The 144179-nt window shown below is 34.8% G+C and overlaps 2 protein-coding genes and 2 long non-coding RNA genes across 4 annotated transcripts; 1 reads left to right on the forward strand and 3 right to left on the reverse strand.

Annotated features, from left to right (window-relative positions):
- Positions 1–12957: 12957 nt before the first annotated feature.
- LOC123537100 (acetylcholine receptor subunit alpha-type acr-16-like) lies at positions 12958–29699 on the forward strand. The gene is made up of 2 exons (XM_045320662.2): positions 12958–13587; positions 29517–29699. Exons 1-2 carry the CDS (start codon positions 12958–12960, stop codon positions 29697–29699), a joined length of 813 nt encoding a protein of 270 aa, XP_045176597.1.
- Positions 29700–45310: 15611 nt separating this feature from the next.
- LOC123537099 (uncharacterized) lies at positions 45311–103825 on the reverse strand. Its single transcript, XM_053527887.1, has 45 exons — positions 103754–103825; positions 101299–101524; positions 97213–97311; positions 96722–96895; positions 95218–95331; positions 94353–94478; positions 93613–93735; positions 93076–93198; positions 92598–92720; positions 91927–92049; positions 91337–91488; positions 90670–90880; positions 90409–90522; positions 90022–90147; positions 88900–89779; positions 88401–88512; positions 87876–88032; positions 86233–87556; positions 84408–86077; positions 83893–84015; positions 83275–83391; positions 83010–83039; positions 82300–82375; positions 81786–81867; positions 68139–68364; positions 64058–64156; positions 63500–63673; positions 62087–62200; positions 61169–61294; positions 59564–59686; positions 59006–59128; positions 58339–58461; positions 57633–57755; positions 56936–57058; positions 55340–55453; positions 54950–55075; positions 53830–54709; positions 53341–53452; positions 52823–52979; positions 49351–52500; positions 48816–48938; positions 47900–48022; positions 47629–47658; positions 46930–47005; positions 45311–46502 (listed from the first exon to the last, which is right to left on the reverse strand). Exons 1-45 carry the CDS (start codon positions 103823–103825, stop codon positions 46349–46351), a joined length of 12876 nt encoding a protein of 4291 aa, XP_053383862.1. The 3' UTR covers positions 45311–46348.
- LOC128550129 (uncharacterized) lies at positions 79123–83299 on the reverse strand. Its single transcript, XR_008368105.1, has 4 exons — positions 83279–83299; positions 83010–83039; positions 82300–82375; positions 79123–81867 (listed from the first exon to the last, which is right to left on the reverse strand). It is a non-coding gene; the product is annotated as an uncharacterized LOC128550129 (long non-coding RNA).
- Positions 103826–129088: 25263 nt separating the features above from the next.
- LOC123536428 (uncharacterized) lies at positions 129089–134344 on the reverse strand. The gene is made up of 2 exons (XR_006683318.2): positions 132261–134344; positions 129089–130851 (listed from the first exon to the last, which is right to left on the reverse strand). It is a non-coding gene; the product is annotated as an uncharacterized LOC123536428 (long non-coding RNA).
- Positions 134345–144179: the final 9835 nt, after the last annotated feature.

Genomic DNA, 144179 nt, shown 5'->3' on the forward strand with positions numbered 1-144179 from the left:
GATAATCTAGGTTACAAAAATTGGGTTACGGCTGTTAGATTAAATCTCTATAGAAATGGATTTGGTTATATTTGGGAAAGCCAAATTGTGGACAATCCAAAGTTATTTATGATGCAATATGGAAATAGATTAATGGACCAGTACCTACAAATATGGCAAACAGAGTGATTTGAAAATAGAAAGCTGACTCTATACAGGGGTTTCAAACCTGTTTTTAAATTCGAACCTTATTTAGTTTGTATAGATGTCTTAAAATTCCGAAAAAGTATTGTATCCTTACGAGCATCGTCTCACAAATTAATGATTGAAAAAGGCAGACATATTGGTTTAGCCAAAGAATTACGTTTTTGTATACCTTGTAATGAAGTTGTAGAAGATGAATATCACTTTACGATGAAGTGTCCACTGTACGATGGTATTCGCAAAAGATATATTCCGCAAAAATATTATGATAACCCAAGCCTTAATAATTTTTTTCTGTTGATGTCATGTAGGAATGAAAACACAATGAAGAATTTGGCTGCATTTATCTATCATGCCTTTGAACTAAGAAAAGAAATTATAATTATAGTCACCTTTTGAAATGTACATTGAAAAAGTTTGCTAAATTAACTTTTGATTTTTATGTAGATTAACATGAAATTAATGCGTAATTAAATTGTAATTGTTACTGTACATGTTACATGACTAGTGTTAAAATATGCTATTTCTATGTACATACTGTGTCATGATGATGTATATGATGTAAGCTATTGATATGTATATATGTTATGTGTATGGGCCGGAGGCCTTAATGCAAAATAAATAAACTGTAAACTGTAAACTATACCAGACAGAACAGATTCAAAGTTGATATAAGGTCGCAAAAGGAACATATGTGTGACATTTTTTCATGCATCGTCATGTGACTTCTGAACTTGTGTTGTTCCAATCCTAATCACCAAAAGATGATGCCAGTTAAAACTCTTTCCATACATCAAGAATCGAGACAAAAAAAGAGATTGAAACAAAACTAGATCGCATCAATCAGTGTAATGTTCTCTACTGTCACAACAGATAATTGTTTTATTCACTATCAGTAAAATCTGTCATAATATTGTTTGTTATGTTCAATGGAATCTGCAATGAAATACGGTATCAATTTAACATAACGCTTTGTATAATTGTGCGTTATTGACTCGCATAACAATATAATTTTGTTTTTATTCATTACGTGTTTCATATCAACCATGAACTATAAATTAAGACTAAATGGATATTTGAAAGGAGTTAAAAGGTTTTACAGGTGAATTAGTAAACTGATGCCAGTAACTAAATAATTAGTTAGGACACATGGAGTTCATTTAAATTCGCTTATGTTAAGTACAAATATTTCATTGCTTCACCATTCGTAAATATAAGCCTATATAAATGTGTGTTTACAATTCTTAGTGAACTCACCTTGATATGACGTCACGTAAAGGGGGAGCATTCAACAGCTTACAGCATACATTTTCATACATCACGTCGTAATAGAAGATCTGTGTATTTTACGAGACGTTACACACAGATAGCGTGTACTGTGATGCGACGTTAGAACGTTTGCAATTCAAGAAAACCACTGTCGTTGACGGTTTTGTTGTTGTATAGATCTATAATTTATAGATATAAATAGCGGTTTAGTAATTTCCACCTGTAATGAAAAGTATAGTTTCGTCTAAAGTACGCGTGTAGGCATTCGGCAGCTACACACTTTGAAACATGCCCTTATATTTTCAAACTCAGCTGTTAACTACTGGTCCGCTATTATTTACAGCGATCGTTTTCACATTCCTATCAAAGGACAGTAGGCAATTGACCTCCAAACAATTCAAAAACACCTGTATATTTCATGTGAATTTCTGATCTTCAATTTATTTACAGTGCTCGTTTTCATATTCTTATCAAAGTACACACGTAGGCATTCAGTCTTCATACACTTTTAACACGCCCATTCATTTCATACCCTTATGTAACTTTATTACAGCGACTGTTTTCATATTCCTTTCGATAACATCAATACAAAATACCAAACGCGAAAGAAGGCAGTTCGGGAGTTTAATAAAACTGCAATGTAAAAGCACTACGATTACGTTGGCATGCTTAATGGATCAAACTGAAAATAAATAGAAACGATTACCAACATACCACAACTATATATGTGTAAATAATAATGAAACAACATTAAAGGTCCATTACTAAAACCCGAACGAGTATTATATGAAAACCAGAGTTTGTAGCTGAGACTTCCTATTTACTGAAAATATGGCCCACTGCATCGGATCTGACCAAATAGCCATGAATATGTTCAAGAATAACTAACAAATAAACAAAAAATGTTGCCTATGTCAAATCGAAAGTATGTTTTCCGACTGCTTACGAACCCGTCGAGCATCTTCGGATTTTTTCGGAAGAATCCTCCGAAACGAGGCTATAATTTATTAATAGATGCAAAATATATTATATGCCCAAACAATAACGCGATTTTTACAAACTTAGCACATGGATTTCAACAATTTTGTAACTCACAAAAACTTCATGAAAATCATTCTTATCATACAGGTAATAAACAGCTATACTACAAGTTTGCGGGAGGACAATTCAGGCCCTTCCCGAATAAAAGTGTTTTTACAACTTCGTCTGCAAACTTTTTCAGTTAATCTCTTTTCAGTATAGTTTAAAGAATATATAGAGGATATTTGTTTGTTTGCAGTGAGATATCGAAATATATCATCACCGAAAAGGGAGACAATTGAATATTTTCACGAAGGCGGAGCCTGAGTGAAAATATCAGAATTGTCTCCCTTATCGGTGATGATATATTTCGATATCTCACTGCAAACAAACAAATTTTCTTTTTATTTTATGCTAGTTTGTGAAGATCAACGAATTTTCTGTTTATTACGTGCATAAATGTTCATATAAATCCAATATTTCATGACGAAATTCAGATTTATTTAAGCTACCGTGTTACATATGATACTTCCGCTAAATTACCATGGAAACTTAGGCACATTAATATCGAATATTGGCGATTAGGTTCATTAAATCAACACGACGCCATTTTGTTTTTAAAAACAAAAACTGCATTTAAATATTTTGTGTAAAAATACACAGTCCGCGGCTAACAGAAACATTGACAAATGCCGGTAGTTAAGTAGAAGCATATTTAAAACTTTTCGGGTCAAACCGTCAGTTCGTTGAATAACCGGAAGCTTGCTTTGTTTACTAAAACACATGCTGAAGGTCAGAATAAAAAAACAACACGAAAAATCTAAACAACTGTGGACTATGCGTAAGTCCTTGGAAAATCAAGCTGCAGAATTAAATATCATCATGGATTCAATAGAAATAGCTAGGAAATATTGATCTAGGAGCTGCATAGCATAACAAATTGGATGGAAGTTGGAACACAATTGGCTGGGCTCGGAGTTGGGAATACTTCGACGAAAATGCTGGCATATTACGTAAGGTTGAGTTGATGTCTTGTGATAATTTACTAAGACAACAACCAACTAAATGTGCTGTTGCCAGTAAAATCTACCACACGATAGTGAACCAATGGAAAAAAGTAGAGGAAACACACATAGCTACATGAATGGCAAGGCCTAGCAACCAAGCTGACAAAGGTAACATTATTTCTTTTGCAAATTTAATTATATAGCTAACTTGTTCTATATAGGATTGTCTAGCAGTTCATGACTCGTGTATGGCTTGAGTATAAGTATAATCAAGTAATTTTAAAGGCAGCAAAGGGAGGTAATTAAAGAATATATTTCAAGGGAGATAATTTATCTGGAAAAAAAGAAGTTCGGCACTGTGAGTGATATCGATTTATATCTCACTGCTATTTTCCAGTATTTCACCAATAAGCATAAAATAAAAATGAATAACTGTCTTACACTGTAGAAACAAAATGTGATTGAAATTTACCTAAATACACTGATTTATGTACATATGGCTACATTAATTTAATCAGTTTTTAGACATTAAACACATTGTCTTGGCCTAATATATGTCACTGTCAATTTTAAACATAAATTTTGTACATTTCATATTTTTCGTGCAAGTCGTGTATAATTACCATCATGGAAATACAGTTATTTTGTCGCGCGTCTTTAAACGGATATTCGTTTGAAACAATTTTAAAATCACGTGATCCCGAAGAGTTTCCGACCGATTACGGAAAAACGATAAACATGAAAGTAGGACAAAATGACCACCCATGTCAGTCTAAGAAAATACAGAAACAATCATTTGTTTCTCTGTTCTTGTGTTGATTTCAAGGGAATATTGCACGGCTATCATAATGTTTAGTATTATATTTCAAAATGTGTAGTCTTTTTTTAAGATTTATGTCTTTTCATTTGTCTTGATTTTGCACCTTTAATATGTGTAATACAATAGAAGTTTAAAAGCAGTGTTTTCATTATGTTGACGACATGTTTCACACTTACAGAAAACGATATTCTCTTACTGTTTATTATCTATAAACAAGCAACTCGTTTATTTTCATTTTGCTCAGACAAGTTGGACTATATCTACTGTGTTTATGTACTTTTATGGAAAAAAGACAGTTTTTAAGTAACTATTTACGTTTGAGAACTATATTTATAGTATCAGATACATCATAGTCACGCATATTTAGTTAATTGTGTAGTTTTAAGTTATACTATATAATGAATACTTTATATGCTATATTTAGGGTTAACAAATAGAAACTAATGTTTATTGCTCATTGTTACGTTAAGTTATGATGTTACCTTGCTCATACTACCCCTTTCTCTACCAATTACCATTTCTTGTATTTTTCATATGGTTAAACTATACTTGTTCTTGGATCTTTTTACGCAACCAGTCTACTTTATCTTTCACTATAGTTTCTTTTTGTTTCGTGCCTACTTTGCGATGCATAGGTCTCTGGCTGTGGTTTGGGTGCTCTGTGCTTGCGGGCAATCTACCATAACCGTTTATTTCTTGCCTACTAGTAGCGTTTTAAGGTTAAGTCTGTTTTATTTTCTAGAAAAATCTATATTCTTAATAGACTATCATACTAGTAAAATTTTAGAAGACAAAGCTGTATTGTTTTCAAAGGGCTTTTACTTGTTTTGAAATACCTTTTTTATGCACCCCTTCGAAGAAGGTGGGGTATATTGTTTTGCAGATGTCGGTCGGTCTGTCCATAGGCCAATCTGTTTCCGGATGATAGCTCAAGAACGCTTGGGCCTAGGATCATGAAATTTGATAGGGGTTTGGTCATGACCAGCAGATGACCCCTCTTGATTTTGAGATCAGTAGGTCAAAGGTAAATGTCACAGTGACCCGGAAGAGTTAAACCGTTTCCGGACGATGACTTGAGAAAATTTATATTGATGTTGATCATGACCAGCAGATGACCCCTATTGATTTTGAGGTCCAAGGTCAAGGTCACAGTTACCCGGAACAGTTAAACCATTTTCGGATGATAACTTGAGAAAGATGGGGCCTAAGATCACGAAACCTAATAGGGAGGTTGATCATGACCAGCAAATGACCCCTATTGATTTTGTGGTCAGTAGGTCAAAGGTCAAGGTCACATTTACCCAGAACAGTAGAACGTTTTTTGCCAAATAACTAGAAAATGCTTTGGTATAAGTTCACATTTGATACGTAGTTTACTTATGACTGCAGTAAATGGTCCATAATTATTGATCTGATGTCAGTACGTCAAATGTCCAGTGCTGAGTGACCAAATAATTTCTGTTCCTTGTGCAACTACTGAATGCTTTAAGGGGGGTGGCATTTCGTGTTCTATGAGCTCTTGTTATAACCCTGATAAAAGTATGGTCTATACTGTAACACCCCGAACAATGGGGACTTACCAATTTCTTGTTTTCTTGATCCTATCCAATGTTGGCTGTGATTTAAATTGTTTCAGTGACATTTTCTTGTAAGATGAAAGTAACGAAACACAGAATTGTACACATATGTGTTGATCTACTTGATATGACCAACCAATCACATATAATACATCCCCATGTTCGTTTAAATCTTATTCGAACTTTGATTACTTTTAAAATAGACATCTGTTTCGGCTGGTTCATGTATAATTCTGATTTTGTATCATTTTCCAGGATGCGAATCACTATTGTGACTATAGCTTTAGGACAATCAATTTAAAGTATTTAATTGTTTGTTTAAGACAAGTGTCATCCTCTTAGTCAATCCTTTTTTGCGTAAATCATTAATATTGTCATTGCAAGCCACTGAATTTGTCACATTTCCTGACAGGATATACATCATTCGCATTGCATTGTTGGATTATTTATCTCCGTTACAAAGCAACATAAAATATCATTGCAGGGGCGTACCTGGGCCCTGTATACGCCGATACGCCTGTGCGTACAATTAAATTCGACACCGAGAAAATGAAAAAGCTTAAAGTTGGAAAAAATGCAATAAAATGTAAAGCCTAAAGGGAGTTAGGCGGCTATTTCAAGTTCTTCGTTTAACAATATCATCTGAATGAGATCTGTCAAATTCGTTGTTCAAATAGATTTATTTGTTCCTGTAATTATCTTGGAAAAGGTAAGGGTATATTCCTTGCAAGCATAAGGCACGGCAAATACAGCCTGAGCCACACATCGCCAAATAGGCCCGCCTTAAATAGAAACACTGACGCTCACGTGCACGCACGCACACAAACAGATAGCGATGACAAAAAGAACACTGTTGGCACCGCCCAGGAACGGGCAGTGGTAACACCTTCGATATTTTTCTTTATTCTAAATCATATATTATTTACAAAGAAACAATTTTATTGATGAAAGCTGGTCCTATTGACAGTATTTCATTTAATTTTTCCCCAGGTGCTCCCCCTTGCATTAATCACGGGCGGACACCCGGGTAGAACCAACGACCTTCCGTAAGCCAGCTGGATGGTTTCTTCATATGAAGAATTCATAGCCCGAGTGAGGCTCGAACCCACATCGGTGAGGCGCAAGTGATTCAAAGTTAACGGCTTTAACCACTCGGTAATAGAGGCCCCAAGTAAAACATTGGTATTCAAGCATGCAAAGGGAGAACAAAAATGCTCGAGTCACCAGAGGTCTCAAGTAAAAAGAGCTTGCACTATAACATTTAACGTCAATATCGATGTGCAGTTGAATCTATTAATCTAAATCCAGATCAGAATACCGAAATACCAAAGCAATTTACGCAGTTTGAAATTTCGTTTGCAAACATTAGATGTTGTTAACGTTTTCTTGAAAATGTTTACTTTCGTGTGAGAAAGATATATCAATGAATATTTGATAAAACCTGACAAATTCGCAATGAACGGGTAGACGCTTTTATCAAAAACCTGTCAAAATGCGGATGCAGAAGTCATGCATGAAATTTAAACATTACGATCATTTCAAAAACGATAACAACAGAAATTAGAATACCCTTACACAATCCAATCGAGACTCTCTCACCTATCCCATACTCACAGCATCGCTGTTTGGCTCATAGTTATGCTGCTCGTCTATCTGGCGTACAGTTCAAAATCATCAAGATACGCCCCTGCACTGTCATCTTGTAAAATAGAAGACTTAGACTTTACCCCCTGGTACACTGTTATATTGTATAAAGAATCCAGTTTGAAGCGTTTGGCAGAATTCTCTGTGTAAATTGTTTTTGTGACCAATATTTGGTCACTGTGACCAAACATTGGTCACTGTGACCAAACATTGGTCACTAACCATTTAGATTTGGTAAATTTACCATGAAACCATATTTTGACCAATTTTTCTTGGTCATTGTTCTTACTTACTATAAAAGGGCTCGATCTGTGACCATCTGTAGCACTTCACTTCTGAACAATAAGCTTAAGGGCACCCTTTGCTAGAAGAATTTTTCCAATATTTAGCTTTCATTTCAAAGGATTTCAATACATTAGCATGTGTTATTGAAATGAATGCTACTAAGGACACATGCACTCATCTTTAGAAGTTATGGTAAGCCTATGCAGTTTACTTGTATTGATGTTTTACAAGTCCGCACCATTGAACTGTGAATTATTTAGGCCTTTTGAGATATCTTTGGTAATGAACAGAGACTAACATCCAAATATTGTCTTTCGTAAAGTTATGGAAAGTTAACATCGTCATCTACATTTATGCTGATTTTAGGATAAACACTGTATGGTATATTGTGAATTGCTAAAGTTCCTTTGACACTTAACGTGATCAGTATAACATTTTGTTCTTTTATACTTTAACTATGCACTATTTGTGCATGTTCTAATTTAATACACAAATTAAACTTCATGAACAGTAGTACAGAGTTTCTAGTCTTTGGCCTAATACATTGGAAGGGGTTGATCGGCCAAGTCCTCTCGAAGATTTCTAGTTCTTTTAACCGAAGGCTATATCCAGACGTAACAACCACCCCCAGTGCGTAATAATACAAGTTCGAATGACTCATTGTTTTTGTTTCAGCTAGCAGTACAATAAGACATTTATCAACAAAATACACTGTTGGAAATAACGAGAAACAAATGAGGAACAACAAAGATTAGAAACTTTAAACAATTGGAAATTAGATGAAGTATTTTGGCAGAACTGAAAAGAAATGAATTAGATTAATATTTTAATGGAAAATGTCATGAAAATAGCATTACTTTACACGTTGGCACAGCATAAATTGATATAACTCTGAACAAAAACAGTACTGTCAAGTACATAAAAAGGTTATGTTAACATAATTCTGCAAATGTTGAGTTCTGCTCGATCGGGGCCTAGAGGGCGTGGACGGTAACATGAATTTCCTCTACCGTCCTTGAAAAGGTTTAATCAAACCGAGCCTGCAACATTTACATTTTTGTCGTGTACTGTGACCAGTAGAGTTCCCATATTTTCAATATTGGTTTCTTGTGGGAAACAAAAACAGACGAAATAGCACGAAATGCAATTACAGTGTAACTTCCGAAAACCGAACGACCTCGGGACCATCCTAAAAGTTCGGTTTTTGGAAGTTTCCGGAATTCAGAAGTTTGAAAGTTTGTAGGCAAAGTACGTGGTGCACAAGAGTTATGTTTTCTTACACATAGGATGAAGGAGATTTTTATCCTTCTTTATTTTACAATTTCATATTAAACTATTAATTAATTAGATAATTAATTAATTATTTACAAACATTAAGGATAATAAATACATAAATAACAAGTATAAAAAGAAACAACAGAACTTTAATAATAGCATTTACGCAAACATTTTCCACTTACATTTTACCATCTTTGAAGTCGCGAGTTTGTCAACATTAAATTTTAATTAATGTTGATAATGCATAGTTTAATCGATGTAACTATCATTTAAAACATTTATCTTTCTTTTGTTCAAACATTAAGAAAGTTTTTAACACATAAGATGTTTAATTCAGATGTTTTTATTAATTGAATACAAATGAAAATAATCGCTATTTATTTCCTTACTTTTTCATCAAATGATCACTGTGATTATATAGCGTGTCAAAATAAACACGCACGCTAATAAATAAACAAAAGATCATGTTGACAGCGTTTCTGGATTATCAGGTGACACTTTTAATCCAGCAAATATTTTGCTGTTCGGTTTTCAGAAGTCAATTTTAGTGTTAAAATATAAACGGTGCTACAAAAATTGTCCGGTTTTCAGAATTCGGAAGTTCCGGTTTTCAAAGGTTAAAGATAAATAGAAATAAGAACAGAAAAAAACAGGACCTTGACTTTTGTGCGGTTTTCAAAGGTTTCCGGTTTTCAGAAGGTCCGGTTTTCGGAAGTTACACTGTATTCATGAACATGAAAATGGGGGTTTATGAATGATAGATATACAGTGTAACTTCCGAAAACCGGACCTTCTGAAAACCGGAAACCTTTGAAAACCGCACGAAAGTCAAGGTCCTGTTTTTTTCTGTTCTTATTTCTATTTATCTTTAACCTTTGAAAACCGGAACTTCCGAATTCTGAAAACCGGACAATTTTTGTAGCACCGTTTATATTTTAACACTAAAATTGACTTCTGAAAACCGAACAGCAAAATATTTGCTGGATTAAAAGTGTCACCTGATAATCCAGAAACGCTGTCAACATGATCTTTTGTTTATTTATTAGCGTGCGTGTTTATTTTGACACGCTATATAATCACAGTGATCATTTGATGAAAAAGTAAGGAAATAAATAGCGATTATTTTCATTTGTATTCAATTAATAAAAACATCTGAATTAAACATCTTATGTGTTAAAAACTTTCTTAATGTTTGAACAAAAGAAAGATAAATGTTTTAAATGATAGTTACATCGATTAAACTATGCATTATCAACATTAATTAAAATTTAATGTTGACAAACTCGCGACTTCAAAGATGGTAAAATGTAAGTGGAAAATGTTTGCGTAAATGCTATTATTAAAGTTCTGTTGTTTCTTTTTATACTTGTTATTTATGTATTTATTATCCTTAATGTTTGTAAATAATTAATTAATTATCTAATTAATTAATAGTTTAATATGAAATTGTAAAATAAAGAAGGATAAAAATCTCCTTCATCCTATGTGTAAGAAAACATAACTCTTGTGCACCACGTCCACTTTGCCTACAAACTTTCAAACTTCTGAATTCCGGAAACTTCCAAAAACCGAACTTTTAGGATGGTCCCGAGGTCGTTCGGTTTTCGGAAGTTACACTGTATATGCATTCTTAACTTTTTAAAAGCTGGCTGGACAAAAAGTTAGTACGAGAAAGTCATGCGGAATGACAACAAATGTATAGACACAACATCCAAAAACATGGAGACATTTTGTTTTCAAATTCAATTGTGACCAAAGGTATGTAACAAATTTGAAGTTTACCTTCCTGAGTTTAAACATATTTTTAATCAGAAATTCATGAAACTTTTACAATATAACATTTCAGGAATAGGATAGAAAGCTATATTAGCTTATGGTTGTCTTATCATTATTGAATAGAATTACATATTTTTTCATGGCAGTGTTATTTACACATCAATGCAGTATCATATGAAAAAAATGGAAAGATGACATATTTCAACAAGACCAAAAGTGATTTTGTAAAGTATCTTTAAAGGTTAAATAAGAAAAATACTTCAGATATTAGAACAACTTCTTATAGCAATTAATCGAATAGTAGGATTAACAATCCCTGTATATGAAATAAGATGCCTTTAAAAGAGATAATTGATACTGATTTAATTTGTAAGTGTAAAATGTAATAATGGTATACTAAACTAAATATAGAGTAGTAAAAACTTCAAGACGTGAAAGAAGAAAAGAGAAAGGGATGAACGATAAGGATATAATATGAATAAAAAATAGCTGAATTAATTAAATAATCAAATAAGCAAATAGTCAACATGTCAAGATAAGGTCTAAGTGAATATGACGTGTATATAATTTTGAATTTTTTGTAACATTGCATCTTATTTATTCTATAATCGTTTTGTTTCTCTAATGTATTTTTGAACGGCATTAAAGACATATATCCGAATCGAAAGATAATAAAAATATTACCGTTTAGGATAATATTGATAGAAGGGTTACAAAATTGGAAAATGTTTCTAAGTATATCGTAAATGTGTGTATTTTGAACAAATAAGGAAATAGCGGTAAGAATATTTTATTTCTCCGCAGTAACACAAAGGAGAGTCAATAATATTCTTCTCATATAAATCCGAGGATAGAGAGCTGCAGTGAGTGCGAAATCTTGTATGAAGGATCTGCAGTTTGCGGTCACTAGAAAAGAAGAAGCTGGGAACATTATTTAGCATTCTCTTAAATGTTGCAACCTTTGGAGCATTTTGTGTCGGAGGTGGAAGCGCATGAAATCTCTGATAACAGAAGGCAAAAACGATTTGTAATAGAAGTCAATATGCGCATGAATGTTTTGCGCGTTGTTTGCGTTCCTAAGCGGCTAACGATGCTCACTGCCAACTGGCGAAGGGACGAGGTCTCGAAACAATGAGAAACAGTGCTACCCCGCAGATTAACGCCATAAAGAAAAAATGTTCAATGGCGCGAAAAGAAACACAGGAACACAAAGTGTCCAATGAAGTGGAAAGAAACTATACGGCTTCAAACGAGCCACATTCTAGCAACCGTGTAACTAGTATCTATAATGTTTAATGTTGGAAGCAAAATACATATGCTTTTTTTACTCCCAGTCTCATCCTGATTTTCTTATAGTCGTTGCCTTAGATATTAACAGTTGATGGCCACAAGTAACCATTAAATCAATGTCACATTGGGCGACAGAACTACCTAAAGAAAACATTCGGCCGGGAGGACGATCACTGTGAAATGTTTAATATGCGAATTAAAATGCTTTTAGTCTTTCAATTCAGTATGGCGACAAGCGGCACCAGTTCCTCTGCTGCCATGAGAATCCCTCCACCGGTCCTGGATTTAATACATGTACGCGCATGTACATTTACATTTACCTTTATTATTCTATAGAATATTCAATAAGGTGTGCGAGAAATAGGTGGATAGGGAATAATTAGTATTGACCGACTTCACTATCAAATAGCTTTGGAATAATAATTACTAAACAAAAGACTTTACGCTAACTACACTACATTCAACTACTTTGGTTGCAGAAGAGAATATTAGAATTTAAGCAAATTTTCTTTTAAATTAATGGATTGTTTATTTCATCTATCAATTATAACTGTTGGAATAATTTGTATTTATTTTTAAGATAAAGCTCTCAACGTAATAGTACGATAATATACTTAAGAAGTAGTATTAAACTGCAACAGCAAGTGAAGAACACTTTATTCTATTTCACATTTTTCTTTCATTGCATCATTTTTCAGTGCTTGATCGTATTGACGGTAATTCAAATGCACATTATATTATCAATATATATTTCTGTTAATCAAGTGTATCTTTTAAACATAATAATACAACTTTACTGCGTGTAAGGATGAAGTTGAACCGGAACTCTATTGTCATGTGCGCGTGTATATTCATACGCCTGCATCTTGTTTCTAGTCAGACTTACGATGAAGCAGTGACAGTCCTGCGAAACAAAACATTTTTCTATGAAAAGAGCATAAGACCAGTTACAAACCAGTCGTCAACATTGATTGTACACATTAACTTTGACCTAGTTTCTATTCAAGACTTTGATGAGGTCCAAGAGAGCCTAACCGTTATTGGTGGTCTTACATTAACCTGGACAGATGACTTTATCAAATGGAATCCTGCAGATTATGGCGGAATGGTAGACATTGTTTCAGAGAGTGGTAAATTTTGGACGCCATATTTGATCCTGACCAACAATGTTAATAAACTGGACAAAGTTGGCGAGTCTTGGCAAAGAATCCGCTTCACCAACGAAGGTGTTGCTAAGGTTGTTCAAGCAGACACTTGGTCGACCTTATGTAAAGCTGATGTGATGTACTATCCATGGGACGACCACTGGTGTGGATTTGAATTTGCCTCAGTTGCTTACAAGCCAGACGAAATGACTTTGCAGCCTGGTTCAGACAAAATTAGCACACATTATTACATCGAAAGCGGAGCATGGGAGTTATTAGGGTCAGATATACAAGTACGTTATCAAAATTCCAGTGTATTATTTCGTCTTCATTTAGCACGAAAACCCCTTTTCGTTCTTGTGAACGTCGTTGTGCCAATTATTGCAATGACGTTTCTGAATGCAGTGATATTTGTGATTCCTGCTGACAGCGGGGAACGTATTTCGTACAGCATAACGGTGCTTCTAGCTTTTGCAGTTTTTCTGACTCTTGTTGGTGATAACTTACCTAAAACATCAAACCCTATGCCATTATTTAGTTTTTACTTGTTAGCAGTATTGATGATAAGCATGTTAATCACTTTTGCAAACGTGTTTAGTTTACGACTTTATCACCATGACAACGCAGACCCTGCAAAAGGCGCATTTACTAAATTGATAAAATGTGTGTTACGCATGAATAAATGCAAGAAGAAACGTAACATAGTAGAACGAATAAATATATCCAGAGAGGACATCAAAACCGGATATGATGCATCTATAAATAAATGCAATGACGCAGATTACAAAAGAGCAGATAACTTAGTAAACGGAATTAGTTCCGAATCTTATATGAATACAGATGTAACATGGAAAGAAATGAGTGTCTTTTTTGATAAAGTGTGCTTAATTGTTTTCAGTATTCTTCTTGTATTGGCTGCACTCGTTTTCTTCGTGGCTGTATACACTAACAAAAGTTAAAGTTAATGAGATTTACTCGTATGGTATGAGCTTTTTCTTTCTTAAATTCTAACTCAGATCAAAACATTTAGGTCATACGTCGAATTTGCAACTTAAAATTACAAACAAAAACTCGCAGGACATTTTACCGACACGGGAGAACTACTGGGTAGAACCAACTACCTTACGCAACTGTGAATCTCGTTTCTGTTTTGAAGGCAGCACAATTCTAAACGTTTGTTTTGTTTTGGGTTTAACGCCGTTTTTCAACAGTATTTCAGTCATGTAACGGCGGGCAGTTAACCTAACTAGTGTTCCTGGATTCTATACCAGTACAAACCTGTTCTCCGCAAGTAACTGCCAACTTCCCCACATGAATCAGAGGTGGAGGACTAATGATTTCAGACACAATGTCATTTATCAAAAGTCACGGAGAACATACGCCGCGCCCGAGGATCGAACTCACGACCCCGTGATCCGTAGGACCAACGCTCTACCTACTGAGTTAAGCAGGCGGCAATTCTAAACATGAAATGTTTTTCAAATGAATGTATCCGACTGAAACTGTTGTTGTAAATGATATTTCATTTATGAAAATATATTCACGAACCTTGTTTTGTTACTTATCAAAAATGTTAATATGTTGTTTCAAAGTTTAATGTGATTCATAAAAGCGTGTGATTACTTTCGTGTAAGTATTTGTTTATCTCTGCACTGGTCTATGGTATGCTTCAAGTAATCAAACAGGATTCAAAATATTAGATAAATATATATGTAATAAATATTTAATAAATATGTACAGAACTTTCTTGAGATTCCAAGAATATTATTATCACATTATGTCAAGATATGGATATTTGACAAAGATACGTGCCTATACCTTTTATACCGTTGGAATTGAAATGGGACTAGGTGACAAATTATATACATAAGGTATCTGCTTTATTTTGTTTTGTTGCGTTCTATGCCTTATAGATTTATTAACTAATACAACAGCATGCGTTTTGTTTAATTCCCCATGAGACGATGTGTTTGAATTAATTACCTTACACTAGTATCCTCTAATTAAAGCCATTCAAACACAGCGCATATATGATATATTGTCTATAGCAGTCAGCTACCATAATGCACTGGTTCTGTATTTTGCCAATAGCGCTGGACATTGTCTGTCTAAATAGCTACAAATTTTTTATCTTTCTCTCAACTTCACAATTCTATGGTTATAAAATCAGCTATATCACTCGGTCGTCATATAGGTATGGCGTCTTATCCAGCTACGATACTGAATCTCATCCTCTGTCTTTGAATCTCAAATGGTTTAATAATTTATCGGCCCTGAGAGAAGCTAGACTCAGTACAAGATTTGGTTGAATCCTCTATTTAATTAAGTTGCTGGATACCGAATGCCGTCACTTCCGGCTGAACTTGGGATGGAGTATCTGCTTCAGTGCTAACATAATCGTTTCTTGCACATCGGGCTGGCGTTTCCAGTGATTTTACCCATGCCGGCAAAACCCATCTGGCACCCCCCATGCCAGATGACTCTCGTGCTGTTAACGGCAACTAGTGGTTCATGCACTGATAATATATTGTTTATGTAAAATACGAAAAAAGCAGGTACCTTGATAGTTTCTCTCCGTTCCTTATAGTATATTTCTCGATTCAAAATACGTTAGTTTATCGTAAAAACATAACGTTACGCTACAAACGATAAAACTAATGTGGAACTTTGTTATTGTGCGTAACGCAAAACATCATGACGTCACTTCTGCTTACGGACGTTAATTTCCCGCGCTTTGTGTTCAGTCTCTACTATAAGAAAGAGTGCTAAAAAAAAAAGTATTTCTACCTTTTGTAAAATACGGTATGCAAGAAAAATAACCTGCCAGAATGAAATGCAAACATGTATACGATATGCAAGAAAAAATATCAGTCATGTGTTTACGAATCGGATGGAAATATCCGTCCCTGGGCCGCCTGCACGTGGGCGGTAATTCGGCAAGCCTCATTACCGCCCAATGCGCAGGTGCCCTCGGGACGGATATTTCTATCCGATCGTAAACACATGACAGATATTATTAGTAATGATTTTCAAAATGCAATCATTCTAAAATACAAAAGGCCTAACAATTAGTAGAAAATGAAATGTTACCTCCTTCACCAAACAATCATTTTTGCATTATTATGTTGTCACATACTTCACCTAGAGGCAGTGTGTCGTATAGATCCAATGTGAATGTGTATACCATCGGCATGCGTATATGTAGTTATTATAGAACGCAATAATTTTAAATATTAAGTTTTAGTGTGCTGAAAATAATGTTGCGGGTAAAATATAACAATTACGAAAATTGACAATTCAATCGTGTGGTATACGGTGATGGGAAAACGGTAAGGTATCAAGTCTTTAACAAGAAAACGTTAGCTACAGATTCAATACTACACACGGAGGGTTGAACGCCACACTGTCGTAATTCCTCCATTGGATAACGAAAGTTATGAGTTAAATCCTCGAACAAAATTCAGAAAATACATATTTGGAACGCCCGTACGAAACTCAATTTAGTGCTGTTGGTTAGCCCTTAAAATGTTAACCTCTACCTGTACCTGGCAATTTAACCATTTGAGGAACGACATTAAGCTTTAAGTATTTTATCAATCTTGAGGGGGAAAACAATTAGAAATACCTGAAAAATCATAATTTTGCCAGTGTTTATATTTTACAAATAAATAGCCTGTTGTATCTTATTATCTGAATACCAATTTTTCCCGTATGACCATAGCAGATTTCCGTCAAACCAGTTTTCTAAACGTTTTGATTGTGCAGTTTATTAAAAAAAGGTAGAACAGTAGTGAAGAATTCACTTTATGTTCTACTTAAATTTAACAATCTTCTGAGAGCTGTCACAGATAGCAAGGCCCATTTTTTAAAAAAGAATTACTAGCCTTATGAACTTAAATGATCTAAAAACCACAGAAAATACCAAGAAAAGTAGGGGACATGTATCTTCTAAGAAAGATGATTTTTTTTGTCTGACAGGTCATCGCTGTGGAACATCTTCCAAACTGACAGCTAAAATATGGGTATGCACGCATATGTAAAAGATTTGTTTACATTTCTTTAATTGCAAAACAGTCTGCTGAAAATGCTACTAAAATGTCAAGTATAAGTCCACAATGAAATAAAAAGTGTCCTACATAAAACATGAAATGCCACTTTAATTGTTTGAGTATACAGCAACTTGTTAAATTGACATATAAACATGATAAATATGTACAAAGACTACATACAACAGTTCTAAACTTGATTACATAAACATGCACATTGGCATGGCTTTGAATGATAAACTGATGGTGAGGCAAAAATAACACGTTTTTATACACCCGTATTATGTTATGGTCCCGGTGTCCGTCCGTCCGTTAGCAATTTCGTGTCCGCTCTGTAACTCTTGAGCCCCTTGAAGGATTTCAGAGAAACTTGACAAAAACCACAATGAGACGACGTGCAGTGCTTATGTTTTGTATGACTCATTTCAAGGTCAAGGTCACATTTAGGGGTCAAAGGTCATATGAGTGTGTTTCGTGTCCGCTCTGTAACTCTTGAACTGCTTGAAGGATTTCAAAGAAACTTGGAACAAATGTTCACCACACTGAGACGACGTGCAGTGCGCTTGTTTCGGACGACTAGCTTCAAGGTCGAGGTCACATTTAGGAGTGAAAGGTCATATATTACTTTGTTGTGTCCGCTCTGTAACTCTTGAACTTCTTGAAGGATTTCAAAGAAACTTGGCACAAATGTTCACCACACTGAGGCGACGTGCAGAGCGCATGTTTTGGATGACTCACTTCAAGGTCAAGGTCACATTTAGGGGTCAAATGTCATATATGACTTTGCTTTGTGTATATTGCTATGCATTGCAGTGCTGTTGTTTTTATTTGGCAGATCCCTTTTTGTTCTCTTACAATAATTTCTTTTTGAATTACTTCCCTTTTTTGTTACTATAAATAGCTTATTTTGAAACTTTCTTATTATTGACAGTGGGAAAAACCGAGACCACTTTTCTGTGGTACAACATGGATGATACATCCAATTTTTAGATGTATTTTAACATAACTTTACCTGGTAAGAATTTTTTTGTGGACTTTTTTTTTTTTTTTTTTTTTTTTTTTTTTTTTGGAATTTCTTCTTTTTGGGTTTCTTCGTTTTGGGTTTAACGCCGTTTTTCAACAGTATTTCAGTCATGTAACGGCGGGCAGTTAACCTAACTAGTGTTCCTGGATTCTATACCAGTACAAACCTGTTCTCCACAAGTAACTGCCAACTTCCCCACATGAATCAGAGGTGGAGGACTAATGATTTCAGACACAATGTCATTTATCAAAAGTCACGGAGAACATACGCCGCGCCCGAGGATCGAACTCACGACCCCGTGATCCGTAGGACCAACGCTCTACCTACTGAGTTAAGCGGGCGGCAATTCTAAACATGAAACGTTTTTCAAATGAATGTATCCGACTGAAACTGTTATTGTAAATGATATTTCATTTATGAAAATATATTCACGAACCTTGTTTTGTTACTTATCAAAAATGTTAATATGTTGTTTCAAAGTTTAATGTGATTCATAAAAGCGTGTGATTACTTTCGTGTAAGTATTTGTTTATCTCTGCACTGGTCTATGGTATGCTTCAAGTAATCAAACAGGATTCAAAATATTAGATAATAATATATGTAATAAATATTTAATAAATATGTACAGAACTTTCTTGAGATTCCAAGAATATTATTATCACATTATGTCAAGATATGGATATTTGACAAAGATACGTGCCTATACCTTTTATACCGTTGGAATTGAAATGGGACTAGGTGACAAATTATATACATAAGGTATCTGCTTTATTTTGTTTTGTTGCGTTCTATGCCTTATAGATTTATTAACTAATACAACAGCATGCGTTTTGTTTAATTCCCCATGAGACGATGTGTTTGAATTAATTACCTTACACTAGTATCCTCTAATTAAAGCCATTCAAACACAGCGCATATATGATATATTGTCTATAGCAGTCAGCTACCATAATGCACTGGTTCTGTATTTTGCCAATAGCGCTGGACATTGTCTGTCTAAATAGCTACAAATTTTTTATCTTTCTCTCAACTTCACAATTCTATGGTTATAAAATCAGCTATATCACTCGGTCGTCATATAGGTATGGCGTCTTATCCAGCTACGATACTGAATCTCATCCTCTGTCTTTGAATCTCAAATGGTTTAATATTTATCGGCCCTGAGAGAAGCTAGACTCAGTACAAGATTTGGTTGAATCCTCTATTTAATTAAGTTGCTGGATACCGAATGCCGTCACTTCCGGCTGAACTTGGGATGGAGTATCTGCTTCAGTGCTAACATATCGTTTCTTGCACATCGGGCTGGCGTTTCCAGTGATTTTACCCATGCCGGCAAAACCCATCTGGCACCCCCCATGCCAGATGACTCTCGTGCTGTTAACGGCAACTAGTGGTTCATGCACTGATAATATATTGTTTATGTAAAATACGAAAAAAGCAGGTACCTTGATAGTTTCTCTCCGTTCCTTATAGTATATTTCTCGATTCAAAATACGTTAGTTTATCGTAAAAACATAACGTTACGCTACAAACGATAAAACTAATGTGGAACTTTGTTATTGTGCGTAACGCAAAACATCATGACGTCACTTCTGCTTACGGACGTTAATTTCCCGCGCTTTGTGTTCAGTCTCTACTATAAGAAAGAGTGCTAAAAAAAAAAGTATTTCTACCTTTTGTAAAATACGGTATGCAAGAAAAATAACCTGCCAGAATGAAATGCAAACATGTATACGATATGCAAGAAAAAATATCAGTCATGTGTTTACGAATCGGATGGAAATATCCGTCCCTCGGCCGCCTGCACGTGGGCGGTAATTCGGCAAGCCTCATTACCGCCCAATGCGCAGGTGCCCTCGGGACGGATATTTCTATCCGATTCGTAAACACATGACAGATATTATTAGTAATGATTTTCAAAATGCAATCATTCTAAAATACAAAAGGCCTAACAATTAGTAGAAAATGAAATGTTACCTCCTTCACCAAACAATCATTTTTGCATTATTATGTTGTCACATACTTCACCTAGAGGCAGTGTGTCGTATAGATCCAATGTGAATGTGTATACCATCGGCATGCGTATATGTAGTTATTATAGAACGCAATAATTTAAATATTAAGTTTTAGTGTGCTGAAAATAATGTTGCGGGTAAAATATAACAATTACGAAAATTGACAATTCAATCGTGTGGTATACGGTGATGGGGAAAACGGTAAGGTATCAAGTCTTTAACAAGAAAACGTTAGCTACAGATTCAATACTACACACCGAGGGTTGAACGCCACACTGTCGTAATTCCTCCATTGGATAACGAAAGTTATGAGTTAAATCCTCGAACAAAATTCAGAAAATACATATTTGGAACGCCCGTACGAAACTCAATTTAGTGCTGTTGGTTAGCCCTTAAAATGTTAACCTCTACCTGTACCTGGCAATTTAACCATTTGAGGAACGACATTAAGCTTTAAGTATTTTATCAATCTTGAGGGGAAAACAATTAGAAATACCTGAAAAATCATAATTTTGCCAGTGTTTATATTTTACAAATAAATAGCCTGTTGTATCTTATTATCTGAATACCAGTTTTTCCCGTATGACCATAGCAGATTTCCGTCAAACCAGTTTTCTAAACGTTTTGATTGTGCAGTTTATTAAAAAAAGGTAGAACAGTAGTGAAGAATTCACTTTATGTTCTACTTAAATTTAACAATCTTCTGAGAGCTGTCACAGATAGCAAGGCCCATTTTTTAAAAAAGAATTACTAGCCTTATGAACTTAAATGATCTAAAAACCACAGAAAATACCAAGAAAAGTAGGGGACATGTATCTTCTAAGAAAGATGATTTTTTTTGTCTGACAGGTCATCGCTGTGGAACATCTTCCAAACTGACAGCTAAAATATGGGTATGCACGCATATGTAAAAGATTTGTTTACATTTCTTTAATTGCAAAACAGTCTGCTGAAAATGCTACTAAAATGTCAAGTATAAGTCCACAATGAAATAAAAAGTGTCCTACATAAAACATGAAAATGCCACTTTAATTGTTTGAGTATACAGCAACTTGTTAAATTGACATATAAACATGATAAATATGTACAAAGACTACATACAACAGTTCTAAACTTGATTACATAAACATGCACATTGGCATGGCTTTGAATGATAAACTGATGGTGAGGCAAAAATAACACGTTTTTATACACCCGTATTATGTTATGGTCCCGGTGTCCGTCCGTCCGTTAGCAATTTCGTGTCCGCTCTGTAACTCTTGAGCCCCTTGAAGGATTTCAGAGAAAACTTGACAAAAACCACAATGAGACGACGTGCAGTGCTTATGTTTTGTATGACTCATTTCAAGGTCAAGGTCACATTTAGGGGTCAAAGGTCATATGAGTGTGTTTCGTGTCCGCTCTGTAACTCTTGAACTGCTTGAAGGATTTCAAAGAAACTTGGAACAAATGTTCACCACACTGAGACGACGTGCAGTGCGCTTGTTTCGGACGACTAGCTTCAAGGTCGAGGTCACATTTAGGAGTGAAAGGTCATATATTACTTTGTTGTGTCCGCTCTGTAACTCTTGAACTTCTTGAAGGATTTCAAAGAAACTTGGCACAAATGTTCACCACACTGAGGCGACGTGCAGAGCGCATGTTTTGGATGACTCACTTCAAGGTCAAGGTCACATTTAGGGGTCAAATGTCATATATGACTTTGCTTTGTGTATATTGCTATGCATTGCAGTGCTGTTGTTTTTATTTGGCAGATCCCTTTTTGTTCTCTTACAATAATTTCTTTTTGAATTACTTCCCTTTTTTGTTACTATAAATAGCTTATTTTGAAACTTTCTTATTATTGACAGTGGGAAAAACCGAGACCACTTTTCTGTGGTACAACATGGATGATACATCCAATTTTTAGATGTATTTTAACATAACTTTACCTGGTAAGAATTTTTTTGTGTACTTTTTTTTTTTTTTTTTTTTTTTTTTTTTTTGGAATTTCTTCTTTTTGGGTTTCTTCGTTTTGGGTTTAACGCCGTTTTTCAACAGTATTTCAGTCATGTAACGGCGGGCAGTTAACCTAACTAGTGTTCCTGGATTCTATACCAGTACAAACCTGTTCTCCACAAGTAACTGCCAACTTCCCCACATGAATCAGAGGTGGAGGACTAATGATTTCAGACACAATGTCATTTATCAAAAGTCACGGAGAACATACGCCGCGCCCGAGGATCGAACTCACGACCCCGTGATCCGTAGGACCAACGCTCTACCTACTGAGTTAAGCGGGCGGCAATTCTAAACATGAAACGTTTTTCAAATGAATGTATCCGACTGAAACTGTTATTGTAAATGATATTTCATTTATGAAAATATATTCACGAACCTTGTTTTGTTACTTATCAAAAATGTTAATATGTTGTTTCAAAGTTTAATGTGATTCATAAAAGCGTGTGATTACTTTCGTGTAAGTATTTGTTTATCTCTGCACTGGTCTATGGTATGCTTCAAGTAATCAAACAGGATTCAAAATATTAGATAATAATATATGTAATAAATATTTAATAAATATGTACAGAACTTTCTTGAGATTCCAAGAATATTATTATCACATTATGTCAAGATATGGATATTTGACAAAGATACGTGCCTATACCTTTTATACCGTTGGAATTGAAATGGGACTAGGTGACAAATTATATACATAAGGTATCTGCTTTATTTTGTTTTGTTGCGTTCTATGCCTTATAGATTTATTAACTAATACAACAGCATGCGTTTTGTTTAATTCCCCATGAGACGATGTGTTTGAATTAATTACCTTACACTAGTATCCTCTAATTAAAGCCATTCAAACACAGCGCATATATGATATATTGTCTATAGCAGTCAGCTACCATAATGCACTGGTTCTGTATTTTGCCAATAGCGCTGGACATTGTCTGTCTAAATAGCTACAAATTTTTTATCTTTCTCTCAACTTCACAATTCTATGGTTATAAAATCAGCTATATCACTCGGTCGTCATATAGGTATGGCGTCTTATCCAGCTACGATACTGAATCTCATCCTCTGTCTTTGAATCTCAAATGGTTTAATAATTTATCGGCCCTGAGAGAAGCTAGACTCAGTACAAGATTTGGTTGAATCCTCTATTTAATTAAGTTGCTGGATACCGAATGCCGTCACTTCCGGCTGAACTTGGGATGGAGTATCTGCTTCAGTGCTAACATAATCGTTTCTTGCACATCGGGCTGGCGTTTCCAGTGATTTTACCCATGCCGGCAAAACCATCTGGCACCCCCCATGCCAGATGACTCTCGTGCTGTTAACGGCAACTAGTGGTTCATGCACTGATAATATATTGTTTATGTAAAATACGAAAAAAGCAGGTACCTTGATAGTTTCTCTCCGTTCCTTATAGTATATTTCTCGATTCAAAATACGTTAGTTTATCGTAAAAACATAACGTTACGCTACAAACGATAAAACTAATGTGGAACTTTGTTATTGTGCGTAACGCAAAACATCATGACGTCACTTCTGCTTACGGACGTTAATTTCCCGCGCTTTGTGTTCAGTCTCTACTATAAGAAAGAGTGCTAAAAAAAAAAGTATTTCTACCTTTTGTAAAATACGGTATGCAAGAAAATAACCTGCCAGAATGAAATGCAAACATGTATACGATATGCAAGAAAAAATATCAGTCATGTGTTTACGAATCGGATGGAAATATCCGTCCCTCGGCCGCCTGCACGTGGGCGGTAATTCGGCAAGCCTCATTACCGCCCAATGCGCAGGTGCCCTCGGGACGGATATTTCTATCCGATTCGTAAACACATGACAGATATTATTAGTAATGATTTTCAAAATGCAATCATTCTAAAATACAAAAGGCCTAACAATTAGTAGAAAATGAAATGTTACCTCCTTCACCAAACAATCATTTTTGCATTATTATGTTGTCACATACTTCACCTAGAGGCAGTGTGTCGTATAGATCCAATGTGAATGTGTATACCATCGGCATGCGTATATGTAGTTATTATAGAACGCAATAATTTAAATATTAAGTTTTAGTGTGCTGAAAATAATGTTGCGGGTAAAATATAACAATTACGAAAATTGACAATTCAATCGTGTGGTATACGGTGATGGGAAAACGGTAAGGTATCAAGTCTTTAACAAGAAAACGTTAGCTACAGATTCAATACTACACACGGAGGGTTGAACGCCACACTGTCGTAATTCCTCCATTGGATAACGAAAGTTATGAGTTAAATCCTCGAACAAAATTCAGAAAATACATATTTAGAACGCCCGTACGAAACTCAATTTAGTGCTGTTGGTTAGCCCTTAAAATGTTAACCTCTACCTGTACCTGGCAATTTAACCATTTGAGGAACGACATTAAGCTTTAAGTATTTTATCAATCTTGAGGGGAAAACAATTAGAAATACCTGAAAAATCATAATTTTGCCAGTGTTTATATTTTACAAATAAATAGCCTGTTGTATCTTATTATCTGAATACCAATTTTTCCGTATGACCATAGCAGATTTCCGTCAAACCAGTTTTCTAAACGTTTTGATTGTGCAGTTTATTAAAAAAAGGTAGAACAGTAGTGAAGAATTCACTTTATGTTCTACTTAAATTTAACAATCTTCTGAGAGCTGTCACAGATAGCAAGGCCCATTTTTTAAAAAAGAATTACTAGCCTTATGAACTTAAATGATCTAAAAACCACAGAAAATACCAAGAAAAGTAGGGGACATGTATCTTCTAAGAAAGATGATTTTTTTTGTCTGACAGGTCATCGCTGTGGAACATCTTCCAAACTGACAGCTAAAATATGGGTATGCACGCATATGTAAAAGATTTGTTTACATTTCTTTAATTGCAAAACAGTCTGCTGAAAATGCTACTAAAATGTCAAGTATAAGTCCACAATGAAATAAAAAGTGTCCTACATAAAACATGAAAATGCCACTTTAATTGTTTGAGTATACAGCAACTTGTTAAATTGACATATAAACATGATAAATATGTACAAAGACTACATACAACAGTTCTAAACTTGATTACATAAACATGCACATTGGCATGGCTTTGAATGATAAACTGATGGTGAGGCAAAAATAACACGTTTTTATACACCCGTATTATGTTATGGTCCCGGTGTCCGTCCGTCCGTTAGCAATTTCGTGTCCGCTCTGTAACTCTTGAGCCCCTTGAAGGATTTCAGAGAAACTTGACAAAAACCACAATGAGACGACGTGCAGTGCTTATGTTTTGTATGACTCATTTCAAGGTCAAGGTCACATTTAGGGGTCAAAGGTCATATGAGTGTGTTTCGTGTCCGCTCTGTAACTCTTGAACTGCTTGAAGGATTTCAAAGAAACTTGGAACAAATGTTCACCACACTGAGACGACGTGCAGTGCGCTTGTTTCGGACGACTAGCTTCAAGGTCGAGGTCACATTTAGGAGTGAAAGGTCATATATTACTTTGTTGTGTCCGCTCTGTAACTCTTGAACTTCTTGAAGGATTTCAAAGAAACTTGGCACAAATGTTCACCACACTGAGGCGACGTGCAGAGCGCATGTTTTGGATAACTCACTTCAAGGTCAAGGTCACATTTAGGGGTCAAATGTCATATATGACTTTGCTTTGTGTATATTGCTATGCATTGCAGTGCTGTTGTTTTTATTTGGCAGATCCCTTTTTGTTCTCTTACAATAATTTCTTTTTGAATTACTTCCCTTTTTTGTTACTATAAATAGCTTATTTTGAAACTTTCTTATTATTGACAGTGGGAAAAACCGAGACCACTTTTCTGTGGTACAACATGGATGATACATCCAATTTTTAGATGTATTTTAACATAACTTTACCTGGTAAGAATTTTTTTGTGGACTTTTTTTTTTTTTTTTTTTTTTTTTTTGGAATTTCTTCTTTTTGTTGTTCCTGTCCTTTGGGCTTCAACAGTCAAGTTCTTTAAATTTTACTCCATCCTCTGATGTAACCATTCGGGCGTATATTGTCCCGCTTGGCGACACTCTTGTTTTTATTGTTATTTGAAAGACTTTTTCATAAAGTACGTACCTACAGTAAGGATAAAACGTAAGGGTATCATGCACTATCTATGTTTATGCATCACAAAATTATTAATAAATCCAAAATACAAATTATTATAACATTTATAACATTTTGCTGGTGATGAAATAACTAAATTTATGTTCTCTTTAGAAATAAATTCTTTTAATTTTGGTGGGTGTTTGTCCTCACTGCTTATCAGATACTAGTTTGAATCCCACGGGGTTTTCATGACCACATTTAGTGTAGTGACAAGTACATTCTTTATCTGAAATTCGTAGAGGACAGATCCCTTCAACACTTTCCCGCTTCACGTTATTGCTACTATGTTGTAGTAATATTTTTTCAGCCGTTTCAGCGTCACACATGTTGCACCATGCCGCTAATCTACAGTATACAAAACTTATGATATGCTATACTTGTTAGAAATGAACTTTTCATGACAGAATTAACTTTTGATGAACAATATGTGTTCCATTCGGAATATTAACTGACGTTAAACTACATATGCTCGAAATAATTTTTTCAATAAAGAATATAAAATATACGTACGGTGTTTTGTGAGCCAAATTATAGATATGTTTTCAACTTCGTGAAAATCGTCTTAGTGACGATTAAGTCAATTTATTAATAATCCAATCAAATAATCATAATTATTAATTAATAATTAATAATAATTATTTTGAAGTCGTAACTTATTTCATGATAAATGTTTTAAAGGCCTTGTCCGACGCATGTCTTAGAGATGGTACCTACCCAAGTAAATCTAAGGGGAACAACTCTGAATTGACCGATAAACTGAAGCTAACATAAAACATTGGACAAAACTGAAAGAAAAATCGGATAGGTCCTTTTCCCAACAACTGATCAGGCAGACAAAATATTACCTACATTTGTTTAAATCTCATTGTATTCAATATTCAATATGCACAATTGTCTCATGGCTTACACTGACAGTTATTTTATAAGTTGTAGTGAGGCCCTGATAGAAAGTTTAGTAATGCATGAAGATAATGTAAAATAATGCATAAATTCCTTTAAAGAAAATTTACGAAATTAAGAAACGTTATTAAGTTCTGATCTTTTAGTCAAAGTTATTCATTGTTCTTAATGGTGATACATTGATTTACACAAAATTATATATTAAAATGTAAAATTTCTATATCCAACAATGAGAAATAACCAAAAAAAAGTTAAACTAGTATCACTTTTGTGTAACAAAGTAGGTAGATTGAGTATATTTATCACTTAAATGAATCATTTTGCAAGTGTTTCTTATGCTTTAGTCATTTGGAAGAGTTTCTCTTACTGTTCAGGCGTACTTTGTTTCAAATAATTGTAACACAAAAATTAATTGTAGTCGAATATATTTACAATGTTTTAAGGTAGTGGTTGTAATTACAACATTTGAAGGTGGCTCATAGGCAATGACTCTATGTAATGTATTTTAAGCAATTCAACATTCTCTGGATGGAACTACCACGATCATTGCTTTAATTGAAAAACGAATAAATGCTGAAAAATCATATGGAGTTTACTTTATTTGATGATATTTATTGTTTTTAACAAAGTGAGCGAGTAACTTCAGATATCAACATTAATTTATAACCAACTTGAAAAAAAGAAAAAAAAATGTTTATGTTAGGGCCTCTCATTTACAATTATATCAGCAATTATCGCCTGAATTGAGTGCATTTATGAATGGGAAATATTGATGGTAAAATGGTGTAGGGGTTTGTTTACATTATAAAATCTTTAATAACTTCTTTCAGGTAATTATTTGGTATGGTTTTGGCAAGCTTATGATAAAGAGCATGTCATCCTCTTTCACTCAGATTTTTTTCAAGCGTTTTAGACTCTTGGCTAGTCTTGGATTTTGACTTTATTAAGAGACAAAAGGAAGTTCAGTATAGGCTCTTTCAAAGTGTTGAAAGTAGACTAAACTTACACTATACTCTATTGAATTTATTTAGCTGTGGAAACTTTTGATATAGACTATAATTGGGGAAATGCTAAAATCATTGAAAAACGGTCAGTACAAGAGCTGTCCATTTTGCTTCAGATATTTTGAAAAAGTCGTTTTTTAAATATCAAATAATTCTATTTTTACATGGAGAAGAGGAAAACCATAAATATATTTAGAAAATTGGTGCACTTAGCTATCATTTCACTCTGAAAAAAATATGTAAAGATGAATTTGAATTTTTTAGGTACCATCTCTGCATGATGTCTTGTTGGTTTTGTATATACATTATCCGTGTTTTGTGACCCAAAATTTTATAATGATCCACAAATTATTTGACATGTCTTTGAAATACTTAACAATACTACGGTAGTATAAAATAAAATGTTCATTTTTCTAGGATGGCCGTCTTGTAGCAGCAGCCTCGCACTCAGGTGGTCATTTTTGATATTGGTGCTATTAGGCGGGCGCCTTTTAACAGTTGGAGGGGGCTTTGACCGTGTGGTCGGCCATTCATCAGGTCCGTGGTTTGACTTTGTCTTATATAGCAGGGTTGTTTTCAACTTATCGGTCATACGATTATTAATGATCAGTCGAAAATTGCATTTTATTATATACATGTATACGTGTAAGTCTGTACAGATTGTTTGTATAATTTGTGGATCACTTAGCAATAACCTCCAACACATAGGTATGCTGAAACAGAGATAATAGCCCCCTGTTTAATCCAAAGTCTGGTGGTTATGCTGCGTTTACACTTAGCCACGATGTCCCCGATGTCCACGATTTAAAAAAAAGCACGGAGCTCCACGATTTATTGCATGAATTTTGTATTACTACGCTTTCCAACGCTTTCTTACGCTCTAAGTACGTTTTATTACAGCCTGTAGCGTCTTTTATTACGAAACCAACACGATTCTTGTTAAGATCTGCTGCGCTTTTAATCACGTTCTCTCAAGTTCTCTTTCGATTACCACGATATGCTATCACGTTTTATCACGTTCTGTTTAGATCCCTCAGTTATCAAGTTCTGTTAAGTTCTCCTACGATTTATGGTCACGATTTGATCAAGATTGTCACGTTTTGAGCACGATTGGAGTATCTCCAGAGATTCCAAAGTGGAACGAGCTATGCATACAAGAGATGAAGAAGATGCTGAATTTGGCAATTTTCGTGTATGCCTATATAGTTACTCGTCGGCAGCAGCAACAAGGGACGGAACAGGGCAGGATAGAAGGGAGAGGAAGGAGAAGAAGAAATGGAAGGCCTAGGACCTGCTGGGTTAGACCACGGTTAAGTGGAAACCGAACGTCAACTATGTAAGGATGCCTGCAGATCTAGTGGAACTTAGAATCGTGTTTCCAAGTTCACCAAGATCCCCATACGATGGAGCATCAAGGTCTGATGCGCTACGTTATGGTCTGTTAAGCTGCATTACGCTCTACAACGATTTCCACGTTCTCTCACGTTCTCTCAAGATTTAATGATAAATCGGGATAATCGTGGAAAAAAATTTGCCTGTCACGGTCCTTACGATCATGACGATACCATCAAGTTCCCTCAATATCATCACGATTCGATCCCACGACCCCAACACTCACCACGCTTCTCTCAAATCGTTGACATCGTGGCTAAGTGTAAACGCAGCATTAGCTCGGTCAGTTGTTGCATGAATGGTTTTGAATCTGTTGAAACAGTTTCTGTTATAACCCCTTCCCTAGCATCTGTGGCCGCGCTCGTGTTGTAATGCATTATATTATGCATAAATGATAAAAAAAATAAAATCTTCATATACAAATCAAAAAGAATTCGGGGTGACTTTCTTAGCTTGCTTCGGATTTTAATTGTATTTTGGTCGTTTAAAAGGAATTCGTACTAAATGCAATTTACTATGTAAATACATTCATATAAATATCCTAGGGATCTCTGAGAACATCTTCGCCCCGTTTTCCCATAGTGAGAATAACTAGAACCAGTTGTAGTATATTCTGCGCTTATTTCCATTGATTTCTGCATGTTTTTTGTGCTGCTATATTGCTTCCGTGTGTCTTACCGACGACAATGTCTTTCATATCTTCTCATTATTTTTATATATACAATGTTATATATTTACAATATGCCATAATTTTCAATTTTTAGTTTGCAATAAAATCACAGTCTTATCCCACAAAACCGTTACATTATTTGGTTATTTAGTGCGTCTTAAGAAAGGTGATGAATTCTCCTAACCAACCCCCGCTGCTAAAAATGGCTGAGACATTGGATATCAATGGAGCATATGTAGCTCCTTCTCATTAACAAATGCAGTCAAACTCGTGCTGTAAACAATCTCCCAGTAAAGGTCGTAAAGCCTGCTTACAAAATTTATCCCTTCACGTTTTACCAAAAAAGGTTACTTTACATGTCTTGAGAGACCAGCATTTTCATTTCCCACGGGAGGATTTTGCAAACGGGTTTGACTGTATATATAAATATCCCAACACCAATTAATAAAGTAATCACCTCATTTTGTATTTACAATATTATCTCTCCGCTCAACAATAATAATGCTATTAATAAATTTAGAACTGCATTGTCATATTGGCAATAATTTGACATTTTATATATTCCTAATTGCTGATGAAGCAAAGATTGTTGTCAATACACTCATTAACATTTTATTCGTAACTTTATACAGAGGAATAGTGTGCGTATTGTATTCTTGCGTACGTATTGTCTTATTTTGTATGCACGGGCCCCAGGGAGCTGTATGGTAGATTGACCATCTGAATAGCATTTATGAAACGCGATGGTAACGAAAATGTTGGAGTTCGTAAGCAATTTATTTCGATAGAACAATGGGGTTGTTGAGAACTTTTGGTCCCATGTGTCACATTGAAATGGATTATAGTTGATGATAAACAGGTTTTACATGCATAGATTCTACTTGTCAATCAAACCAATAATATTGGCCAATGAGATAATGTATTAGCCTTCAATCCATCATTTTGTTGCTAAACCGCCATTGTGTCTCACAAGCTTTTCGTAACTGACCACCTGTAATAGTATAGTATACAATTAGTATTCTTTTAGCTTTTCTTCTAATTTAAAATTAGTGATTCTTTACATATAAAATGTAAATCTGACATTGAGACACAAGACCTGTAACAAATAATTGCCAAAACGCGTGTAAAATGTTCGTTCAAGCATTTCAAAAAAAGTTAAAGCTGTTTTATTTTGTTTATGCTGTTAGCCAAGTGTCATACGATTTTGATTTGTATTAGGCGTTGTATCAAGAAAAAGAAATTCATTTCAAGCAAAACCAAATCTGCAAATTTTGACCACACTCAAGAGACTTCGTATTAGAATTTTGATACTAAACAGTCGTGAACTTAAATTTCGTATTTTCCCGTAAATTCCGCAAGTCATAAATAATGTTGAATTTGTAATTCGTTATTTTTTTTCGTCTATTAAATGTGCAAGATGGAACATCAAGTTTGTAACGTGTTATTCATCTCTATTTGACTATGGTTTTCTACAATAATATCATTGTAGCTTTACCGGCGATGCTATGTTATGATTACAAGTGTAATTCCACATTTTGATAAAAGATTTATTGTGTTACCGTACTGAAATGTTGTCATTTTGAAGCGTAGACATACGACTTTGGTTGAGCCATAGAACAAGGTCTTCGCATATATGTTGTTCTAGTTCTGACACATAAATGATATATTTTTATAACTATAAACATTTAATTATTCATGACAATCAGATGGCATTCGAGTGACGGAGTCACAGAATTTTTATTTTCGAGATTGACATGTATATATTCTGTTTTTATTTACCAGACATATTTCATAAAGGAATGAATGAATTTTTTAATCATAATTATTTGCGTAAAAATCAATTTATCATGAACATGCAAGATTTACGAGGCGCAGACCTTTGTCGTTTGATTGAAGATAATTGAAAAATATATTTCAAATGTCGTTTTAATTAATCAAAGGACATATCCTTCAATTGTTTCTGATTTTCTTCTTCGGTGATTTGTATTATACCGTGTTTCTATCTACACTTTCCAAAGATAAAACAAAGTTAACAAATCCTACGTCATCTTTTTATCTATAAAGACCTTGTCAGTTACACAGCTCTACTTCATCATATTTCTTTATAGAATTAATGTAACTTGAAGTATAATTACAGGACTTCATATCACAGATTTATGAACATTTTACAGTTATTTGTAAGAGATTTAGATTCTCATTAAAAAATCAATCATAACTATATGTATCCGCCAAATTGAAGAATGCTTAAGAATGCCCAAGGGGGCGTGGCTTATTGGAAATTCGGGCCTATGAATTGGCCTTACATACCACATCAGTAACGGACTCCCATGCATATTTAATCACGTTGTTTGCCATAAGTCGGCAGATTAATGTTTGGACAAAACCATCTGAAACGCTGGGCATCATCACTTTCTATAAAAATGAAATTGTTGATCGATTTGGCCTTTGTTTCAAACATTGTTTTGATCATAGTTTCTTATAATCTACTGGGAATCAAGGCAAGTGATTATGACAAGGGTGGATATGTAGTGGGTGAACTTGTAGGAGAGACTACAAGCACACTGCAAGACACGAAAGATTTGTTAAAACATATCTTTTCGGAATACGACACAAGATTGAGACCTCGTGTAAACCAATCGGAGTCTGTAAATGTGACCGCGACTTTCATTCCAAATGCCATCGTAAACTTCGACACCACTGGTCAAAAAATTGACGTAATAGGTTTTTTTCGTATTACGTGGAAAGATGACATCACGAGATGGAACGCAACTGAATTTGGAGACACCGACGTAATCATGGTTCCACTGAAAGATATATGGTATCCTAAACTTATAATAGACAAAGTAAGTTATTTCGTCATTCTTACTTCCCTACCGTATTTTATCTTTCTAAGTCAACTGTATGGTCATTAATTTTATATTCTGATAATCTATTCATGAACGTAGTTTGTTAAATAAAAATACTTTACCACATGTGTGACGTCGTGGGAGTGAAATAAAGTCATTAAATAATATTGTAATAAAGCTTTGACATCGACGTCGTTTAAAGTATAGGAGACGTTGGTCAAAGAATGTTTCGGCAGGAAAAGCTTACATGTTATAAAAAGAATATTACATTTGTGACTTTCCACATTGAATTTATTAAACTCATTGAATAAAATTGATAAAATGCTCGGCCGAGCCTTGCATTTTGTTATTTTATTCAACTCGTTTAATAAATGCAATATGAAAAAATATGAAAAGACACTCATGTAATATCCTCTATATATAAACATTACATCCCTGAGAGGAAGGTATGAAAAATGTTCACTCCAATATATATGAATATCGACCGAGGCGTCACATGAAGTTTATATTCATATATCGAGGCTGAAATTTTATCACATTACACTCTAAGGAATGTAAAATTTATTTTATTCATGTCACCAAGGAAATGTTGCTGTCAAATTAGTTTGAAATCAAGCTAGTGATTTCAGAGGGGAAGATTTACATTTTCCATAATCATAGCTATGAAGGAAAAACTCGCCTGCCGCCTGGCGGCCATGTTTAGCAACAGATTAATTTGAAGGAATCTGGTAGAGGATTTCCCAAAGTACATTACTTTTTGTTATGTCAAAAACTTGGCCAGCAATTTCTGAGAAGAAGCTTATAAAGTTTTTCCAACAACAACTAAACCGGTGTTACCATACAAAATTTTTCAAAAACCATCAGAAATGTGAAAAAACTCTTTAGATCGAAGAATCCGATGCCAATTTAGTGCAGAAAGAGTGCTAATGGGTGTTGAGAAGGGACAGTCTCCAAAACCGCCAGTGAAAAAGCCCGAAATAGAAAAACAAAACACAAATACACCAAACAGTAAAAAGCGTAAATCAGTTATCTCCCCTGAAAATTCAAAAATTGAGAAAAAATCAAGACATTACTCAAATACTGATAAAGGTGAAGACAGCGAAAGTGACTGGTCAGAAATAGAACTAGAAACAAGTGAAACCGAAACTAATAGTGAAGCTGATATAACCATTAAAAACAAACCTGAACATTTACCCCATCCACCCAGTATGTCAGCATCAGAAATACATAATACCAGTATAAACACTACCATAGAAGCTGAAATCCAAGCTCAGGCTCAAAATATAATGACCAGCCAACTTGGAACCCCTCTGCAACCAAACCAACTCCTATTGAACCATCCAAACCAACTTCCCATGTTCATGTCATCACCTGTACACTTAGCCCAACAGATGAACATGCAAGGTCAACCTCAACAGTCAATCCTGTCAGACATGGACATTCAGAGGATCAGACTATCACTTAGAGAAGAAATTTCATGTATGGTGAAAGCTGAAGTCAATATGCAAGTACATGAACATGTCAAGCCTTTGTATAAAACAATAGAGAATCTGCAAAAAAGAGTCAGTTACCTAGAACAAGAAAGTGACAATGTAGCTCAATACAGCAGAAAGTTGTGTGTACTGATTAGCAATGTGCCTGAAAATGAAGATGAGTCAACTGATGACATAGTATTGAATGTTGCAGATGTTAGTGGCTCAACAATCTCAAAGTATGACATTGAAAATTCCCACAGAATGCCAAGCAGAAAGGATGACAGTGATAAACCTAAAGATGTCATTGTCAAATTTAACAATTATAATGCTAAGGTGAACTTCATGAAAGGTAGAAAGAAGCTCAGAGATAGAAAGAGCACATATTACATAAATGAGCAACTTACAGCTAGAAGAAGAGAAATTGCATACCACTGTAGAAAGTTAAAGAAAGACTCATCAAGTAAAATAACTCAGACATGGAGCTATGATGGAAACATTTTCATCAAATGTGGTGAGAGAGGATCAAACACAAGAATAAACAGTCTCTTAGACCTGGTACCCTATGGTTACATTCCACCTACCAAAGATGAAACAGATCAGGAGTAGTGACAATGTATAACTTTGTGTATAACATGACAAACCTAGTGTACAACTATGTACTAACAAAACTAAAACTTTATGACTTATGATAATACATGTAACTAATATGTCTCAGAACCTATGTTAAAACACTGTTTAAATTCATATGATTTTGACATTTACCATTTTTAGCAAACTATATGCTAACTACAATATATTCCAATAGCTTTATTTGCAATATTTGTAAACAAGACTAATTGAATCTTCAATTTATTTTTGAAAATGTATACATGTAAAAGTTTGAAATAACATCTACTTAATATGTTCTTGGGTCCAAAATGATTTCATTTGCATGTTGTAAATGTTGTCTAAATGATTTTTCAGATTTATATCAATGCATGGAATACACATGTTTACAACATTTTTGCATTTCAATTCATGCTGTGATTCATGAACTTTCAGTTCTTATCTCCATTAACTTGTAAATGAAATTCAAATGAACATTCATATCAATATCAATATAAATTGCAATCATTTAACACATAGCCCAAGTATGTTGTGGCTCTTGATTGTTAAAATAATTCTATTTTCATTAACTTGGAAATTAAATACTTGAAATATTTTCATTTTACATGTATATTATTAGCAAACTGCTGGTGTATTATGCACTTGCCTCACAGACCTTAACTTATAATCACACTGTGTTATTTGAATTTTCAATTAACTTTATTACCATTTATTTGTAAATGTAACTTCTTGAATCTCTGAATGGCCATTTGATCAAACTTGCAATAGTTTGTTTAATGCTAATGAATCTTCAATTTATATAATTTTTTATTAGTATTTGCAAATTCACAGACCTATCAACACAATTGAAAATACATTATGTGTCACTGATTTTTCTCATACCAAGCAACCAGATGCTTATTGACTCTCCAAACAAGTTTATTTACATCTATTCTTAAATAGATCAAATGTATACTTATGCTTAAAACATAATGATCCTTATGATGTACCTATTAATTTGGAAGATGCTCAATTCAATCTGTAATTATTCATAGACACAGACAATTGTATCATGTGCATCTAACAATGTCTGTTTACTTTTCTTCAATGCCAACTGTCTTTTAATAATTCATTTTGTATCATAAGAAACAATAATGCAATATTTGTTTTCACTAGAATTCATTAGGTGCACATCTAATATCCCATTACATACAAGCAAGTAGCAATCTGATATTTTATATTTATATGTAATTACAACTTTGTATGAGTACATGTATATATAGATATACTCCAAGAAATGTTAAGATGATTCCAAATGTGTTATCATCTGTCTTTAAAATTTATCATGTATGCTATGATTTATGAGACCACAGAATTTCTGTTCTCTATATGTCTGCCCTTTGTCATGCACATGTATCTTTAGAAACACATGTTTTTTTTATGTTAAGACCTACTCATGTATACATGCTGTTATATCCCAATTTCTCTACATGTATTTTCAAATCAAATTATCAGGTTGATTTTGTTAGCTTCCTAAATGCACATTGTTTTCACCCTAAATATATTACATGATTTCAATTACAGTAGTATTACTAAACATGCAAACAATGAATTTCATAGAATTATATGTAAATATTTACCTGAAACTTGGCTGTAAATGCTATATTCTGCTACCTGTTAGTCACTGATGCTGCTCTCAACGTTTTTCAAACACTTCAGAATTTCACATTCTTCTTAGCTTTGAGTCACAATTCTCATACATTTAGTCCTTCATCCATTGTTATGAATCTCAAAACACTTCATTGGATATATAGGCTAATAGCCACATTTACTTAAAATTTAGATCCTTTTTCTTTTACTTCAATATATTATATGAAATTCGTAAGCATCCAGCACGTCAAGTATTCTAAAACACTTCCACTTTATTAAACGATTTATACGAACAAAATTTTAACGTGAACAAGCAATTTACATATAACTCCAATATCATATTTTTATATTCCATTTAAAATATAATTATTAAGCGATAGAAATTTCCAACTTTAAATTCCAAAATAATCTATTAAAACTATTGGCCTTTGGCCTAGCTCGCGACAAAAACAAACGTCACACGACACCTATTTTTCCACGATTTTTGCGTGATCTGTCTATACACACTGACCGAGTTATCGCTGACACAGTTATGTTGCCCAAAATGTACACATAGTCTCGCCTGTCAAATTCAGATGACACTTCTTAAAATAGGAATTCGTGTCAATATCAGACATTTTTCTTCCTAAACTTGTCTATAATAATATTTACAGTAACTGTGAGCTATTTAAGGAAAATTAAAACTATTCAAAACTTGAATATAAATAAACCCCACCCAAAACTTTAACGATTGGATTCTTCCCTCTATGTTACCAACGTATGACTTTAATCAATATGTACTCCTTCCATTCTTCTTTTTCTCCTTCTTCTTCTTCTTCCTTCTCCCTCTCCTCTTTTTCTCGCATCTTTGGTCTTGTTCCGACTGAAGCAACCTCACTCGATCGCATATATCATCCAAGTATTACTTAATCATGAGTATTGACATAGCTACTTATCGAGTGAGAGTGGGTTTATTTGGCCCCTATCAACTTCGCTCCTCTGGATGTAAACCGCTTTCATCTTTTGATCTCGTTGTATGGTTGTCTGTGCTTCTGACACTAGCTGGGGACATACATGAAAATCCAGGCCCAACTCCTGACAATAACCCACAATCTGATATATTTTCTTCTTTCTAATCCCATCTTTCAATAGTACATTATAACGTTCAGAGCATCTCAAACAAATCTGATATCCTCTATACAGAATTAAATCCCTTTGATATCCTTGCTTTCACTGAAACATGGCTTGATGCTTCGACTTCCTCTAATGATCTATTCTTTGAGAACTTCCAAACGCCGTTCAGAAAAGATCGACCAACAGATAGACATGGTGGAATCTTAGTGTACGTGAAAGACACCCTTACTGCTATACGTCGAAATGACTTAGAACCACTAGGTATTGAGTGTATCTGGCTAGAGATTAGAATTAAACACAAGCCTCTTCTAGTCGGTGTTTTCTATCGCCCACCTAACTCTAACTTGACTGTTCTTCCAAACATTCACGATTCTATCGGGCTGGCCTTCGATACTGGAATCAAGGACATTGTAATCACTGGTGACTTCAATCTAGATTACAACAAACAACAGACAAAGCAAAAAATTGACAACATTGCAATTCAATATGGTCTCACACAAGTTATCAGGGACCCCACAAATTTCACCGAACACTCCCAAACTCTCATTGATCTTGTTCTTCTATCGTCTTCAGGCCTTGTGTCCGCAAGTGGCGTTGGTGAACCCTTTCTCGATCAAAACATTCGTTATCACTGTCCTATTTACTGTTGTCTTCTCATTCTTACACCCGGAGGGTTTGGAAATATTCTGCTGGTGATTTTGACACACTTCGTAGAAACGTTTCTGAATTCAACTGGGACAACTGCGCCGATAGAAACATTAACACCTACACAACTAACTTTACCAGATCACTTCTCTCCCTCTGTGAATCTTGCATTCCTAATAAAATTGTCACAATAAGAACATCAGAACCAGCATGGATTCACAATGACATTCGCAAAGCAATACGACATCGAAAAACAGCATACGACAGAGCAAAAAGAACAAACTCACAAGAACACTGGACACTGTACAAGCAAGCACGAAACAAAACAACAACCCTTATACGGCATGCAAAGCAGACACACATAAACAAGCTAGCCCAAAAACTAAAGGATCCAAACACAATATCGTCAGACTTTTGGACAATTATCAAGCAATTCAACAAACCTAACAACTCACCAAAAGGAATTCCAACTCTCAGACATAACAACCAAGAATTTGATTCAAACAGTGACAAAGCAAATGCGCTAAATCATTTCTTTCAGGCACAGACTCAGCTTAATGACACTAACAATCAACTTCCTGACTCATGCATCAATCAACAAGCTCCTAAACTACATACAATTACAATCACTCCAAATGAAGTCACCGACGCTCTTCGCCTTCTGAAACCGGGGAAAGCAACAGGACCTGATCAGATTAACAACATTGTCTTAAAGAAACTTTCGGTTGAACTATCTTCTCCGCTTTGTGATCTCTTCAACTTCTCTCTGCGTTCTGGAAAGGTACCTTCACTGTGGAAAATTGCTCAAGTCTGTGCCATTCACAAGAAAAACGATCCACAAGAAATTACCAATCACCGACCCATTTCTCTACTCAGTGCCCTTAACAAAGTTCTCGAACGAATTATGCACAAACACATCTTTAATTTCTATCGTGACCATCAATTTTTCTCACCTCTTCAGTCTGGTTTCATGCCCAAGGATTCAACTGTTAACCAACTTACTTCAATGTACCACTCTTTTTGTCAGGCTCTAGACGAAGGGAAAGAGGTCCGTGCAGTCTTTTGCGATATCTCCAAGGCTTTCGACCGGGTGTGGCATCGCGGCCTGTTGTACAAACTTCGCCAAAGTGGCATTTCCGGTCAGGTTCTCTCGTGGCTTGAAAACTACCTCTCTGATAGAAAACAATTTGTTGTCTTGTCTGGTACCCGTACTGATACAGTTACTATTTCTGCTGGAGTTCCCCAGGGTTCAATCATTGGGCCTCTTCTTTTTCTTGTGTACATAAACGACATTGTTACTACCATCTCCTCTCCAATACGTCTTTTTGCTGACGATACAACTCTATACATTATTGTTGACAATCCTGCAACTGCTGCAAACCAATTAAACTCTGATCTTCTCCTAATTAACTCTTGGGCTACCAAATGGCTTGTGTCTTTCAATCCTTCCAAAACTGAGTCATTAATAATCACACGCAAAAGAAACAAACCAGTACATCCACCAATCATTTTCAACAATACACACATAGCAAACGTTACTGTTCACAAACACCTGGGTGTTACTTTCTCAGACAACGGTACCTGGACAAACCACACTCACGAAATCAAAAACAAAGCCTGGCAACGTATACACATACTCAGATCCCTTAAATTCACTCTAGATAGAAAATCCCTTGAAACTTTATACATTTCTTTCATCCGACCTGTTCTTGAGTACGCTGACATTGTATGGGATAATATCCCTCAAGGCGAACAAGACGACCTTGAACGCATACAACTGGAAGCTGCTCGAATCATATCTGGTGCTACTCAACTTGTTTCCTTCGCAAATCTCTATCGAGAAACTGGACTCGAACCTCTAAAGGATCGTAGAAGAAAACATAAGCTTATTCTTTTCTACAAAATGGTAAATTCACTTACGCCCTCATATCTCACAGACATGATTCCAACTACTGTAGGACACATCACCCCGTATGGTTTACGTAACTCTGAAGACATAAGAAACATCTCCTGTAACAGTCAACTCTTCGCAAACTCCTTCTTACCATCTACAATTACCTCTTGGAATTCCCTATCTGACAATATAAAAAAACTCACTATCAATATCAGCCTTCAAACATGCTATTAATAAACACAATCCAAATGTTCCAAACTTTTACTATTCTGGAAATAGAGAAGCCTCAATACAACATGCAAGATTACGCATGCACTGTAGCTCTCTTAAACAACACCTTTTCTCTAAAAACATCATTGATAGCTCTTTATGTGATTGTGGAGTCATCGAGGATACAAACCACTTTCTTCTGTCCTGTCCTCTATATACAAATCAAAGAACTGCCCTTTTAAACAAACTAGCAAACATAACACCAATCACTAAAAATATTCTACTTTTTGGAAATGACACTCTTGACAACAACACAAACACGATTATATTTCAACATGTACATGACTACATCACCCAAACCCAACGTTTCAAACACTGAACCCACACTTGCTTCTACCTGGAACTTGACCCTCCTTTCTCTTTCTCTACATCTTTCATCTTCCACTCTTTTCTATTTAACTTAACATTACATATGCGATACCTGATATCATTGCAACTATTATCATTGTACGTATGCTGATCATGCTTGCTAAGCTATTCATTCCAAGTTTTCATTTATTTCTTATTATCAACCTTCACTTTACATATTTATATTTTGTTTCACGTAGGTTTAAACCCATATAACTGAAATGTTTGAACACCGTAAGTGCAGCATTATACGACCTTCAGAAGCGAGGCATAAGTATAAGCTCCAAGCTTTCTCCTCAATTCTGTGAGCAATCATTAACACCTTTTGAAATTTGTTATGTTATATTGTATAGCTATATCTTTGTAGTGTGTATATTGTATGAATTGCATGTAATTCATTTGAAAAAATAAATAGTGTTTAAACCAAAGTTTTTCCTTTTGTTTGCAATGGCAACCAGAATTTTAAAAGGATGACCTAGATTTGAAGGAATCTGAAAGGTGAGTACCAAACTAATACCTGTGAAGTTTGCCTGATGTTGGATTGGTTGTTGAGGAGGAGGTTGTAACAGACGGACAAAGATCGAAAGACGTAAAGATCCGGTAAGCTCATCATAAGCACTTTGTTCCCAGATGAGCTAAAAATTGGAGCAATCACTTTTTAAAAGCAAATGATTTATCAATTCGTGTTTTGCGACTTTTTTAAGAAATGGGTCGAGGAATTAAAATAAATAAAATTTTGACATCTTATAACCAATATATAATCCAAATCCGAGTAAAAGTCAGGTAAGCACAGAAAGAAAAGATATTGACAAAAATTTGAAGATTTGCTAAACGTACAGTTATAATATATGTACTGATGGGCTAATACATCAGGTAATACATACAATTTGATTATGGTGTTTTATATACTTAGAAAGTTTTAAAAAAAACTATCATAGTCTGTAAAATAGGCATTTCAGCTTTATTGCTTTCCTGTTGGACAATATACTGTGAAACTGACCGTTCAGCTTATTATCGTAATTTGATTTAATGATAAGACTGCATGGAAACCATTCAAATTAGACCGTTAGTCCTGTACTATTCAAGTTAAAGCTATGGGAATTTGCATTGAGCATTTATGCGTGGTGTAATGAAAACAAATATATAATATCTTCTGATTTGGTTAATCATATACTAACGAAAACAATATGAAATGTTATCTATGAACGCATAAAGAGTTCATATTCTGATATTACAGGCGTACAATGGCAATGGTGTAATTGGTGACAAGAATATGGATATTGTTAAGATAGCTGATACCGGAGAAGTACAATGGGTACCAAATGGCATATTTGGGTAGGTCTTTTGTGTTTAATCATAAATGTCATTTAATTAAAACTAAACTGATTGTCTATTGTTCAATTCAGAATGTGCATAATCATTTAAAAATGATAAATATAACTGCGTCAATTTTATAAATTAGAAGTATTTTTTTTCATTTAATTTCAGCTTCATATGCGATGTTGATGTGCAGTTTTATCCATACGATATTCAGAGATGTGACTTACATTTCTACGCCACGGACCAGACTGCTTCAAATGTTCAGCTGATGTCACCAGAGGAAGTGACATTAGACTTTTTCACGGAAAACTCCGAATGGCGTCTCCTGCAAGTGTCCTCTTCAATTAAAACGAGCTACGGCACAAATATTGTTTCTATAACATTTCAAATAGAGAGGAGAGCCTCATTTACTGTATACACAATTGTCATTCCACTGTTTACCCTTTCATTGCTTAGTACATTTACTTTTATTGTTCCGGTAGAATCAGGCGAAAAAGGAGGTTTGTCCATAACAATATTCCTTGCATATGGCTTCTTCATAGCAATAACACGTGATTCCCTTCCTCACAATTCCTTGCAAATTCCGTATTTTGTCAGCTACATCTGTGTATTGTTGATATTGAGTGTATTCACGGTTCTATATGTGATGGTGGAATCAAAAATATATCACACGAGGGGTACAAGGCCATGCAACCTTCGAATTCATAGTTTATTGTTTTTGTTACCAAAACCAGTCAAAATCGGGCAATTAAACCAAAACACTGAACAACATAAATCAAACAACCCTATGAAACATGCAAAGAAACAAGTACAAAAAACTATAAACAGTCACGTGAAAAAGAATTCAGCCAATCATACCAGTGTCAGTATTCCTGAAAATCAAACAGATATCGCTGACGGCAATGAATATACATGGACAGACATCCTCAGAGGGACAAATATCATACTGTTTTGTGTCAGTTTTATATTCTTATTTCTTTTTAGCGCAGTTCTGTGGACGAAAGTGATGGATAGAAAATATTAGAAACACTACAGATGCTTTTGAGAGACTGTAACTATATTGGACATTGATGCGTCACACATTAAAAACAGTGTCGAAAAGGATTTACAATATGTATCATTATGTAGACTTGTGAAATAAAATTACCAAATGTTGGTATGTTGCCTGGTTTTTTAACTTTGTCTTTTGGCAGTTTCTATGATATGCAAGCTACATGACCTCAGACCTGCTCTCTTAATTCTAGTTTGTTTAGTTTTACCAATTTAGGGCAAGCTCAATATTTTAACTGTGGACCAAACGCCGCTTTACATGGAATTGAATTCTGCACAGTTATGGATGTCTGTAACTTGTCTCTTTTTTTGGGGGGTTTCTTGTAACATGTACAAATGTTGTTATCTGCTCAACCCGGGCTAGTGGGCGTGGACGGTAGCATGCATTTCCACTACCATCCATGATCAGGCTCAGTCAACATTAGGCGTATGAGCAGTTGACCCGTCCAACCAACCTCTGATAGTGTGTTGGGGACATATGTTTACACCTCCCAAACATATAGCTTCAAAATTTAATTTACACTGAAAAAATGAAAAGGGTAAAAAGGTAAAATATAAGCTTATTTTAACATAGGCAAGAGTAAATAATTATTTTGATTTTGATAGTTTATAAGCAGTAATGGGGGGACGTATGTTCACTTTTATCTACATGTTCGTAGTAAAAACTTTATATATATTCTGGTATTTACAAATGTTTTCCTTGACCTCTACAAAAAAAATATGTTATTTTAAAAAAATATTTCAGCCACAAAGCGGTGATAGTTTTCTCTTTATTCAAAGTTTATTAACTTATTTATTAAGTCAATGATTTAGGGGGTTTTTTGAGTGGGGGGGGCGGGGCTTTTTTTTGGTGCAATGTTCCTCATTTAATATTCCCAACTTGTCAATTAAATTTCCTTAAGAGCACGACTATTTATTTTGAATTTGAATTTCTTGGTCAAAATGTTGTTAACGTCACATCTTGATACCTTAGAAGCAATAGTTTTGACTTTTTTTCTCCTTGTTGATATGTGTGTGTGTTAACAGTCTTATAAAAGCAAAGCCAAGGTAACGACTCTCGGATCCCGGTTTATAAATACCTTTTTCCAATTGTCAAGAAATTGATCAGTTCACAACATCTTTTTTATTTTATTTTATTTTATTTTTTAAAATGTTTTAGAAATAAAATGACCTGTATAATATAAAGAACAGCTATATTAATTAAAGTAAGCTATGCCTACCCGTCTCTTGTAATACTGTTAAGAATGGCATATGTATTTTACTAAGATTTTATTATGTTTTATTGTGACATACATATGATGAGACGTGAATAAACTATGGAATTGAATATTTTCTCTACAAACTTTGAAAATAGTCTTGTTTGAAATTGCTGGTTTGATTTCAAAATGATCTCACAAAATTTTTCCTTAAGTGGCTCTTTCTGTTAAAAAATGGCCGCCATGGGAAACGCCATTTACCGACCACGTGTCTTGTGTTTTGTTGCATATCAATAGAAAATTTGGCAATCGGTCATTATACCAATATGTGTCAAATGTGAAACACAAGTAAACAGTCATGTGATAGCAAACAGAACATGTTTGCGAGACACCTATTGCAGAATACTACTATGTAGAGTATAAGAAAATATATGTACCAATAGAATATATTATATATTATTTAATAACAAAATATATACCACATACACTGAAGTCCATAAGTAATGTGAAGGAGACTAGTAAATCAAATCAAAACTATAGCATAGAAGAAACTGAGGTTCAGATTGAATATGGAACAATATGACATGTGTTATTAGCTTACTTGACATAAGACATACTGAAACCCTGTTGAGAAACCATATTGGGTGAATTCGTATACTTTCAATTTAAACCGGCCTGTGTTGATATTATATGCAATACCAAAACGTAATACATGGGAAATAGATGCAAATGTGTGTGGACAAAATCAAAACAAAAATGAAAGTAAACAGCTAGCAACTAGATAAAAAGATAATTAAAGTACATGTATACAGAATGTCAACTCAAAGGTAGCTCATTACCAACAAATATATTTTCCATTTGTTAACCATAAATATCTTATGTTTTTAACTGATAAACGTGTGCGTAGAGTTCAGATCTAAAAAGTACGATCAAACAGGTTAATAATGCTCTGATATTTAAACACATTACTGACTTCGACGAGTCATTTAACATGCCGGAATCAAAGGAATAAATATAGAAACAATAAAACATAGATAACAAGACAGCGGCTTGCTATCTATAAAGCCTAATGATAAATCAAATTATCGAACAATCTTAACATTCCGTTAAAAACAAATAAAGAAATGATGATTAACAGTTGCACATTGATTAAAACCATCCCAGCTGTATTTTGTTTTAAAATAAATATACAGATTAATATAAGTAAGCAACACATCTTAATAACAATATTTGCATTCAAAGGCAAAGTTTTCCATCACATTAGACAAAATTCTTAGTAAATAAATCTCTTCAGAAGAAGAAACCTCTTGAGAACAAAAAACAGCTGTTTTCATTCTAGTGAGGTTTGATTTTCCTTGTCTTTAATAGTCTGGATTCAATCGCAAACATCTGCTTTTAAAAGCTTATACATCATTTAAAAGTTTATCCTTGTGAAAACATAAATCTGTCGTGGCCCTGGGACGTCTTCTAATCTTTAAGATTTTCATTCTTTGGCGTTTCCGATATTTTGTGACTCTAATGTCTTGAAAACAGGCTTTGATGGTCCATATTCTACTTCAGCAATTGGCCCATATGTAAATGGCTTGACAGGAGTAAGTTCGACTTCTTTTCCGTTCTCAGGTAATATTTTTGGAGTCCTGAAAGGTTTTAGGATAAAATGATATATTTAGAAATTCAATTTTGACCAATTTGTAACTTTGCTTTTGAGTTGCACTTTGGTAAAGTGGATTGTGTTCTTTCTAATCTGTACAGGAGACTGAATTCGTGCTTATGGTTGAAAATAACGCAACTTGCAAGACAAGCGTGACTTTTAAACAAGATAATATCTAAAAACTGTACTACATAAAAATTCTCATTACACTGGTGGCTAATATATCATTCGGTAAAAATGACGCGAAAACAATCCTATATTTCAGAACAGAATTCAAACGGCATTCTAACCAGGAATACAACATTCTAGAAACATTGTAATTAAAACACAACCAGGGTCCACAGACATATCTAATATAACATTTTGTTTGTAACTGATAGTCATTTCATACAGTTGTTAAGATGTGTACTTACCTGAGCTTAAAGTACGTAAAGGCAGCTACTGCAGCAATAACCGCAACACCCAGCACACATATTGAAACCATCAACGCTGTAAACACATGTTTAAAATGATTTTAATAAACATTTCCGAATCTGTCTAACTTACATTTAAGGGAAAATGCATCGAAAGTGTAACTATGTCTATGTACATTTCTATGATGCTCATTGTAACTTCTTTTTCTTTCATTAATAACACCGATTTATTTATTTTATATAAACATTCAAGGTTTCAGACAATAATGTATTCCGGAAGCAGTTATCGTCACTCACTCAATTTTGAGATAACCCACCCGCTTAGCTCAATAAGGAGAGCGCCGATCTACGGATGGCGGGGTCGTGAGTTCGATCCTAGGGCGGGCCATATGTCCCCTGTGACGATTTGATGAAGAACATTGTGTCTGAAATCATTCGCCCTCCACATCTTATTCATGTGGAGAAGATGGCAGTTACTTGCGGAGAATAGGTTTATACAGACTTCAAGAACACTGGTTAGGTTAACTGCCCGTCGTTACATAACTGAAATATTGTCTAAAAACGAAAGAAAGTCTGAAGTTTTCTTTTTTTTTTACAACTGAATTTATATAAAACAATGTGCATTACGAATTATGTCAGACAAACTAAATGTAAAACAGACAGCGGTCAACGAATCACAGAAAAACTTATATGTATTACCTATCGTTCGGTCATCCAAACCTGCATCATCTAAAATATACACAAAGCACATGTGATGTAGCATCATGAAATTGTGAACAGAATGTGTACAAGATAAAAAAAAGTATTGTAATATTAAATTTACAATTGCATTAAATAATTTAGCCATGAATAAGACTACTTCAATGGAAATATTTTAAAAAGTTTCCGAGTAAGGTGGTATGGTATTTTGAAATATGATTAATTTAGTTTTCAACAAATCACCCTATTTCGCATGATTCTGTATACCTACTTTGACAGGAATGTCCATCACCGTCCAGCACAAAACCGTCTTTGCATTCACAAGAATAAGAACCAAGACTGTTCAGACATGTTTGTTCGCAGTTTGCTACTCCAATTAGACACTCATCTACATCTGTTAATTACAATAAATTGAATACGAATATAGTGTGTTAATAATAAAATAGAAATTCTAATATGCCTGTCTCTGTTAAAACACACTTACGCTAGAATGATGTCACGTTAACCTGCGGTGACGTCATGTTTTTGTTGCGACCGAGAAAGAGCGCTGCTATATTTTATCTACTGTTTTAGATTAAGGGCATATTAGAATCTAAACAATTAATAGCAAAACCGTGTTTTAACACTATTTATACACTCACGTCGTATAAATAATTTCACTCGGGCTGCGCCCTCGTAAAATTATTACGCCCGACGTATAACCGCCCATCGTGCATAAATAGTGTTAAAATACTCTTTTACTATAAATTATTTATTAAATATAAAACGGTCATGTGGAATCTTTGCACTTGCATCTTTTTGGCTTTCGTTTCTTTTGTTTTTGAAGATTACAAATTTTATTTAAAACACATCTTAACATCTAAAGAATCAACAATGTAAAGATATTTAGGATCAAGTCACATTAAACATTCATGCATTTTAAGGACGATAACAACATGCATTTTAAGGACGATAACATATTGCCATTCATTGTAAACAGCACAACTGTAAAGAGAACATTAATCAAATCTATCTGAAAATCACTTGAAAGCATGGAATGCAACAAAACAAAAGAAATCCGACTCGATCGATTCAATTCAGTTTACCACCCCTACCATCGGCTTCAGCGGAACTATCTAGTATTTAATGCTGTGACACGACACATACATTGCTAGGTTTTGCAATAATACTGGTACTCTTTTACTCACCGGAGCATGTTTTCGCATCACCATTGAGCTTGTAACCATCGAAACATCGACATACATAGGAACCAATAAAATTTTCACACATTTGTTCACATCCACCTTGATTCGTCTCACATTCGTCGTCATCTGAAATGCGCATCATACTTGGGTATTAATAGAATAATATTAATAAGGATAAACATTTTACAGTGTCTCAGATTCAGCAAAATTAAGATTTTATCAAAACCGTATCTTAAGTTTTTACATACCTAACCTTACAATGCCATAGCTGTAACTCATTACGAGTGTTCTATTTAAAAAAAAACGTCGAGCTAGTAAATAAATCGACAATCTCAAGATATCTTGTTCAGAACAGGAACAGAAATATAGGCGAAGAACACATTTCTCACGATTCCTTTGTACATTAATTCAATCAGTTCAAAGTGCAAAGGTAAAATAAATTGACAGTTCCTTTGATTCCATTTCGTGCATTGACACAACGGCAAACTCAACATAGATATTAATTATTTCACACTATACATGTATGTAGAAAACTCACCGTAGGTTACAACTTTCAGGTAAGCCATTCTTGATGTTATGTTCGCCACCACGTTTCCAGCTAGGCAGTTATATTCTCCGCTGTCATTCACAGTCACATTCGCAATGATCAGCTCTACTGACGTTTCATTTGGTAAAATTTCGTTATTCATGAACCACTGGATCTTTGGATACGGACTACCTGACACGTTACAAGTAAATACCACATCCGTTCCATTTAGTACGGTTTGGTTTTTCAACTCCGTCTGAAATACAGGTGCCTCCGAGCAGAACGGATTGACTTCCTCTAAGTAAGTCACATTTGACATGATGTTGTCCATGGCAACGGCTGACTCTTCTATCAAGGACGATTGATTCTGGAATAATTCAATCAAAATAGATTCAAGGTTAAGAATGGATTGTCTAACGTTATCTATATTCGGAAAATCTTCCGCTTCGTATGCAGCATATAATTCCGATATCGCATACAGAACACAGTCTTTGAAACCGCTGCATTCGGTAGCATTGAAGTATTCACTTGAAGTATTTGACATGGCATCCAACCAAATCTCAAGAAAATTTATCGATTCTATAGACTCCTTTTCTGCGTTTAAGTTTTCCATTGCAAGTGTAGTTGAAGAATTAATCTCACGAAGAAGTGGGTCATTCATAAGAGCTGCCTTTGATTCGTTCAATGCCCTATTCAAGTCATCTTCAGTCATGTTATAATCACGTTCTGCATAGTCTCTACTAATCCCTGCATTATCCAGTGTCATATTTTCAGCGAGACCGTCAATAGTGAATTGCTGAAGCTGATCATTCAAAGAGGACATTTCATCCATGTAATGTTTTGATTCATTCACAATTTCATTCATTGATCCAAACGCCTCTTGCATAAATTTCATTAAATAAGAGGTTGTTTTGCATTTTTCCTTGAAAATGATTTTCCGGCTGTCGTAATCGTTGTCAGTGTTGTTTTCAAATCCAAGAATTTCATCTACAATATCTATACTGTCGTAACTGTCATTGGAAAATTGATATGTACCGTTTTCTATTTCAGCCTCCCTTATATTCCGCAGATAAGCGTGCATTTTTGCAGATGCTTTGAATTCCAGTTCTCTACGTTTTCTTCCAATTCCGCCAATTAATTTACTCAGCATATCGATTGTAGCTCGTGCCGCGTTCCATAAACTCTGCACGATATTTTTGAAGTTGATTCTAATAGTTATAGTTTTCCATCCTAATCTAAAAGCGTTAACGTCGCAAAATATGTCGAATACCGGTAAATCGTGAGTTGACAATTCAACATTGAAACCACAATTTCTCACGTCAAGTAAATTCTTTAATCCGATATCTATAACAAATTCAAGAACTTTCGCAGCAACTCCGATAGCGATTTTAACTCCCTCTAATACAACTTTAGCTGCTTCAAGGACACCTTTTGCATACTCTAAACCTATCTGGGCCATGTCGAGCAAACCCACTGCAACATCCAAAACTACACGCGATTTATCAACGACAAACTGGGTTACAGAAACCGCACCTTTAGCAACATCAAAAGCAAGCATTGGAACTCTTACAAATATTTTTGCTGCTTCCAGAGCTAAGTATGCTGCTCCTCGTACAATTCTGCAAGCCAGATTGGCAGCAAGGCATATAGGATCTGGAATTTTAATCATACAACTCGTTTTTCTGCAGCAAGGGTATGGAATTTTAACCCATCCAACTTTTTTACGACATATCCTACATTTAATTCCTGGAATGCAAAATTTCCTGCATGATCGGATTCGACAAAGATTATCTACTTTTCTTTGAGCTGCATTGAGTTTTCTCAACGCATCTTCAAACGGCTTCTTAGCGGCATCTAACTTATCTTTTGCTCTTCCTAGTGCAGCAACAGCACTGTCAAACTTTTCATTAGCTCTTCTAACAACAGCTTTCTTTTCTTCAAGCCAATTCTGTGCCTTTGAAAGTCCTCGCTGGGCTGCTGTGAGTCCTTCCTGAGCCTGGCTTAATCGTTTCTTAGCCATATCGGCAATGGTATTTACTACTTTCTTAAGTGCGTCTAAATAACTGTCTTCGAATGAGTCGCTTCTTGTTTGTATTTGTCTCCTTTTCCTGCTCTTTGCAACAAAACGTCCTTTTACTTTATAAACAATGTGATGCCATTCTGACTTCATCTCTGCCGAAACATCTAATTGTGCCAAGAAAATGTCCCATATGTTCCCTTCCGTGTAAATGTATAAACCGTTATTAGTTATAAAAAGGTCTGACGTCGCCTTCATTCCAAGAAATTGCGCGTACACTTGAAGCTGAAGAGCAAATTTGTCTTTATCAGAAGAAAGTGCCCCACCGATGCCTCCTCCGGCCTGGAATTTAATAAATATATTCAATACTACTAAGCGGGATGCCCTTCCTATAAATCTCAAAGCTTTCTCGCCTTCAAAATGTTTCCTGATTTTCTCAAATCGGCTGCATTTAAAAAGATGATCGACAGAATCAACAATCTCTAAGTCAAACTCTCCTAATTTTAAACCAAGAAATTTCAAATTGGTGGTGTACTTCAAACCGAAGCCAGTGTATCCAGACTCAGACGAACTTCTTACCAAAGTGTTGGTAACTTTTTCCATAGCATTCTTCAGATTACTTTTGACAACGTCAATTTCATTCTTAATGATATTTGTAAGGTTCTTAAACGCGTTCTGAGCTATAAATTCTGTGTCATCAAAGAATAATTTAGCTTTGTGTTCAATTTTTTGGAATTCCTGCCATAGTTGCTCTAAAATTCGTTTCTTTTCTTTCCAGTTACCTGATAGAATATCATCCAAAAGATCGGATACAAGACTTTTCATTGTTTCAATGTTGATTTCAATATCATCAGCCAAGATTAGTGTCGTATTCCTAAAAATGATGCCTAGCTTTTTAAGTTCTATTCTAAAACGAACTTTCAGTCGATCTAATATATCTTTGAAGTTCAGTATATCTTCTTTAATGTTGATATCAAGGACTGCTTGAGGAGGCTCGTAGGTAACAAATCCGTATGCTTTGTGAGTATTTGAGATACCCCAGTCTGCCAAAATCGGAACACCCTTAAATGGATTGATTTCCAGCCGGAGAGAAAAGAAGAACCCTGGTGGATTGGCCTTCTCCCCACACCAAACACGACGAGGACCTGAAATATATATTATTTCATTAGACATACCTTTTTTCATTAATCGTCGATTAGAAAGTAAGAATCAAATCAGGGCTTGTTATCTTTTTCTATCAGTCTTGTTACACTGGTAGTTTGTGATGTCTAACGATGGAATATAGATTACTTCATTCTGCTTTCCAGTTCTAATAGCGGAGAAAGAACACCGGTACACTCTAGACATTATTACAAATATGTCAGACACATGGGTAGAACAAAAGGCCTCCAAGATGCCAGCTGGATAGAAGGTATATTTCAAACTATCATCCGTGAGATATATCTAAGATAAGTCTTGTTTACTTACCGCCAACGGAAAGGTAGAGATTCATTTCAGATGTAACAAGATTTTTGAACGTTACTGCATATTGGTTCCCAAAAAGTTTGAATTTTAGTGTAGGTGATGCTGACAATGTGAGGCGCACGTATCCACTCCACTCATCTAGAAATATGGATGTTAGCATCTAAATGGAAAAGAGATAATACAATATCAAAATAAGGCTTACATTATATGAAAGAACTTCGTCTATTTAACATCAGATATTTACTATATGTCTGACGTAGCAGATTGCAGTTTTTTATAGCCAACACGAGTGACTGTATGAAGGAAGTTTGTTTAGACTTCCCCCTGAATTACTTTATATCTTTACATTTACATGTACTAACAAATAAAACTGCTTATGAGAGTTTCGAAAAGCTGACACAAGTCTCCTTTAAAGTTTTGATAATACATTTCAAACATTTGTCCTTGAATGGTAAACTAAATCCTTAATGATTAACTACTGCAGCCACATTAAGAGGAATAAGTCAACTATTTGTAATTACTATTTCTATGTTTGGCAAGCCGATAAATATATCTGCACTCCCTTTCACCAACAGTTTTGTATCATTTTTCACAACATCGGCTCCTATCCAAAAATCTCCCTTTGGAAATACTCTGGAATTAAAAAATGTAAACGAGATCAAATTTACACTGACTTTCTACTAAAATGCTGCTATTGACAAGATGTGAGTATATTAAGTTTAGATATAATGAAAGGGTGTTCGTATATCTTGTTCAGATACATTGATAGGGTGATAGTATAATGTGGTTCAATTATACTGAAAGGATGCGAGTATATATGGTTCAGATTTATTGACGGGTGTTAATATATTGGGGTTACATGTACTGACAGGGTGTTAGCATATTTGGTTAAGACATATTGACAGTGTTTGCATTTTTGTATATTGACAAATCTATATTTAAAAATATTCAAAATTTTCTTTCCAATTCTGTGAACCGATAGTTTAGACAACAAAGATATTAAAACTTACGGGTACTGAAACATGGCGTCTCCATTCCATAACTGAAGCTCTGTTGTATCGTGGTTAACATTAATCCCATTCACTATAGAAAAACCAATGCCTCTTGGATGAATGGTCAATTTATCTTCCTGTTTAAGCAGTTTGAACATATTAATGCTCTCCAGGAGATTTCTCGATTCTTCTGGTACCATGAAAAATATACTTCCACCGTTGCTGTGGCATAGGTCAATAATGAAGCAAAATTTATGACCCGCTAGAGGATTTGGAACTTTTATTTTGTCTCCCATAACTTCTAGAGAAAATGTTGAACCAAATCTGAATACGCTATAAAGATGATCTTCAAGTACAGGTGCCCCCTCACACCAGGTTGTTTGTTCCATGTGTCTTCCATAAACTAAATCACTCCTCAGATCTTGGATTGCTAAAACTGACTCGCGCGTCTTTTCAAATTTGATCCAGTTTGGTAAAGCCGGGAACAAGTTCAGCAAATACGTTTTCAAAAAGGAACCAGCCGATATAAATTCAAATATATCTGATTCAACTAATTCAAATGATTTGCAATTTTCTGGTGTTTCGTCATTTTTAATAATGGTTCCTTCACTGGAGTTGTATTTGGTACCATAACTGAGCTGAAATTCGCCCGAGGAAACTGTAACTTCAAGGCCTTCAACTGATACTGGTAACGACAAGTCATTGACCTTGATAAAGGCTATTCTCAAGGTGAAGGACGTTGCAGAATCTGCTGTAAGACTGTACCATTCTGATGTAGAGGTGAGCTGGGTGCCAAGGCCCTTGCCATCTGTACAATGTGCCAATGGCAGCACAAAACAAGCCTTTGGTAATTTTCCATCAGCAATTTCAAATCGTTCAAATACTGTGTCACGATCACCTGCAAACCATAAACATTAAACTGAAAAACATCAAACAGAATAATGAAATTTGTGGGCTCAAGATTTACTCACATATAAATCAACGGATTTACTTAGGAATTTTCATATCCCACAGAACAGGCATCAATCATCCTCACTCTTTTAATAATAGTACTGCTTAACATCTGTCTTTAAAACTTCTTTATCATTTCTGCCCTGTCGTAACGTATGCCAAAAAATGACCAATGATAACTGTTTACCTCCGGAACACGAGCGGCCATCAGGCTTCAACTGCCGACCATCATAACATCCACAGTAGTATGAGCCGTCTGTGTTTATACACGCATCCTGACATCCCCCGTTATGAATGGAACACTCATTTACATCTGTTAAAGCACCAAAAGTATGAACTTATCTATTGGCCACTCGAAATCAATCTACCAAACATATTTACTTCCGGTAAGGCAAAACTTTAATACACGATGAATAAGAGAGCAAAACAGAGATCTGCGTTTGACCGTGATCTATACACGCAACATTTTTTAAATTCAAAATATATTTTACAAGTGAAAAAAACATATTAACAAGAAGAATTTTCATGTAAAGTATAAGTATCAAACAGCCTATGATTTCGTAAATTAACGGCTTACCTTTTTCACAATGGGTTGATGTGTATCCTTCTGCACATGTGCAAGAGTAGAAATTCAAACCGTCCCGACATGTGCCGCCATGTTGACATATAATTCCTTTACAGTCATCAATATCTGAAAAACATATAAAATCAGAAGATTCTACTTACCTTAAAGAATCTTTTACATTAGACATTGAGTTTGGAATGTTATTGTGCAGAAACAGCTTTCAAATCATGATACAAGACACTTAACATACCAAGTCACATCGCACCAAGCAACAGCTTGCCAAGCAACATCGTATTAAACAGCAACATACCAAGCAACAACTTACCAAGCAACATCGTATCAAACAGCAACGTACCAAGCAACAACTTACCAGGCAACATCGTACCAAGTAACATCGTATCAAACAGCAACATCGTAACAAACAGCAACGTACCAAGCAACAACTTACCAAGCAACATCGTACCAAGTAACATCGTATCAAACAGCAACATACCAAGCAACATCGTACCAAGCAACATCCTACCACGTAACATCGTATCAAACTGCAACGTACCTAGCAACACCTTGCCATGCAACATCGTATCAAACAGCAACGTACCTAGCAACACCTTACCAAGTTACATCGTACCAAGCAACAACGTATACAGCAACATCGTACCAAGCAAAAACATACCAAACAACATCGAACCACGTAATAACATATCCCGTAACAATGTACCCAACAACATCGTACCACGCAATAACATATCCCGTAACAACGTATCAAATAACAACGTACCCAACAACATCGTACCACGCAATAACATATCCCGTAACAACGTACCAAATAACAACGTACCCAATAACAACGTACCCAACAACATCGTACCACGTAATAACATATCCTCTAACAACGTGCTAAATAACAACGTACCCAACAACATCGTACCACTTAATAACATATCCCGTAACAACGTACCTAACAACAACATACCAAGCAACTGCATTCCCAGCAACAACGTATCCTGCAATACTGTACCAAGCAACAACCTACACAGCCACATCGTACCATGCATTATATCGTTGGAGTAAACTCTGTTAAATTATGACAAAACAACAACAACATGTACATAGTATTAAACACATAAATGTTGTATATTGCCAAACCAAAGGTGGTGCAATGAAAGCTATCAGATCGATCAGTCCTTCAACTGTTCGAAGTCTCAGCATATTCGCAAAGTATAAAGCGTGTGCTGTTTATCATCATCCGGTAAATCAGAGATATTCGGCAAATGACAAAAATATCGTTTGAATGTCTCTATATTAAGGTTGTAGACCCGTTATGACAATAGGCAATTTCCGTGTGATTATATAATCTCCGAAGTTCTACTTCGATAATCTTCTGCTGTTACTAAACCTCAAACAAACACTTTGCCGGGAAATGCTGAAATCGCTTACGGAGATTAAATAATCAAACAGAAATTACCGATTATGGGTCCGCCACCTTAAAGTAAGTTTAATTAGGTTATGATTGTTCCTGAGATTTTATACCAAGTTTATGGAAGAATGATCTGAATTTATTGAAGGTAATTCTGAAAACGCTCAACTGATAGGAATTAGTTTTTGTACCTGTACATGTTTTCTGATCGGGCTGTAACTCATACCCACTTAGGCAACTACACTTGAAAGATCCCTCTGTATTCGTACAATTATGGGAACATCCATCCACATCTTTTGTACATTCATCTATGTCTGAAATAGATTTGCATATAATAATATGTTTATGATATTACAAAAAATGTATCTTTAACCCTATCATTATCCCTGCTTAATTTCTATAATGAATTTGTCCATCTTTCAATTGCTAAAAGGGATGCTTACCAAAAAGAGATACTGACTGAATGGCGAACAGTGCAGACCATGATCAGCCACTGGTCGCAAAGGCCGAATCACTTGCCACCAGCAGGCTAAGGGTATCTCAACACATTAGTTAAGTTTTCCTACAATAACCCGTAATATTTTAAGAAGTTACCCGATTCAAATGTATACAGTTCAATGCGCTTATACCCATTTTAAGGAGAATATTTTGAAAATTGAAATTATGAAAATATACCCTGTCAACATGCTTGTAATGTAAAATATCACCAATTGGTAATGCTGTTGGAGTAGAAATATTGACCAATTCTATCAACATACTTGAAAAAAGGTATAGCAAATTTCTTTTATAGTTTCTAGTTAGTTTGATAACATGGAGTGATTCCTCAATAACCATTTATGATTCAACTATTAAACTCGTTCAGTTTGAAAAAAAATATTTTAATGATACCTGCGCATGCGCGTCCGTCTGTTGAAAGAATATACCCTGTATGGCATTCACAAGTAAATGAACCCGGTTGATTAAGACACACTTGATCACATGACCCATTTCCTGTAGCACACTCATCCTGGTCTTTAGATAATATAATATAATTCATTCAGTTATTTACAAAATATTTAATCGGCTAAATACATATCGAATATAAAATAAATAAACATAAAATTAGGCTTTCCTAATACTTTTACGAAGCAATGACGGGATGTATACTGTAACTCGTTCTAAATACACACACTCTTTCTTAATTGTATGGTTGAAGCTGTGTTTTACATTTCATTTTCTTGCATACCGGACGGGTGTTTCCGGTGCTCCCACCGGTGCTGATAAACTTCATCCATCTTACACCCTGGTCGTGCTGTAAATGACGTATTAGGAACTACTTTTATGCAGCAGATTTGACAGAGGCTCGTTACCATTGAAACAGCCCTCAAGTCGAGCCGAATATTCCAATCTACGCCAAAAAACCGTGATAGAATCTTATAACTACTAAAGTCGAGTCTACTATTACTTTGCTCTGTTGTATTCTATGCTTGCAGATGATGTTTTTTATAAATTGTATTGCCGACTGCTTTTCTAAATACATGAACAATGATAGGTGATCACTTTACTTTGCTACTTTGCACTGTACGTATACTAAAAGGGAGAGTTATCTGTTTACCTTCACATGTTTTGCCATCTGCATTGAGCACATATCCCTTCTCACATGAGCAGTGATATGATCCTTTAGTGTTTGTACAATACACATCACATGGTGCAGTTCCGTCTGTACACTCGTCTACGTCTGGTTTAGTTAAAATATGGTTTAGATTAACACTTACCCTGCTAAATTTCTATAATGAACTTGTCCATCTTTCAATTTGGACAGTCCATTAACTGTTAAAAGGGGTGCTTACCAAAAAATACTGACTGAATGGCGAACAGTGCAGATCATGGCACGGATGTGCAGGCTGATCATGATCTACACTGGTCGCAAAGGCAGAATCAGTCGTGTTTAGTATAAGGGTTAAACAAAAATCATTTTACACTATTTGTTACCGGACCCCGGAATTCTTCGAGCGCATTCATTTATACTCTGTCTTCTGTAGGCATTTTGTAAATACTTCACTACATGCAACAGGTATTCGTAACAGAAATGTGAATCAAAAGTGGTGACTCACTAGCTGCGTAGTTCGGGTTCAACTGTTTATTAATGTAAGTGTCAATGAGCACATTTTCTATGCATAAAGAGAAGTATTTTTCCATGCTTATTCGTTTAGGTACTAATCATTGTTTTAATCTATAGCAGTCATGAATTTTAAGAATAAATAAAACTTCTCGCCAGTTACCTGCGCAAGACTTCCCGTTGATTGCGAGCTTGTATCCAGTTTTACAAGAGCAAGTAAAAGAACCAACCGTATTGGTACAGTTTTGTTCACAACCGGAAGTTCCTCGTGCACATTCGTCAATGTCTGAAAATGTAAATTATGATTTACAGATATCTTGGACTGCAAAAGCTATACAATTCTCTAATCTACCGTTGTACAACATGTGGTACTTTATTCTGTTCGGAATTTCTATTCTACTGTTAGCTATACAGATGGTCAAAATATAGCACATAATGTATACTGTTAAACAGCATCAGTTTTGTGACTTAATTATGTAACAATTATGTAAATGTTTCATACAGATGCATTAATAGATGTTAATTGTATAAGCATAAAAATAATGCAGTTTCTAAAGTTCGATATTAGAATTCCGTTTGATATGCGCAGTACAATGTTACAACTTACAACGGCTCTTCTTCTGCACATATTCCTCGTGTATGAATTTAAGTGGATTATTTCTGTTTCTTAAAAAGTATTATTGGTCTTAGCAAAAGATGTTAGATGTAAGTGAAAGCAAACCTTGACAAGATTTTCCATCTGATGATAATTCGAAACCCTCTCTACAGGAACATGTAAAGGAACCAGCTGTATTTGCGCATGTGTGAGCACATCCGGAAGTTTTCTCAGCACACTCGTCGATATCTGGAATATAATTATTTTAAACATTTAAAGCGATGTGATTACAGAAGTTCATCAATACATATGTATTCAATGTCTACGGGGTGTTTTTGTTTTTGTTTTAGTTTTTATTTTCCTACCGTATTACTATTTCATTACCTACATAAGTCAATAGGGGCCTCCGTGGGCAAGTGGTTAAGGTCAATGACTTCGAATCACTTGTCCCTCACCAATGTTGGTTCGAGCCTCGCCCGGGGCGTTGAATTCTTCATGTGAGGAAGCCATCTTGCTGCCTTACGGAAGGTCGGTGGTTCTACCAAGGTACAAGCCCGTGATGAAATGATGCACGGAGGGGTATCTGAGGTTTTCTTTCACCATCAAAAGCTGGAAAGTCCCCTATAATTGTGCCGGTGTGACGTTAAACCCATAAAAAAAATAAAAGAATATTAAGAGTAATTGGAAACTGTGTACTTTAACGCGTCTTTATAACGATGTGTGAATGTATTTTAGGACACTTCTGTGATAATGGATTATCACGCTTTCACTACAATGTACCTAAATTTGTGGTGTATAAAAAACAGTTAGATTCTATGAGACAACAGCTGATTGGCTTAGAAGTATAAGAAATGTCAAAAATAAGCAAAACATTATTTTCTGCAAACTTTGAAATATTTTACAAGTGTCTGTAAGCATGACGGTTGAACAGACATCTCATGTCATTTGATCTCATGTTTAAGTGTGATTTCATATTTTGGTGTATTTGAAAGGTTCATATGGGAAAATCTACATCTGACTTAAATGGGAGGCAAAAGGTTCGTGCTAAAATAGTTCTAAAAATAACTATTAAAGTTCTGTATTGAAAAGTGTAATCTATAACCATGTCAGTTTCAAAAATATCAAAAGTAAGATTTCTCCCCGTATTCAAAGGCTTTCACTAGAATACATTATTTTTAGATATGCACTTCAAATGTAGAAAATCGTCATCAAATGTATTTTACTTTACTAAATATATCAATTAGCTACCTTCCCAAATGTCATGCAGTAACAGTTGTTTGCTTAAAAGCTTCCACATATTTTAGTGGTAGTGCAGATTTAAGCTGTGTTTAGCTATTCAAAATATGAAATGTGAGTCTAGTATACCTTTAAAATATCTGGATTAGCTCAGTTATTAATACAATGAAAACCATGTGGTGGAATCCTTGCAATGTACAGACAGGGGTGCAAAGTATGAAATGTGGTCAAATATACGAAAGCGTACTTGCGTGAGAGCGTGCGTAAATAGGAAGAGCGGTGCTAGGTACAACATATGTTCCAATTTCAAAATCTTTTTCATTCTTTCTCAGGCCTTGCGTAGAGCATCCATGTATGGAACTTATCGGAAAGAAGCTTAGTAACTTTAGTTAAAATAGCGTATGATCAAACTCGTGACCCCTGATTTCCAAATTCGGCGTCTGGCCACTGAACTAGAGTTCGTTCTTGTTTGAATCAGGGTTTTCTTTTAAATACCTGTGCATGTATGCCTGTCAGGAAGCAGACGATATCCGGTATTACATGAGCACGTGAAAGAACCATAGGTGTTGCTACATTTTTGATTACATTTGTTCAGCGATGTTGAGGCACATTCGTCGGTATCTGGAAAGAAACATCGCATCTTTGCTTTAAAGTATTAAATCGATATTGCAATACCATAGTATTACACAACATTATGACTTATTGGATAATTCATGTATGACTGCAGTTAAATTGAGTATAGATACGTATATATATGGACGATGCTGTGCTATGCTCATAAAAGGCACTTTTTCCGTGCCATGTATGTCTGAAAAACAAGCACAAAAGTGACATTCAATGAACGCAGACACCCATAAAACACCCCACATTGAAATAAGGATATGTGTAAATGAATACACATACACAATAGCTTAGCACATATACACAATAACACAAACGAATGCAAAAAATAATACTAGTAGTGTAGCAGTAACAAACACAAAAGCAGGAACACAGCAGGTCACCGTCTTGGAACGAACACACTACTGCACGGTTTTAACTAATATACTGGTGCGAAACCTTACTCTTTAACCCCCGCCCCACCCCACTACCGTGTTCCTGCGGGCAATTATGCACTTTTGGGCGAATACCAATAATTGCAAAGGGAAAGATTGCGTTTATTTTCATCAGTGATTAAAATATAGGCGGCCGTTCGGATCAATCTTGCTACAGACACGAGGATAAAATATAGGGCGCATTTATCATTTCACTGCTTACATACACTAACAATAAACAAACGTAGTATCATTAAAATTAGAATGTGATACATGATTATACTGCTATTATATAACACTGCGCTTCAACTTTGCTACATGGGTTTTGTCCATTATCTTCCTACTACAGTACTTCTGAAAAGTTTCAACCATATTTTACCGATTTCACATCGCGAGCCTTTCCAAATGCTCGGGCAACTGCATGTATAAGAGTTAGGAATATTTCTGCACGTGCCTCCATTCTTGCATGGACTGCTGCTGCAAGAATTCATATCTGAAATGTAAAAAAGGCAATGTGTTGGAGAGCTTTGTAAAGCAATGTATATGTGCTTGATAGCTTTATAAAGCAATGATTATATAATGGGGAACATTGAAATAAATGTAATGTAATGGGGAGCTTTACAGAATAATGTAAATATACTAGAGACTTATAAAAGCAATAAAAGCAATATAAAGGTACTGAAGAGTTTCATATAGCAATGCAGATCGTCTGCAACGACAGGCAAATTGTATTCTTAAAGTACACAGCCAGATTCAAAATGTATTGCAGAGTTACGTCCCGTATATCTAAAGTATTAGACCAGTCGGAATGTTTTCCCTAATGTCACCCCATAGTTTGTTATAGTAAAACAAATTTCTATTTCTGGTAAATCTGGACTTGATATTTACAGTCATAGCACCTTTGTTTTGTGTACATAGACTGTCTCTTTAGGAAGAATCAACGCATCTGTAGTGCGCCAAAAATAACTTTCGGGAAATAAAGGCACGTTTTTTTCTCATTTGGTCCTTGATCAGTTTGCAACGAGTTGTTGTTATTATTCATATAACAATAGGGTAAGAATATCTTAAGTGTATTAATATTTATACTAGTATCTTGAAGGTCTGAAACGACCTCTGTTAAAGGTCGAATTTCGGACAATTAAATTACCTTTAAAGAGATACTTTGAGATTAAAACTGGTATTTACGCATTATAAATACCGGAAAAAACAAAAACCGATGTACAATAAGATAAATCCTGAAATTAATGCATATCCGTAAACTATATTGAAAGTTAAGAAGATACAGTCACAAACATCCTTCTGATGCATCCTGATACCGTCAATTATATTATGGTCTAGGTCACAAAACTGGTTCATCCAGTCCGCTATGTTTAGCAGAACGTGATCAAAGTTTGTTATTGTGGCGGTTCTCGAAAACGAGGACCACCGTAGGAATGTACTTGTTTATGTTTAAGATTAAATTTTATTCAACTGTTTTCATCTAATCGGTCATGTTTACAAAATATATAGTGAATGTTAACTTTATCTATTTCATTAATGTCTTGCTTAGTATCGAACAGTCCCAGCAAAAATGTTATATTGAATTATTTAAGGCCGTTTTTATTCTAAAGTCCCTTTAAATCTGTCAAGGCTAAGGGCGGGGACACTATCCAACTACCCGTGCATTCCGGAGTCTATGCTCAATGGATAATACATCGCGTGCCTTCCTCCGATATTTAAATGATAATTTATTATAGATTCCCTTTTCCGTTCTATCTTTAACAGAGCAAACATGTACTTTGAAGCGGCTTACATGAACATGTCGGTGGGCTGCCAGACCATCGTGCATTTGATTGGCAGGTACGTGTCAAGGAGCCCGCTGTATGTCCGTAACCAGAGTGACACGTGTATGTGGCCACGCCACCTTGTGATATACTTGTCACGTGTAAACTAGCATGTGCTATAGTGCCAGGTTGTCCACAGTTGGCTGAATAAAATAGAAAATGTTATATATATATCACATACTTTGATAAATCAATCAGTTTTTTTATTATGGAAAAAGTGGGATGAGCGGAACTTCTATTTGTTATAATATATATCACCGACTAATAATAAAGATGGCAAGATATGAAAATTCAATTCAATAGCTTCTAAACTGGCTGCACATATTTTGGGAGACCAAAAAGACACACGGGTCGATGTTAATTTTTTCACACATAGGTGAGGCAGGTCGCACAAAATAAGGGAAAAGAAAATATTCTATTTGACTTAAAATATTGTTAAGTCTTTGAAAAAGCGTCTTTTCGACTTTGAAATTGGCTTCATTAAAAAGCAACGAGCTATGTATCACAGTAAAAATAAGTTCACTAACGCGGAGGAGGCGGTGGTGATCTTCGTCTTCTACGGAACCATCCCCTCTTTACACGAACTTGTTTGTTTTTAGGATCGAACTTGTATTCTTCATCATTACCTGAATGAAATAAAACATATCCACCTGAAATTATCCTGATTAACAAAGATATGTTCATTATTTGGTAGTCTATTGGCTACTAGCAATAGAGATTTTTTAAATCACGTTTGATATTTATCCGTTGTCGTAATAATAAGTTGATATATTTATTGGTTACTTGTAGAACTTATTATATATTAATCAATGAATATGTCATAACTAGCACAAAATACTTATCAACTGATACTGTTAACTATTGCATATGACAATGAGACATTATTCCTCAAAACGTTTTATTTTTACAGGCAATCGCATAGTATGTGTTGGTATAAATACTGAATTGAATATAGAGATTGTTGATTATTTGTTAATAATAATATAGAAGACGTTTAAAATATATAGATATCTAAAAAATGGCACTCATTGACTGACACCTCCATTGCAGTCGTCGATCTTGTGTTCGTTAAGTATTACAATGGGAACGGGACACATGGATTCTGGATGCGCAGATGCGTTGCGGTACTTGATCATCATTCCAAACCACTATTTCTTTCTGCATGCACTGTTAAACATTACTTTAATGAACCTATTATTTTAGAATCACATGAACAATGACCTTCATGAGAGAAAGGTGGTCAACTTGTTTATATTGCTTTAAACAATTCGAGGGATACTGTTAAATTCTCTTGTCTTATATTATAAATTAAGCATGTATCAGTTAGAGCGAAATGGTCGACTGATTTAGTTTTTTAACAAGTTCAGGAGACCAGTTTTCCTTCTTAAGTTTACGGTATCCGTAGCCTAATCAATGTACATGGTCATACGAAGTATATATACAAATATAAGCATTGTCAATATTGAGTTATAGAAGACTGCAGTGTAGTGAAACATACTGTTATATATGAAATTAAAAAATACTTTAAACATCTTTGCTCATCTGTTTAATTAAAACAGCAATAAAATGAAGTGTTAGAAACTACACCGTGTTCTTTTTTTACATTACATTTTGTGTTTGCATTTTTCGTTTTGTAATGTATTAAGTTTAATAGCAAGTGTAAGCATTCGTTTTTTAATGTATTAAGAAGAAAAATATTGGATACGACTGTGGTGATTAGTGCTTAATGGTTACTTGGTTTCATGAATACATGCTAATAGAGTGTTATTTCTGATCCAAACTAAACAGGAGATGTTTGTGATCAATGATATCCTGTCTGAAGTAGTTGAATAATGTCATTTTCTGTCTCAAGTATTGTACTTTGACTTTGACCTTTCGCTCTGTGAAGCTTGACTGTTGCAAGCTTCAGCGTTCTGCTGGTATTTATATGAAACACCTTTCTGTCTTGAGGCTGTTATGACATTAGCCTTCAATCTAAATACCCTTTAAACAGCATGGGTTATCATTTAACTCTGGAAATTATGTGATGAATGTTGAAGGCCTAAACCCAAGTCTTCGCAAATCGGTTTCGATTCTGTATGTCATGACAAGCCTGACCTTTGGTGCTTTGAACTACAAAACAAAAGGCATGATGTTTCCCACCACTTACAAAAATGCCTAGGGAAAAATCACTGAACCATAACAATCCAATGACATACACAACTAACCTTGGCAGTGGTAACTTGTGTGAACGTTGGTAGAATTCCAACCAGTGGGTATAGGAGAAGTAGCACAGATTAAAGAATGTGACAAATTAAGGGTAATGGTTCCGCTGAAAATCATCCATTCAGATCATAATGACGATAAAATGCACATCTATGCTTCACACTATAATCACTCGTGAGGTCTTGTGAAATTCAGCTTAATTGTATACAGCAAGTGATGTACTGAAACTGTAAAATATGACAAATAGAGGGCCATAACTCCGCTGAAAATCACTGAAGCAGAACATGTCAATAGGCTTGGCACTGATTACTCTGCAAGATTTGGTGAAAACCGATCCTATTATATAAGAGAAGTAGCTAAAATATTTGATGAATCAAGGGTCATTACTCTCTTGAAAAAAAACAACAACGAACTGGAACATGCCGACGATATGCACAACTAGGCTTGGCAATGATCATTTTGTGAGATTTGGTGTAATTCCTCTTTGTGCCCGGACAAGATAAAATATAAAAAAATCAAGGGCCATAACTCCACTGAAAATCGCTGAACCGGAACATACCGGCAATATGCACAATGAACATATAACTGATAACTCCTGTATGGTTTGATTATAAAACATAAGAGGACGAAACATCATAAAGTTTGATAATTTATCGAACCTAAAAATGTCAACAAATCCACAATAAGACTTGGCACAGATCAACCTTTGAGCTTTGGTGGAAATCTGCCCAGCAATATTATAGAAGTGGCCAAACATCATAACATTTAATGATAATGATTCAAGAGCCATAACTCCACTGAAAATCATCAAACCGGGAAATGCTTAGGATATGCACAACTAGGCTTGGCATTGATCACTCCTGTGAAGTTAGTGTAAATCCAGTCTTGGTGGTGTTGGAGGAGTTGCGTGGACAAACTTTGTGACAGACAGATGGACGGGCGGACTGACTGACTGACAGAAGGACAGACGAACTGACAGACAGTCGGACAGAACTTAATCAGTATGTCTCCCCTATCACATGTGGGAGACCCCTACTACATGTGGGAGACATAATAAGTTACTTTGGTACTATATTGCGGCCAGTTGACCGACCTTATAACAGGTATGGATATGATATACTGTTCCTTATCGTGATACAGTAGAATTAATTGCACAAGTTGTGTATTTTGCCTATTCTTTATTAATAAGCAGACAGCTGTTGTATTTGTGGACTAGACACACAAAGTACTAAAAAGATAGGGAGAATTCAGGCACTTCAACCACGTGGCGGCTCAGAAGCCGGTCAAGGAGAACCTTTCGCTGCGGCCTCAGATGCAGTAAGTTGCAGCACGCCAAAACATATGTCAAGACAGTGTATAACATATACATACTATTGAAGTTGCTGTACGGCGAAGGTTTAAAATACATTAATGTATGTCAATATCCTTAATGCGTGATAATAATAATGATCATCAGAATAAATAGAACCCATTGTGTATCAATTTAAGTGTTAATCCTTTTCACTACTTGTATTTAAGAAATAGACCATTGTATTACAGATCGCTGATTTGAGGTCATGCTCGGGTCACGGCCTAACTTTCATATTACCCTTTTTCACCAGGAAGCTAGACACGGTTGAATTATCTACAGTAGTAAAATTTATCACACATTTGAGCAGTAAAATTGAATTAAATTGATTTAATCTTTTAAAAGCAAGTTATAGTCGAGTGAAGTTTTAATATTTTAATCTATACTGTGTTTGCGTGAGTGCGTGCGTGCCATACAGTATTGGCCGGCTGCTGATAGCATTTCTCAGCTTAATTTGTGTCTTTTAGGTTCATACTTATACAATATATGGGAGTCTTTTCAATATGTGAGCTTGTATCAAAGTATGCATTGACATGTCTAGGATCGCCCGCCCGCTTAGCTGATAGGAAGGATCGTCGGTCTAAACAGATCCTGGGTCGTGAGTTCGATCTCGGCGGGCGTAATGATACTCCGTGAACATTTGATAACGACATTGTGTCTGAAATTCATTTATCCTCCACCTCTGATCACTGGCGGAAGTTGGCATTACTGCGAAGACATCAGTTTGTACTGGTACAGATCCAGGAACATCTGGTTTATTTACGCCTCCGTTTCATGAACTGAAATACTGTTGAAAAAACGGCGTTAAACCCAAAACAAACAAACAAACATGTCTAGGATCAGACTTAGTGTCGCCAATTATGTACTATAACTTTGCTGATAATGCATCCAGACAGTTGAACTTCTTGTTAGAACTTCGTATAAAACAAAGTGTCCTTGTAATATAATGTATGTTTGAAAGTATAGAGCTAAACTATTTTTGCTTTTCAGTGTACGTGTGTTAATTTCACAAAATGAATACTGAAAAGCACAAGTTATGAACATTTGATACATACATTCTTGGTCAACATTTCGTCTCACTTCTTTCCCATCTTGATCAACCCACCGACCTCCTATTGTGCAATAAGCATGCCTGAACACGCCACATACTTCGTGTATACAGATGGTCCCCTTCACAACTTTGGTTTTAGACCCTTTTTCGCAGGCTATTTCAACGTTTTCTGTGCAACTTTCAATTTGATTAAGTACACAGACATCACATTTTGTGTCCATGCCATAAACCTGCGATAAATGAAAAATGTCTAAAATTATTCCATGTTTGTACTGAGTATAAGAAATTATTGTGAGACTTGTCAGAAAATGGTTTCCTATCATAAAATCAGTAGTCCAAGAGATTTTTTCCGCTGAAACAAGTTTAAAAGTTGTCCCCAGTACAAATACAGAAACTCTATGGAAGCATTGATGGATGTATTTGGCTCCAGTTTCTTGTTGGATAAAAGATTCATCATGAAACATATAGATAAACCAATGTTCAATAAACGGATCGATGAAATATTTTTAGAATACATAAACGTGGGAGATTTATAAGCGATAACAATTACATGTAACGAAATAGGTGTTTCTACGGTAAATGCAATCCAAAATGTATATTTCAAACATATTAAAAAGTAATAAGGGTCACTTGTATTTCTTGTTGTTTTTTGTTGTTTTTTTTTGTATTCTGTTGTTTTTGAAGAAGCCTATTTGTTAGCCCTTTTTCCAAATTTATTTCGTTTATTTGCGTTTATCATCACCTAAAACTGTACTCTGGCTCATTTTCGCCTAGATTCCTAATCTGACAGTTTAGTAAAATTAGGAAAATACTGCGGATGACATGAAACAATGTGTAAATTGAGTATCTAAATGCATTTTGTTATTGCCTCTCAAACACGTACTTGACATGAAGTGTTTCCGCCCTTTTAATTAACAAGCTCTCTAAACGTCGCTGAATATTTACTTTCTCGCAGCAAATAATGAATATGATTACAAACCGGATTTAAACAATATTTTAATGATATCTGTAACAGAGTTTAGACACGTTTAAGTCATGCAGTTATTATGTAGTGGATCCGTAATGACAATCGGCAATTTCCGTGTGATTACGTATTCTCGTAAGCCATTCCGGTATTCTCCGGCCATTAACGTAGCACATACCGGTCACCGTGGCCCAGTGGTTAAGGTGTCCGCCTTGGGACGGGAGGTCGAAGGTTCGAGCCCCATGGGGAGCGTTCGTCCGGGGGATGTTTGTAATGGGACTCGTTCCGAAAAGGCCGGTTCGTGAGCCGCGGGCTAGTTAAATGAATGGTTACCAACTTCTATCCGCCTGGCGCCTGGCCAAGTGGTAGGAGTTGGGAGGTAATTGGTACGCACAATAAAGGTGTCTCATAAGCCAAATTGGCTGGCCCTTTCAATAGGGGTGACACTATAATAAACAAGACCTTTACCTTTACAAACAAATACATTAAATTGCATACGGGGAATACGTTACAGATCGGAAATTACATGGAATATAATTACAGGTCCGCTACCTTATTTCTTGTGCCATCGACATTATACTGAGAAAACTGACGTCATCATTCTTTCATTCATTAAACCAATTTGGAAATGAAGTTAAATTTCATATGAAAGTATACGTTTGATGTATTTAATTTTTCAGTTGTGTATAAACCCAATTTCGAAACACTTTATCCTTAGATGATACATCTATCAAAGTATATAACTACATTACATACCTTACATATCTTAAAATATTTAGATTTTCCTAAGGAGATATCTATTACATCAAAGTAAGGTTAATAATCACTAAAGAAAACAGCTAATAGTAGATATTATTATTTGTTGTTGTTGTTGTTGCCGTCGTTTTCTGTCATGTTAGTTTTATTTCGTTTTAACACTATTTATTTCAATATATAGAGGATATTAGTTATAGTTGTCCTTTAATAAGGAATATTTCTCAACGAAAACTGGGACACATTCTATACTTTCACTAGCGCTTAGAAGCGCGAGCGAAAATTATCTCATTTAGAGGTTAAATATATTCCTTATGCACGGAACCAAGCAATTTTTCTTTTGTTTTATGCAAATGGATAAAGAAGCATAAAAAGAAACAAAAAACTGTAGTATTCATAGTGTTACTGATATGGCTTATATTTCACTGATAAAACACAGTATTTCGTCAATTTGCATAAAACTATATTATAACAACAACGTTTTTAAGCAGAACTGCGAACGAAGATAAGTTTCTCTGTTCTATAGAAAATATAAAAAAGATTAAATAACTACATACAATATCTTGACATTGTTGTTATACTTATATAAAACAAAACCAATCACATAAACTTTGTAAGAATAATGACGAATTGGATGGATGGGTCAATATCAAACGAGAGTATTTTGTCTTCAATTGTAATGTATGCTAAATAACCTGCACGAGGGTATATTTAACTCGTATCTTAACCTCTGGGTCTCCATAATTGTTCAAATGTATGCAGAAACATATCAGTCGCATCGTCCACATACAATAGGACTATTTAACGCAATATGTACATTAGATATAAATAAAAGGAGAAACAGCCATTTAATCCAGTGTAAACAGTCGAAACAATTCGGTTTGAGAAAGTACTTGTAACTAAGGAAACAGTGTCACATTTTAACAGTCCTGAAACGAAAAAAAAATATATATATATCTATTGAGCCCTTTCACATGCATGTAGCATCCATACATATTTTTGTATGTTTTAAGTAACATTTTCTTTTCAAATTAATATATATGCATATACATTACAGTCGGACGGCCGTCAATAAAAATGAAATAGAATGCTAATTAACTTACCGTAAATGTGGCTATTCCAATTAGCAGAAAAATGTGTGCAAATAAAGATACGACCTGCATGTTGTATTGTTTAAAAAAGCAACATTTCTTAATGTTCTTTCATATCCTTATGTATTCTAACAGACAGAGTGTTCCATTACAAGCACCAGTGCGGAAGTTTCTTTTCGTTTAAATAGAATTTCGTTTGCTGAAAACATTTAAACGAAAAAAATTCTTCCGCTTTAAGAAACCAATCAGATCTCTCAATTTCTCTCAACTCAGTTTACGACAGAATCCGATTTAAATCGTTAATGCGATAGATTTATACCTAGTTTATTGACAAATATTTTAAGGCCAGTGCAATGTTATTATAAACATCCGATCCCCAGTCATAAAACACTGTTCTTATCAGCTCTTGTAGATATTAGTTATGAAATAAACAAAAACATGTAAGGTAGAAAGTTTGTCAGGTAAACACTTCTTGATATTTCTTTAATCATATTTATTCCTAAATACGGTGAATCATTCGGCCCTTTATAAACATGGAAATAAATTGAGTAATTTATACGTATGTATGTACTAGTATCGGTACGGAGGTTTTATTATATGAAATGTCCGTTAATAACGACGTGTGCGTGCTGAATGGTGAAGAACGGTGAAGAGGGTATTTTATATGCATGTACTTAATTTCATGCAGTTCTTCATTTGCAACCCTGGCAATGCGATGAAAATTTTCAGCAAAAAACGCAGTTGTTTTTTTTTTTTTTTTTTTTTTTTTTTTTTTTTTTTTGCAGCAATGCACAACGCATTAAAGTTGATGTTGAATAACTGGTAATTGAGCAGCAAGTATGATGAATGTTAGAATTTGGTAGTGTGTTATTTTGAGATTTCAAACAAAAAGACACCCATACAGGCCTTCAAATAGTTTGAAATACACGAAGAAAAGTAAGATTTTTTATCAAAAGTTTAGGAGGATGTTTACAGAAAGGACCTTTGATGAAATGAAAAAGGTTTAGGTTAACATATAAAAAATACTCTGTTGAACTCGATTTATGAATGTGCATTCTATGTTGCTTTCTGAGTGAATATTTTGTTCTTTTTCATTCATTGCATTGCTATTCAGAAAAGCAGAGCGAAGCGAACGAGGAAGCACAGCAAATTACCCTTTCCACGAATAAACAGAAAACATTTTACAACTAAAAGAAAATGTATAGGCGACTCTCAGAAACACATATCAAAAGGAATACGTACAAGAACTGGCGGCATATATTTATTTTGGATACTGACAGGCATTCATATTAATTAATTTAAATGCCACAATCTTTTTGCTTACAACGTGCGTTGTACTATTCATTTCAATTAACTTATGTTAATTACAGTTGATGACTTGGAAGAAGTTCTCGTGAAAGTATGCCAGGAAAACAGAGACACCAATGGGATTGCGTACCAGTCGAGATTCAAACCAATAATTACACGAATAATGACTCCCTTGAACGCTCTAATTATATATACGTTCAAAAATAATAATACTACTGTGAAACAAACATTTTCAGCCTATTTTAGACAAGCAGCGACTTTGTGATCTCAGTATACACACCAATCACATGAAAACCTAAATTTTCAAAATTAGTAAATATGCGTTGATAAGCATTGTTTGATTTGTTGACATTTGCGTCATTGTGAGATACGTGCACCGACAACTTGGGTCACCGCCTAAATGTTGCGACAAACAATATAATAGTACATAAAGTACTTCATTTCTTATCTATTTTTATTTACGTTGAGCTTATATCGCAAAATCTCAATCGATACATTCATACTTTAATAATTAAAATCTTACTCCATGATCTTAACGTACACAGAGAGAGAAACATTGTCGCAGCAAAAGAGTTCGACCTCCTTATAGGAAGGTCAAGAGTTCGAGACATATAGGCGCGGTCCGAATATGTTCTTAATACACACTGCAATAAATTGTATTTAATAAGGACTGGTGCATGCGCAAAATGTCAGAATGGCCGTGAGGGGATGGGTTCGGATCTCGTTCGGCTGCGGTATCCATAAACCCTGTTAAAGTATGACGAGTGCATTGGTCGGTTCAGCGTTATTAAATATGGGAACTTTCATCTACAGCCGAACCTGAATTTTGCAATACAAAATTGGGAAATTCGTTCACGTAATTTATGTGGGTATTTTTTCTCTAGGAAACTGGGGAAGTCAGCACATTTTAAAAATCACCTCACCTTTTATCGATTGAAAACGATAGTCAATACTTGTCAACATTAAAAGAATATTAACACAGGATTAACATATTTACTTATATACACTGTGTACATTTCCGTGACGCGTGAACCGCAAAAATGAGGAAGTTTAAATATAGTTGTGTTTAATTCGATGAAATAAATTGGAGAGAAAGTTCAAAAGAATAAATAACCCGTCTCGTCATGGTCTAAATATATCCTTTTTCGAGGTATTGGGTATGATTTCTTTCTCAAATAAATAGGGGTTAAACAGCGAACAGCCAGTATTGTATTTAAATGTAAATTTGAAACATTATTTGTGTTTAAAATGCGCGGATACCGTATTACGTAAATAATCTAGACACAGCGAGTGTATTTCATACCAAAATGAAAATTTATTCAAAACGGTATTCCATTTCATTCTTCGATTTATTACCATCTGATTTCACCGTAAAGCATTATAACAAAGACTGGACTGTAAAAATAATATGTCAATTCCGACCTATTACTTCACCCCGTCGCATATGGAATTCCGTTAGGGCCATCGCCTTTGAATGTGTTGATCTGAAACGCGATACTCGATAGTACGATGATGAAAACGCAAACTCACGAACTACGATAACGAAAACATGACAACACGATGATGATAACGCGATACTACGATAACGAAAACGCGATAATACGATAGTACGATGATGATAATGCGATACTCTATCGGGTTAATCACACCGTACTGTCGCGTTATCATCATTGTACTGTCGCGTTATCCCCATCGTACTGTCGCGTTATCGTACCATCGCCTGCCGGTGCACATGTGCATGCTAAAAATGAGAAGATTAGAAGTTATGCTTTTAGAACTACAGCTCCTGCTCTAACGATAGGGCGATATGCAGATTCGAACGCGGGTGCTCCTGTGTGAAAACCATGAATTTTATTGATGATCCTCCTATAGCTACAGCTGCTAATTAATCCAAAACAAAACATAATTAACCATTCATTTTGCATGCTTTTTCAGCTTTCGTCAATTTGAGAGACATTTACAGAAAAATGAATTTTAGGAGACAAAGCATGTGGGATGTTGAACAGGTTCAGAATGCTGTGCAGATATAATTTTACTGCATTTCTCATTCCTGTAAAATCATAAATAAAATGTCTGAGTAAAGGGGCGTTAACTCTGTCACTTTTGGTTGTAAACCGCTTTACTTTTTATTTTATTTTTGCAGAAAATTGCCAGACTTTGATGCATTAAAATGAAAATATGTGCCATGAAAACTGCAAACAATATTCTTCGAATATTTGCGATGCTCCAATTTCAGTTTTATGCGTCTTACGGAATTCAACATCGATAACTTGAGCTTTACAAGACATGCATTTGCTTTTCAGTGTAGAAATAAAAGCCATCATATTTGTGAAAATGTTCATCATCATATTTGTGAAAATATTCATGTCAGACCAAAAAAAACGCCCTGATCATGGTACAGTATAACATTCTTTTTTGTTGTTATTAATCTTATACTATATAGAAAACTTAAAGCGACTGACCTGCAGAGTTTTTGCCAAAGTATATATTTGATTTTAGCTGAAAAACGTTTCACAACCCATTAGCAAGCAATAGAAATCATTTTGAATTTCAACAGTGCTTAAATAACAAGATAAATAGAAACCAGAACACTGGAGGGGAAATTCTTCTATGCGCATGGGCACTGGAAGGCGATAGTACGATGATGATAACGCGATAGTACGATGGTGATAACGCGACAGTACGATGACGATAACGCGACAGTACAATGGTGATAACCCGACAGTACGATGACGATAATGCCACAGTACAATGGTGATAACGCGACAGTACGATGATGATAACGCTGCAGTACCATGGTGATAATGCGACAGTACGATGGTGATAATGCGATATTACGATAATGAAATTGCGAAATCACGATAACGAAAACGCGATAATACGATAGTGCGATGGTGAAAACGCGACAGTACGATGGTGAAAACGCGATAGTGTATCGCATTCTCATCATCGTACTATCGTATTATCGCGTTTTCGTTATCGTAGTATCGCTTTATCATCATCGTGTTGTCGCGTTTCCGTTATCGTAGTTTCGTGATTTCGCGTTTTCATCATTGTACTATCGAGTATCGCGTTTCAGTTCAATACATTCAAAGGCGATGGCCCTAACGGAATTCCGAAATGTAGTTCATAATATGTTATTTTTTCAGCGTGTCTGACCGCTCATTCGAAGTTTTTTTTTATTTACGTGACTTGTGTCAGTATGGAGGCATAATTTACATACAATACTTAGCAGGTAAACGTACACGGCCCAATGTGCCTATAAGTCACCAGGAAGTTCAATACAGAAAATATGTGTAATTTCCCTCGAAAAGAACATTAGTTTTCAAAAACTATTTACAAGGAAAGAGATAGTCAATACTTTGAATATTATTCATTCTACAGCATAATACAAAAGAAAAAGCATGCGTAATGTCACTTGAGAAGCAGACTTTTGCAAAGAAATATAAACTATTCACTACCTAAAGACAATGTAAATGCATATGAAATACATTCAAATATACTGAAAATATTATAATCATTTGGTTCGTAATTTTTGCTGTAATAAGAAATATTGCTAATTTGTCCTTAACAATGAATTCTTCAACTTTTAAGAGAGTGGCCAGAACGGGAAGGAGTCAATCCTCTGGGCATTCTCCAAATCTAAGAGACGTGTAACCCTCAATATCTTGAAATCGTTCTTAAATTTAGCTATGTCCTCATTCTTGATACATTTGGTAATCTTTCCTTCCTACTGTTGCTTAACTAATGCCTTGATTTCGTAGTGGACATTTAGGTCTAATTTGATTAAAATATCTATAATTCACTACGCAAATTATCACGACATTTTCTACAGTGTAAGTTGAAAACGCATTTACTGAAAGGGAGGACAGCAAAGCATATAAGCCTATGGCTAAGGAACAATATGCAATAACATCAAAACCGTTTTTGCAACAAGTGCACAAATACAGACACGGTTTTAATATAGTTTGATTTTGACGTTTGAGAGTTCAATTTATAGACTCGTCTGCCAATTAGGGAAATCGACATGATTTACTTTACATTATTTAGGTAAGAACCACTTTGTACTGAATAACATTACCTAAATAACGGACCGTTCCATTATTAAAAGTATAAAAACACCGCTGACTTCAAAACCGAACTATAGTTTGATTATGCATTTCAGCGAACAGTGCACACAAGAGTTCTATTTCTGACTGAAAAATAGTTGAAAAGATGTTAAACCCGAACACACACTCAAAACCGAACTATAGCTTTAGATATGACATTTCAGACGAACAGTGCAAAAAGAGTTCATAATTTCTTAAGGTGTCATTTTTCCCCGAAAATATGCACATTGTACTCCTGGTTTATTCATATTCATCTCGAATCCCAATGTCATGCAGTAACCATATACACTTCAGCTGTGCCTGACCATATGTTCCCCTTGCTTTAAACCGAGAATAAGAAACATATGAAAACTGATGCATGTTTATAAATAGATTGGAGCCTGACACTTATTTCAAATAAAGTAAACCGTACAAAACTTTATTTCAGTCTTATTATCATGTACATAATTAATATGAAGCGATTATTTTGCATTGGACTTCCGACACAGTTTGAATTAGCTTTTATATTAGTGTCTATGTATTGAAAACAACACAGTGGTTCTATTAAGTTCACAGTATGAGAAATCTATAATAAATAATTATAACAACAATTTAAATTCTCCGTTGGTAAAACCGAACGCTTTTAAATATGTAGCTTTTAATGGAAACCATTACATTCTAATTGGAGATCCACTTATTTTTTTTTCGTTCACAATCTTTTTATATCTAAAAATCTTCCTTAAAACTAAATTATCTAATAGATTTTTTAATCATTCATCACATGATTAGTTTATCAAAAACGGACCAGTGAAATGCATAAAAAAGCGTACCAAGATTCGGTACTACCCCGTTGGAAGCCTGAAAAGTGTCTTGTATGAAATTGCTGGTTTGTCTTCAAAATGATCTCACAAAATCTTTCCTTAGGTGGCTCTCTCCCGAAATGTTCGTTGTTAAAAAATGGCCGCCATGACCCTAGTTTATTTTCTTTATTTGTATATTATGGAATTTGTTTTTCTTTTGAGCTGTCCCGACTTCCGAATATCTGAAGGCAATCGTACCGTGATCCTTTATAGACATCATTTACGCACAAAGACTGTTAGACCATGTGTCTTGTGTCTTGTTGCATATTAAGTGGCTCTCTCCCGAAATTGTAAACGCAATGTTCGTTGTTAAAAGATGGCCACCATTAACCTAGTTTATTTTCTTTGTATGTTTATTGTGGAAATGTATTTTCTCTTGAGTTGTCCCGACTTCAAAATATTTGAAGGCATCAGACTGTTAGTTGGAGCAGATGATTTTATACCTTCTTGACCTGGGAAACGCCATTTAGCGACCACATGTCTTGTTGCATATTAAGAATAGAAAAATTGGCAATCGTTCATTAGTTTAATTTGTTTCAAATGTGAAACACAAGTAAACAGCCATGTGTTTGCACATAGCAAAACTATAAAAGAACATGTTTGCGAGACACTTGCTGCAAAATACTGCTATGTAGAGTATGAGCAAATATGTGTACCAAAAGAATATATTATATATTTAATAACAAAGTATATACCACATTAACTGAAGTCCATAAGTAATGTGAAGGAGAGTAGTAAATCAAACCAAAACTATAGCATAGAAGAAACTGAGGTTCATATTGCATTTCAGTTCGAGAATTACATATGAACCAATATGGCATGTGTTATTGGGTATTTGACATTAAACATACTGAAACATTTGAAAGAGTATACTGTTGAAAAATCATATTTGGTGAATATGTTTCCTTTGTAAATTTAACCTGGCCTGTGTTGATATTATATGCAATACCAAAACGTAATGCTTGGGCATTAGATGCAAATGTGTGTGGAACAAGTCAAAACAAAAATGAAAGTTAGATAAAAAGATAATTTAAGTGATAAAATGAACTACTAGTTTCGTGACCTCCACGTATTACCACACCTACTAAGGGATACAACTAGGTACCACCAATCATGGTGTAGAATTGCACCAAGTTTAAAAGGAGTATTATCCAGGTCAAGCATAGCATAATAACAAATAAAAAGGGCAATAACCTTGACAGGAATTCTGACACCACCCCGTACCCGGGGACCGGCTAGAGATATATACATCCCAGAACTCAGGAGACTGTCACGTAATCGTCAGGAAAACTCAAGTGAAGGCGTATAATTGACCGTTTTGCAATGTTAACAATTAAAGGTTAAATGAGACTGGTTAAAACAGTTATAATGCAGTTGCTTCTACATAAGGTTCCAGGATCGTTCGTCGGACACACGACCCGACCCAGGAGCCATAACAGTGATCTACAATCACGGTAGATAAGGGAAATGGAAAAGTGGTCTAAATGCCTATCCATTGTCAGTGATATATTAAGTCATACACAAATGATATCTGCGAACGGGGCACATAATTCTGTGAGTCATGAGGATAAAGTACACCAGTTACGTATGGGGTGGGGCAACCCATAGTAACCCGTTGTACCAATGTTGATAGGGGATGAATTTGTCCTAGAGTCCTAATACATAACGAGAGTAACATGACAACCACACCATACTGGTTGGGTGGCACATTACCATCATCGCACCTGCATGGTCTGCCTCATGACTGACATAATATACAAGAGTGGGTTGGAACAAATCAGCCAGGGTGCATGTATACTAAATTCTACTTAGAATAAAAGATTTTGAATCTCACTGGCTAATCCATTCCAAACACTGGAGCTTAAACATTAAATGGTGCGAGGGGGATGGGTGTAAAACACTAGAAAGAAGTAAGAATACGATCTCAAGTTCAACTATTGTTTTTAATGATAGATGTATGTATATAACAATATTAAAACACTGTTTGTTTTTATATGCTTAATTATGCATGTAATAAATATCAAGTATTAATTTGACTTGTTGCGTAGTGAATGATATGAGGAGCGAGGCGAAGTTTACTATGAAATTAAAACCCCATGAATTTAGAAAATTACTAAACAAGAACTCTAATCTACCACTTCCCAACTTCGCCAAGTTCCAGCCCAACACCCTACATAAAAACTACCCATCCCATAGCACAAAAACCAAAATATAACAATTCAATTCCTGAAAAAGAATATAACAATTAGAGTGAGGCTCCTTATAATATATTACTTAATCTAGCAAAATCCTACTTATTACCTTAAGGATTAGCTCAACTTCAGAAAAAAAGCATCTTCAAAATCGACGGCGACAACCCGCCTTCGATATAGATTTAATTGTTACTTATAGTTCTAGATCCTATAAAAGGTCGATGGCAGTACCTTGCCTCCGACTTATTAAATGCACAAAGAACTGTCCTATAAAGATCAATGGCGGTCTCGCCCTTGAACTATTTAAATGTATGTCAATTTCCTATATCAGATTGACTGCGTCAACTCGCCTTCAATCTACTTTAAACGGCCAAAATAGGAGCCTCAAATACAAAACAAATTGATCCCATCCCAAAATTACATCCAGAACAATGCCCACAAAAATAAATACAGCAGCATGCATTTCAGTCCGTTCAGAAGAACAAGAAAAATAAACTTGTTTGAAGTCCGAAAATGTACTAAGAATTACACCGCAAAAATCCTTAAGCGACAAATAATTGATATTATAATGTTATATTATAGTTCCTAATTTATCATTATTCCCGTGTACAAAAATATAAGCCCCGTTCCCACCCCATAACCTTAAAACACGGACCCCCAAAAATACACCTACTCTGTATAAGTGCTCACGATGATATCCCCAGCGTTATTTAATTTCACCCGGGCCTAAAATTATGACGTCACGCACATTACGGAGGTAGCCGAACAGCAAAATGTGAGGAGATAACGTCGGCGATTTAGACTATTTTTAACTATATTACAAAATACCAAATGCAATTCATCCCGATATGTTGCTAAATATTCAAAGATTACTATTAACATTATGCAAATAAAATAATATCGTACGCAATCATTAGAAATTGGACACAAAACGTATACGGAGCCGCGGACATTTCTTCGGGTCTCCGAGCAAATGTAATTAAACTCGGGACGGCGAATCGTTCGTTCCCGTAAATGAAGCATGTGCGTATAACAAAGCAAGCACACCGGACAATTCTACCTCATGGCAAATAATTGCGATTTAAATAACATTAAAAATGGGAGTTTGCAGTACTCTGTATCATGAATTCAGATGTATAAATCATACACACACAATAGAAACTGTTACAAAGTATCAAGGATCGGGTGTCGAATGTCAAAATATATAACACTAGTATACGGAATGTCAACTCAAAGGCAGCTCATTACCAACAAGTATATTTTCCATTTCTTAACTATAGTGGCTGTATACCAATAAATGAAATTGTTCTTTGTTTCATATAAAATTCAGCTGCTTCAGATCAATTTTGATACAGTTTATAGATTTTCACTCCATCGTAGACCTATTTTCCACATTTGCTTCAAGAAAACGAAAAGAAAACGGGATGTTGAATAGTATGCAGTGAAATGCAAGTCAACTGAAGTGAGGTACCTTCATCTTGCCGCATTTTGGAAAGCGATCTGCAGAATTAACATCCTATTTTCGTTTTTAAGTAAACAACTCGAAAACATGCGAATATAAGCATGAAAAGTGTCTTATTTATGTAAAATACATTCAACGAGTGAAATAGTGCCTATTTGGCCCCCCGGTTTACGCGCAAATGCGCGAACAATGGAAAAATTAGGATCTATTTATTAGCGACTTTTTTACTACACCACGGAAGCACATTTTTAGCAAAATTACTGTTATATAACCTAATAATCTTGTGTTTTTAACCGATATACGTGTTCGTAGAGTTCAGATCTAAAAAGAAAAATCAAACAGGTTAATAATGCTCTGATATTTAAAAAGGTTATTGACTACGACGAGTCATTTAACATGCCGGAATCAAAGGAATACATATTGAAAAAATAAAACATATAACAAGACAGCGGCATGAAGCCTAATGTTAAATAAAATTATCGAACAATCATAACATTCAGTTAAAAACAAACAAAGAAATGACGATTAACAGTTGCACATTGATTAAAATCATCCCAGCTATATGTTGTTTTAAAATAAATATACAGATTAATAAAAGAAAGCAACACATCTTAATAACAATATTTTCCTTCAAAGGCAAATTAATTCTTAGTAAAATAAACTCTTCAGAAAAAGAAACCTCTGGAGAAGAAAAAACAGCTGTTTTCACTCTAGTAAGGCTTGATTTTCCTTGTCTTTAATAGTCTGGATTCAATCGTAAACATCTGCTTTTCAAATCTTATAAATCATTCAACAAGTTTATCGTTGTGAAAACATAATATCGTGGCCCTGGGACGTCTTCTAATCTTTAAGATAAGTTTTTCATTCTTTGGCGTTTCGGATATTTTGCAACACAAAAGTCTTGAAAACAGGCTTTGATGGCCCATATTCTACTTCAGCAATTGGCCCATATATAAATGGCTTGACAGGAGTAAGCTCAACTTCTTTTTCATTCTCGGGTAAGATCTTTGGAACCCTGAAAGTTTTTAGGATAAAATGATATATTTAGAAATTCAATTTTAAACAATTACTTTGTTCTTGAGTTGCACTTTGGTAAAGTGTGTGGATTGCGTTCTATCTAATCTGTACAGAAGACTGAATTTGTGCTTATAGTTGCAAATAACGCAACTCGCAAAACAAGCTTGACTTTTAAACAAGATAATATCTAAAATGCTCATTACACTGGTGACTAATATATCATTCGGTGAAAATGACGTGAAAACAAACAACCCTATATTTCAGGATAGAATTCAAACGGCATTCTAACCAAGAATACGAAATTTTAGAAACATTGTAATTAAAACATATTCAGGGTCCACAGACATATCTGAATTAACATTTTGTTTGTAATTGACTAGCATTTGATAATTTACAGTCATTTCATACAATTGTTAAGGTGTGTACTTACTTTCGCTTAAAGTACGTAAAGGCAGCTACTGCAGCAAAAACCGCAACACCCAGCACATTTATTGAAACCATCAACGCTGTAAACACATGTTTAAAATGATTTTAATCAACATTTCCTAATCTGTCTTACTTACATTTAAGTGAAAATGCATCGAAAGTGTAACTATGTCTATGTACATTTCTATGATGCTCATTGTAACTTCTTTTTCTTTCATTAATAACACTGATTTATTTATTTTATATAAACATTCAAGGTTTCAGATAATAATGTATTCCGGAGGCTGTTATCGTCACTCACTCACTCAATTTTGAGATAACCCACCCGCTAAGCTCAGTAGGGAGATCGCCGATCTACGGATCGCGGGGTCGTGAGTTCGATCCTCGGGCGGGCCGTATGCCACTGTGACGTTTTTATAAAGGACATTGTGTCTGAAATTATTCGCCCTCCACTTCTTATGCATGTGGAGAAGATGGCAGTTACTTGCGGAGAACAGGTTTATACTGTTACAGAATTCAAAAACACTGGTTAGGTTAACTGCCAGCCGTTACATAACTGAAATACTGTCTAAAAACGAAAGAAAATCTGAAGTTTTCTTTTTTTCACCACTGAATTTATATATATAAAACAATGTGTATTACGAATTATGTCAGACAAACTAAATGTAAAACAGAAAGCGGTCAACGAATAACAGAAGAACTTGTATGTATTACCTATCGTTCGATCATCCAAACCTGCATCATCTAAAAAATACAGAAGCATATGTCATGTAGCATCTTGAAATTATGAACAAAATGTGTACAAGATAAAACCAGTATTGTAATATTGAATTTACAATTGCATTGAATAATTTATCCATGAATAAGACTACTTCAATGGAAATACATTAAAAAGTTTCCGAGTAAAGTGATATGGTATTTTGAAATATGATTAATTCAGTTTTCAACAAATCACCCTATTTCAGATGATTCTGTGTACCTACTTTGACAGGAATGTCCATCACAAAACCGTCTTTGCAGTCACAGTAGTAAGAACCAAGACTGTTCAGACATGTTTGTTCGCAGTTTCCTGCTCCAATTAGACACTCATCTACATCTGTTAATTACAATAAATTGAACACGAATATATTGTGTTAATAATAAAATAGCAAATACAAAATGGTCATGTGGAATCTTTGCACTTGCATCTTTTTGGCTTTTGAAGATATTACAAATTTTATTTAAAACGCATCTTAACATCTAAAGAATCAACAATGCAAAGATGTTTAGGATTAAGTCCCATTATACATACATGCATTTTAAGGACGATAACATATTGCCATTTATATAAACAACACAGTGGTAAAGAGAACATTAATCAAATCTATCTGAAAATCCTCTGAAAGCTTGGAACGCAACAAAACAAAAGATAGCCGCCTCGATTCCATTTAGTCTGTTCTCGTGACGTTAACAATAAACTCTTATTATCACCCCTATCATCGGCCTCAGCGGAACTCCTAAAAACTAATTACCCTGAGACCAGAAGCTAGTATTTAATGCTGTAACACGACACATACATTGCTAGGTTTTGCAAAAATACTGGTATTCTTTTACTCACCGGAGCATGTTTTCGCATCATCATTTAGCTTGTAACCATGGAAACATCGACATACATAGGAACCAATAAAATTTTCACACATTTGTTCACATCCACCTTGATTCGTCTCACATTCATCGTCATCTGAAAAGCGTATAATTCTTTGGTATTAATAGAATAATATTAATAAGGATTTTAGAAAACGTTTTACAGTGTCTCAGATTCAGCAAAATAAAGATTTCATGAAAACCGTATCTTAAGTTTACAATGCCATAGCTGTATTTAAGAATATCAAACTCATTATGAGTGTTCTGTTTAAAGAACGTCCAGCTAGTAAATAAATCGACAATCGCAAGATATCTTGTTCAGAGCAGGAACAGAAATAAAGACCGGTGCAATAGAGCAAAGACGACATTTCTCTTGATTCCCAAAAGTAAAATAAATGGACAGTTCCTTTGAATCCAATTCGTGAAACAACCGAAAACTCATCATAAACATTAATTTTTTCACACTATACATGTATGTAGAAAACTTACCGTAGGTAACAACTTTAAGGTAAGCAACTCTTGATGTTATGTTCGCTACCACGTTTCCAGCCAGGCAGGTGTATTCTCCGCTGTCATTGACAGTCACATTCGCAATGATCAGCTCTATTGACGTTTTATTTGGTAAAATTTCGTTATTCATGAACCACTGGATCTTTGGATACGGACTACCTAACACGTTACAAGTAAATACCACATCTGTTCCATTTAGTACTGTTTGGTTTTTCAATTCCGTCTGAAATACAGGTGCCTCCGAGCAAAACGGATTGACTTCCTCTAAGTAAGTCACATTTGACATGATGTTGTCCATGGCAACGGTTGACTCTTCTATCAAGGACGATTGATTCTGGAATACTTCAATCAAAATAGATTCAAGGTTAAGGATGGATTGCCTAACGTTATCTATATTCGGAAAATCTTCCGCTTCGTAGGCAGCATATAATTCCGATATCGCATACCGAACACAGTCTTTTAAACCGCTGCATTCGGTAGCATTGAAGTATTCACTTGAAGTATTTGACATGGCATCCAACCAAATCTCAAGAAAATTTATTGATTCTATAGAATCCTTTTCTGCGTTTAAGTTTTCCATTGCAAGTGTAGTTGAAGAATTAATTTCACGAAGAAGTGGGTCATTCATAAGAGCTGCTTTTGATTCGTTCAATGCTCTGTTCAAGTCATCTTCAGTCATGTTATAATCACGTTCTGCATAGTCTCTACTAATTCCTGCGTTATCCAGTGTCATATTTTCAGCGAGGCCGTCAATAGTGAACTGCTGAAGCTGATCGTTCAGAGAGGACATTTCATCCAGGTAATGTTTTGATTCATTCACAATTTCATTCAATGATCCAAACGCCTCTTGCATAAATTTCATCAAATAAGAGGTCGTTTTGCATTTTTCCTTGAAAATGATTTTCCGGCTGTCGTAATCGTTGTCAGTGTTGTTTTCAAATCCAAGAATTTCATCTACAATATCTATACTGTCGTAACTGTCATTGGAATATTGATATGTACCGTTTTCTACTTCAGCCTCCCTAATATTCCGCAGATAAGCGTGCATTTTTGCAGACGCTCTGAATTCCAGTTCTCTACGTTTTCTTCCAATTCCGCCAATTAATTTACTCAGCATATCGATTGTAGCTCGTGCCGCGTTCCATAAACTCTGCACGATATTTTTGAAGTTGATTCTAATAGTTATAGTTTTCCATCCTAATCTAAAGGCGTTAACGTCGCAAAATATGTCGAATACCGATAGATCGTGAGTTGACAATTGAACATTGAAACCACAATTTCTCACGTCAAGTAAATTCTTTAATCCGACATCTATAACAAATTCAAGAACTTTCGCAGCAACTCCGATAGCGATTTTAACTCCCTCTAATACAACTTTAGCTGCTTCAAGGACACCTTTTGCATACTCTAAACCTGTCTGGGCCATGTCGAGCAAACCCACTGCAACATCCAAAACTACACGCGATTTATCAACGACAAACTGGGCTACAGAAACTGCACCTTTAGCAACATCAAAGGCAAGCATTGGAGCTCTTACAAATATTTTCACTGCTTCCAGAGCTAAGTATGCTGCTCCTCGTACAATTCTGCAAGCCAGATTGGCAGCAAGGCATATAGGATCTGGAACTTTAAGCATACAATTCGTAAATCTGCAGCAAGGGTATGGAATTTTAGCCCATCCAACTTTTTACGACATATCCTACATTTAACTCCTGGAATGCACAATATCCTGCATGATCGGATTCGACAAAGATTATCTACTTTTCTTTGCGCTGCATTGAGTTTTATCAAAGCATCTTCAAACGGCTTCTTAGCGGCATCTAACTTATCTTTAGCTCTTCCTAGTGCAGCAACAGCACTGTCAAACTTTTCATTAGCTCTTCTAACAACAACTTTCTTTTCTTCAAGCCAATTCTGTGCCTTTGAAAGTCCTCCCTGGGCAGCTGTGAGTCCTTCCTGAACCTGGCTTAATCGTTTCTTAGCCATATCGGCAATGGTATTTACAACTTTTTTAAGTGCGTCTAAATAACTGTCTTCGAATGAGTCGCTTCGTGTTTGTATTTGTCTCCTTTTCCTATTCTTTGCAACAAAACGTCCTTTTATTTTATAAACAATGTTATGCCATTCTGATTTCATCTCTGCCGAAACATCTAATTGTGCCAAGAATATGTCCCATATGTTCCCTTCCGTGTAAGTGTATAAACCGTTTTTGGTTATAAAAAGATCTGTCGTCGCCTTCATTCCAAGAAATTGCGCATACACTTGAAGCTGAAGAGCAAATTTGTCTTTATCAGAAGAAAGTGCCCCACCGATGCCTCCTCCGGCCTGGAATTTAATATATTTATTCAATTTCACTAAGCGGGATGCCCTTCCTATAAATCTCAAAGCTTTCTCGCCTTCAAAATGTTTCCTGATTTTCTCAAATCGGCTGCATTTAAAAAGATGATCGACAGAATCAACAATCTCTAAGTCAAACTCTCCTAATTTCAAACCATGAAATTTCAAATTGGTGGTGTACTTCAAACCGAAGCCAGTGTATCCAGACTTAGACGAACTTCTTACCAAAGTGTTGGTAACTTTTTCCATAGCATTCTTCAGATTAGTTTTTACAACGTCAATTTCATTCTTAATGATATTTGTAAGGTTCTTATACGCATTCTGAGCTATAAATTCTGTGTCATCGGAGAATAATTTAACTTTGTGTTCTACTTTTTGGAATTCTTGCCATAGTTGCTCTAAAATTCGTTTCTTTTCTTTCCAGTCCCCTGATAGAATATCATCCAAAAGAACGGATACAAGACTTTTCATTGTTTCAATGTTGATTTCAATATCATCAGCCAAGGTTAGTGTCGTATTCCTAAAAATGATGCCTAGCTTTTTAAGTTCTATTCTAAAACGAACTTTCAGTCGATCTAATATATCTTTGAAGTTCAGTATATCTTCTTTAATGTTGATATCAAGGACTGCTTGAGGAGGCTCGTAGGTAACAAATCCGTATGCTTTGTGAGTATTTGAGATACCCCAGTCTGCCAACATCGGAACACCCTTAAATGGATTGATTTCCAGCCGGAGAGAAAAGAAGAACCCTGGTGGATTGGCCTTCTCCCCACACCAAACACGATGAGGACCTGAAATATATATTATTTCGTTAGACATATTTTTTTAATTAAACATCGATTAGAAAGTAAGAATCAAATCAAGGCTTGTTATCTTTTTCTACCAGTCTTGTTTTGTAGTTTGTGATGTCTAACGATGGAATATGAATTACTTCATTCTGGCTTTCCAGTTTTAAGAGCGGAGAAAGAAGACCGGTACACTCTAGACATTATAACAGATATGTCAGACACATGGGTAGAACAAAAGGCCTCCAAGATGCCAGCTGGATAGCAGGTATATTTCAAACTATCCATCCGTGGGAAATATCTAAGATAAGGGTTGTTTACTTACCGCCAACGGAAAGGTAGAGATTCATTTCAGATGTAACAAGATTTTTGAACGTTACTGCATATTGGTTCCCAAAAAGTTTGAATTTTAGTGTAGGTGATGCTGACAATGTGAGGCGCACGTATCCACTCCACTCATCTAGAAATATGGATGTTAGCATCTAAATGGAAAAGAGATAATACAATATCAAAATAAGGCTTGTTATAAATTACATGAAAGAACTTCGTCTATTTAACATCAGATATTTACTATATGCCTGACGTAGCAGATTGCTGTTTTTTATAACCAACACGAGTGTTTGTATGAAGGAAGTTTGTCTTAGACTTCCCCTGAATTACTTTCTATCTTTACATTTACACGTACTAACAAATAAAACTGCTTATGGCAGAGTTTTTAGAGTTTCGAAAAGCTGGCAAAAGTCTCCTTTAAAGTTTTGATAATACATTTCTCTTTGAATGGTAAACAAAATCCTTCATGATTGACTGCTGCAACCGCATTTACAAGAATAGGTCAACTTTATGTAATTACTATTTCTATGTTTGGCAAGCCGATAAATATATCTGCACTTCCTTCCACCAATAGTTTTGTATCATTTTTAACAACATCGGCTCCTATCCAAAAATCTCCCTTTGGAAATACTCTGAAATTAAAAAATGTAAATGGAATCAAATTTATACTAACTTTGTGCTAAAATGCTGATATTGACAATTTCTGAGTATATTAAGTTTAGATATAATGACAGGGTGTGCGTATATTTTGTTCAGATATATTGATAGGGTGTTAGCATACATGTGGTTCAAATATACTGAAAGGGTGTGAGTATATCTGGTTCAGATATATTGACGGGTGTTAATATGTTTGGGTTACATGTACTGACAGGGTGTTAGTATATTTGGTTAAGACATATTGACAGAGTGTTTGCATTTTTGTTTCAAGTATATTGACAAATGTATATTTAAAAATATTCAAAATTTGCTTTCCAATTCTGTGAACCGATAGTTTAGACAACAAAGATATAAAAACTTACGGGTACTGAAACATGGTGTCTCCATTCCATAACTGGAGCTCTGTTGTATCGTGGTTAACGCTAATCCCATTCACTATAGAAATACCAATGCCTCTTGGATGAATGGTCAATTGGTCTTCCTGTTTAAGCAGTTTGAACACATTTATGCTCTCCAGGAGATTTCTCGATTCTTCGGGTACCATGAAAAATATACTACCACCGTTGCTGTGGCATAGGTCAATAATGAAGCAAAATTTATCACCCGCTAGAGGATTTGGAACTTTTATTTTGTCTCCCATAACTTCTAGAGAAAATGCTGAACCAAATCTGAATACACTGTAAAGATGATCTTGAAGAACAGGTGCCCCCTCGCACCACGCAGTTTGTTCCATGTGTCTTCCGTAAACTAAATCGCTCCTCAGATCTTGGATGGCTAAAACTGACTCGCGCGTCTTTTCAAATTTGATCCAGTTTGGTAAAGCCGGGAACAAGTTCAGCAAATACGTTTTCAAAAAGGAACCAGCCGATATAAATTCAAATATATCTGATTCAACAAATTCAAATGATTTGCAATTTTCTGGTGTTTCGTCATTTTTAATAATGGTTCCTTCACTGGAGTTGTATTTGGTACCATAACTGAGCTGAAATTCGTCCGAGGAAACTGTAACTTCAAGGCCTTCAATTGATACAGGTAACGACAAGTCATTGACCTTGATAAATGCTATTCCCAAGGTAAAGGACGTTGCAGAATCTGCTGTGAGACTGTACCATTCTGATGTAGAGGTGAGCTGGGTGCCAAGGCCCTTGCCATCTGTACAATGTGCCAGTGGCAGCATAAAACAAGCCTTTGGTAATTTTCCATCAGCAATTACAAATCGTTCAAATACGGTGTCACGATCACCTGCAAACCATAAACATTAAATCAGAAAAATGAAATTTGTGGGCTCAAGATTTACTCACATATAAATCAATGGATTTTACTTTGAAATTTTCATATCCCACAGAACGGGCATCAATCATCGTCACTCTTTTAAGAATGGTACTGCTTAACATCCGTCTTTAAAACTAATCTAAAAGAACGTCTTTATATCATTTCTGCCCTATCGTGACGTATGTCACAAAAGATCAATGATAATTGTTTACCTCCGGAACACGAGCGGCCATCAGGCTTCAACTGCCGACCATCATAACATCCACAGTGGTATGAGCCGTCTGTGTTTATACACGCATCCTGACATCCCCCGTTATGAATGGAACACTCATTTACATCTGTTAAAACACCAAAAGTATGAACTTATGTTTTGGCCACTCGATATCAATCTACTAAACAATTTACTTCCGGTAAGGCAGAACTGTTCTACACGATGAATACGAGAGCAAAACAGAGATCTGCGTTTGACCGTGATCTATACACGCAACATTTTTTAAATTCAAAATATATGTTTCAAGAACAAAATATATTAACAAGAAGAATTTTCATGTAAAGTATAAGTATCAAACAACCTATGATTTCGTAAATTAACGGCTTACCCTTCTCACAATGGGTTGATGTATATCCTTCTACACATGTGCAAGAGTAGAAATTCAAACCGTCCCGACATGTGCCGCCATGTTGACATATAATTCCTTTACAGTCGTCAATATCTGAAGAACATATAAAATCAGAAGATGCTACTTATTTTAAAGACTCTTTTACATTAGACATTGCGTTTGGACTATAAATAACAACTTTCAGATCATGATACAAGACACTCAACATACCTAGTCACATCGTTCTAAGCAACAACTTACCCAGCATCATCGTACCAAGCAACATCGTATCAAACAGCAACGTACCAAGCAACAACTTACCCAGCAACATCGTACCAAGCAAAAATATACCAAACAAAATAGTGTCAAGCAACAACATACCAAACAACATCGTACCACGTAATAACATATCCCGTAATAACGTACCAAACAACAACATACCAAGCAACAGCATTCCCAGCAACAACATACCCTGCAATATTGTACCAAGCAACAACCTACACAGCCACACGAACTATGCATTATATTGTTGGAGCAAACGCTGTTAAATTATGACAAAAACAACAACATGTACATAGTATTAAATACAAACATGTTGTATATTGCCAAACCAGAGGTGATGCAATATGACAAGAGAGAAGAATGTTCAAAATCTCAGCATATTCGCAAAAGTAAAAAGCGTGGGCTTTTGAAAGTTTGGGTTTTATTGAAAATCAAGAGATATTCGGCAAATGACAATACCATTTTTTGAATGTCTCTATATTACGGCTGTGGACCCGTTATGACAAAAAGCAATTTCCGCCACCTTAAATACTAGTAACTTTAATTAGGACACAATAATAAAACTGATAATCATCCTCTAATACTTTCATGTTACACTTACTACATAATCCATTTCGTATATCTGAATTTATAGAATTCAGAAAACGCTCAACTGATAGGAATTAGATTTCGTATCTGTACAAGTTTTCTGATCTGGTTGTAACTCATACCCACTTAGGCAACTACACTGAAAAGATCCCTCTGTATTCGTACAATTTTGAGAACAACCATCAACATCTTTTATACATTCATCTATGTCTGAAATAGAATACACATAATAATATGTTTATGATATTATCCTTAAAGTATTTCTTATATCAAGATTAAATATCTCAACACATTAGTTAAATTTGAGTTTACTAGTTTTCCTATAACAACAGGTAACATTTTAAGAAGTTACCCAATTCAAATGTATACAGTTCAATGCGCTTAAACTCTATTTTAAGGGGAATCTTTTGACAATTGAAATTATGAAAATATACCCTGTCAACATGCTTGTAATGTTAAATATCACCAACTGACAATGCTGTTGGGGTAGAAACATTTACCAATTCTTTCAACATACTTAACTGAAATAGGTATAGCAAATTTCATTTTAAAGTTACGGGTTAGTTTAATAACATGGAGTGATTCCTCAATAACCATTTATGATTCAACTATTAAACTCGTTCAGTTTGAAAAAAAATATTTAAATACCTGCGCATGCGCGTCCGTCAGTTGAAAGCATATACCCTGTGTGGCATTCACAAGTAAATGAACCAGGTTGATTAACACACACTTGATCACATGACCCATTTCCTGTGGCACACTCGTCCTGGTCTTTAGATAAAATATCATAATTCGTTCAGTTATTTACAAAATATTTAATCGGCCAAATACATATCGAATACATATATTTATATTTAAAATAAATAAACAGAAATTTAGGCTTTCCAAATACTTTTACGAAGCAATGATGGGAAGTATACTGTAACCCATTCTAAAAACACACTCTTTCTTAATTGTAGGGTTGAAGCTCCCACCGGTGCTGGAAAACTTCATCCATCTTACACCCTGGTCGTGCTGTAAATGACGTATTAGGAACTACTTTTATGCAGCAGATTTGACAGAGGTTCGTTACCGTTTAAACAGCCCTCGAGTCGAGCCGAATATTCCAATCTACGCCAAAAAACCGTGATAGAATCTTATAACTACTAAAGTCGAGTCTACTATTACTTTGCTCTGTTGCATTCTATTCTTGCAGCTGATGTTTTTATAAAATGTATTGTCGTCTCGTCTGCTTTTCTAAATACATGAACAATGTAAATGATCACTTTACTCTGACATTTTGCACTGTACGTATACTAAAAAAGAGTAAATTAGTTTACCTTCACACGTTTTGCCATCTGCCTTGAGCACATACCCTTTCTCACATGAGCAGCGATATGGCCCCTCTGTGTTTGTACAATATACATCACATTTTGCAGCTCCGTCTGTACACTCGTCTACGTCTGGTTGAGTTAAAATATGGTTTAGATTAAACAAAAATCATTTTACACTATTTGTTACCGGACACCGGATTTCTTCGAGCGCATTCATTTATACTCTGTCTTCTGTAGGCATTTTGTAAATACTTCACTACATGCAACAGGTATTCGTAATATAAATGTAAACCAGCGTAGTTCAGTTAGAGTTTTATCAAACTTTGATTTGGGGTTCAACTGTTTATTAATGTAAGAGTCAATGAGCACATTTTCTACGCATAAAAAGAAGTATTTCCCATGCTTATTCGTTTAGGTACTAATCATTGTTTAATCTATAACAGTCATGAATTATAAAAAAAAATTAAAACTTCTCGCCAGTTACCTGCGCAAGACTTCACGTTGATTGCGAGCTTATATCCCGTTTTACAAGAACAAGTAAAAGAACCAGCCGTATTGGAACAGCTTTGTTCACAACCGGAAGTTCCTCGTGCACATTCGTCAATGTCTGAAAATGTAAATTATGATTTACAGCAATCTTGGACTCCTAAATCTATATAATTCTCTAATCTACCGCTGTACACCATGTGGTACTTTACTAGATTCGGAATTTGTATTCTACTGTTAGCTATACAGATGGTAAAAATGTAGTACATCATGTATATTTTTAAGCGACTTGATTATGTAACAATTATGTAAATGTGTTTTTATACAGATGCATAAATACATGTTAATTGTATAAGCATAATAATAATAATGCAGTTTCTAAAGTTTGATATTAGAATTCCTTTTGATATGCGCAGTACAAGAATACAACGGCTCTTCTTTTGCGTATTCTCCTCGTGTATGAATGTAAGTGGATTATTTCTATTTCTTGAAAAGTATAATTAGCAGAAGATGTTACATGCAAGTGAAAGCGAACCTTGACAAGATTTTCCATCTGATGATAATTCGAAACCCTCTCTACAGGAACATGTGAAAGAACCAGCTGTATTTGCGCATGCGTGAGCACATCCGGAAGTTTTCTCAGCACACTCGTCGATATCTGGAATATAATTATTTTGAACATTTAAAGAGACGTGATTACATAAGTTCATCAGTACATATATATTCAATGTCTAAGGGGTGTTTTTGTTTTTCTTTTAGTTTTTCTTTTCCTTGATGTTTTGCCAGGGACTTCTTGAACCGTATTACTATTTCATTACCTACATAAGCCAATAGGGACCTCAATGGGCAAGTGGTTCAGGTCAATGAATCACTTGTCCCTCACCAATGTTGGTTCGAGCCTCGCCCGGGCCGTTGACTTCTTCATGTGAGGAAGCCATCCAGCTGCCTTACGGAAGGTCGGTGTTTCTACCAAGGTACACGACCGTGATGAAATGATGCACGGAGGGGTGTCTGGGGTCTTTATTCACCACCAAAAGCTGGAAAGTCGCCATATGACCTATAATTGTGCCAGTGTGACGTTAAACACATAAAAAACTAAAAGAATATTCTTTTTCATCCTTTCTCAAGCCTTGCGTAGAGCATCTATATATGGAACTTAGTAACTTTAGTAAAAATAGCGTATGATCAAACTCGTGACCCCTGATTTCCAAATTCAGTGTCTGGCCACTGAACTGGAGTTCGTTCTTGTTTGAATCAGGGTTTTCTTTTGAATACCTGTGCATGTATGCCTGTCAGGAAGCAGACGATACCCGGTATTACATGAACACGTGAAAGAACCATAGGTGTTACTACATTTTTGATTACATTTGTTCAGCGATGTTGAGGCACATTCGTTGGTATCTGGAAAGAAACATCGCAATTTTGCATTAAAGTATTAAATCGGTATTGCAATACCAAAGTATACCACAACATTATTATTTATTGTATAATTTACGTTTGACTGCAACTTAATTGAGTATAGATACGCATACATATGGACGATGCTGATAGAAAGCACTTTTTCCGTGCCATATATGTCTGAAAAACAAGAACAAAAGTGACATTCAATGAACGCAGACATCCACAAAGCACTCCACATTGAAATAAGGATATGTGTAAATGAATACACATACACAATGGCTTAGCACATACACACTATAACATAAACGAAACACAGAAGTAGGAACACAGCAGGGCACTGCATTGGAACGAACAGTCAGTGGCAAACTTTTTAACTAATTTACTGGCGCGAAACCTCACTCTTTAACATCTACCGTGTTCCTGCGGGCAATGATGCACCCTCTGGGCAAATACCAATGATGACAAAGGGCAATATTGCGTTTGTTTTCATCAGTGATTAAGATATAGGCTGTCGTTCGGATCAATCATGCTACACACTCGTGTCTGATAAAATATAGGGCGCATTTATCATTTCACTGCTTACATACACTAACAATGAACAAACGTAGTATATTTAAAATAAGAATGTGATTCATGATTGCATCACTACTACATAACACTACGCTTCAACTATGCTACATGGGTTTTGTCCATTGTTTTCCTACTACAGTACTCCTGAAAAGTTTCAACCATATTTTACCGATTTCACATCGCGAGCCTTTCCAAATGCTCGGGCAACTGCATGTAAAAGAGTTAGGAATATTTCTGCACGTGCCTCCATTCTTGCATGGACTGCTGCTACAAGAATTCATATCTGAAATGAAAAAAAGGTAATGTACTGGAGAGCTTTGTAAAGCAATGTATATGTGCTTGATAGCTTTATAAAGCAATGATTATATAATGGGGGACATTGAAAATAATTGTAATGTACTGGGGAGCTTTACAGAACAATGTAAATATCCTAGAGACTTATAAAAGCAATATAAAGGTCCTGAAGAGTTTCATATAGCAATGCAGATCGTCTGCAACGACAGACAAATAGTATTCTTGAAGAACACAGCCAGATTCAAAATGTACTCAGTTCTTCTGAGTCAACAATTTGCAGAGTTACGTCCCGTATATCTAAAGTATTAGGATGTGACCAGTAGGAATCTAATGTAGACTTTATATACAATTGTATGGTGTAAACTTTAGTTTGTTATAGTAAAACACATTCTATTTCTGGTAAATCTAAACCATCAAACCGTTTTGATATTTACTGTCATAGCACTACTGTTTTGTGTACATAGACTGTCTCTTTAAAACAATCAACGCATCTGTAGTGAGCCAAAGAAATATTAACTTTCGGGTAATAAAGGCACGTTGTTTTTTCTCATTTGGTCCTCGGTCAGTTTGCAACGAGTTGCTGTTATTATTCATATCTATATACCGTCAACAATAGAGTAAGGATATCTTAAGTGTATTAATATTTATATCTTGAAGGTCTAAAACGACCTCTGTTAAAGGTCGAATTTCGGACAATCTTTGAAGACATATTTTGAGATTAAAACTGGCATTTACGCATTATAAATACCGGAAAAAAAACCGATGTAGAATAAGATAAAGTCTGAAATTAGTGCATATCCGTAAACTATATGAAAAGTTAAGAAGATACAGTCACAAACAACCTTCTGATGCATCCTGAAATAACAGTGATATTATGTTCTAGGTCTGAATCAAAATCGTTTGCTGTCACAAAACTGGTTCATCGTTTTTAAAACAAAATGTCTAGTCCGCTATGTTTAGCAGAACGTGATCAAAGTTTGTTATAGTGGCGGTTCTCGAAAACGAGGACCAATGTAGGAATGTACTTGTTTATGTTTAAGATTAAATTGTATTCGCCTGTTTTCATCTAATCGGTCATGATTACAATATATATAGTGAACGTTAAAATTATCTATTTCATTAATATCTTGTTTAGTATCGAACAGTCCCAGCAAAAATGTTATTTTTGAATTATTTAAGGCCGTCTTTATTCTAAAGTCCCTTTAAATCTGTCAATGCTAAGGGTGGGGACACTATCCAACCACCCAATCATTCCGGAGTTTATGCCCAGTGGATAAAACATCATGGGCCTTCCTTGATATTAAACTAATAATTTATCATAGATTCACTTTTTTGTTGTTTCTTTAAGCAGAGCAAGCATGCACTTCGAAATGGCTTACATGAACATGTTGGTGGACTGCCAGACCATCGTGCATTTGATTGACAGGTACGTGTCAAGAAGCCCGCTGTATGTCCGTAACCAGAGTGACACGTGTATGTGGCCACGCCGCCTTGTGATGTACTTGTCACGTATAAACTCGTATGCGCTATAGTGCCAGGTTGTCCACAGTTGGCTAAATAAAATATGAAAAAAATGCTATAGCACGTACTATAAATCAATCGTTCTGTTTGTTTTATCATGGAAATAAACGGCTGCACAAATTTTGGAGACAAAAAAGACACACAGGTTGATGTTAATTTTTTCACACATAGACGAGGAAGGTCGCACAAAATGGGAAATGAAATTGTTCTATTTTACTTTTAAATATTATTTAGTCTTTGAAGAAAATGTCTTTTTGACCTTGAATTTGACTTTAAAGAAAGCACATACTTATTTATAACCAATTTCGTAATTATATACATATATCACAGTACAGATAAGTTCACTAACGTGGAGGAGGAGGAGGAGGAGGTGGTGATCTTCTACGGAACCATCCTCTCTTTACACGGACTTTGTTTTTAGGATCGAACTTGTATTCTTCATCATTACCTAAATGAAATAAAACATATTCATCAGAAATTATCATGTTCATTACCTGAGTTTACTGGCTACTAGTAATAGATATTAACTACTTAATATAAATCTGATCAAATCACGTTTGATATCTACCCGTTGATGTAATATTAAGTTGATATATTTATTGATTACTTGTAGAACTAATGTATTTTCTGCTAGATATTACATATTCAATGATTAATATATAATAAAACCATACCAACTGTTATTGTTAACTATGGCATTCAAAAAATGAGCCATTATTTCTCAAAAGCTTTTGTTTTACCTAAAATCGCATCGTATGCGTTTTTTTGTTATTTGTTAATTATTTGTTAATAACAATACAGAAGACGTTTAAAATGTATAGATATTAAATGACATTCGTTAACTGTTGCTATAATGTCGCCCTATTTAACTCTATTGTATGTAAAGTCACATGGGAAGCACTGGTGCCAGACCAGAAAGAAAATGTTATACCCTACCCCTACATGCGCGGGTCCAGAGTGCTCCCCCCCCCCCCCCCCCCCCTCACCTTAGAAAATCAAAAAAAGGAAACAAGAGAAGGAAAGAAAATAGTTTTCCGAAAAGGCAACATTAGGACCGCATTCAAAGTGTATATGGCTACTGCTACATACGACCCCGACGTAAGTCATATTTATGTTAATTATATCAAAGAAACAAATCATTTACGTTTAAGGAAACTTAATTTTATCATTTTTCCTAAGTGAGCTCATAAAATGCGAAGATAAGGGATATATCGTATATAAAATTGCAGTGGAAAATGTGTTCTCAAATGCTCCTGAATGCCCAAGAATGCAAGAAATGAAGCGCTGAATTTCAAAACTTTCTTTGGGGGTGGGCATGCCCCCGAACCCCTCTACCTGGTCCGCTTTTTTCTATTTCAGCCTGTTCAACAAAAACTTATTGACAACCCTCTACTTGTAAACGTCTAACATCCACACTAAAAAACATCGAATTATTTAGTGTATAAAGACACATGATTGTCATAGTAAGTTCGGTTGGACCCCCTCTGAAAAAAAAATGCTGGATCCGCGCATGCCCTATGTTTACTATAAGGACCATGGTCATGAACGGGAATTTCTCACCTTAAACGTGCAGTTCGTTAAATGGGTAGATCTACTATGCATACTGAACAAGTGTTAATTTATCTTCCATCGTGCACCAGTCACATTGACTCAATATTTCATATCGCAGAGACACTCCGCATATTTTATGCTTTCGTCAACGTTGCAGAACTTCCCTAATGAAGTTCCGGACTAGATAACAAAATTATTCTTATTGACTGATACGAAAATGTATGTCAATCGTCGCTACACACGTGTACGCTAGAATGTGTATATGCAACACAAATGTGTAATGTGTACCACTGTATGATTTCAAATTGAAAATCGTTTTTAAGATGACTTTATTTCATTATTTCGAGTTTCATCTTATAATTCTGAATAGTTTGCATTCTACTTTTGTTTGTTTACATTTCTCCTAGCATGTGCACACAGGAACATGACCATGGTTCTTATAGTATACCTAAGGGTAGGGTATAACATATACAGTGTCTTTTTTTTCTTTCTGGTCTGGTGCCAGTGATGGGAAGGGCCAATGACCTTCCGGATGAGCAATGAATAAGGATGCATAACTTGTATTTTTCATTGGCATAGTCATTAGTTCAAAGACGTTATTTACTAATGTTTTTATTCATTATTTTCGATAGTTAATATATTGTATGTATGTATACGGTATGAGCAAGATATATCTCTAATAAATACTCATTATTGAAATTACTATTTAAAAATTACTTGTAATGATCATTTATATTAATGTCACTGAAGAACATATAATTAATCAAAAGTGAACATTCACGACTACTTAAGTTCTTGTTTGGAAATGACTGGTTTGAGAGTATAATCGTTATTTTCCTTCTTTTATTGCAGCTGTATGTCATAGAGTCTTTATTGATTAAACCAATGTATATGGTCATACGAAGTATATATATAAATACAAGCATTTTCACTACTGAGTTATAAAAGACTACAGTACAGTGACACATACAATGATACATGAAACTGAAACACTAATTATCTAATAAGCTTTAATCAACCAATGTATATGGTCATACGAAGTATATACATGTATATAAATACAAGTATAGTATATATATAAATACAAGCATTTTCACTACTGAATTATAAAAGACTACAGTACAGTGACACATACAATGATACATGAAATTGAAACACTAATTATCAAATAGGCTTTAATCATCTTTGCTCCTTTGTCTAGTAAATAACGGCAATACAATGCAAAGTGTAAGAAACCGCACCTGGAAATAGGTACTGTGTTCGTTTTTTACATTATATTTTGTGTGCGCATTTTTCTTTCTGTAATGTATTAAACAAAACAGTATGTGTATGCATTATTTTTATACAGTGTTACTACTGATAAAAACACGAGGTGTTTGTTAGCAACGATAGCCTTTCTGAAATAGTTGGGTAATGTCATTTTTTTCTGTCTCATGTACGCTGTGACTGACCTTTCGTTCAATGACGCTTGACTGTTGCAAGCTTTAGCGTTCTCCAGGTATTTATATGAAACACCTTTCTGTCCGGGATCCCAAGGCTGTTATGACACTAGGTTTCGACCTAAATACCCCTAAAACAACATGAAATATCATCGAACACTAAAAATCATCTTATGAATTTTGAAGGCCTAGAACAAATCCTGCGCAAACCAGTTTTGATTCTCAAGGTCAGTGTGAGTCTTACGTTTGTGCGCCTCGTGCGATCCGATCTGACAAAAATGTTCTCGATCCTAATACGGCATCCCAGTTCGAGCTACTATTATAATAACCCTATTTGATATGATATTTGAATGACAGTTCCTTTTATTGATACAGTAGAATACAATGTGCGCGTTATGTATTTTGCTCAGTCGTTATTAATAATCAGGCAAATGTATTGGTGGACTAGACACACAGCGGACTAAACAGAGAAAGATAATAAAGGGGCTGCAATCACGTGGTGGCTCGGCAGCCGTTTGCTGCGGTCTTAGATGTAGGAAGTTGCATAGCGCCTAACGGACAAAGAGCTAATATATTGTAGACTGATGTCTGCTAAAAGTTATACTCTTGTTTACGGAAAATAAACAAGGTGTTGAATTGTTTCCTGCGAACACCAGTGATTACATGTAACGCTGATGTTCATTCGGTCAAATATATTAAAGTATATCTCAATTATATAAATATTTTACTGGGAAAATAATAGTTTCTGGCATACAATAAATACCATCGCAAAATAGTGAAGACATATTTAAATGCATGCGAAGAGTGTCAAAGGAAACAACATGAATAAATTATATATTTAGTGCAGTGTATCAGTGTAAATGTCAATCATTTTCACTAAAGAGACCATTGTATTAAAGACCATTGCTGCGAGGTCGTGCTCGTGTCACGATCTAACTTTCTCATCAATACTCTTTTTTTAACCAGGAAGCTAGACATGTTTTCATTTGCTTTAACTTTGCACAGTTGAATTCTTTACGTTTGTAAAATAAGTGCGTGTCATATTGGCTAGTTGCTTATAGCATTTTTCAGCTTAATTTGTGTCTTTTAAGTTCACATTTATACAGTATAAATCGGCGATATATGACCATTTTTTGTCGATTCGCCGTAAAACCCAATTCACTCACTTATACAGTATAATGGAGGTTTTTGAATATATGAACCTGTATCAGAGTATGCATTGTCACGTCTAGGTTCAGACTTAAAGTCTCCAATTATTTACTATAACTTTGCTGATGTGCATCCAAACAACTGAATTTGTTGTTGTTAGACCTCTATATAAACAACGTTTCATCGTCATTACGTGAATAGAGCTTGCTAAACTTTTTGTTTACTTTTAAAGGTACGAGTCTTGATTTTATTCAATGGATACTGAAAAACACAAGTTATGAACATTTGATACATACATTCTTGGTCAACATTTCGTCTCACTTCTTTCCCATCTTGATCAACCCATCGACCTCCTATAGTGCAATAAGCATGCCTGAACACACCACATACTTGGTGTATACAGATGGTCCCCTTCACAACTTTGGTTTTAGACCCTTTTTCGCAGGCTATTTCAACGTTTTCTGTGCAACTTTCAACTTGATTTAGTACACAGACATCACATGTTGTGTCCATACCATAAACCTGCCATAAATGAAAAATATCTAAAAGTTATTCCATGTTTGTACTGGATATAAGAAATTATTGTGAGACTTGTAATAAAATGGTTTCCTATCATAAAAACAGTACTCCGAGAGATTTTTCCACTGAAACGAGTTTAAAAATTGTCCCCAGTACAGATACAGAAACTCTAGGGAAGCATTGATGGATATATATATGGCTCCAGTTTCTTGTTGGATAAAAGATTCATCATGAAACGTATAAATAAACAAAATTATGTTAACATCCGCTGTTGAATAACCGGATCGATGAAATAAGTTTAGAATAAACGCGGGAGATTAAGATAAATAATTGAATAAGCGATAACAATTACATGTACCGACATAGATGTTTCTGCGGTAAATGCAATCCAAAATGTATATTTCAAACATATTAAAAAGTAATAAAGGGTCACGTATATTTCTTGTTGTTGTCTTTTTTCTATTTTGTTGTTTTGAAGAAGGCAATTCCAAATTTATTTCGTTTATTTGCGTTTTTCATCACCTAAAACTGTACTGTGGCTCATTTTCGCCTAGATTCCTAATCTGGCAGTTGGATATAATTTGAAAGATACTGTGGATGACATGAAAAAAATACATTTTGTTATTGCCGATTGTCATTACGGATTAATGAATATGATTACAAACTGGATTTAAACAATATTTTAATGATATCTGATACAGATTTTAGACACGTGAAAGTCATGCAGTTATTGAAATATCATCTTTGCTTTAGGTAGTGGATCCGTTATGACAATCGGCAATTTCCGTGTGATTACGTATTCTCGTAAGCCTTTCCGGTATTCTCTGGCTGTTCACGTAGCACATACAAATACATTGCATACGGGGAATATGTTACAGATCGGAATTAGATGGAATATAATTACAGGTCCGCTACCTTATTTCTTGTGCCACAGACATTATAATTTGTCGTTTTACTGAGAAAACTGACGTCATCGTTATTTCATTAATTAAACCAATTTGGAAATGAAGTTAAATTTCATATGAAAGTATACGTTTGGTGTATCTAATTTTTCAGTTGTGTATAAACCCAATTTTGAAACACTTTATCCTTAGATGGTACATTTATCAACATATATAACTACATTACATACATTATATATCTTAAAATATTTAAATTTTCTTAAAGAGATATCTATTACATCAAAGGAAGGTTAGTAATCACTAAAGAAAAAAAACTAATGGTAGATATTATTTGTTGTTGTTGTTGTTGTTGTTGTCGTCGTCTTCGTCTTCGTCGTTTTCTGCCATGTTAGTTTTATTTCGTTTTAACAGTATCTATTTCAATATACAGAGGATATTTGTTAGAAAACTGGGACAAATCGTGAGCGAAAATTATCTCAGTTAGAGGTTAAACATATTCCTATTCACGAAAACAAGCAATTTTTCTTTTGTTTTATGCAAATGGATAAAAAAAAAACATAAAAAGAAACAAACACAACATATCCTGACATTGTTGTTATACTTATATAAAACAAAACAAAACGCATTAATGAACTTAGTAAGAATAATGACGAATAGGATGGGTCAGTATCTTCAATTCTAATGTATGCTAAATAACCTGGACAAAGGTATATTTAACTCCTATCTTAACCTCTGGGTCTCCATAACTGTTTAAATGTATGTAGAAACATATCAGTCGCATCGACCGCATACAATAGGACTATTTGATGCAGTATGTACTTTAGATATAAATAAAAGGAGAAACAGCCATTTAATCAATATAAACAGTCGAAACAATTCGGTTGAGAAAGTATTTGTAACTAAGGAAACAGTATCACATTTTATTTCTTTTCTCTAATATCTAAATGCTGAATGGAGTTATTTTTTTCATCTCCCGCCACCTGTCAGATAAAGATGTTACTCATGTAAACTTCCCTATTATGTTACTGGCTGAAAGGGAGGTCATAACCTTTATGTGGGCTGGCTTTAGCAAGTAGAGGTAAATTTGAATTTCTAACAGACAACAAAAACCTTTTTTCAGAAGGGCGGTAATTACTTGATAAAAATTTTTTTTAAAAATTACAAACTGAATTCAGTCATACTAGAGAACATATGTTCCAAATTTCAAAAAATTATGTTCAATAAAAATAGAGATATTTAGAAATAATGTATCAGTTTTCTGTTGTTCACAGCACTGTGTTTAACTGAAAAGTAGACATTTTCTGAGCCTGTCTGCCTTTTATACTTTTACCCTGGTGTTTAATGGCTTTACTAACGCTGTATCAGCCAGGTAGGACCCGGCGTTTAACCTCTGGGCCTCCATAATTGTTCAAATGTATGTAGAAACATATCAGTCGCATCGTCAACTTACAATAGGACTATTTGACGCAGTATGTACAATAAATGTAAATAAAAGGAGGAACAGCCATTTAATCAAATATAAACAGTCGAAACAATTCGGTCTGAGAAAGTACTTGTAACTAAGGAAACAGTATCACATTTTAACGGTCCTGAAACGAACAACACTTCAAATATTTTGAGCGCTTACATATACATGTAGCATCTATACATATTTGTGTATGCTTTAAGTAACATTTTCTTTTCTAATCAATAGATATACATATACATTACAGTGGAACGACCGTCAATAAAAATGAAATAAAATGCTAATTAACTTACCGTTAATGTGGCTTTTCCAATTAGCAGAAAAATGTGTGCAAATAAAATTACGACCTGCATGTTGTATTGTTCAAAAAAGCAATGTTTCTTAATGTTCTTTCATGTCCTTATATATTCTAACAGACAGCGTGTTCAATGAAAAGCACCAAGGCGGAAGATTGCTTTTGTTATTTCGTTTGCTGAAAACATTTAAACGGGAAAAAAATCTTCCGCTTTAAGAAACCAATCATATCCCTCCATTTCTCTCATCTCAGATTACGACAGAATCAGATTTAAATCGTTAATCGATATATTTATACCTAGTTTTTTGACAAATATTTTAAGGCCACTTTAATTACTAAATATATTTATTCCTAAATACGATGAATCCGATGATACATGATTGATCGGTGGATGAAATAAATTGAGTAATTTGTACATATGTATGTACTAGTACCGGTACGGAGGTTTGATTTTAATAACGAGTTGGGTTGGTGTGCGTGTGCGTGCTTAGGGGAGTTTATATGCACGTACTTGATTTCATGCAGTTCATCATTTGCAACCCTGGCAATGCGAGGAAAATTTTTAGTAAAGACGCAAATAATGTTGTTGTTTTTTGTTTTTTTTTTTGTTGTTTTTTTTGGGGGGGGGTGGGGGGGGGGGTGCAGCAATATACAACGCATTTAGCAGCAAGTATGATGAATGTTAGAATTTGGTAAATTATAAATGGCACAGAGAGTTAGACTAATTGCACATATTTCGTGTACATTGCAGAATGCTATTTTGAGATTTCAAAAAAAAAGACATCCATGCAGACCTCAAACAGTTTGAAATATACGAAGAAAAGTAAGATTTTAATCAAAAGTTTAGAAGGATGTTGCCAGAAAGGAATTTTGATGTAAAAGTTATAGGTTTACATATACGTAAAAAATACTCGGTTGAACTCGATTTATGAATGTGCATTCTATGTTGCTTTCTAAGTGAAATTTCGTTCTTTTTCTTTCATTGCATTGGTGTTCAGAAAAGCAGAGCGAAGCGAACGAGGAAGCACAACAAAGTACCTTTTCCACGAATAAACAGGAAAACATTTTACAACTAAAACAACATGTATAGGCGACACATGTCAAAATGAATACGTACAAGAATTGGCTGGCGGCATATATTTATTTTGGATACTGACAGGCATTCATAATAATAAATTCAAATGTCACAATCTTTTTGCTAACAACGTGCGTTGTACTATTCATTTCAATTAACTGGTGTTAATTACAGTTGATGACTTGGAAGAAGTTCTCGTGAAAGTATACCAGGAAAACAGAGACACCAATGAGATTGCGTACCAGTCGAGATTCAAACCAATAATTACATGAATAATGGCTCCCTTGAACGCTCTAATTATATATACGTTCAAAAATAATAAACCTACTGTGACACAACTTTCAGCCTATTTTAGACCAGTAGTGTCTTTATGTGATCTCAGTATAAACACAACACATGGAAACCTATATTTTCAAAACTAGTAAATATGCGTTGATAAGCACTGGTTGATTTGTTGAAATCTGCGTCATTACGAGATACGTGCACCTACACGTGCACGACTGGTGCATGCGCAAAATGTCAGATCCGAATCCATCCCCTCACTTGAACTGCTGTATATGACAATGTGTAACGCCTACAACTACCATATATGGATGGCTATGATACAAAACAGAAAGAACATTAAAACTCTCGGGTAAAAGATTTATACTCGGGGGCTACGCCCCCTCGTAAAAGTCGTTTACCCTCGAGTTTCAATGCTCTTTTTATTACTTATTCCTTCTCTTGAGAATGAATATCTTAATTCAATAAGTCGCACTTGACTGAGCTACTGATGTCGAAAGCTGTTGTAATTACAAGCTGGCCAATTAAACTACATGACCTTAGAAATAACATCTGACGTTAAACTATTTTTTCTCAATTGAGGCGACTCCATGGATTACACAATACTAAACCCGAGGATGATTAATTGATTCTTTTATTTCCTCCTGAACATAACATATGTACATTCACCAGATAGACATATATCAGCAAATTTAAATGTAAACAAACAAATATTATCGTTACTTTCAAATGCATACTTAATATGTGAAAACAAACCCCATTGTGACCCTCTAATTATGTGCAATGAATCCACACATCGAATCATAATAGATTAACAATTTATGTTAAATAACTAGCGTAAATACTTACCTGATATTTTTGGCAGTATAAAACAGACATTGCAACCAAAATTTTACAAGATGGTCATTTTATATTTATACAGATGTGCCCTAGAAGGAACTTTTGGTATGCTTTAACTTTTTTATTGTATGTTCGATATTCTTATGGTTAAAGTCATTATTGTTGTTCAATATCTGATGATTCTATTTACAAAACGTGTCATTCTCATTCTATGTTATATGATTGTATTTGTATAGCGTCGCTGTGCTATTTATAGCGCGGGAAATCGCACATACAAAACTGTTGCTTCTGTGATGTAAACGAGTAAAACGCAGGTTTAAGGACAGTAAATTCTGAGGCAAAAATGGCCCAAAATGCACACTTTGCGCGACCTGTACCGTATTATCTGCAAATGACTGACCTAAAACACATGTATATTTTCAAAGCAGTGGCCAGACGAAAATAATGGTGGGAAGAAAAGTGTCTCATAACCGTTTACTTTTTCTGCAATTTTGAGCTGAATCTGGATAGATGGATGACCGCTTCCATTTCGTCTGAATTCCGTTACCTCAGGTAAGATTTTAGACCCGGCCGTCTACACGGAGCTAGGAAAATCGATTCAAGCACATATTTACTTTACACAATAACTACTCGTACGCAGGAATCCTCAGTTCTATAAACATCATAAATAACCAGTTGAATATAAATGCATTTAAAGTGCATCTGTCTATTTTATTTAAAAAACCAAATGCAAAATTGTCCCCTGCCACTTAAGCAGACGCATGAAAAATGGCGGTCTGCATGAATGTAATAAAATCTGGAAAGTAGATCCCTCGGAAGCACCGAGAACAAGGCAAACAGTGAAAATTGCAGACTCGGTTTGATTGAGTCTGTTCATGAGCAGTAATGGAAAATGCAACACTGCCCACGCCCACTAGCACCGGCTTAAGCAGTATTCAATCTTCAAATCTAAATGAGTTGAAATCAATAATCCCGAAGGACAAGAAAATATAACAAAACTGAGATGAAGTCGGGGCGACTTTTTACGGCCGCCACACAGCACTAAGTTGTGTGAAATTAAATACAGGAGAATATATACAAGTTAACGGACGATTATCTTTGGAATAAGTTGGCAGAGATAGCAAGTATTATAAACAAATTGGATCTGAGTAGAAATTAGAGTACCTAAAGCTCAACATAAGGAATAATCACGTAAAACTACGAAAAATGCCATTCGCTATCAATGCTATCACATGTTTGTTGTCTGTATATTATAACTGGACATCGATCAAATTCATGTGGGACTGTCAGAAAAAATACCACAATTGATAAAAAGGAAAGAAATTAAAGAAATGGCAAAATGGAAGAGCAAAAGTGAATATCAACTTGCAAACACATTTGTTTCTTACTTTAAGGTCTTGAGGGTCAGAGAAGAAAAAATAACTAATACCAGAATTTTAGTAGTTCTGTTTAAAACATATGATACATATCTGAAACTGAAACTGAAACTGCTTTATTTGATTAAACGCCTAATTTTACACAGAGTATATTCACTGGCGTTGTACATTAAATTAAAAAAGAAAAATCATGATAAATTATATACATAATGGTATCAAACAATGAAACACGACATATCTGACAAAGTTTCTGTACAGTGCTTTTTCTTAAAAGTGTCTACCGAATCAGAATTTCTCACAATTTTCATATCCCCTGCAAATGCTTGACAGAAAAAAATTGGACGGTCAGATTGTTTAATATTTGTGATGGGCAATCTAACTGAGTGGAGATATTGCCCATATGAAAAGACTATCTCAATATTCCTAGGATCACGTCAAATTAGTTTGACTAAAGTTCTAGCCAGGTACTATAACTCAAAAGATAATTATCAAACATGAAACTGCCAGCAATATTCTCAGGTCCACTTTAAGTATACCAATAAAATCTGTAAGAAGACCCTTTGAAAGTATGTATGGGACAAACATTCAAACACTATATACCACAAGTGCCTTTGACACTGAGGAACACATAATGATATATCCAGTAATAAATGGGTTTTTTTCGGACTCCTAACTTACTAAGTCCAAGTCCCATCTTATTGAAGAGTTTTCTCTCCGAAACTGTTGTTTGAACATCAGCCGACAAGGTTAATTTGTACACATTTTAGCTGAACCAGAATTCAGATTGTTTCGGCTTGTTGTACAATGTAGGTGGCACTGACAGTCGGCAAAATATAAAACAATATATAAGCCACTGAAACTTAAGCTATAACAATATTGATGTTATTGGTTAAATTAATTGACGAATCAGATTCCAAAAGTATAAAAAAAATCGTAATTTTTGCTTTGTTTCTAGTATGACAATGCCTTCTTTTAAGACTTTGCGTCTCCAGCCAATTGCATATATGCAGGATGCAGACATAAAGTAGTCATTGAATAGCAGCAGTTTTATTCATTATGCAATGTGCTTATGTCAACTGTGGTATCTGTATAGTTTATTATGAAAACTGTTTCCACAGGTCTATTTTTACTACAAAATAGATAGATACAAAAACACAAATATTACATATACTTGGTGACTTTTTAAGTCTATACCTGACATGTCGAGTCTCTTTTATTAAACGAAAATGGCACTATGCATAGAAACTACACATAAAGAAAACAACAATATACTGAGATGATGAGATAAAACCAGTTTAGAATAGTTCATTTGTGAGTGTGTATGCAATTTAAGCTTGCAAGCTTTCGTTTTCTGTGGTGTACAAAAAATAAAAAAACAAATATATCTTTTTGGATGTTTTATTTTTATTTATGTGGTCGACTACTCAAAATTGGGGGGTTTATTTTTATTTTTATTTGTCCCCCCGATCCAAATGTTTTGAAAAATCTCCCGTAAACCAGAAAATAAAAAAAATGCTGGCCTAAGCCTGAATTGGAAAATTCGTGTACCTAATTTGTGTGGGTTTTTTTGTTGTTTTTGTCTCTAGGAGAAATTAGCACATTTTACAGATCATTTCACCTTTTATCGGTTGAAATCTATAGTCAATACTTGTCAACATTAAAAGAATATAAACAAAGGGTTTACGTATTTACTTACATACGTTGCGTATATTTCTGTGACGCGTGAATCGCAAAAATGAGGAAGTTGAAATATAGTTGTGTTTAATTGGATGAAATAAATTGGAAAGAAAGCTCAAAAGAATTAATAACCCGGCTCGTCTTGGTCTAAATATATCTTTTTTCGAGGTATTGGGTACGATTTCTTATAGTAAAAGTAAATCTCAAATAAATAGGGGTTAAACAGCAAACAGCCAATATTGTATTTATATGTAATTATTCGTGTTCAAATGCGCGGATACCGTATTACGTAAGTAATTTAGACACAGCGAGTGTATTTCATACCAAAATGAAAATTATTCAAAACGGTTTTCCATTTCATTCTTCGATTCTTCGATTTATTACCATTTGAGATCACCGTAAAGCGTTATAACAAAGATTGGACTGTTAAAAGAATATGTCTATTCCAACCTATTCGATATTCAGTTTTGAAATGTATCATAATTTTGTGGCTATCATTTGGGCATGAAATACATTTTAAGAGTGGGAAAGACCTCCAAAGTTACTATTAACTTGTAGTCCAATGAAAGTGTATGTTTTCTTCTCCGATATTTAATCATTACTTTATTAGTCTGACCGGCTACAAATTATCAACACTAGCACATAAAACAATATATGTTATAAACTGTTTAAAACATGAAGAATAAACATGATAGAAAAGTATTACCATGCAATACAAATCCTCTACTTGCAATGACATTGACATTTCGAGTAGGTGGTCCCTTTACATACAAAATTAAAGTTATTATTTCACTAAGGCTTATATGCAGGAGCGTGTGTATGAAGTTTCACAGAAATGCAGTTTGTTGGAAAATGAGGTAATGTTAAAAGATAATTATTTCAAAGTTGTGGTTCACAGAAACCATTATTTTTATTATCATGTAATGTAATGAGTGTTTTCTATTCATTAATGAAGTTTCATAGACCTTAGTCACCTACAAATATAGATTTCAGAATGCAGATTATACACAGCATTTTACTGTTTCCGTTGCCAAAACAACCAAAAATTGTGTCCAAGAAAAGAATTATGTAACATGAGTAATCTCTTTATCCTGTCACTTGCAGTATTTTCGACCCGATATCAGGGTGCCGTATATATTTCTTGATATACCGTCAGTTGATCATGTGACCAGTGATATACGGTCAGTTGATCATGTGACCTTTTGATCGATATTGTTGTCATAAGAAATTTTGCAACGAAACCATCATCAATGTGTTGGAAATGTTCGAACTAAGAAAATGAGTGGTCAAATAATGAGTTTTTATTCAAAAACGAAGAAGTTATTGCGATTTTGCCGGTAATCACGTCATTATATAAGTGACGTCATTATGAATATGACGTCATTAAAGCGGTTGTCGCACACTTATTTTTGTAAAATAAATTGCCAAATATCGGAAAATGAAGTAATGACAAGATAAATAGAACAATAGGTTAGTGCCTAAGATGGAGAAAGTTTATCTGGCTCGGCTCCGGATGTTATCAGGTTCGCCTTCGGCTCACCCGATAACCTCCTCCACCTCGCCAGATAAACTTTCTCATCTACGGCACTAACCTATTATTCTCTATATATTGCCCTATTCACAAAGCATGATTTTTTCTTATATACTTTTGGAATATCATAGATTTCATTTTTTTTTCGGACGAACGATAAACTTGAAGTCCTCGTTGAACCGTAAATAAGACAAAAGGTTAAAAATAAGTTACCAGCGGCACTTCCTTCGTTCATTTCAACATATATATGCTTATTGATTCCTTTATTTAATTTGTTAATACGTTTTACAATGAATTTTATGCAGGCAAAGAGTAATTTTCCGTATTTTTATTTTTTAATATTCTCTTCGAAGTTATTGTAAAATACATGACTGCTTACTAGTCCGGTGTGTTCTATTAATAGAAAATGAGATAGGTAAGTAGGTCATGCTAAGATCAGAAATAGAAAACTTGACTTACAGAGTAACCTCCCATATCAATAAATTGGATCAACATTTTGACGAAATTGTAAATAAAAAAAATAATTCTGCTCTACAAATAAGGTGAGGAAAGAAAGATAACATTGTTTTATATCACATAATATGTTGCATTACATACAATCTTTTATGTTTTCTTTTTGGCATTTTTTGTTTATTCACTAAAGTCTATTGTGCATTATCGTTGGTCCTTTTACAAACTATTCACTGTGTTCAGTTTATCGCTCCGAAACTATTCATTACCATCTTTACAGGGTCCGAAATAAAAGTGTATTCCATATACTCGACGCCGCCTCCTGGGCGGCGTCGAATGATACACAACAATGCTAAACGATGCTCGACAATACGATGAAACGGTTATTACTTCACCCCGCCGCAAATGTAGTTCATAATATGTTAACTTTTCAGCGTGTTGGATCACTCATTCGAAGTTATTTCTATTGACGTAACTTGTGTGAGTATGGAGGCATAATTACATACAATATTTAACAGGTAAACGTACACGGCCCAATAGGCCTATAAGCCACTAGGAAGTTCAATACAGAAAACATGTGTAATTTCCCACGAAAAGAACATTAGTTTTCAAAAACCATTTACAAAAATATTGATTGTCAATACTTTAAAATATCATTCATTCTACAGTATAATGCAAAAGAAAAAGTATGCATAATGTCACTTGAGAAGCAGATTTTTCCAAAGAAATATAAGCTATTGACAGAAGTAATCTGTTACCTTAAGACCGTAAATGTTAATGCATATGACATACATTTAAATATACTGAAAATGATACTGTTTTAATGATTATATCATTTGGTTCGTAATTTTCCTTTGTAATATGATATATTGGTATGGTGTCCTTAACAATGAATTCTTAGACTTTTAATGAGTGTGACCGCAACAGTAAGGAGTCAATCCTCTGGGCATTCTGAAAACCTAAGAGACATGTAGCCCTCAGTCTTGAAATCGTTTTTACATTTAGCTATGTCCTCATTCTTGATACATTTCGTAACCTTTCCTTCCTACTGTTGCTTATGTAATAGTTATTTTTTTCAACTACTGTCGGAGCCTTGATTTCATAGTGGACAGTGGACATTTAGGTATAATTTGGTTCAAATGTCTATAATTATATATAAATACCGTTTTTCACAACAAGTACAACAAGTTTTGTTATTATTTTTGGTTTAATTATTATTATTATTATTATTATTATTATTATTATTATTTTCTTTTTCTGTTTCTTTTTGTTCTTTATTTGTCAAAAATACATATTTCTTTTCAAAATGAATTTTTCCCATAGGGTATTTATGTGCAGAAATAAAGGAATTTATGTTCTCTTGAGAAATAAATCAATGTTATTTTTCAGTAGGCACATAAAAGCTATAATTTCTGTTTCTGTTATTTCAATCCAGTCCAAATAATATAACGTGCCTCGATTAATTATTTTCCCGCACGAGCAGATCACGGGTGTGGTCATTTTTGTCATTTCATATTTTAACCGAATCATTCCTTCTAAAATAACTAAGTAGGCAAGTCGACACTTTGTGTACAAAAAAAAAACATCCTCCTCACCCCAACATTTTTTTAAAAAATTTCTGCTGCCGTGTTATATATTTTCAGTGTCAATACACCAGGTCATGCCACATACAGCCACGGTTATATACAATGCCTTTTATGGATAAAGACAATTTATTCCTGGCAAGAAGTCAAAAGCTTGCGACCAAGTATATGAAGGTTTCGTTATGGTTTCTGTGGGTTTTGAACAGTTAAAAAGACACTTGTTATTTACAATATATCAGAAACGCTCACTTATGTATTATATACAAACATTTTTCACGTGTTCTACAGTGAACACGCGTGCTAATTTTTTACCTGCAAAATCACATCATCATAAGATCAAGATTAAAAAAGCTAAAAGTATCATTTTAAAGTCTTCAGTTTTAACTGATAGTCGTGACTTTTGTTCCCATCGTGGCTGATATATTACTGCATAAACTTGACAAAAATATGGTCCGAAAAACAAATGCATAAGTAGTAGTATTCTATTTGGCAGTTTTATTCTAACTTAAACAATAACTGATGTCCGCCCGTTACATGTAAGCTTATAAATAAAAATTATGATCCACAAAATTGGCTTGCTTTTAAATGGCTTTTGATACAGCGACTGTATCACAAAAATACAAGCTCACTTCCTAGGTTGGTCACTAGATCAGCATTCAATGTTTGGCGGTCGGCTGGCCTTCACTTATCATTGATGTTAAGGGCGAGCGTTAGAGGAGACCTTGACCTAAATGTTCGGCCGTTCAATAGTGTTCCTTGAAGTGACTGTAGATTATTTAGAGCAGGGTTAACAACTCTACGGCCAGTTGATCAGTGATTCGTCGGCAATTGATAAAAATGCATTGTACTTGTAGGTCAGTACATATGCTATATATATATATAACATATTTGTGGATCACTTTGCTACAAACCTCTAACACCTGGGTCTGTTGAAACAGACATGACCCCCCTGTTTCTTTTGTTGAATGTGAGGTTAGTGCAGTTATAATCATTGCGTAGCACAAGTTGCCCGATCCAAACCTAGCAACCGAGTCCGTTATACAAATAATACAATGAGAGATAAAAAATGTATTAATGCATCAAATACAAACGTTAATTTTGCAGACACAATTTCAGTGTTATAATAACACTATTTCGGATGCTCAATTCGGATTTCGTAAAGGAAGGTCAACTGTAGACGCTATATTTGTACTTACGTCACTAGTTCAAAAATATTTAAATGAAAATAAAAGATTGTATGTTATTTTTGTTGATATGATGAAATGTTTTGATTCTATTTATAGAAATGGTTTGTGGTTGAAAATGTATCATTGTGGAATACAAGGTAGATTACTCAGAATTATACGTGATATGTACCAAAAAGTTAAATCTTGTGTCAAAGCTTGTTCTAACTATTCTGATTATTTTCAATATGCTGTCGGTTTACGTCAAGGGGAGGTAATGTCTCCTCTATTATTTTCTCTTTTTATAGAAGATCTTGAGTTATATCTACAAAAAGATGCCGAGTCTGGTCTTTCTTTAGATGATATAGTTTTAATACTTTTGCTGTTCGCAGATGATATGGCCATAATAGGTAAAACTCCAGATGAAACACAAGAACTTTTAAATCTTTTATACTCTTATTGTAATAACTGGGGACTTAAAGTAAATACATTGAAAACGAAAATTATGGTTTTTCGTAAAAGAGGGGGATTACTAGCTACCGAACGTTGGACCTATAATGGCCAATTAATCGAAGTAGTTAATGATTTTAATTATCTTGGTACTAGTTTTAATTATACTGGAAAGTTTGTTTTAAATCAAGAACATTTAATTGGTAAAGCGTTAAAGGCAATGAATGTACTTTTGTGTAAATGTAAGGAATTTGATCTTAGTCCTAAAACGTTATGCCAGTTATTCGATGCTTTTGTGTTATCTATATTGAACTATTCATGTGAAATGGGGGATAACTCTAAGTCTAAAGAAATTGAAAGAATACATTTAAAGTTCTGTAAAAAGTTATTAAAAGTTAGGCCAAATACTTGTAATGCTAGTGTCTATGGTGAACTTGGGCGATATCCTTTATATGTTCATAGGTATGTAAGAATAATTAAGTACTGGTTGAAAATTATTGATACTGAGAACATAATATTAAAAACAGTGTATAATCAAGCATTGGAAGATAGTATTAATGGCTGTACAAATTGGGTTTCAGCTGTTAGAAAACTTTTAAATGACTATGGATTCTCATATATATTTGATCATCCTGAAGGTATAAATAAGCTTTTGTTTTTGAACGAATTTAAATGTCGCGTTATTGACACTGTTAAACAAGAATGGTATGCTAATATTGAAAACAGTTCTGTATTGTATATGTATAAAAACGTTAAAAATAGTTTTGAATATGAGGGGTATTTGGATATACTGCCAAGATGCTTTAGATTTTATTTTTGTAGACTAAGGATGAGTGGTCTTCCACTCAGAATACAGACTGGCAGATATAGTAGAAATCGAATTCCTCGTGAGGAAAGATATTGTTTATGTTGCAACAATTTAGACATTGAAGACGAATACCATTTTGTTTGTGTATGTAAATGTTACGCTAATATTAGAAAGAAATATTTAAAAGTAGAATATTGTAGACGTTCATCGGTGTATAAGTTCATACAGCTCCTTAATTCAAATAACAAAACCGAACTTATTCAATTATCTAGATATGTAAAAGAAGCTCTAACCATCAGAAATGCAATTCTAACTGTCGAACGTTGATATCTTATGTTCATTCTCCACATATTTTCTACTGTATATATAATTATATTCAAGGATAAAATACTAAATATAAATGATCCATTATGCCATGTTAATTGTCACGTTGATATTATATATGTATAGAATATGTATTATAGATGATGTACTATGTACAAGTCTTAATAAACTATCTGTTCTGTTCTGTTCTGTTCTGTTATAATAATGTATTCTCTTGCACTTGCGTTGGATTCATATTTTTGTCTCCTTTGAATACATTATCATTATGTTGAGAATTCGTTGAGCATCTGGCCTCGGATTTTCGGTAGCTGGACTTGCCTAGCACAATGCATTCTTCTTGCATTGTCTAGTGCATGTGTGCTTATCATATTTAGAGCTTCAGCATCATAGCGTTGTCTATTTTGTTTCTATGCATTTTGGCTAGAAATCTATCATTTCATGCTTCATTTCATGATACTTCTATCTCATACAATATGCCATGATATTTCATTAAGTTTCTGTAATGATATTATAATAATAAAAGTCACGGCCTTATCCCATTCAATCAGCATCATTAGTCAGAAGCGACAAGCCACTGTTACTGATATATGGTTTAAATCTAGGTCATTTCTCTTCATTTCAGAGTGCGGGCGAGTCTGTCGCTTCTTATATTCATGTCCTTCTGATAAAATGAAACATTATCTACTGTCTTTAAACCGATTTATTCCTTATGCCTTTTTTGAAATCAAAATACAAAATATATTTAGTGGAAATATAATAGGTTTTTATTCTATTTGTAAATGATTCAATTACGCAGTCCATGGACTATGCCCTGAGAAAGAAAAAATACTACAAAATTTCTTCCCTTCTCACACCAAGGTGTTAATTAGGTTCTTACTGAGGGCATATGATTGCTAGCAATTACCTTGATTATAAAGTCAGCACCACTGCAACTATACTGATTAATCTTATCTTATGTTATCACATTATTTGTACAGGCTGCCTAAGATAAAAATTCATCCTGTGTATGTATCAATGACCACAATCAGCAAAATGAAAAAGATTAGACTTTATACAAAAAAAACATTCACAGCCAAAACGTTTTTATATATAAACAATTTTGAGATTGAAAGATTATTTTAAAATTGTTGCAAAGTGACAAGATATAATTTTTTGCCATATAAGTAGATTTTCTGTTTTATACATAAGGTTTATTATTCTGTAGTATTAACACAACGCACTTTTCAGTTAACAAAATTCTGCAATGCATTTGACTATTTTTGTTTATGTTGCCTTGTTTATCATTTTGTATTCTAAGAAGAGGTTCTAAATGAATTCAGCATTCTCGTAATGTATTCAATGAGTGGCATGATTAATTGTACATTATTTGGTTTAAACAATATTTATTCAACATAATTGCATTTCTTACAATGCTACATATCAACTTACAGGATTGAATAGGAAGCTTACAGCTTTTTTAGAAACTCTCTCCCTATACATAATTTGATTTTAATGGTAACAAAATAAATCATCTATATTACATGTTTTGCTTGCAGTTTCTTTGTTGATCAATATGGTATGAGACATAAATTTGTCAAACTGTAGAATAAAATTTGGCTTAGAAAGGAACACATTTTCGGATATATAATTTGAACTGTTGATTTAAACGTTAATCTGAATTTTGATATATATTGATATCTTCACACTCTGTATTGAGTTTGTAAATATCCGTCCTAAAGTACATCATAAAGTATATCATTTTAAAACCTTTAACTGGAGAATAATTAGAATATATTGTAATTCTATTCACCAAACTTACATAGCTGTTTTCAGGATGTAGCAAAATATCATGTTAAAAGATCCTGTTTACTTAAATATTTTGGGTAAATCATACGTAAAAACATATAAACAACAACATTTGCCCTGCTTTCTTTAACTGATATCATTACATTCTTTCATCAAATATATATATGAATGACGAAATAACTTAACAATTATCTAAGCACTTTAAATTTGAAATGCCCTTGTTCACTATTGTATTCTGTTAGTGCGTGTGTGTATCAGTGACACCAGGAGACACAATTCCCATACCTCTGATCTGAATTTTGACAGAGTTACGTCCTTTTTGCTGGCAAAGCTCTAATTCAGAGTTACGCACTGAGAAAAGTCGAGCGCGCTGTCTTACGGACAGCTCTTGTTCATTCATCCGCCCACACACTTAGACACACATGCAGCATTCATTCATCCACTCATGCACCCATCAATCTGCTGTTTCACTCACTCACTCACTCACCCACCCACTTTCACTCACTCACTCATTCCTGTCCACCCTCTCATTTGTCCACTCATCCGTACTTAGTCAGTTGACAGGAAGCGCCTCTTATGACCTTATACAACATACTAATTGTTGTATTTGTATAATATAAATGTAATAATCTCATATGAGTAACTATCTATAGTCTCCTGTAACTCTTAGAGAGTGGCAATTTACATTGTATGATTTTTAATGTTTATATGTTTTTACAATTTATGTAAATGGATGAGACTGAAATAAAATAAATAAATAAAAAAAATCAGTGAAATAATGTTTTCAGTTAACAAAAAGGGGAGCGGTGGTCTACTGGATAAGGTGTCGGCCGCTCAATGCAGGAGTTGTGGGTTCGAGCCCCACTGGGATCACGACCATGACTCATATGACACTAGTATTTGTTTTTGCAGGAAGCGGACTCAGGAGTGGTTCCATTAAGCCTGAAGCTTGAAGCTTTTAGTATAAACTAAATAATGTTGAATATTTATGAAAGGTGACATATAGGGCGGGGTGTTTAAAATTTGTTATGTTTTATATGTATATATCAATGCCATACACATGTCACATATCTTACTTTTAGCAACTGAAATGAAATTCTTATCATTTTTCATTTAAAAAAAAAATGTGTCTCCATATATCAATTATACATGTATTTCATGTCTTTTCTTTATCTATGCATTAGCCAATTGTTTTATAGTAAATCATTTCTATTGTAGATAAAACTTTCTTTCAATGTATTAGATCTACTCATTGTTAATAATATTTTATTATCATACTAAAATGGAAAATAAAACTGTTTTTAAAAAGAAAAATGTTTATATACTTTTTTACTTAAAACAAATAATTTTTTCTATTGCAAACCCATATAAAAGAAATGTGTTCTCTTTATCATAAGCAATCTACAGATCATTATCTAATCATGCTTACTATCATTCTGATTTCTCTCTGCCACAGAGCGATATGCATGTAATTATAATTATCTATTAATGATGCATGCCCTTGAGGTTACCTGGCTCAAAAAGAGCGATATTTCGGGCAAATTCCCAGCAGTGTACGTGGAAATTCGATCATACTCATAAAACACTCACGGAAATTCTATAATTGCTGACTTGCATTTCTAAAGATCAATAATTTAAAAAAAAATGGATTAATATTGGTATCCATACCTATTTTGTACTAGAACAAACTAATATTGTAACCTACCTATTTAATTATTACCGGAAGATGGGCACATGACAGATTAAGAAAATACTAACAGCCTAATGTCTAGAGTCTATGGACACATTTGGTTCTGGGTAAATATTTAATAGCATTCAATCTTTGTGTATACAACAGGTTTATCAAACTTTAAAAACAATTCTTAAATCAACGACTTTCTGAATAATTACACTAAATGAAACAGCTACTTTAATAGATAGAAGATATATATAAACTCTAAACTTATCATGTAAACTTCATCAAAATACAATTAAGGATAGCGCCCAGTTAATGCGCACTTATAGATTAGAAAAATGAGGTGGGGCCAATATTTTCTGTAGTTTTCATACTTTGTCTATTATCTTTGTACCCTATACAAGTGGATAAACTGGAGGGCATTTTTGCATTGAATTCCGTTCGTGCTCAAGCAGCTGGAAGAAATATTCATTACTTTGTTTTGAGAATATAGAGGAAACTAATGAAATAATTGAGAAAATAAACATAATCATAGATACATAACTAGTAGATAAATGAAAAGATATAGAGAATCTGTCATTGGTCTTCGGTTAAGATCAGAAAATCCCAACCCGAGGGCGCACCGCTCAAGTCTTAAACGAGGCTGTGCCGAGTTTAAGACTTGAGCGGTGCGCCCGAGGGTTGGGATTTCCGATCTTTCACCGAACACCAATGATGGATTCTATTTCTCACTTACCACAACAGAAACAACAAAAACAAGCATGAAAATATGAAACTATTAAAAACGCGGGAAATGGACGTCCATAAGCAGAAGTGACGTCGTGACATTTCAGTGACGCACAATAACAAAGTTCCGCTTTAGTTTTATCGTTTGTAGCGTAACGGTACGTTCTTATCATAAAGTAACGAATTTTGAATCGAGAAATACACTATAAGGAATGGAGAGAAAAGATAAAGGTACCTGATTTTTAACTATTTTACATAAATAATATGTATATTCAGTGCATGAAGAAGTCCGTCACACGAGTGTGGGATAACCCATGTGAGATAAGATTTTCCAGCATTTCTAAAAATAGAGATTTTTCTGTCCGATAAGTGAGAAAATAAATGAATGCATATGTAGAAAATAATTTCTCACTTATCGGACAGAAAAATCTCTATTTTTAGAAATGCTGGAAAATCTTATCTCACATGGGTTATCCCACACTCCTGTGACGGACTACTTCATGCACTGAATATACATATTATTAAAATCACGTACCTTTATCTTTTCTCTCCGTCCCTTATAGTGTTTTTCTCGATTTAAAATTCGTTACTTTATGATAAGAACGTACCGTTACGCTACAAACGATAAAACTAAAGCGGAACTTTGTTATTGTGCGTCACTGAAATGTCATGACGTCACTTCTGCTTACGGACGTCAGTTTCCCGCGTTTTAAATAGTTTCATATTTTCATGCTTGTTTTTATTGTTTTTGTTGTGGTAAGTGAGAAATAGAATCTATCATTGGTGTTCGGTGAAGATCGGAAATCCCAACCCTCGGGCGCACCGCTCAAGTCTTAAACTCGGCACAGCCTCGTTTAAGACTTGAGCGGTGCGCCCTCGGGTTGGGATTTTCTGATCTTAACCGAAGACCAATGACAGATTCTCTATATCTTGTACATTTTAACAACATGTGCTTTTTTCATAAAATAACATAGACAGACAGACAGACAGACAGACAGACAGATATGAAACAAACTTTTGATAATACACTAAAATGTCTTTTTTAACGCAACGCATGACTTTTTAATGACAACATTAACACTCTTTAGATTTTACCTACATTTCGGAAAAGTATTCAACCGTTATTACAAATTCAAAATTAAGACAAAATCGAAATTTACAATCACATGGTTTTATGTTTGAATACCACACCATCACAGAACAGATCAGAAACTTATTTCCATATATCGACTTGAAGATATCAATTTGTCGTCAGTTTAACAAAGAACAGTGTACATGCATGCTCACAAATACTTCAATCCATTTTGGAAAAAAAAATCCCAAAATACGAAGCATTTTCGTTAGTACGATTGCGGACAGCCCGGTACAGTTATCCAAATTATTCGTGTTCGATCCACCCTCTGAAGTATGCTTTGATCTTAATTCTGGTAATGTTCATTTGTTTACCACATTTGTCAGTTGCCTTTTTAGGAACAGCGACTTTAGTAAATGCACAGAAACTAGCCTCCAGTTAAAAAGGAACGTTCGTTTACCGTCCCCACTACGAACGAAAAAGCAATCCGTTTCACCATTCACGATAATTTACCTCCACTATCGCTGTTGCACGCAACCGTTCGTCTGCGTCCCTGTCTCATTTTGTTAATTATATGTAAGAAAGCTGTTATATCAGCACTAACTGAAACATGTTTGTTCAATGTCATGATCTGACATTTAATATACAATTCCATAACTTAATGTTTCATTTTCACAAAGGCATGACCCTTTTTCCGAATTAACAATTTTGTAACTTTTTTTTGTACGCAGATATTCCAGATCAGAACAGTTGAAATGAATTCAAACTACACACACTTTTTCACAGTGATGGTCTTTACATACATAGTACAGGCTCTGTAAGTCTGAATTTACTTCGTTACAAAGTTATCACCGCGTCCAATTGTTACTTTGAAAACCCGGATCAGTAACACATGATCTCGGATCAAATGGAGTGATTTTGGTGATTTTAGGTAGAAAAATTGTATTTTTCTGTTATTTCGAAATTATTGTCAAAGACGGCATACAGCGCAAGATGTGCTCTGAACATTTTGGAATACTCGTTGCTACCTGTTCTCCAGCAAATCTAGGCACTTTTCTCAATTACTTCAGAAAACCTTGCGAAAATAGCAGATAAATAATGGCTTGTTACAGAAAAAGCATTATTTCCAGTACGTTCTCCGGCAATAATACTACATGACCACTACCATGATATTACTGACATATGTTTTTGTCATCAATGATGAATTAAATCATTTTGAAGACCAATGTAAGGCGAAACATGACTGAACTGATTGGTAATGCAGGAGTCAAAGGATCAGCGACTGCAAAATTCAGTAACCGTAAGAGCTTCGGATTTTTGTTCTGTGTTCCTTTTCATCAATTTCTAAGGAAAACGTACCTTTATTCAACAAAACAGTGGTATTTAGTGAATGGCAACCCGGAGAACAACGTAATCAAAATGATGTTTGACGCCCCACTTTGGTAAGATTTTTACTGAGTATATTATTCTGGTTGTGATCGAAAAAGCATTCCACACGGTGGACATATACCACTTGGTTCCCTATCCCTCGACATGAAATATCTGCCCGCTAGCTCAGTAGAATGGTTTAATGTTACATTTGTTACACTGGAGAAAATTGTCTTTTTGTCTGTTCATATGTATGGAACAATTCGGATGTTGTGTCGTTTCATTAATCATATTAATATTAAAGGAGTTGTACAGGAATAAAATAGTTAATCATTTTCAAACCATTACAGGAGTTTTTATCACAAAGAAGCTACAGTATTCAAGAAAGGTAAAGAGACATCGGATTCACTTTTTCAAACAAATCAGTTAATCCTTAATTTCACACATTTTTCTATCGGTTACGCTCGTTTTAAAATTCATTAAACAATATTAAAACAACAGCATGAATAATAGTTTGCTGTTGTTTTTTCCTTTACAATACATTAGATTTTTTAAAATTACGCTCTTGTAAGAATTAGATCTGATTAGAAGAATGGATTTAATTATTCTGTCAAAATTTTGTAAAAGAAAAATATATTTCGTTACCAAATATCATCACCGGTGTAATAAAAAATTTCGGGTTTATTGATACAATTATTTTTCCATGAGAAAGCATGATTAAATATTTTTAGGACCATTTCTCTACCAAAAGTTGCAGATGTATTCTAAGCAAGCAACTAGAATTTTACATTATATTAAAAGTAATTTTCATTTATACTCAAGCAGTGCAAAGGAACTATTATTCTACAAATAATGGAGAGCATTTTAAATACTTTTTATTGAAGAAAGTTTGTTCAAATACAGAATATAAATTTATTCATTTCAGCTGTGAAAGGGTTAAGCTTAAATTGCTTGAATACTCAAAAAAACTAAACTCTAAAAAATCCAAAAAAGATATTTTTGCTCCTATGTTTTCATTATCGAGGTCGGGAAGAGGCACCCAACGGTGCTCAACAGCCTGTGTTCCATGGTGCTTACATTCTTCTACGCGTTATTATACAGTATAATTCACAAAACAAAGGATTTGCAGAAGCTTGCTGAATAAACAGTGAATGAATAGAATTATTATTGAATTATAAAATAAAACGTTGAAGCCCTAACCTATATATGTTAAAACTCCTTTAAAAAATAATTTACCATGCAACTGCATATTTAGAGGCAATTTGAAAATGGATATGTCTGAAATGGTTAAGAAAAAATGTTTATACTCAGAGCAGGAACGTCATTTTACCGTTATATATTGCGCCAAGTGTAGGCTGCATTTCATTTCGCTGACATTTATTTGATTATTTCTCGAGAATTACTAAACATATATATGTGGAAGTTGTCTTAAGTTTGTATTGGTTGATTGTGGGAAGATTGATGTAAATAGTTTTGTGAAATATTGTGAAATACTTGCATTTTGTTGGTATTTTTTCAATTTATTTGTGCATTTTTTTTTTCAGAATAACGTTGAAATTTTCAACTGATTTCTCTTCACACACAATGATTGGCCAATTATCACTTGTAGCTTTTCATGTCAAACACCAATACAATAGACGTGAACTACTTGATATTGGAAAGTATGCCCGGAGGAAATTTCGGCCAGATATTCCTCTTTTAACAACAATAAAACAGTTAGGTATTTTAAAATACAGAGGTTCAAGAGGAGGTAAACATAAAGTTAAATCAATATGGGATGTCAATAAAGGGGTCCATTTGTATAATTTACAAGTACTGCCTGAAGAAATCATAATTATAGTTCGACCACGAAATGAAATCTGTATAAACAGTTCAAATTGTATGGATAGCCAAAACCTTGAAATTCAGCAGCAAAATACCAAAAATGTTACCAAAATTAGATGTGAATCCATTACAACAGGAAGAAGTGAGAAGAAAATTCGTGTATGCAGTTTCAATCCAAGATCTGTCAAAAATAAGACAGTTTCTCTGTGTGATCACATAGTTTCAAATGATTTTGATTTGGTAGCACTCACTGAGACTTGGCTCGGAACTACCATGGATAAAACGTGTATTGGCGAACTTGTACCGAATGGATATTCAATTAAAAGTGTGGCACGGTGCAGCGGCAGCCGTGGAGGGGGTGTGGCTCTCATACATAAGTCTGCATTTACTCTTCGTGTTGTTGCATCTAGTCGTGACAAAGATTTTAAACAATTTGAATACATGGATTGTAATTTGAGCATCAATGGATTTTCTGCACGAGTGGCAGTGATATATAGACCACCACCAACAAAACAAAACGGTTTAAAGACTAGTGTGTTTCTAGAGGAAGAATGGCCTACTTTCCTAGGCAGGTATGCTACAGTTGATAAAGACATCATCATTGTGGGAGACATGAATTTCCATCTTGATATTCCATCAGACCGAGATGCTGTCAGATTTAAAAGTGTACTTCAGTCATGTGGTATGCATCAACATGTGAACGGACCAACCCATGCCCGCGGTCATACATTAGATGTTGTAATAACCAGGAACGACAGCAAAATAATATCATGTGTCGAGGTCATCGATCCAGGTCTTGGTGACAATACTGGTAATATGTCACAGGATCACCATGCAATTCACTTCAACGCCAGTGCCGCAAAACCAGCTCCGATACGGAAGCAAGTTTCTTTTCGGAAACTACGCTCTATTGACGTAAGTTCTTTCAAACAAGACATCTCAGCGTCCCTTGCACTAAATACGCTTCCAGAAGGCGCAGACGTGGATCAGCTAGTAAATGCATATTCAAAAGGATTATCCTTACTGATAGATAAACACGCTCCTTTACGCACAAAAACTATCGTTCTTCGACCTAGCTGTCCGTGGTTTACAGACGAACTTCATGAGGCTAAACACTTAAAACGCAAGCTTGAGCGGAAGTGGCGTAAATCCAAACTAACAATCGACCATCAACTTTATAGGGACCAATGTGCTACCATGAATAAACTCCTAATTCAGGCCCGAACCGACTACTTCTCTGATAAGGTGAAGTCGTGTGGCACTGACCACAAAAGTTTGGCCAAGATAACCAAAAATCTACTAGGAGACAGCCAAGATGCTTCCCGTCCCTCTAACACATCACCAAGGAACTTGCGCAGAAGTTTAGTGACTTTTCATCGAGAAAATTGAGAACATTAGGAATGATATTATTTCGCATAGCCAAACTGATCGTGATTCAGTAGACTTGCATTGTCCAGAACACCAAGAAGTAGCAAACTGTCTTATTGATTTGGCTCCTACAACGATAGAAGAGGTAGAACAAATTATACAAAAATCTCCAAACAAATCCTGCGAACTTGACCCTTTACCAACATGGCTTCTGAAGAAATGTCTCGATGAGCTCTTGCCGCTGATAACAAACATCATAAATACATCAATGGAATTAGGTTATGTACCAAAAGAGTTTAAAAGTGCTAGGATAAGACCCCTGCTTAAGAAACCAGGTCTTGAACCAAACATTCTCAAAAACTACAGGCCTGTATCTAACCTCCCTTTCATTTCAAAAATCTTAGAAAAGGTAGTAGATGCGCGTCTTGAGCGGCACTTGAGTGAAAATGAGCTACATGAGGGACTGCAGTCTGCTTACAGAAAGTTTCATTCAACTGAGTCGGCTTTGATAAAGGTACAGAATGACATCCTCACATCTCTCGATCAAAATTCTGTAACAGTCCTCGTGCTACTCGATCTTTCTGCGGCTTTCGACACGATTGATCACCAAACACTGTTACACCGGCTCGAACATCATTTTGGAGTCACACACAAAGCACTTGCATGGATGTCATCATATCTTAGTGACCGCTATCAAACTGTATGCGTTGATGGTGAGTTGTCGACGCCTACGTTGATGAAATACAGTGTGCCCCAGGGATCAGTGCTTGGTCCAAAGAACTATATCATGTACACTAAACCCGTGGGTGCCATATGCAGACGTCATGGACTTCTTCATCATTTCTACGCTGATGACTCTCAATTATACCTATCTTTTAAGCCGATAGAGGCTGTGGCCAGAAGTGAAGCTTTGCGCCGCATTGAGAGCTGTCTGACTGAAATTGTCTCGTGGATGAATTCCAACATGCTGAAGCTCAATGCTGACAAAACTGAGGTAATGCTATTGACATCAAAGCGTAACTCCAAGTACATTGATGACGTTTCTGTGAAGGTCGGTGATTCTGTGATAAAATCCACGAAATGTGTTAGGAATCTTGGAGCAGTATTTGACAGCGGTATGGATATGGAACAACAAGTCAACTCGGTGTGCCGGGCTGGATATGCACAACTTCGCAGAATAGGTCACATCAGACGGTATCTTACCAGTGATGCCACAAAAACCCTTATAAACAGCCTGGTTACTTCACGGTTAGACTACTGTAATGCCTTGTTAAGTGGTATACCAAACAGCACACTTAACAAGTTGCAACATGTCCAGAACACTGCAGCTCGCGTAATCACTAAGACGCCCCGTCGCAATCATATAACACCGGTTCTGAAGGAGCTTCACTGGTTGCCAGTGAAATACAGGGTGCAGTACAAGGTTCTGACCCACACCTTTAAGGCGTTACACAATCAGTCCCCTGCCTATATTAGGGATATGCTAGAAGTGTATAAACCGGTCAGGACCCTAAGATCGCAAGACACGCTGTCACTGGTTATGCCAAAATCTAATACCATGATGTATGGCAATCGCAGCTTTTCGTGCACTGCTCCAAAGCTTTGGAACTCTCTTCCTGTCAAAATCAGGGAAGCTGACACGCTAGCTGCTTTCAAAAGCCTGCTCAAAACCCACTTTTTTGTACAATATTTTGTTAACTGACCGATACATTTATTTTTTTTTATCTTGTTTTTTTTTTAAATTATACTTGTTTTCATTCATGATTTTTGTTAATGTGGAATGCATTATCTTTGTATACGTATTTGTTTGTATTTTTGCAATTTATTCTGTAAAGCACTTTTGAACGTGTACAAGTGCATGAAAAGAGTGCTATATAAATGTGGTATAATAATAATATAATAATTTACATACTAGTTTGCACATGTATATAAATGAGTGTCACTTAGTGCAAAATGTTTCAGGAAGTACAATTTTTACCTAGGTTAAGTGGGAGATATAAATTTAAATCACTTCTTTGTCATTTCAGATGTGCATGATAAAGAGAATTTGAAGTACGAAAAGCGCATTTTAATACATTAATAAACCATTAACTTAATATCTAATAGAAGTAGATCTATGTTCTTTTTATATTTGTATACAATATGTATACGAATAAAAATCTGTATTAGATATACGGATAATATTTAAGAAATAAAATATTTTTGAACCGCAATAGCGGTTCATGTTTAATTTGCCGATCCTATTTTGTCGTTTATTTCGTATAAACTCAAAAAAAAATCATTTCTTGTATTTACATTATATTTCCTTTCTATTTTTAAACAGGGTTATATAATAAATTGCACACATTTTGTTGAATTTAAAGACACATCTGACAGTTATATGTATATAGAAAAAAAGTTTTTCTACGGACAGAATTTCTTTAAACTTTGTGTACTGATTGAGAATCAAGTTAAAAACGGAAATATCATTATGTATTAAAACTCATAGGTATCGGTGCTTGTTCTTGAATTATCTGCCCTTGAAAATCAGAAAATGCTAAAAAAAATCCAATTTTCAAGGGCAGATAATTCATGATTAAGGCAAGTAAACTGGGATTTTGATATGATATGGCTGTAGTAATCCTCTTATCAAGACGATGTGCAGAACGGAAAATTCACCCATGCCAGCTCAAGGTCAAGGTCACAATTCAAATGGTTCAGCCTTCAATTTCTTGTCCCCTCCTGTTCTGCTAAACCACTCGAAGGATTTTCTTGAAACTTTGGTTAAAATGGTTTGCAAAACGCATGAGTCAACCATGCAGGCTCAATGTCAAGGTCACAACTAAAGGTGAAAGATCTGAGCCTTTGCTTCGTGTATGCTCAATATCCTATAAATCTCTTGACGGATTTCTGTGATATTCTTCATGAAACTTGGGTCTAATGTTTTGGTAAATTGTATACACATGATTCTTTTTATATTAAACTTATTCCTACGATATCTCAGCATATCGCTAGGAACAAATTCCTTGATGTCGCAATACTGCCTTGTTGCAATGGAAAAGAATAGGGCGATTGTAAATATTTTGTTTTGGTTAATTTTGGACATACTTAAAATCTAATCGTACTCACATACCCATTGGAAAAATAAATAATTAAATAATGTAAAAGACTTCTGCAATATGCGACTTATACACCGTCCAAAAACAAACTATTGTTCTTTTTGTTTGTTTGGATGTTTTGTAAAACTATCCAAACTTCGTTTGTGCCAAAGTTTAAAACTAAACAAAGACAAACGAATAACCACCCCCAAAAATGCAACCTCGCTGAAACGAAACCCTACCGCTGTGTAGGTATAGATGTGTAATTGATTACTATTTACATAAAAGATCAATGAATGAATAAAAAATATAGGGTCACAATGCACTATGTAATACATACAAAGCTTAAACGATCTGTTTCGAATTTTGCAGGCCCTTCTAAGATAACTATCGAGAATTCAGTTTTTAACTTAATGGTAGAGACAGTGAAGAAATAAAAGAAATAACATAATCGTTTATTGACTTTTTTATAATATGCATAATACACGAAATTATACACATACACATAAAAAGTCTGTACAGGGATTTTCTATTGTTAGGACATTCGTCAGTGTAATAAATAAATAAGTTGAACACATCATATCAATAATAAAAATATTCACGAAAGAATGGTTAAATACGTCAAAGAATGTCATCAACATATATATAATTGAATAAATAGTTAAGTATCACCTTGTAAATAAAATCTAAACTATTTAATTTGCATTAATCATAGACTCTATTGTAGTTATCGTTGATTCTTTTTCACAAACCCACTGTTGATTTACAAATGTTTTTGTTATCAAATTGTCATATACGCGGCGCCCGAAGATCGAACCCGCGAACCTCAGATTCAGTATTTTTAGTTTAACCAGGGCAGTTACTTGAATTTAGTGTGCTAGATATGTTGGCTTTTACACCTTTCAGATGTATTGATAACGTAACTGATTTCAATTCTTGATTTAATTTAGATATTATGAAATGTCGTGCTTGGTATTTTAATTCGCTACTTTACTATTTATTTAGCCTACTTTTCTGATTATTTTTTCTTCATTTGAAATTGTTATTTCTGTTTCATATTTTCTTCATTACGCTTACTTTGAAGGTATTATATTTTTTTATAAAAAGCATCGTCATATGTAGTGATATACAAAAATAAAATATATTAGTATGTAACAATATTTGTCTTAGGCATATTTTTATACCAGAATAAATCATAACAAAGAAAAGGGTGTACCAAACCTGAACAATATGAAAAATGGCCAAAATACAGGAAAATGTTTTGAGAAAAGAATCGGCAAAAATACGCTACATGTACTGTTTGAACCTACAACTTTGTTACAAAATTAATTTAAAGTTCCATCAAGGAATACAGTATTGAATGAAGTAAAACTTTTCAGTAAATGAAATCAGTCCTAAATATGAACATAATGCAAAAGATGATTCACAGAGCGTTATTTGCCATTTTAAGATCACTTTGAAATCTGTATCAACATATAACTTATTAGAAATATACAATAATTTTAAATATCATAATAATTAACATTAACAAAGACTATATACATAGTCTGCTTAACAATTACAGTTAATATAAACATAGACTTTTCTGAAGCCCTTATTGCTAAAAGCCTAAAGATGGCTAGTTCATACTTACCGTCAGAATAAAATTAGGAGTTAAAATCCACTATTATCCATAACATTAAAATAATCTAACCTCCAGTATTATAATCAACAGTAAATGTTTACAGTCTTTTGTTCTCATCATTAAACATTTCAGATGTCTAAATTCTACAAAGAATTCTAAAGGTCAGTGTAAATATCTACATTGTCCATATCACTCTTTAAACATTGAAACAAACAGGCTTTAATCACTCATGTATTGTCTAAATCCTGTTTAAAATGGTTAAAATTGCTCAAATCTGTGGCCACTATCAACAGTGCCGTCTTTTATTTCTCCTACGAATTGCATGTCCACGACAAAGGCATATCCATGGCATTCTTTGAGAGCAAAGTTCGAACCCAGTGTCCCTTGTGCAGCTTCCTACTGAGTATCCGAGGCAATGGCATTGCCGAGCACATGTATAATATCCTGGAATATTCATCCCGAGTGTGATCCCTTCACAGCTTTGAAAACTCGAGAAACATGTTCCCGTCCATCCAAAACACAATGATTGAGCCATTGAAAACTTTGAAACCAACAGCAAAAGCAAAGGTATCGCACTAAGCTTCATTTTCCTGAAAAATGTAAGTTATGATTATTTTTACTTTTCATGCAATATATATTTATTTTATCTTTTCAGTGAAGAAATAATTTTCAGAATATTTGTTCAATTCCTTTAAGAATCAAATGAACCATAAATTCATAAAATGTGCCGTCTTTGGGCAAGAAGAGTTGTTTTTGTGAAGTCTTTCTTTGATTCATTTTTATTAAGCAAGTTATCATTTCAAAAACAAATGCGATTGTCTAACCCATAAAATATTCTTTAACGCTCAAGAATGCTTGAACTAAGATTATATTCATAAAAAATAAAATAATTTATGTACACAGAAACACGTGGAAATAAATAACTGACTATAGACTCTAATTTAATAAAAATATTAAGTGGATACTCTATGTGTTTGAAATGTAACATTATTTCTTAGTCATGGAAACTTTCGCCTATTGTTCCCTATATGAGGAAGTGCACATTTTGCACTTGTTGTAGTGTATTGTGTACATTCTACGGTGATGACTCATCTTCTTGGAAATGGGATTGTTTTACTAAATGTATATTGTGTGAAAGTTTCCTCGTAAACAGTACCATGACTTAAGAATAGTATGAATTATTATTAGTTATACATAACGTAGATGAAAGAATGTGAAAAATTACAAAATATTCTATTTTTACAGAATATCTTATATTCAAAAATTCAACAATCAGTAAAGATATTGATTGTCAAACGATCCTTGTGCCATTTGCCTTTGTGTATATCAATGCTTAAGATATGATTCATGAAATGATATTAAAATTATCATTATTAGGGTTTATCATTATTTTGTATTTTGTATTTTATTACATTTTAATGCTTTGTAAAAGACATGCATTTTATGGCTTTATTAAAAATATCTGCAGTTTATCAATGTTTTTCAAACACTTTGAAATCGCTTTTTTTTTAAAAAGACAATGTCTGCAGCGTATAATAATATCTTTTTTAATTTCTTTTGTACGCTAAACATAAAGAAAAAAACATTTTTGTGAAGTTTTTTTTCTAGATTTTTTTTCAACAAATATGCCAAAGATCTAGTTCATTTTAGACCACATTTATACTAAAAATGTAAACAGCTGCTAAACATTTCGTATATTTAAAATCAGATTGTAGAGAATGTGTTGATTTAAAAAAAATGTGATAATTTTAGCTGAGCTGATCAACATATAGTATATTTACATTTGTACGCCAATAATTTTTTTAAAATATTTCAATCAAGAATTTACAAAAATCGTTATCTTTAAAATTAAAAGATCGCTGTTCCCAGGTCTCGTAAATATATTATATTTAAAATTAAAAACAAAGAAATTGAAATCACATTATTTTGCTATGAGAAAATATATCAAAACGTATATCTAAAGATTTATTACTAATTTGTTATTAAAATAATATTTTACCTGTGGTTTAAATGGTCATCTAATAATCAAAACTATCAAAGCTCTAAAAAAACTACGACAGAAAATAGCTTTCAATGTATTATACATGCGTTGTTTACTACTAGTATCAGGAAGTTTTCATAGGCGGACATAACCGGAGAAAATCACATTTATTTTTAGTATGCTTATAAAAGGTGTATGACATTAGTTTCATGAACTATAAAATTTCACAATGATATCAAGGTATTGTGTCAAGATACATAGAAATCTTATAAAATCTTTCGAATGAATGAGTTTTTCATTTCCAAGAGTTTGAACAGACACTATGAATCTTCTGAGTCTAAAGCCCACCCTTCCAGACCAAGTAATTATTTTTGTGTACCGGGTTTGTTAGTGTTCATGGAAATACGTTCGATCAGTACATGTATGATAAATGATGGGAAGTGAGGAGTTAACCCAAGTTCCCATGTTTATTATACAGTCCCAACATATTTCCATGGATAGTCACTGATTGGTTTTGGACCTCTTGTTTTTAGCCCAACTCGACATGAAAATGTACTAAACGTTCATAAAAATAAAAGAATCATCACGTGAAAACCTTTTAACCAATAGAAATGCAAGAATGTAGTAGGAGGTGCAACAACTCTATACAAAGGTAAATCTATGAAAATCAGATGTACGGCAAATTACCAGTCATTTACAACTACATACGTGTACCTAGTGGAAGAGAATGAAATTACAAATTAGAACGCCAACTTACATCACAGTTTTATGTCCAAGACCTGTGCTTTAGTTGTAAATAGTACAGACCCGGGTCCAGGATCAGGCCCAGGAAGCCCATGCCCCCACCCCTACTAATTGGCTGAGAAGTGACCTATACTGATCAAAGTACTAATTGGCTGAGAAGTGACCTATACTCATCAAAGTAGATAGCTAATAAGTTACATGGTCTGTTGGCAAAAGGAATATTTACTCAAAATTTAGACCCAAAAATTCACCAGTGGCCACCATTTCATACCTATATTTAAAAATAATCCAGGGGGAGACCCCCTGACTCCACTTAGTACCACCTCCAATACCTTAAAATCTAGACCAGAATTCACAAGAGGCCACCATTTCATACATATATTTCAAAAATTTGCAGAGGGAGACCCCCCTGAGCCCACTAACATGAGAGGAGGTCCCCATCCCGTGCCTGTCCCACTCGGCGCTATGCGCCTCGCTGGCGATGACTTGGTTCTACACTGGTGCTCATTCCCCTCCTCCCGCGTATTTCTGGGTCCAGGCCTGTGGTACCATGCCAAGACGAGATGGTATTAACAAAATATAGCACTTACCAACAGACCATGTAACTTATTGGCCATCTTCTTTATGCAATGAAAGTTAAGCTATAAGAATCTGCTAACTGGTATATGAACAATAATTTTCATATAGCATTTATCATCAGACCATGAAATACAATTATTTATCTAAGTAGCAATCTACTTTATATAATGACAAATTACAAGAAACTACGTAGCCTGACATAATTACAGCATTTTACAATGTATCACGCTATTTGAATGATAGAAGTCGGTAATATTTATTCTCAATAAAATTAACTATCTGGAAACTTTTGCGTCTTTTTATTTGATTGAATCTCTATCTATATATTTAATGATTTAATTTGTACTAGAATATATGAAAAGAGAGACATTTGCAACACATTATGAGATAAATATTTCACAATTAATTGGATTTGCTAGGTCATATTTAAAACTGCAATGATCGCAATAAATATATTAATATATTACCAATAAGCTGATTCAGCAGGGCAGTCATAATCAAAAGCTTCATATTTATATTTTACTAACTTTTATTACGGTTTTTAAAATTCAAGCGTTTTAAAGACATTGATGCGAAAAGGTATATCACGCCCTGACTTGAGCGCGTATGTCATGCATGAAGCTCGTAAGATTCTGTGTCCTTGCAAAATTGTATTGGTAAAATTATGAAAAAAAACACATCACATATTTGGTGTAGTAAAGTCAGACGCTACACTGACACTGTATGGTAACTACAACGGTAGCCGTGTGTTTGGATCTGTCTAATATGGCCTCTTTCGAGCAAAAGCCACCCCACTCCCCCCCCCCCTCCCCCAACCCCTCCAAACATCGCGTAAGTTTTGGTGATTTCTCCCATTTACCACAATTTTTACATAAAAAAATATACCGTTTTGTCTTATCATTCTAAGCTCAAAATTATGGGATATAAAATTATCAAAGCAGTCCAGTTAAAAATATTAAGTGATAAAACGTGCAGATTATGACAATCAGAAAGCTAAAACGAAGTTATAAAAATTTTCACATATATAGTCATTGTCTCTCAACTGAAAATTTAGTATTTTTGCGACAAAAAATAACCTGAAGTCAACCACATATATCAAACATGTAACGGTTTGGATACAAGTAATTGAAAAACAGTAAACGGTTTGGATTTAGTATATGTTACGGTTTCGATAGCAACTAAATTCACATAATCGGTATCAAGGTTGATAAAACTAGATACTACTACAGTTATCCCCTTCACTAATTTCTTGGGTATCTGAGTGGCTTTGTATATGGATGGCATAAAATCTGGTGAGTTGGATTTTACGGCGAATTGACACAAAAGGTCATACATCACCAAGAACAACATTTAGGGAAAGAAGCGCACTAACGGTCATAAAACTAAATATCTAAGGTAAAAGGACAAACTGTATTCAAACAATTCAAGAGTCAGCCAATCAGAACATTGTCTGGAGTATGACATATCTCAGGTGAATTTCTGAACTGACTGTAGAATGAAAGAAGACCTTTCAAAATTTTCTGACTGTCTAGTAAAACGACATATTCTGACGTAATCTGCTCTTCTCTTGTTCCATGAAGGAGCTGTATAAATGTACTAGAAAGATTTCCGCCGGGAACCTTTTCGACTGGATCTTTGTAAAAGGACAAACTGTATTCAAACAATTCAAGAGTTCACATTGTAGTAAATAATTTTTTTCACTGGTAAGTGAGAATGTGTTACGTGTATTAAATGATTTAATTCCGGGAACATTTATAAAATGAAGCATTATATATCCTGATAGATAGTCAAAAAGACTTTTCAAACATGGGCTGCAAGTACGTATGTTTGATTTCCTAACTGGTTCAGATTGTACAATAGCATAGCAAAACGTGGAAACTTCACAGGTCGCTCAACACGACAAAAACGAAAATGTTGCAGGCTCGGTTTGATTGAGCCTGTTCATGGACGGTAGTGGAAATGCATACAAGTCAATTAACAAGCCAATCTTCCGTCTCCAGGACGATTTGATCTAAAACAAATGCTTTTAAAGTTCATTTGTTCATCTCATTTGTCGTTTCAGGAACAGTGATCCGTAAATGAACTGAAACTATGTTCCCATTATAAACGTTTGTTTGCCGTTTCCACTACCAGCTTAAAAGCAAAAGCCCTGAACAAATTAGTTTTCAATTCCAAAAGTAGTTTCAGAATACACAGGGCTATTGCATGCGTCTGTTTGTCACCTTCAGCGTCCCGATTTGAAAATATTTTGCATTGAGACGAAACACATTTGTTCACTGTGATGATCTGGTATGAAACACACATATTCCATAACTCTAGTGCGCGTTTTTATAAAGTTATGCCATTTTTCCAATAGATAATCTTTATAACTGTTTTGTATGTACGCAGGTATTTCATTAACTACTAGTTGAATTAACTGATTAAAACTTCACACACCTGTTTACTGCGATGATCTAACATACAATGAACACGCTTCATAACTCTAATTTGACTTTGTCACAAAGGCATGCGCCTTTTCTACTTAACAAATTGCGTTAAGCCTTTGTATGCATGTTTGTTTGTTTGTTTCACTGACCACTTTAAAGAATGAACTGAAACCGTATGGTGGCTGTAAATAGTCACTCCGTACTAGGACTCAGTGTTGTTTTATTTTCTGGTCCTTTGGGATCATGGAGTATATTCAGTTTTACTAATAACAGACCGGTGCAAGGGGACGTGAGGGGTGTTTCACATTTCGTTACCTTTGATGTACAGACTCAGTCAAACCGAGATTTCTATTATGTTGATTGGTTGCGTTCTATGCCTCCAAAGGATCTTTTTTCAGATTCCATTAACAACTTCACACACTTGTTTACTGTGGTGATACATGGGGATAGTGTTTCTATGATGTAAGTAAAGGTAATGAACCAAATATGTATGTATGTAAGTATCATGACTTTATAGAAGGTAAAGCTATAAGAGAAACACCGGCATAATGAAACAGGATAAAATAAAAATATCAAAACAGTTGGTTAAGTACTTTTTATAGAGTCTGCCACATGTTCCATCAGTCACTGTATGGTAACTACAACGGTAGCCGTGAGTTTAGATCTGTCTAATATGGCCGCTCAAAAAAAAAGCAACAGTGGAACATCATGTACGTTTTTGAAGATATTTCATACGTCTTATTCTGGTACCAAACTCAAAAACACTGGTAATGCCTAAAAAAGTAATCGCCACAACGGCATTGCAATCTGAAGAGTATTTAGCTTAAATATGTCCTCTAAACTTATAGAAATTGTTCAATTTCTTATTAGGTGTTATAACATTTCATTGTCATTGTTAGTAAACTCAAACTACTTAGTCTTAATGGGTGTGAATATATTTAATTATAATCTCTGGTATAAGTATGTATCAACTGTGATGTGTACAAAACACCTAAATATTCAAAAGGACACACAAAAAGTTGAGTGTAGTAGAAACATTAATGTAACGGTATGGATAACACATGCACATCTCTTTTGGATGACCTTCCTAACTGCAAATATTTGTTTCCAACTTATGTTCTCATAGTTTGCACTGAAAGCCTAAGCGGTACATATTCAAATATATCTTTCGAAAAACGAAGCATGGCCATCCGTCACTTGTTTTTATATTTTTATAAATATATAATTATGCCTATGAAATGGAAGTGTAAACTTTCAAAGAGATAAATATGATTAGTTTTACAAGTGTTTTGATATTACTACTACCAGTTTCGAAGACAGTCTTTCAAAATTGTTTGAAATGGATACAAGATGACCCTAAAAAGTGTGTTAGAACAATTTCTATAAGTTTAGAGGACACATTTAAGCTAAATACTATTCAGATTGCAATGCCGTTGTGGCGATTGCTTTTTAGGCACTACTAATGTTATTGAGTTTGGTACCAGAATTTTAAAAAGACGTATGAAATAATTTTAAAAACTTACATGATGTTCCATTGTTTTTTGCTTTGAGTGGCCATATTGGACAGATCTAAACTCACAGCTACCGTTGTAGTTACCATACAGTGACTGATGGAACATGTGGCAGACTCCATAAAAAATACTTAACCAACTGTTTTGATATTTTTATTTTATCCTGCGTTTCTCTTATTGCTTTACCTTCTATAAAGACATGATACTTACACACATATATATTTAGTTCGTTACCTTTACTTACATCATAGAAACACTATCCTCATGTACTCGCCCGCCCCGCCCCGCCCCGCCCTCTCGAGCATCGCGTCCACTCAATAAGGTTGTTACAATTTGCGTGAAAAATAGTATGACAGAAAGTATTTCTTTAGCTATGCACCTTCCATATGTATAACTTGTATACAAAATTTTAACGTCCGTTAACAATACATTCAGGAAGTAACTTTTACATTGGTGTTGTAGAGTGAGCTACGTTTTAAAACTGACAGATTTTATGGGGGTTTTAAACTTTTGATTTGCCTGGCGTGATAAAAGCATCTCGGAAGTGAAACCAAATAACGAAGAGACTGATCAAGATAACATTCCTAACATAAATACAATGAATCGCTGATTCTGACATGGAACAACTCGTTTGTCTTTATATTTTGTTTTGACACGTGAACCGATTAGATACCATTTTGCCGCATTATGTTAGGTTCTTTATCTCGAGTTGTTTCGTTTCCTCTTGTTGAATGCAGATTGTTTGTTTCTTAATAATAATATTTCCAACGCTTGCTTGAGGTCCTTTGTCTGATATGCAAGGATCAGGTCTTGTATATTCTATAAACATAAAATCATATTAGACTTCAAATATGCTAAAAGTATTTAATCTTGATAGAACCAGATTTCTATGTCTTTTCCATTTAATCAATTCAGAAGGCAATAGCCTTACTATTATTGATATAAATCACTGCACATACTGACTGTCGCATTTTGAAGACACTTTTGAAAAGTCTCCATACATCTACAAAGTAGATGTGACTCAGTAGCAGCAGGTTTGTTTTCCAGCGAGTTCGAAGTAAGGCTGCAAATGCATTTAAGTTGTAATTAAGATTGAAATGCAAGGATTATCTTGGTTCTTGGCGTTATTGAATCAGAAGCGACATCGTATAATTTTATGCTTTCCGGTGGGTTTAAGGTATCCGATCCACAAATAGGCAAATTTCGATGCCTGGTGACCCCATGCTTTTTTGGTATCATTTGAAAGAGTTGTGTTTGCTGAACAAGAATTAATAAATAAGATGACCATAAATAATATGCAAGAATAATTACAGTCCTGTTTTATGACCGTAAAATGATAAATCTTACTCTGTAACAACTGGATTTCTGTTGAAGTATCATTGAAGACTATAAAGTAAAAAAATAAAAATTCTATAACATATTTTTATCATGTAATTTATATTTTCTTTTTCAGTAGATGATATACTTTCAAATGATACCAAAATTATATGAGGCTACCAGGCATCAATATTTGATATATTTATATAGCACTGTTATATAGAACTTGCTTACTTGTAGATCGGATACCTTAAGGAAGATAAAGTTATTCGAGTTATAGATCAGGATACGTGGATCATAGTTAGCAAGTGAGGACCAGACGAAGCGATATATGACAGCTCAGCTTTTAGCAAATCACAGTACCTTATACCCCAGTCACACATACTGTGCGGATAGCTACGGACAGAAACGTAGTAATCCGTATCGATCCGTACCTGAGCAGTACCTCAGAGTAGTCATTCGTATTAATCCGTACCAAAACGTGGTCAACGCGTATTCAAAACTTATTCCAAACTTGCAAGCTTCTCCAACTTTTGAAACATACACAAAAGTTTGAGCGAACCGTAGCCATTTGAGCGTGACTTTAGTCCAACTTGGCTGAAACTTATTCATCCGTAGTTAAACGTACTTAAACGTAGTTATCCGTGCTGTTACGTACCTCGCCGTAGCCGAACGTAGTTATCCGAGGCTGCTCGTACTTGAGCATAGTTCAACGTAGTTTACCGCAGACACGTCCGTGCGCTGGACAAGTTGCAAGGCGCAGTAAAACGTAATTCAACGCAGTACCTGGTACCTATCCGTACTTATTCGCATCCTGTATTGTTTTGTTTGTTTCCTGTTTCTCACCATTTTTCCCGTACTAAGACGTACTGCTCCGTAGTTATACACCCGCAAGCTAATCCTATCCGCACCGTTCCTCAACGCACGGACATATCCGTATGTGTGACTGTAGCTTTACCGGTGTCGGGTGCAGTCGTTCTGCGCATGTCACAAAATCATTACCACCGGAGCGCACAGCAAAAATACGTAAATTTTGCATGTCCGCACGCATTTAGTGTATAATATGTATAATATACTGACTAAAGGTTAGGGTTAGGATTACCATGGTTACAAAATTTATACTTTAAAGATGAAAAAATTAAAATCGCTTGTATCCGGTATATACCGGAGTCTGTAATATATTACAGGCGCACCAGATCTGTTTTAGCCACAGTCGTACTTTACTTTGCTAAAAAGGTTCTACTATTTTTATACAAATATTTTGATATTTTTCCTACACAAATGATCAAATAAAAGTTTACTTTTGGTCTTTTTTCCGACACATTATGTGTATCACTTCAACATTGAGATTACTACAGTTTATGTCATACTTGCATCAATAATTCGTCAGTGATCGTTATCAATGAGGCCCCTTGCCGGCGGGGGGATAGAAAATGCTGGCTGTATCTCCATGCAGAGGGGTACGACTCCCCCGAAAATGGAGCCACCTGTTTGCCGTGGGTGGCGGCCCGTAAGCCGGAGAGGAGGGTCCTGGATGTTGAGGTGCCCCATGGCATCCCGGGGAGATGATGCGTACTTGTTTGCATGTGCGCATCTTCTTCCCGGGATGTGGGTGCCAATACACATCTTTGGCCTCTAATTCGGTGTAGACGTTCAGGCGGTCGTATAGGCCCGGTACGATCAATCGGCTAGTCATGCCAAGCCCTAGGAAATCTCACCTTAACGTTTACATTTTCTATCGCTTATTTCAAACTGCATCTTTATGTGATAATTTTTATATTTTCACAAACACAACTTTGGAACAAAATACGTTACACAAAACCTGTCTTTACTCTGCTCTATTGTCACATTTTACTGCACTCAATAAACATCATATTACGTTCACACAAATGTATTTAACAATATATTTCATATGTACTTCAATCTATGTTTCCTAGAAGGCGGTGGCTTAGGGCCAATCGGGTGGGTAGAGTAACAATCCCTTGAATCCCGTGATTGCATTTCTGCAATACAGTTGGTGATATAAACAAGATTGTAAAATACCTGGCCGAGTATATCACTACAGTATCCCTAACATGTATGAGCTGGATATCCGCTCTGTTTTCATGTTCCCATGTTGGACTCCGCGGCGGGTGGGGGCTGCGAGTGACGAATTTTAATATTTCAGTATGGAAAATCAAAATAAAAAACGACCGCATACCGAAACGGATTCTGACGGCATGGAAGGTGAAAATTCTCATCAACCTCTCACATCAAATATGGCTTTTCCAAGATTCCTACTCATTCAATCAAATATCGAAGATTTCAAAATGACAAGTATCTCACCGTTTGCAATTGAGAAAACAATAGAAAGTATAGCTGGTGTTCCTAAATCAGTTAAAAAGTTGCGTACTGGTGATCTGCTCGTTGAAGTTGACAGAGCAGCACACGCTAAAAATCTACTTGGCATTACATCCTTCTTTAACCATCCGTGCAAATGTATACCGCACCGTACTTTGAACTCCTCAAGGGGGGTCATTCGGTGTCCCGATTCTTGCTGGGGTATCAGAGGCGGAGATTGTTAAGAACTTACTGCTCAACACGTAACAGCGCGAGAGCATCAAAATAAAAAAGTTAGGGAAAGAAATCCACACCAACACTATCATTCTAACATTTGGCATTCCGTTCCTACCTTCTTTATAAACATTGGCTATTACGTACAAAGGTTACTACTTACATACCAAATCCTCTTCAGTGTTACAATTGTTTCAAGTTGGTCACAACGAAAAGACTGTAAAGCTGACCTACATTTGTCCAAAATGCTGCCAAAATGGATATTCTCACGAACATGACACCTGCAAGTATCCAATGCGTTGTGTGAAATTGCGGCGAGCCGCATTCAGCTAGGTCTCGAGATTGCAAGACATGGAGGATTGAGAAGGAAGTTCTCCATGTCAAATTCACACAGGGTGTTGGATTTCCTGAAGCAAGACAAATTGCAAATGCCAAATTCGTATCTCCATCACTGACATCGACTTATTCTTCCATAACAAAATCTACATCAAACAAATCAACTCAATGTATTGATGCGTCTACGCAAACTGATTCTGTGCCCGTTCCAAATGCTCAAACGAAAAGCAAAAGTTCCAGCAAAACCTGTTCAGACACCAGCAGTTCAAAATGCAGCTGCTAACCAAGGCTGCCACAGCTGTACAAAATGTTCCAAACTACGCAAATTCACAATCATCAAAGCAAATGCTACATCAACTACTAATCACGTGGGGTGAGTCAAACACCCAAAACAAAAAATTGACTTGAGAACTGATGGGTTTGGAAAGGGATCGGATGATCCCATACAAACCCATAACCGGTTCCCTCTTGATTTGAACCGGTTGACAGGGGAGGATGATGACGATCCGCCATTATCTGCTCCGCCGAGTTTAATCAGCACAAAGGAGGGGAAGATCAAAAGGTTCCCTACTCCTGAGTCAATGCAACACTAATACTCTAAATTTCCAGTCGTTCAATTTTTGTTTGCCATTGTAAATGGAAAGTACAATTATCCAGTGGAATTGCCGTGGACTTAAAGCAAATTATAATGAAATTCTCCTACTCTTATCAAAATTAATCCTTACTTATGTGCCTTAGTGAAACATTTTTAAAGGAAACGGACAAAATAGCTTTCAAAAATTACTCAGTGTATAACTTCATAAATACTAACACTAATAGAGCTTCTGGTGGTACATCTATTATTATTAATAATGCATGTCCTCACAGACAAATTGTTCTAAATACAAGTATTCAATCAGTTGCAATAAACGTACATTACATCGACCAATTACTATCTGTTCGTTTACATACCTCCCAAATTTAAACTAATCTTGAAGATCTTGATGATCTTATAAAACAATTACCACAACCATTTTTGCTTATGGGAGATTTCAATGGTCATCATGAATTTTGGGGGCTGTTCTGACAGCAACCTAAGGGTCAAATTATTGAAACTTTTATTGAAAGAATGCCCTTTGTTTGTTAAATGATAAATCCAAAACTTATCTTCATCCTGCAACAGGTAACCTTTCCTCGCTTGATTTGACAATTTGTCAACCGAACATCTTTCTTGATTTTGAATGGAAAGTACTGGATGATTTGCATGGTAGTGACCATTTCCCAATTATTATTTCAAATACTTCTAATCTGCCATCAGACCACCCTTCATATTTCAAATTTAATAAAGCTGACTGGAAGCATTTGAAACGCTATGTAAAATGATTTGACTTTGGAGAATTTTACTAATTTTTATGATCCTATTGATCGGTTTTCAGTTCTTCTGTCCGATATTGCTGACAAGTCCATTCCTAAATTTTCAAGAAATGGTAAACATAAAAATAAGCCTTGGTATAATGATGATTGTAAGACTGCTGTTCGAAAACGTAGAGCGGCCATTAAAAAGTTCAATATACGGCCGACGAAAGAAAACCTACAATCAGTTAAGATTCTGAGAGCAAAAGCTCGCAGAACTATAAAACAAGCAAAGAAAAAATCATGGCATTCATACGTTTCAAAACTTAATTCTAGGTCATCGGTTAAAAAAGTCTGGGAAATGATTCGCAAAATAAGTGGAAAAGGAAAATCTTCAAATGTTTCCCATCTTACAAGTCAGACCAGTCTATTGCATCTAGCAAGGAGGACATTGCCAATACACTTTGGTAAAACTTTTTCAAAAAACTCTTCATCAAACAATTATGATAAAAGGTTTCAAAACATAAAATCGACTAAAGAAAGTAACCTTTAAATTTTGATTAAATAATGATGAAGATTATAATAAACCTTTTTCACTCACAGAATTGCTTGACGCTTTAGATAAATGTCACGATACCGCAGCTGGTCCGGACCAAATTCATTATCACTCTTGAAACATTTACCACAAGAATCATTAGACCTCTACTTGAAATTATAACATTACGTGTAAAAAATGGCATTTTTCCAGATTCCTGGAGAGAAGCTTATGTTATTCCAATACCAAAACCCGGGAAAGATAGCACTAACCCCAGTAATTATAGACCGATTGCACTTACCAGTTGTTTATGTAAAACGCTAGAACGTATGATCAATTCTAGACTAGTTTGGTATCTTGAATCTCAAGGCCTAATTACAAACTTTCAAAGCGGTTTTCGCAAGCAGCGCAGCACAACTGATCATCTTGTTCGACTGGAACATTTTATTCGTGATACATTTGTTAAAAAAGAGCATATAGTGTCTGTCTTTTTCGATTTAGAAAAAGCCTATGACACTACATGGAAATATGGTATTATGAATGATCTTAACGACTTAGGTTTAAAAGGTCGTCTTCCAACATTTATATCGCAATTTTTATCAGA

The sequence above is a fragment of the Mercenaria mercenaria genome, chromosome 17 (genome assembly GCF_021730395.1).
Source record: "Mercenaria mercenaria strain notata chromosome 17, MADL_Memer_1, whole genome shotgun sequence".
Classification (NCBI taxonomy): Eukaryota; Metazoa; Mollusca; class Bivalvia; order Venerida; family Veneridae; genus Mercenaria; species Mercenaria mercenaria.

Coding starts and splice junctions, on each gene's coding strand:
- LOC123537100 (XM_045320662.2), top strand. CDS start 12,958: ATGAAGTTGAACCGGAACTCTATTGTCATGTGCGCGTGTATATTCATA. Junction 13,588..29,516: donor TATTAGGGTCAGATATACAA/GTACGTTATCAA, acceptor TCACGTTTTGAG/CACGATTGGAGTATCTCCAG.
- LOC123537099 (XM_053527887.1), bottom strand. CDS start 103,825: ATGGAGGCCCAGAGGTTAAACGCCGGGTCCTACCTGGCTGATACAGCG. Junction 94,479..95,217: donor AGGCTCGCGATGTGAAATCG/GTAAAATATGGT, acceptor GTTTCTTTCCAG/ATACCAACGAATGTGCCTCA. Junction 58,462..59,005: donor CAACGGGAAGTCTTGCGCAG/GTAACTGGCGAG, acceptor TAACTAAACCAG/ACGTAGACGAGTGTACAGAC.